The following is a 113,916-nucleotide window of genomic DNA, read 5'->3' on the forward strand; positions in this document are numbered from 1 at the left end:
CAGATGATGAACAGCCCGAGCTGTAATAAGGAATGATCCAAGAGTGCCACGGCACAGTATGTTGTTCTGCCAAGGCACAAGTCCCTGAGGTGACATAAAGAAGGCAGTCAAATTGTTGCGGACAGCCTGAGCTGCTCTGGTGGAACGGCTCCTTGACATCTGTGAGGGATCTATGGGTCCCACCAGATTTGAGTCCCCTGCTACCAGTCTTCGCCACTCCCCAGGTTCTACTGATCCACCTGAATCACAGTCTACAAAGCTCACTGGTATGTACCTGTTCTCGGGTGTGTTCAGTTCGTTGGTGTAGGTCAGGTAGTTGTGCAGGACAACACATGCCTTCACAACATCCACCGCCTTGTCTAGCTGGAACTGAACTGGTCGACCAAGAATCCTCCACCTTGCTGCCATGATTCCAAATGTATTTTCTATTACCAACCCGGCTCTGGAAAGATGGTAATAGAAGGTCTGCTTCTCCTTGCTCAGATTTGTCCCTGTACAGGAAAATATACAGAGTAATAGAACAATGTTGCGTGACAATCATGTGCATTACAACAAAACACTGTAGAAACTCAAAATCTTCTAGTCAAAATAAATCTAAGACTCATCACCAAAAAAGTAACTTGCTTTTACACAACTTTCACTTGTTTCAAGCACATTTTCACTTGAAATAAGTAGCTCAATCTGCTGTGGAGCAAGTTGTTTTTAATACTTGTAATAGGAAAAAAATGAAAAGTGGCCATTACACAGAAAATAAAGTGTGAAATTGTCTGTGTCATATCTGGGAAGGGTATGCCATCAGAACAATGGAGTGATTACCCTTGTAGTTGAAATACTCATCACTCCTGGCGCATGGCGGTGCCTTGATGTTGACATGCTTCCCGTCAAGGCTTCCTACACAGTGCGGGAAGTTCCACAATCGTCAAAAGTGTCACAGTCAGTTCTCATTACCTGCTGGTAAATTTCCATTCACCCCACCTCTGCTTCACTCAGCCAGTCAGAAACACCCACCTCATCAGCCAACTCTGTTCACCTGGTCACTCAGCTGCAACTCATCTGCAATCAAGCCACTTTATAAGCCTACATACATACATACATACACCTGTGAACCACTTAATCTAACACAGCTGTTATGTGAACTTAGGTGCTTAATTGTAAACTACCCAATGAATTGTAAGCATAGGTGAGTACGCCAAAACCGGAAGGCAACAAAAATGGAAGACAATGCCACAATAAGACAGAGAGGACGAGGTAGAGGTCCAGTAGATCTAGGGGAAGATGTAAACAAAGAAGACAAGGACCACATTTATCAGATGAGATTCAAGCATTAATTAACCATTTTGTAAACCATGGATAGACACTGAGAGAGGTTGGACAGAGAGTTCAGTCCAACCTCAGCAGATATACTGTCGGAACAGTAATTTGGAAATTTCAACAAGAGCACAGGTGAGAAACAACTTTTCTCTGCTGTCTACAGTATAATCAATACAAAGTAGCCTTACTATACAGTATGTACTACATCTATGTTTGAAACTGCCATATACACACTGTCCCATAACATTGTACATGTATTTAGATTGGTCTACATAGGATTGAAGAACATTAAGGTGGAACCCTAACCTCAGATGAATGGATCACACACCAAATTTTACCAGAAAGCTCAATAATCTGTGTGCCTTTTGTCTCAATCAATTTCCTATTCTGAAACTAAAGGGGGGGGGGGGGGGGGGTTTAGTCACTTAATTTGAATTTAACTCTAAACTGTTCCAACTGCAACAAATTGGCCTCAAAATGATTGCACATCTTCAAGGGTGTGGCCAAATGAATAATCAAAGCTATACAGCACTTGGCCCTGCAACTGCACATATCCAGGACTCCACCTATCTATTGTAAAAGCTGATGGTGGTGTGTTGTTGGCTTGAAAGTTTTCTTACACTGTTCAGTCTGGCAATCTTTTGATTTTGATAAAATAATTTTAAAGTCACACCATTTTTTCCTAGTAACAGAAACTATGTGAAAATCAATAGTTAGGAAGCAAAACTAAATGTTGTTTTAATGAAAATATTAAATGGAAACAGCTCTATTTCTGTTCTTCAAAACATTGTTACAAATATATTTATAATTAAATGGGAAATCCATTGACTTAGTAGCCAGGGATCCAAGTGTGATGCTCGAATGTTTAAACAACAGTTTGTGTCATCATCAAATCTAATCATAGAGGCATGAAGCTATATCCAGCTTGTGCATGGCTGCTCAGAGAAAGGTCATGGATTTTTCAAACCTTTTTACTTAAGTGAGAGAAAGTCTACAGTGGCAAAATTACTGACTACCTCTTAGAATTTCCTCATATGAAGGATGAATTTGTGGTTCTCTGCAGAGAAATTCAAAACTTGTTGAACTTCCTCGAACTTGTTTATTGGATACTTTTGTGCAAGTGTGACATCTGTGGGGCACTCAGTACACGAGTGCCAGGAGAGTCTGAGCACATGAAGGGTTGTTCCTGGAAAAAATCTTGGCCCTCCTTTTTTTTGCCACTGCTGTTAAATACATTCAAGCCTGGTGAGAAGCACAAAGACAACATTTGGGAGTTGCAGTGCTGGCTGTTGCAAATCAAGCCGGCATGCACAGGGAGCTCGGGGGACACCTCTAGGCTGTCAGGATGTTAATGCTGCTCAGTTAGGCCCAAACTCAAAGTCAGCTAGAAACCTGTGGCACGCAGCAAGCTGCTGCAGGAATCCTGAATGTGGATGTTTGATAATGTTAGTAGCCTGTAGGGAGCACTGCTAAGACTGGACAGAGCCAACTGGCAAAGAATCAAATGTCGCTGTGTTGCTGACCAAAAGACACTGAGCCATCTTGATCACATGAAGATCAAGAAGGCACCATAACAAACTGAATTAGCTCTGTAATATTTAAATCAGGAAGGAAGGAAGGTCCAAATTCCACAGTTTGGCTGGACTAAAATCAAGCTTTTTGCTGAAACATTGGCTGCTGAGGATAAAAAGAAAGTACAACACAGAGTTTGGCCTACACTTGAGCAGATTTACACACAGTGTAAGTCACACTCAATAAGATTGTATTTGACTACCAGCTGCTGGTGAAAGGGGAAAAATTAGTAAGTGGCATGCTTGAGTGAATACAATATACACAGTAATTGTATGGCCACATCACATCATCATAACAGAAAAAATATCATTGGCAATGTGCTGTAGTCAATGTAAATTTAATTTGAAATTGTGTTTCAAGTGCAGTGTGTGACCAGTATGCAAATGCTGCAATATCAATTATACATCTAATTCAACTATTTACAGGCTAATCTTCCTTAATTTCCCTTTAATTCCTTCCTAAATAGCTTTACATTTAAGAACTGTGTATGATATGAGGGGGTGGGGGGTGGGGGGGTAATAGGTTTTGCTGCACTGCGTCAGGAAACTTAAAATTAAATCAGGTGTTCTTCAGGAATCGAGCAAAATCCCCTTATTGTTACATGGATAAAATGTCTATGGATTCCAGGACAGGTTGCTTGAGCTACAGTTAAACACAAAATGTCTTATATGGTCTGGTATACATTCATATGAGAAAGCTATTAATATTACAGAGCCATTTACAGAGTATGGCCCCTATTATCTATTCGAGTAGTCATGTGGGGATAATGTCAAGGGGACTGGATGGGGGTCTCGTGTGCAATTTAGTATTCATGTGTGATATAAGCCTGAAGCAATTTAACAGATTTTGAGAGGATTCCGATGCAATAGAGGTCCCCTGCAGAAACAGGAGTCATGTTAAGTGTGATATGTTAGTCTTTTTGACAGAGAAGGTAAGAAGTATTTCCACATTTGGTAACAGAGGAAGTACAGTAGTTGTGAGCAGCAGTTTACTGGAATCAGCTTTTCTGCATGTTCTTTAAAGTCTGCAAATGCCACAAGAGAGGAAAGAAGAAAAATCAAAGTTCTGATACACAAATGTGTTTTCAGTTTTTTGACTTTTTCTCTAATCTTTGATATTTGCTGAAATATTGGATCATTTGAACACTTATTGAAATGAAAGCATGTGAGAAGTTTAGAGGGGGAAAAAATCACTATTTGGTGGAGCTGTTAACTCATAGACATCTGAAATGTGAGCCGACTACACACTGCTTTTTGGTTTTATCTTTATTTTTCATGTGTAGTTAGTTAGTTAGTTAGTTAGTTAGTTATATTATCCATTGTGTCAAATCTTCATCTGAAAAGTAACTACAGCTGTCAAATAAATGTAGTGGAGTAGAAAGTCCAATATTCCCCTCTGGAAGTAGAGGGAAAAGAAAGTAGCATTAAATGAAAATACTCAAATGTATCTCAAAATTGTTCTTAAAACACCACCACTGGTCTAGCTGTGTGAGACGATGTGTTTTCCATGTTTCCACCACCAGTTCAATATGAAAATGTGTGTCATAGAGAGATAAACGTGTGGAGATTTCCAGTTTGTAGATGGTGGGGTATATGTTTTTCTCCCATGGTATATTGGTACTTGTTCCCCTCTGATCAGTCTGTCTTGTAGAAGATCGTGCAGGGTAACTGTTGTATTATTCCTTCCATTTTGCTGGGGAAACAAGATCAGTTTAATCTGGGTTGGGAAAGTGTTTGGGTGTTATGTTGACTTTGGGTAACATAAAGACTATTTGACTGACTCAGACACAATGATATGAATATGTTTTTATTGGCAGCAGTAGCAGTATGTTACAGCAATAATATATAGCTAGGAATTATGGTTGCCATGCACAGGAGGTGAGTTGAGGTGACTGCGTGCCCCTCTCTAGACTATCTCCATCATTACAAATCGCCTACTGAAGATATCAGTGTTTACCTATCCACAAATGAAATGCACCTCCACACATTTATTTGCAAATAAATCATCGACACATTCCTAATTGAAAGGATGAGCTGTAGGCATTACTCTGATAAAACTAATTACCTATTGTGGTTATATTGTTACTGCAGGAAACTAATGACTTCCAACAGTCAAAGGCTATCAACAGTGGTAGTATTCAAGATCCTGCCGTGAATCATTTAGATTAGCATAAAAGACAATGAAGGTGTTATATGTAAAGCAGATTATTAGATTGTTATATAGGTAAATTGTAATATGTGTGCAAATGAGATCTAATAACTGACCATAACAACAAAGACTCATTTTATGGTGTCTTACCTTCTGGGTTCATTTGAAGTCTATTAATGGGTGACAAATCAAAGGAAAAACCTGTCTAAATGAGTGGAGAAACATAAGGAACGCAGATGCTTCCACACAGGTGTACTGAATGGTACAAGTAAGCAGCTAACATCCAATCATGCTCTGTGGCATGTGCACAAATGCTGAGCAGGCCTGGTTGATTCTGATTTTGTATCAAGATGACAAGAGGAAAAGATCTAAGCGACTTTGAAAGAGGGTTCATTGTTGGGGTACGGATGGCAGGCGCTTCAGTCACAGTCAAGACTGGCTGGCAACTGACTGGAGTTTCAATAGGAACATTGATTAAAGTGACATCTGCATGTAGATCAATGGGAAAAACATCAGTAAATAGGGTCAGAAATTGTGGTTGACAGTGTACATTTGATGACCGGGATGCTCTTGCATTAGTGCCATATGTAAGGAACAAAAGAAGGAAGAAGGAAACTGACTCAAGGAAACTATCAAAGAGGGAAGGATCATTATTTCATCATACTAATGTTTAATCTTCTGCTTGGTGCCAGACTTTGGTTGGCCAGTTCTATTGAAGCCTATGATAGATGCATGGAGAAGCACACTAAAACCCAATATATCGAAGTCTTATGACCTTTGATGAAGAAATGAAAGAAGTCACTTCGGAGAATACTGACTGATTTTTAGAAATGTGCATGTATACTGGTTGTTGGTCTCCGAATAGTACTCAAAGATGATTACAGTCATACTCATGGCGAATCAAATTAAATAGCTAAACATGGCAAATTTTTAAAAAACGACAAGTAAATAAAGTGCCCCTTGACAATATTGATGTTTGAATAAATATTCTTCACTCTTTCTCTCTTCTTTTTATTTCAAGGTTGCTTTACAATGACTGACAGTGCTAATAATAGGCAATGTTATGGGAATATCACATATACAAATGAAATATTTACAAACCTCTTATTATTAACTGTGCATTGGTGGGCTATAAAAAAACTATCAAAAAGTTCAGAAAATAATGCATGTAATTATGAATGAAGCAATCTCAGCCATGATAAAACCAACACCTAGGCTGTAATCCCATTCATAGTGGCTCTCTGTCCACCTGATCACCACATTAAAAAATGTAGATTACATTACATAATTTAGCTAATGGGCTCAGAGTTAATTTAGTTATGTTATTATCACAGTTTAACTAATTTACTAGTACTAACCTCAATCACATATGCATAAGAACCTCCAGACAATTATAGTATAACATTAATATAGCATGCATGCAAGTAAATTATTGAATTAACATACAAATCAAATTAAATATAGCGTGTAAGCTAACGAGACATCCTTAACACACCAACACCAGCAAAAGACCAAAGATTAAAGATAAAGGAGAGGTCTGCCCATTCACCACTACACTAACTGTACCCAGAGCTTTCAAGTGTGGTACCAATGTGCATTCACATGCTACACACTGCCGTAATGACCCTTCCTTCTTTTATAGTTTCCTTGAGGTGACTGAGAATGTCAATGCAGGACGTGATCAGACTGTCAGCAAGAACAGTTCGTCGACAATTACATAGAGAGGGATATTATAGTAGGATTGTCAGTGCATGAAGCCCTCATTAGAAAGATGAATGCACATTTGAGAGTTTGGTAGTGCCAAAACCATAGACATAGGTCTATAGAGATGTGGAAAAAAGTGATATGGCCAGATGAGTCATCCTTTACCATATTCTTCACGAGTAGGGAAGTATACACCAATCAGCCAAAACACAGAAAACCCTACCAGGCAAAGTGAATAACATTGATTATCTTTTAATTTTACAGTTAACAGGACCCAAAATCTACAATATTGGGTACATTTACGTTCGCTGTGGGATAAACTGAGCAACCATCAGGACCAATCATGGTCTGGATGGCCGGGTCAGTTAGTCTGGCTGGGAGAAACCTCCTCCTTCTTTCATCAGTGCCTTGGAGAAAGAGCTATACCATATCTTGTTGACCCAGTGTGTTGAGAGTAGTCTCAGGAACATCAACAGCATGAAGCCTGTCATAGGGATCAAGCAGGACTTGCATGATCTCCAAAATCATCTTGTCTACCATCACCCAGTGATGCCTGCTGGAGGTCTCCACCTCAACAACATGGATAACACCTTCACCTTCATTGTGATGGCTACCTGTGTTTTTTATTGGTGGAAGCACTGTACATCATCCTCAGACAAAGCATAGAGGTCCTGGACATTTTTTCCTTTCATCTCTCTGGGGAAAAAAATAATTTAAATAAACAAAAGTGCTTGAGCACTGATGGAGGATTCATGCTTAGGGAACAAGAAAGGGGTACAGTAGCATATTGAAATTATCCCTCCCTACCAGCATTTGTCTCACAGGATAGTACATCACCAAACAAGCTACCACACTACCACATTTGTGTAACATATGTTTGTGGAAAATGCATTTTAAAATACTCACAAATGTTCATACACATTCGGAAATCATGTTTTTATTCATGTATCATGTCACCAGAGATCTGAGACCAATTTCTCTCCATATTCTTGACCCTCGCTGCTTTGAACTGCTCTATTATATACCATAGTTGGGATCAGCAGGTATTTGATAGACATCCACTGATGTCATATGGATAAAGGAGTACCACAGGTTGTCCAGGCAGAAAGTAGTAGCAGTGTGATTCTGTATCACTGAAATCAGTCACAGGTTTGTTACTAGCAGCTGCATTGGAAAAAAATCTGTCCAGTCTATCTGCTTCATTGCATTGCTTTGGAAACTACTGATATTATGAGTAAAATGACATAACTCTTTCTGTATCTAACTTCTGTAAACTGGGTCGTCCTCTCGAAAATCTTCACAGGTGTACAGTTTGTATCTGTATTTTGCCATCTAAAAAGGCAAAGTACACTATTATCTCAATTGAATCAGAGTATGTTTCAAACTGTGACTTTCATGACATAAATATTACATTCTCCTTCAGCACCAGAGCAGAACTCAACACTTTATAGCGTAATTAGGACAAACACAACAGTGTCACTTGGCAGGCGGCTCACATGTCACAAACAATAAGAGGAACAGATTGAGAAGAAGAAGAACAAATCTCTCTCAGCACAGGCCGTGGTAGCTGTTGGCAAATTTACATCATTGTTCTTAAAATAATCTTACAAATCGTGTGAATTAAATGTAGTAGTAGGAGTTGTAGTAGTGGGAGAACAAACCAAGGCAGTGCAGACTGATAGTAGTACTCCAGTGTGATTGCTTTCCTTTGTGAGTCTTGACATGACTTTAGGGGCCAATCCTGGAGCCACAGTTTACGGCAGAGTGGATGAATGGTGCTGGTGGTGGCAGGTAGATGGGACTCTTCATTCTCCGCTGCATTCCTCTTCATGGAGTGTGGAGGAGGTTTGTTTACTGAGCAATGTCTTCCTCCTCCCAGTCAGTGGTGTTGATAGTACAACAGTGGTAGTACTGATAGCAGCGGTGCTTAAAGGATTTGTTCTGGGGGTTTTTTCCCTCCAAGTCTATCTTAACGCAGCCCTCACATGTCACATAAAGTGATCCCTGCATAGAGAAACTATACGCTGGGGAATAAAAACCCACAATCTTTGTTCTGTCAAGACTGTATTCAAAAATTCAACCAATGTATGTCTTAAAAGTCATCTTGGTAGTCACGTGTGACTTGATTTCCAGTGTTTTGTCCTCTACCTACAAGCAATTATCAATAACTATCCTGCTGCCTCTGCTCAGCAAGGCAACACAGACATAGACAACACAAAGAGGTAATTTCATAGTAAATGTCAGCTCAATCATACAAAAGCAGCTCAGTTGCAGCTGAAAGAAGACTGTATTTCATCTCTGATTATTTACTGCTGTTCATCTGTATCGTTTCATACCCTGTAGTGTCAACAGTTATAATCCCAACCTGTCCTTTATAACCCTCCTGTTCTCTCCCTATCAACCATGCAACTTTTGTCCTCTCAGGTCAAAATTGACCTGGTCTGGTTTGACTGTTTATAAAGCATGAGGTTTATATTCAAGCACCAAACTTTATTAACTAGCAAGCTTGCTACCCGCTATAACCCACATGTGAATGCCCTGAAAGGCTAGATGTCCGAGTTTTGTGGTTTGGAATTTAGATTATAGATATTTCTGTAAAAACATTAACATTTGTGTAACATATGTTTGTGGAAAATACATTTGAAAACACCATAAAATTCTCACAAATGTTCATACACATTCGGAAATCATGTTTTTATTTATGGATCATGTCACCAGAGATCTGAGACCAATTTCTCTCCATATTCTTGACCCTCGCTGCTTTGAACTGCTCTATTATGTACCATAGCTGGGATCAGCAGGTATTTGATAGACATCCACTGATGTCATGTGGATAAAGGACTATTTCAACAGTCAACAACTGTACCACAGGTTGTCCAGGCAGAAGGTGGTAGCAGTGTGATTCTATATTACTGAAATCAGTCACAGGTTTGTGAGGTTACTAGCAGCTGCATTGAAAAAAACCTTCACATGTCCTATCTGTCCAATCAGTCTATCTGCTTCATTACATTGTTTTGGAAACTACTGATATTGTGTCCATGAGGTTTATATTCCAACACAGGTTCTACATATATTTTTGGAAATTCTGGTCAATTCATAATTTAAATGAAAGTATACCTAAGTTTTTAGTTAAAAAAAGCAGAAATTGTTTCACCTCAACTGAAGATCAGAGCAAAATTGGATGATTTGTTGATGGATTACCATAGACTGGTATATGTCAAAGTTTAGTCAGGATACAGTTTTGAAACCATTTTATATAATGTATTTGAATGGCAGCACATAATCACACCTGTTGTCAAAATGGGTAAAAATTGACCCGGTCTGGTTTGACTCTTCATAAAAGCATAAAGTACAAATGATCACCCAATTCAATGAAAGTACAGATAATTATACTTGCAAAGAATGTAATATGGAACCATAAGTGTGATTTTCAGATAATTTTATGAAAAATACTTACTGATATAAAAATATTTTTAAAATGGGCCAAATTTGACCTGAGGACAACAGGAGGGTTATGGCATCAGTAGCACTGCTAGTAATAACTACAGCAAATACACTACTAACAGCAGTCATAGTAGTTACATTTGTTTTACTGATGGTACTGCATATAACTAATAGTCATAGCAGCAGTAATGATAGAAATTTCTCACTTTGGGATCAGTATGCATGACAAAATAATCACATTTCAAGGTCTACTTAATAGCTCTTTCACAGCTTTTAACTGCATCTGACTGCTGAAGTAGAGCATGAGATGAAGTTAAAAGCCCAGAAACACTCTGAAACTTGAGTTGAGATTATTTTGACACGCTTCAGTAGTAGTAAATACAACAGTACCGGTAGCTAATAGTAATACTGTAGTGATTAGCCATCTAGTAACAGCAGTCCCAGATTTAGACCACTAGCAGTAGTACTATTATAGTTTTATTAGTATTGTGGTTGTTTTAATAGGGACAGATACAATATACATAGACAGGCTGAAACACCTGTCTGATGCAAGTATCACCGTGCATAGCTAATGCTGATTTGGAACACCTATCTCTAGAAGGGCTTTTGTGAAAGTAAGAGATTAAAATATTTTTTTAAAGAGTAAAAAAGAAGGTAACCAAGTACATCTGTATAATAGATACAATACAGCACCGAATTAAAAGAAGATGAGCCAAGTAAACGCACATAAAAGTAGAAATGAGTACATTTTTGTTGCAGGAATTGGCGAGTCTCTTGAAAGTGATGAAGTATGCAGAACATTTTAAGTGTTCATGTTTGGTAGTGTTATGAACTTTCTCCCTATGAAAAGGCAACTTGGTCTGTTTTGAACTGAAACTATGACAGGAAGGGAAAGAACACTGAGGAATTGTCAGACAGTGTTGTGAACACTCAATCTAGTCGACTCTTCTCTCCACTTGTATTTCCATTCACCAACATTGTGTGTTTGATCTATTTTCACATTATTTCTGTGTGGACTCAACCAGCCCAATTACATCATGTTGAAGTACCAGGCTAAGAACAACAGGAGGACATCTAACAAGGAGAATTAACCCCACAGAACAGTAGTTAGAGCGGTGACTCTGGTAATAGCAGTAGTTTTAATAACAATATCAGAGGCAGCAGGACTATAGTAACAGCAGCAATTCTTGGAGGAGTTGTAGTAGTAGCAATTACAGCTGTAGGACTGATAGGAGCAGCGGCAGCAGTTGTAGTGTCGGAGGCAGCAGCAGCAGCAGCGGTATTAGTCAGCTATTCAAAGTGTCAGTAGAAAAAAATATTGGTATGAGCTTTGAAAAGCTGCTGTCAGTGGAAAGCCTGTTTGATTGTGTCACCTTCACAGCGATGCAGGATTTGAGAAAGAACAAGACAAATACAGAAGCCGGAGCAGAGGGAGGGGAGAGGGGAGGTGGGGGGGTAGATGGGGGGGGGGGGGGGGTGCTGGTGGCACTCGGAGATGCTTTGTTCATTGCAGCAGATGCCTTGCCTCGCTGCTGCTGGCCGCCACAGATGAGGCAAACCAATACTGCGACTCCTCTCTCACACACATACACACATTTCTCCTTCTTATGTAAATACAAGATTGTGCACTGGTGTGACAGAGGAAGATAGATAGAACCACATGATGTTACAGAGAGCATACAGCAAGCCTTTTCAATACTTCAAAAACAGAGAAGGGAGGGGGAAAAAGTGGCAGTATTATCAGCAGTGGAGAATGACCACACTGCCCTCTAGTGGTGGGATAACACCAAGGGGGGGACACTGCAGATGATTTCATCCCTCCCACTACAACAAGATAACGAGTGGTTTCTCTCCATGACACTTTGTTGTTGTTGGGTTTTTTTCTGTCTTGTTTCTCTCTCTCCAGCCTGATCTTCTACAAGTGGTAGAGTGTACTGTCTTTAAACGGGTGGTTCTCTTGTTGGACAAAGGCATGATGATAAAAACATGAAGTATTCTTTCAAGGATGCCTGATACACATAAAATATCATGTGTATGAGGGCTGACAAATTAAGGTCTCGACCACAAGCTTCCAGAATGTCTTTACTTCTTGTGATAGATTTTCCGCAACTATAATCTCCACAGCATTCTTCCAACAGATGTTCCCTCATTTGGTATTTTTATGATGGTGTTGAGTGCTGTCTAAAGAAATCTCTCTCAAGTGTTCAGCTGGGTTGAGATGTGAATCATATGCCACAGCTCTCACAGTCACATAATAAGCCCTTGTGATCTATACAGAAACATCTAATTTATTCAGGTGTCTAATCTATCTATCAATCATCTATAGATTTATTTAAAACTAACCCTAACCCTAAACCCCTAAACCCCTAAACCCTTTACCCTAACCCAAAAGCCTAAAGAACAAAACACTTTCCATCTCTTCATTTCTGTTATTCATAATAATGGTTTATCCCTGTGGTTTAATTTGTGTTTTATATTTTGTACACTGGTTTTTATGTTTTATATGCATCATGTAAAGCACAATTTGATACACTGGGCCCTTTGTAAATAACAAAACAAAAAACACATGCATAAACGCATGTGTTTTTCTTTCCAAGGAGACAGGGAAGAATGGCAACGTTCTGCGCACCCCCAGGCCAGTGCACCTAAGTCCCCCATACCCTTACCTAACCCAAAACCCTAACCCTCTAACCCTCTAACCTAACAATGTTTCCATGTGCCTGATACACCATATACTACTTTTTTCCAACCCCAACCCTGACCTAACCCTAAGATGTAAGATAAATCTTTATTGTTACTGCAAGTATATACAGTAATGAAACTCTGTTTGAGCAGTCCAATGAAGCATAAAAATATAAAACATATACACATAACACTAGTACACACACAAGCACAAGACCAAACTCATCTTACCCATACCCATGACCACATTCACATTCATACGCATACAACTTTAAGATATGTGTTGAATACAAATAAATATGTAAATATAAATAAATATATAACCCTATGGCTCAATGAGTGTCAGTGTGAGCCAGCTCTAACATAATGTCATTATTTATTCATTTAAAGCTGCACTATCACTATTTTTAAATTAACAGTTGATCATATATTGACTGTATGTAATGTGAAAAAACATGTGACATTGTGTGGAAGAGACTGATGCAGCTGCACAAGTTATTATAAGCCAACATAATGAAATAACAGCTCATAAATTTAACATAGTTTTGATCAAGGAGAAAAACATCGAGTTAATATTTAAGTTCCTGACAACTGCTACCACAACTTCTACATGAAGTGAAGATAAAGTCAGTTGGACAGACATCTCACTCGCTACTAATTGGCCAGGACAAAACTAAATAAAATGAGCTGCTCTGTGTTTGCTGATGTGTGGATAAGCAACTGACAAATGACAACTGGCTCTAAACTAAATCTATGAAACATAAAACACTAGAATAAAGGATAAATATGTTGACTAAATAACTATATTTGAAGCCAACATTCTTATAGAAGATATAAGATAAGATATATGTTCAGTATTATAACCTTGACTAAAACTAAACTGTTTTCAACTCTTACTTTGAACTATTAACATTTAAAAAAATAAAAAATAAATCAAAGCCCACATAGCTTGTCAATTTTTGGTTAAGCACCGTCCCCAGGTGCCCCTTAATGGTTCCAACAAATCTCTGAGGGACTAATCCTCTAATAAGGAAGAAAGAATACATTTTAATTACTCTCTGCAGTGCTTTGCATCACCAGCCCAAAGCAAAAGAAATATACAGGTGTCAATTTAAAGGTAAACAGACTGGGATATGGCTGCTTTCACTGCAGTCAAATGAATGTCACTGCTGCAATTAAACCAGAAATAATTCCACATTCTTCACATCACTGCTGTTGGACTGTGGTTTTATAAATAAGAACATCATAATATCTCACTGTCAGGGAAACCAATTTCTCAGTATTTGGATGACTTCTGCAGCATGATGTAGTTTTCCTGTCCTATGGATAGCTGACTTCTAGCTGGAGGAGTTTAATAGCAGAAAATGTTTCATTAATCCAAAAACATCAAGGTAAATGGTTGTTGAAAGGCACTCTGGGAAACACTTCTGCTGGAGTAGATGTGTGAGGCAGGGTGAGGCAGAGTGGGTGAAGTCAAATAATTATCCCACTTAATCACAAAGTAACTTCTAGAATGAATCAGTGCATCAGTAATACACATGGAGCTTTCCTTTAACATTACTACTGGTTATTATGGGCTCAAGATAGAGTCCTACGTATTAAATCTGTGTATCACCACAGCTGTATGTGTGAAAACATTTTTGCATGAATACACTCGAGTTAATCAAATGTTTGGATAATTAATGTTTGAATCTGTAAGGAGATCTGTAGCTGTGACATTTTGCAGCAAAGGTTTGCAGTTACACTTGTATCTGTTTGTGGGTGAAAAAAGTTCACGCAGAACTCAATTATATGTGTGAATCCCAAATTTACAACTACAAGTCAACCCTAACACCACAAATACTTTATTCTTTATTTGAGGCTTCCTTCTGAAGAGCCAATGGGAATCCTCTGAAATGCTGGAGGCGTGTCCACAGGAGACACTGAAAGCACGCCAAGTCTCTGTACTTAACAACATAGGTGAAGCAACATAGATGATATTTTAAAACTAAAGTTTAGAACTACTGTTCCATTTGGCACATATGCATATCTAATGCAACACTAAGTTTTTTTATTACTAGGAATGTTGTTAATAGTGGTTGTGGTCATGGCTGGATCTACCATACGGGCAATCTGGACAATTGCCTAGGCCTAGGGGTCCTTGAGTAGAAAGGGAACCTCGACGATGGGGTTTTTTTTGTCGGGCTCTACAGAAATACAACACAATGCTTGACCCATTCTCTTGATGATGATAATTACGGGCACTGTCAGAAACCTAAAATGTCCAAAAGAAAGTATGTGAGTTAAAATACATGTTACAAGGTTTCCACCTGACAGCAGCATTATCCAATTAGAATAAAATAAAACCTGTGTGGAGGACATGAGCTTCACTACCCAGGGGCCCCTGGGGGTATTAATGCAACATTGATTATGGTACTCATAATTCTTATTACCAATATTATTAGCGTTGCCAGTAATGTTAGCTACAGTAATGGGCATGTTTTTTGTTGATGTTGTTTCTTTTGGTTTGGTTTAATACTTTATTCTAAAAAGCAGATCGACCAAAATGATTCTGAATGCATAAACTTCCTTGTATCTGTGTCAATTTATAGTATGTGTAACACCAAACAGGAAAACAAAATATCAGCTGCTGTCACACTGCTACCAGCTTACCATGAATTTTCTAAAATGACATTCTTACATACCTCATATACAGTATGTATAAACATTTTCAAAAAAGAGGACTTGCAACGACTCACACCAGATATTTGTCAAATACAAATAACCTGGGTGCATGAATTGAATGAATTAGATGGGATGTAATATGATTGCAGGAATGTGGAGACCTATGGGTTTAGCAGCCAAAAAGTGTTTCAATAAAAGGTCTAATGTAATACAGTTCTAGGCTGAGGTAATGCTCAGTACCTCATATTTTTGGAAAATGTTTCTAAAATTATTATATGAAAACCATTTTGTGTCATCATATAGAAAAACTGGGAGTGGAGTAAAATGTTGAACGCACTCACAACTGAAGCCAAGCTGTGATTTCAGATCAACACTGCAACATTCTCACAGCTTCTCAATACAGTCCAACCACAGCAAACTAATGTCCCCTGCTGGCAGGATACAGTGATGATTCCCTCTCTGCTGTTGTTTGCTCTACTGTGTGAGCTTTCTATACAAAGTCCACGCAGAATGTGTGGGTGAGATGCTTGTGTTAATGACTGTACGTTTCCTCTTATAACTATATTACTCTTATAACAATCTATCTTTTTTATGATTAGCAGGTGCAGAAGCTTTGGTATCTATTCTTAGGATGCCTACGGGATCCAGCAAATGTCACGGCTAGAGCTGCAATGATCCATCAATTAATTCATTAGTTGATAAACAGAAAATTAATCTTCAACTACTCTGATATGCAATTAATCATTGTCTGCCATTTTTGAACCCTCCTGGGTCAAAATTGACCTGAGGACAACAGGCGTTAACTCAAAAATGAGGTATACTGTAATGTCATTTAAATTAGACTAATTGACCATCATTTCCAAAAATATGCATACAACCTGTGGCAATAAGTTCAAATGAAGTTGGCTACAAAGGTCTAACACAGAATTGGGTGATAATTTATATCTTTATGCTTTATAAAAAGTCAAACACAAAAGCTACACGGTTGATGGGAAGACACCAGGGTTAACCCTTTGTAGCTCACACCTAGATAATGATTTTTAAAAATGTATATTTCTTTGTTTTTTCTACCTCTTTGGGGCCATGACAAAATAAAACATTGTTTTTTCTTTTTTTTTTTACAGACCTCTACCAAGTCGAGCTGACAATTCAGGGTAAAAGTTCATTTTAACACATAGAAGTAAGAAAATTAAGATGAAATTATAGGCATTTTAAGATCATAACTATTGAATTTAGGTTAACATCTAGGCTTCTGACTTCAGAGATTTCAAACATGCCAAACATTTTCTGGTTCAAGCTTGTCATATGTGATGATTTGCTGTTTTTCTTTGTCATATATGACAGTAAATTTAATATCTACACACAGAAAACTAAACACAAAGAGCTGAAAGAGACGCTTTATGTGGGTTTGAGCATAGATCCTTAATATAAAAATGTTCATTATTGCAATTGGGGTTTTTTTGAGTGGGGTTGTGTTTTCAAATGATTTATTAAAGCATGTCAGAAGTGTCCCCTTCCGATCATCTGATCTTCCACTCTTTCAAAATCAAATGGATTGGATTTATATTGGCATTACTGCCAAAGTAAGAACAGCAGTGGGTGTGATTGTGCGGTTACTGGACATCTCGAAAAAAAAGTAATCCTGACTTCTCCCCTTTCCTCCTCCTCCTCCTCCCTGGCGTGTCCCAGGCAGTAGTAAGATGAATAGGCAGCTGTTGCTCCTCGTGCTTCAATGAATCAACCTTAATGGTGAGGAGCTGACAGAGGGAGCGGGAAAATGAAACCAAGAACTGGAAGTAGGAGGAGGAGGAGGTGGGGGTGACATGTAAGCATTGGGAAGCGAGGGATGGGAGAAGACAGTGAGTGAGTGGAAGTGAATAGGAATGAAAGGGAATGGGAGATAATGCGAGGGGGTGGAATGACAGGGAGACGAGGAAATATCAGGGGGCTACAAGCACAGCCAACCCAGGAAGATGTAAATGTTGGTTACTCATTTACATTCACTCTGGCAATTTCTCTCTCTGTCCTCCCCTCTGTCTCTCTTTTTATTCCCTCCCACACGAAAGCACAGGCAGAATATAAACTGTCCTTGCACAGGCAGCGGCTATTAAAGGAGGACTGAGTGCTGTTGTAACAAAGTTCATGGCTGTGTTTGCTGAAACACTCAAATTGCAGTCAGGAACAATATTATGATCTGATTCCTGTGGAGGCAATGGAGAGGCGGTGATGTCATACAGAGGTAATAACAGCTTTTGGCCAGCAGATGCCACCAGAGAGCAGCACAGCCTCTCTGATCTCTTAGATTGAAAATGGTTTATAGTCTTCTTATTATTTTTGTTTTGATGTTTACATAGTTTATTGTATGTTATTTAATTATTATAATATTTATCTAATCTTATTTATTTTACTTTATTTGAACTTATTATTTACTTACTTATTTTCTCTTGCGTGCATTGGTCTCACTTTTTTCTTTTTTTATTCTTTGTAATTTGTTCCCTCATCGTCTTTATTTCTTTTAATAATTTGTCAAATACATCATCATAAATAGCCACTAGACATACATCTGCATGTTACATGAGAGCTATACATCCCCAGACACAGGTAAATGAGGGCCCCAAGCCATGTGTCTCTTGACTTCTTATGTTCTGCTCATCCCAAAACCCAGAGCATACCTAATTTGGGCATGAGCCAGAATAGGGAAGAGACCAATGGGTCTCTAAGGCAGTGATCTCCAACCCTGCTCCTGGAGAGCTACTATCCTGAATGTTTTAGGTATCTCTCCACTCTAACATACCTGATTCTAATGATTAACTTATTATCAAGTTCGTCAAAGGGCTTGATAACAAGTTAATTGGGTTCACATTAAGTCTATATTTGATGCATAAGACCTTGTTGTATCTTTCCTTTTCCTGTCACTCCACTGTAATGTACTAAATGTAATAGAATTATTATTAAAATATGCCATGAATATGCTATAAAAGTATAATACCAATCATAGATATGTTGAGCATGAATACTGCAGTGTGTTGGAGGGATGTGCTGAAAAGTATATTTAACTCTGATAAGGACATGAGCAGGCTGGAAAACAATCAATTATACAAAACTTTGATTTGTTTCCATTTCTTACAAACTCTTCAACTTGGGGATGTGCATTAACTGAAAGCAAATGAGCAGGCTGGAGTACTGGACAAAATCATCTCTCCATTAACAGTTACCAGAGCCAAGTTGCTGTCTCCAAATATAGTGCTGATTGACAGTTTGTGAACTCTTTAGAAATGTCTTTATTTCTGCATAAAATATGACCTAAAAAGTTATAAAATTAAATAAAAAGGGACCCTACTCAAATAAATGAGACAAAAATATCAAACTTATTCATGTTTTTATTGAGGAAAATTATCTTACATATGTGTGTGAGGCAAAAGTATGTGAACCCTTGCTTTCAGCTGCTGCTCTGACCCCCTTTTTGCAGCAATAACTTCAACCAAATGTTTCCAGTGAGTGTTTATCAGCCCTGCACATCAGCTTGGAATTTTAGTCCATTCCTGCTTCCAGAACAGTCTCAACTCCAACTGTTGGTGGGATTATTTGCATGAACTGCCTGCTTCAGGTCCTTTCACAGTATTTCTATAGGATTAAGGTTCAGGAATTCGATTCGGTCATTCCAAAACATGAAATGTCTTCTGGCCATTCTTTGGTAGAATGATTAGCATGTTTAGGGTCATTTAAACTGCGTGACACACTTTTTGTTGAGAATTAGTTCACAGACGGGTACACGGGACATTTTTCTGTAGAATTTGGTGGTACATCTCAGAACTAGAAGCTCTATCAATAAAGGAAGTTCCAGTGCAGAACCCACCGGACTCTGGAGGTGACCTAATCATTCTGCAACAGTTTATATGCGCTTATTGTGGCGCTTTCTGTTAACGTCACATCCCGCTTTGAGTATACCCAATCAGCACAGAGTCAACCTTAAGCCCCACCGAGGAATTCGTCGGGGCCTCACGGAGTACATACCCCAAGGCAGGGACTCATTTTCCCCCCGTAAAAGTTCCGGGAGATTGTCCTTCAGGGACGGTTCCTACTATGGAGACATGTGCTAATGGTCATGGCCCCGTAAAATTGCCCCGAAGTTCCTCCTGTGGAAACGACCCAATTGATTGCAAGCTGTCCTGGTCAAAAGGCAGCAAAGCAGGCCTGAACCATGATACGTTCACCATGTTTCACAGATGGGATAAAGTTCTTATATTGGGATGAAGTGTTTTCTCATTGCCAAATAAAACGCTTCTCATTCAAGCTTGAAAAGTTCAATTCGGTCTCATCTGTCCACAAAACATTTTTCCAATCACCTTCTGACCTATCCATGTGGTGACAAACCATGGACGGCAGCAATGTTCTTTTTGGAGAGTTGTGGCTTTCACTTTGTAATCTGATCATTGGCGTTAAATGTTCTCCTGATAGTGGACTCATGAACATTCACTGTAGCCCCTACAAGACAGTCCTTTAGTTTCCTAGACATTACTCTGGAGTTCTTTGTGGCCTCTTGGTGTGATCTCTGTTGTTCCACTAGTTTTGAGAGGGTAACACTGGTGTTGGATGTCTTCAGTTTCTACACAATCTGCCTGATAGTCAACTGGTGGTTTAAACTCTTTCAAAATTGTTTTGTAACCTTTTCCAGCCTGCTGAGTATCAGTAACTCTTCTTCTACAGTCCTCATTAATCTCCTTTGTTAGAGCTATGACACTCTACTACAAACCTGTGTTTTGAAGCTAACTTTGATAGTTAAGATCTATATTCATCTTCTTTAAATAAAACAGGGCCTCCCAGACTCACACCTGATTGCCATCTCATTGAGTGAAACACCTGACTGTAATTTACCCTTCAAATAAATTAATGAATCTACAGCAGTGGTCTCCAACACTGCTCCTGGACAGCTACTGTCCTCCATGTTTTAGGTTGCTCCCCACTCTAACACACCTGATTCTAATTATTAACTTGTTATCAAGCCCTTTGACAAGCTGCGGCTGCCTGATAACCAGTTCCTAGAGGTTCACATGATTTTGCCTTACACAAATTTGTAACATTTGATCATTTTCCTCTATAAATAGACAAGTGTAAGGTTGTTGTCTCATTTCATAAATTGATATCTCTATCTAGTTTTAGGACTTGCATAGAAATCTGACTGCGTTTTAGACCATATTCATGTAGAAATAGAGCAAATTCTAAAAGGTTCACAAACCATCAAGCAGCACAGTATCTTTTTATGAAGTGTTTTTATGAAGTGTTTAAATGTTCAAAGCCTTACAGATTTGCAGCAGCTTTACAAAGTCAGCAGAGTGTTTGAGACCATGCAGCCATTTGTGATCTTGTCTTACAGCGACCTCAGTGACCTTGATGTATTTGATTAAATCTCTCAAGCTGCCACGCTGAAGGTGATGCACTGGTTGATGTAGAGACTATAAGTCATTATAGCAGAGGAGTGCTTCAGTCAGACATCCACTCCTCCTCTGTCTGTCTATCAGATCCACATTTTTACTGCTGACTGTGACTCTGCTGTATTTGTAGTCTGACTCAGGTATTGCAAACTGAGGTGAATTCATTTCTTCTTTCTTCTGAGAATGTTTGAGAAAATTATCATTCAATAAAAACTACATATCCACATTTGGTGATTCTTATTTTACAATTCAGCTTGAAAGATACCTTGTTACTCTGAGAAAACCTCAATCTTATACAGCTGTCTTGAAATCATTGTATAATGTCTAAATAAACCATCAAGCTTACAGAACTATACATGTAATTCTTTGCAGTTTAGTCCAGTCACAGTGAACCATCTGTACTTTAAAGCATGCTGTTGAGTTTTATCCACTGTTCGGCCACTGGGTTTCATTTAGTTTTCATGCACAATAAAAATTCACTTGAGATAGATTCCACACAAAAACCTCTCCATTGCTAGTATTATTTCTTACTGTATATCCCTGTCTGGTTATTTACACAAACTAACAGTATGGTTATTGTAATCTAGACACAGTGAAATGAAATTTTACCTTAAAACTTTCACAAATATATTGTTATTTGTACAAAATGATGTGCAAATGACCTTTAAATAGTGATATATACTGTAAGTTAAAAACAGCAGAAGTAGATGAAGTAGAATTAAATTTGATGAAATTACTATCAGTAATATGGAAGCGAATCGTGACCAATATTTAAATGAAAATGCATTTGCAGAAATGCCTTTTCATTTTAAGAATGAGGCTGTGTTATTTGACTCATACATAAAATTAATAATGAATCGTCCAATTTGCATTTTCATTTTGTTCTTCAACACTGCACATTTTATGCCATAATCAAAAAGAAAACAACGAGGACATTGCTATTTCGTTTTTGTGGTCTGCCCCGCAAGATAGTGCCCATCACAGACATATATACATTATATATATATATATTATATTGCCTGATCCAATATGACAGCGACGTTGACGTACGACTCAGTGCTCAATGAGGCGTCTACATATATATGTCTATGGTGCCCATAATTCGAAAATATGAGCAGCGCAGGAGAGTGACGTCAGTAGCAGCTCTTCTTCAGCTCCGTGCTCACCGTGCTACCCATTTAATACGGTAGGGGGAGCTGTGCACATTTGACATATGGACTCATCACAGATCATGGCACTCCCTGAGAATTAGCTGCCCAGTTGGATTCTAATATTATATCTGAGTCTGATGAATTCCATAGCAACATGGTATTCTTGCACCTTTATTCAAATGGCAATTCATTTTGCAAAATGGCAATTCAATCTTCAATTTTGTAATGCAATTTGAAAATGCATTTGGCAACTGACAATTCTATTTGCAAAGTGGCAATGCAATCCTCACATCACTTTGTATTTTACTTAAGTTAAACAACACAATGAAATACAACAGCGCCCCGCTTACTGGATTGCATTTCCACAAGCATTATCTGCACCAAAATTCAAATTGAGAATGCAATCTGTCAGTTCTCTCATCAAGGCGGGTCTTCCTTAACAATATCACATGACTTCTCAGCTGTGTCCAGGTATTGGGTAATACAGGTAGACGGACAGCCATGTAACCAATCAGAGACAGGTAGCGTTCATTGCTTGTGCATGGGTCAAAAGGAGGCCTGAGCGAGAAACGGTGAATGTGGTACGGACAATTAAAGTGGAGAAGGAGAGAGTGACTGAGAAACATCCAGAGAGGAGAAGGTCAGAAGGACAAAAAATGAAAGAACTTTGAGCAGACAAGGACCGGAGGACACATCGGTGGGTTTCTAACTGGCGGAGGGACAGACGGAACGGAGAGTGAAAGCGGACAGGTGAGTAACATTAGCTCTGCTGTGCTTCACATAAACAGTAATGTTACCTGTCTGGACATTCAGCTCACTGTCTGGTTTGTCAACATATGCTGTTATTGTGATGTTAGCTGTAAAGTAAAGTAAAGTGTATCTGGAGTTTGTTCACTGCTTTCAAGTGTTTACAACCATGAACACATATAAACACAGGTTTACTATCACAGATTATTTCGAGTGATAGAAAATGCTGTTTTCCTTAGCTGTAACTCTTACTGTAGTTTTGTCAAATCAACCTGAACAATTAAATCCTGATAGTTTTTACTCTGTTGTGTTTTATACAGATTGATACATACAAAAATAGATTTACTTCATTGAACCCACATTTCTTGGAAAATCTTGACTTACAGCATCAGACATTGCATAAGAAAATTAAATATAAAGTAAATCAACACTAAAATGTAGAAATGGTTGTCTAAAGAAAACAATAGCTCAGCACTAAAACGTAATTTTGGAAAACCTGCATGTTGTTTGTTAGATGATGTTTAATATTATGTTTGTTTTTTATTCAGCTGGAAAAGAAATCAAGGCCTGGTGACCCAAAACTTTTCAGGACACAGGTCAGCAGAGGTACAGGTGATGCTTGGCCTCAATTATAAAAAAATAAATAAAAAAATCTTATTTTATTACATATTTACTCTACACAGTTGTTTTAATCCACAGTTATATGAATGTTTTATATTGCACATTACATTAGCCACCATGTCATGGTCCTCTCAATCATCCATTAACAATGGCACAAGACTAATAATGGCATTGTATTTATTTTTTTAGGGCACTCCCAGACACACAACTGTTGTCTTGCCAGAAACCTTCCAGCCTCTCATCCTGTAGCCCTGTTCATCAGACCTGGACCCTGTTCATCAGACCTGGACCATGATCTGCCCATTACTCCCCTGGACTCTTCCCTAGACCTGCTTGGCTGCTGCTCTGCTCCCCACAGTATTCCCCCCCAGCCTGCCCAGCTCCTCTTCAGCTCAACCTCCCATTCCTATTCCCCTCAATAAATACTGTCTTTTCCTTCAGTTGTACCTCCTAATCTCTCTGTATCACACACTGTATTATTTTCCAAATATATTTAAAATCATTCAATTCAATCATTTCATTAAACAGAATCACACAGTGAATACAAAATTAAGTTGAAATGTACACAATCTATAGTAAATACCAATAAAATTAGGGAAATGCTTTAAAACTGCCTACACTCTATGAATGTAGGCAGAGCACTGGGTCTGAGTGACAGATCCTCCACACAGCAGCTTGGTATCACCACTCTTCAGTCTCTAAGTGCTTCATGTTGGAGGGAATCTCCATGTAGCAGCTGATGAGACGTCAAGGTCCTGAATTATTAACATTTAATTAGTGGTCAAATGCAAGATTTTACTATGAGCAGATGCAGTTTTCATGTTATATGTGAAGTTAATCAATGCAGAGCTAAAGCTGTTACTGATGTAATAAGGCCTTATTTCACAGGATAGGAGTAGTCACGGGGAATTTATGATAAATCATCAGCAATGATCAGACTTTAACAATGGCACAAAGCATCACATGGGATTTTCTTCACTTTGAAATCATTTAATAAATAGTTTTCTATGACCTTGAGAGGGATGTTGATGGCAGCCACATTCTTAAAATGAAAAAGCATTTCTACAAATGCCTTTTAATTTTCTAATTTTACATTTCAAATTGAATTGAATTTTGGTATCTATTTGTTATATTTTGAAAATTAAATCTCAAATGTCTTTTTCTTTTTCATTTTAATTAAGTAAAATAATGAGCAGTCTTCAAGAAGAAAATGCAAATAGGATGATTGAATATTAATTTTATGTATGAGTCAAATAGTGCAGCCACATTCTTAAAATGAAAAAGCATTTCTGCAAATGCATTTTAATTTAAATATTGGTCACGATTCGCTTCCGTACAGTAATATATAAAATAACACTAATATTAGATTTAAACAACAAACACACTGTATTGTGTGCTGGGTAAAGCTAGCCCAGTGTTGTGCTTTTCATTTTCTAGTGTGTATTGTTGCCTCATCATACCATTATAACTGTCCTTCATTAGCAATACCATGCAGTGATATCACTTTTACTAAATTAAAACCACAAGTCATTATAACATCAATTAAATATGAATTATTTCATGTCAGCTCTCTACTTAGACAACTTAGATCTGATAAAAAAGCAAAAAAAGAATAAAAAAGATGCTCTGTTTAGTGAAATGAAGGATTTGTCACACATCACATAGCCAGCGGTGCTTGAAAACAGATTTTCTATTTTCTTCTGTCTAAAAGTAGAAAATACAGACACTTGAGTAAATCTATGTTGAGTGAAGAGTCTTTGCGTTCATTTCCTCTTGAAATGATTCTTCTGTTAAAGACAACACAACAGATGGAGCCACATTATCCTCAGAAGCACCACTTTACTGCCACTCTATTGACCTCATCCATCTGCTGATCACTCTTTGTGCCTGTTTGGAACTTTCTCTTCTCTGGTTTTTTCCCATCTTTCCACCTCTTTACAGCCTTCTGTCTTTTTTATTTTTGTCTTTCCATATCTCCTCATTTCTCTAAGCCCACATCCTCTGTCTCTATATTACACCACCTCTTTGTTTCTTCTCCACCTCTCCTGTTTATTCCTCCTTTCATTTTTCTTTGTGTCTTATTCACTGCTATGGTGCTTCTGCTTTTTATGATTCATACACCCACCAGTTTAATAATGACTGTGTGTACCTCATCTTCCTCTTGTTAGTGGTTACATTGCACCCTTTTAAATCATTCCCCAGTAAATAACAAACAGTACAGATTCTGAACAGATATAATGGTTTTTACACGTTAGCTTTGAATGAACTACGTGGGTGTAAAACATTTTATAATTAATGCGGTCTCTGTAGATGGTTGCCTGTGATGAACTCTCTAATAGAATCAGGCTTAGTATGGAAACTGTTTTATATTTTTATACAAATATGAAATAAAATCAAAGTTAAATTTTTAAAAATTCGTTTTGATTATTTCTATGATTTTTTTCTATGAACTGACTGACCACAATATACTTTAATATTTAATTGTGTTGTATCACTGGGTGAAGCCTAATCACATTACAAAAATGTTGTCACTATGTAACATAAAATGAAATGAATGAATAAACAATAATGAAAATACTGAATAAATAGGACATTATGGACTAGGCCTAACCATATTGAAAACCTGTAATACATAACCATGAAACTGAAATAAATATATATCACTAACTAAATTTAAAATGTAGTTCAAAATAAAAAAGGTAATATTAATTAGCTTCTTTTCACAATAAAAGCTTTTTTAATCCCTGCATTATTCCAAAAATTTTCATAAAATCACTTTCGGTTTCAGTCTGCCAATAAAGACAGATGTAATTGGTTGCTGGACATAAAACGCATAGTAAATATACAGTCATTTAAATATCTAATTAGAAATAAAAGATAATGGCTACCTTCAGTCACTGTTCATTGTGTTATTGAGCAGCTGTTAGTAGAAGCTGCTGTTTACTGACTGAGGATCACTTCCAGTAATATGCACCTCCTGAAAGTCGTGAGACGCGAGGAGCGAAGCGCGCTCGCTGATTGGCTGAGAACCTTTGGTACCCAGCTGCGTCAAGTGTAACACATTAATCCTCAACGTGACCGGAAATGAGACCTTCAGCATTAAAGACTATATTGAGTTATAGTCGCATAAATCGATTAACGAACACAATTTCAGATATCTAATGCTGTTATTACTAATGTATTGATTACATGATAGTAACAGCATATGTATTTCTTATTAAAAACATTGATTAGATGCCGCTAACTCCCTCCACGGTTACCGAGTATATACAGTCTTATTTTGAAAGCGGCCGGAAATTGACTACTGTGTTTGTTAGCTTGACTGTGGTCCAGAGAAAGAGGAAAGGATGTGACTACAGCCTCTCTGTCGCACGCTGTTTATTTGTGTTCCTCCTGTTCTTTTACCGTCGAAATGCGGCTGGTTGGATATTAGGAGAGGTGCACATCTTCACTCCTCATCCTCAGCTCTGGAGAATGATCCACCGGCAGCTCATTTTCTCCCAGGTACGTCTTGTGCAGTGTTGCAGTAGGTGATGATGTGTGATGAGCCTCCAGCAGCGGCCCAGCGCTCTGCAGCCCGCACACATCTATCATATAGTGAATGTCACTGTCTGTGTGGAGGAGATCCGCCCAGTGCTTATCAACACACGGACTGATCACATCCGATCTATCGACAGCACATAAGAATATAACATCTCTGGGTTTCTCTGTTCAACATGGAGCTTAAACCTAAAACAGAACTTCATAAAAAAATCACCAGCTTTAAGATAACGATTTCAATCACCAACACGCGTCAGTCGTAAAAGTTGCTTTTATATAAGTAAATGAAACAAGCGTTCATTGGCGTGTTGTGATCTGTGGATGTGCGCCGAATCTAAGATCGGATGTGGACGTGAGAAGAGCTCGAGTCATCTTTCCTGTAAAATGTCAACACGCGCCAACAAACCATCTCACGTTTAAAATAAGCTATTTTATTGAATGGGGTTTGGTGGAGTCGAGATATGTCGAGCGCTGGAGACGGTAGGGCCCCAGCTGCTCTTCATTTAGGTTTTTTTTACTACGAGTCCACATAGGAGGAGAGGCTCCCCCCCCCCCCCTTCACACCCCTCCTCCTCCCTCTTTGTGTGGGGGATTCCCATCCTCAAAATCCTCTTAAAACACAGGAGCATCACATGTGTGTAGCCCCCCTCTTCCTTTTGTTTTCCTTTATGTTGCTGTCATGCAAACTGTAAGCTTGTCATAGAAAAACAACAGAGATAGTCTATATAAACTGGTACTGTGACATAAATGACTATATTCTTAACACAGATGTGACTTTCAGCTACATGAGGAAATTATAGCTTTCACTTGAGACCATTATAACACTAACCACTGCCAAAATACAGCAAAAATACAAGCCATTTCTCTTTCAATACCATTTTATGTAATCTAAATCACTTTTACACTCTTATTTGTTTCCTCTGAAAAGAAACTAGGCTTTGAAAAAGCTTCCCAGAGCATAAAATCAATTCTGCAAACAACAAGGAGGGTAAACTGGGTTTTGGTGGTTTTCCATTCCTCTCCATTCCTGGATGCCACTGATTTCCCCTAGCTATTTTTAATACGCTCATAAATATGCATATTTTTCTCCAGCTATGCTTTGGTGCCAGTTCAGGATGATATTGTGCAGTACATGCAACAAAAGTGTGATTTAAAAAAAAAAAAGGGTTTCTGGTGGTGTAACGTTGGTCTTGTTTGTTAGACTCTCTGTAAATGAAGCTCTGCAGAGGTTGGCGCATGTCCCAGAGGCTCTCTCTGATTGTCTGTGAGGAATATTAGTCCTATGACAATAACTGATGCCCAGTAGCAAAGCTTGGTTGCCTATAATATAAGCTGGCAGAATAATATCCACAGGTACATTCATGTTTTCCTAATAAGCAAGCAGACATTCACACTAAACAGTAGTAAACCATTGACATTATACAGGTATTTAGAATGGAAATATTTAGTCTAAAGTTTGACTCATGTAAATGTCTTAATCATTGAGTGACTCAGCCTCCGATACACAAGATACAGCTCGGATTTTTCTTCCTTCTACTCTCATAAATGCAGACCCGACTGATAAAAACCCTCTTTCTGGCTTTTGTCTGTGTTAATCACAGAGTTCAAAGCATGGCAGCACAGACAGGTGTAGTGAGACTGAACTCAAAGACCAAGGTGACTCATTCATATCTTGTTTTGTCCTGTTGAAAAGAATCAGGTATTCAATTTGACCTAAAACAGAGAAAAGCAAATCCTCACACTGGAGAAGTTGATGATTTGCAGTTTTGCTTGAAAAATGACTAAATAAGGATCATTCAAGTTAACTATAAAGACTCACTGATTAATATTCTGTATGTCTACTAAGTCAGAGATGTTCAAACTATTCCATAAAGGTTCATTTGGCTGCAGGTTTTCATTCTAACCAAGCAGGAGCACACCAGGCGGGACTGATCTCAGTCTTCAGACAGTCGATTGGTTGAAACAAAAACCTGCAGACACAATTTGTGGAATAGTTTGGACATGTCTGATCTAAGTGATCAATCAGTCTGTGCTTTTCAATATTACATTACTGCATGTTTTCTTACTGTGATCACAGGGTAGGATGTTGTGCTACTGGGTGAATCATTTGGCGGGATCAGTGATGGACATGGTGATGGTTTGCCCACATAATTAGGCAGACATCAGAATGTGATTGACAAGAAGAGAACATCAAAAGTATAAGTTGGTGCAGAGCCTGCTGTCAATCAACAGGATTTATGCTGAAGCGTAACGCTGATTTTGTTATCTCTGCCACATGAAAAGAGAAGTTGAAAATAATAATTAAAAAAACGAAACACCAGTACGAGCTGCTCCAGACATCACTTCACTTGATGAGGCCTGTATTGTCGAAGGTGACAAAGAAGCACTTGTCGGAAATCTTTGGTGTCATTCAGCTTGATGAACTAGTTATCATGCTGCCATCTGGTATTGAAAACTGAGAAAGACAGAGAATATCTATCTATCTATCTATCTATCTATCTATCTATCTATCTATCTATCTATCTATCATCTTATCAGAAACCAACAAACAGAGTGTTCTCCAAAAACTGGGTACAGTACTGTGAAGACTTAACGGAGTCCAGTTACAGAAAAAGCTCACATCAATACCTGGAACAGCTGTTGGCTGCATTCACCATGCAGTGCTGTGTATACAGTTTGTATTGATTTTCAGTCTGTTGCTCTGTGCTGAGATATTATAGATAGATGTACAGCAGACACTCTCCACCCTATATGCTGGATAAGTGATTAGTGTTAGCATTGGTGTTACGTTTGAATGTTTTATGAAAGTCAAACTTGGAATATAGTTGGTTTTTTGAAGAATAGAGATGTGATTTGGCAGTAGAGTAGAATCAGTGTGTGTCTGCTGACAGTATAGAGTTGATGTTTGCTGCTGTGGATGTGGAACAGCTGCAGCCTGACACACTTTAACTACAGTAAACCGCTACGGATAGAACACTGTATACCTTAAAGGAATACAACACCTGCTGAGACTTTAATTAGATTTTACAGTTTGTACAGGGTTGGTACAGAATTTGGTGTTTGGTTTTTGCTGGGTTTTTTCTTCTGAGTGGCATTACACCATTAATACCCCTTTTCCACCAAACCAGTACTGGTTCTAGGCCAGTGCTTAATTTGGAAACGGTTTTCCTGTTTCGACTGACAAAGAACCAGCTCCCGGCCAGAAAAACTGGTTCCAGAGTGGCACCAGTTCTTTGCTGGACTAGAAGAAAGACCCGGTTACGTTAGGGGGCAGAGGGGGCGGGGTTATTGAGACCAACCACAACAAACAAGACCGCATAGTGGTGAATAGATAAGGAGTGAATTATCCCTTGAACATTTGATTGATGGTAAAATTCATACACATTTGCATTGTGAGTTGGCTGTGCTCTGCCGGCTAACGTTAGCTTACAACAAAGGCTAACAACCATCTCAATCCTGTCAAGCAGCACGAATACGTTGTATCTGCCATGTTCGGATGCGAGCCAGTAGCAACAGCTGTACAAACGCGTAGTGTGCCATTGTTGTTGTTGCTTCTTCTTCTTCTTTGTATTATTGTTGCTTCGAAGTTGACGCGAGTCTTTATGGGAAAGCAGCGACGTAACTGACGTACTGTATACAGTGATGTAATGACGTGACTTCCTAACCACCTCGAGCCGTGGAAAAGCAAATTGGTTCTCAACTGGTTCACAGTTGAACTGACTGTGAACCAGCACCAGCCCAGCACCAGCACTAGAACTGCTTTGGTGGAAAAGGGGTATGAGTGATAGTGACCGATACATGATGATAAATCCCAATGGTTTTAGTGACCCCTTTCTTTCTACCATTATTTCCACTAATACAGAATAATAAATATTCCAACAGGTAATTTATCCATTATTTTTGTGCTGGAGACAATGATAATTGATAGGGACAATACTGATGGTGACAGTCATGCCATCAGACACCTTAAAATGTTGTACCAGTTTTCCAATGTAAATTTGACACTGAATAAGTATGTGTTTAATGGTACACTTGTATGATGGCTATGTTTGGTTATTTGGCTTTAATATACAGTGTGTGGGTTTCAAAGAGCATTAAATTAGTTTTAATAACCTAAATCACAGTAGTATGCTGATGCTAGGCAACTGTGTTTGTATGCTCAATGCTAAGTGGATATCTGACCTTTATGATAAACACATACCAGTTTAATACTGATGTAAATGGTGTTTACTTGTCAGAAAGAGACAATAACAGTAACTTTTAGAATATGTTTTCATAGCATAGATGTTTGTAGTTGTAATGTCCCTATGGGCCACCCTCAGTCAGGACCAAGATAGTACATTTCTAAACCCACAGGAACAGGAAGATGATCAGTACAGTATGTTCTTGTTCTGTTTACTTTCATATCATGGCATAGCATCATCTTTGAATTAGAGTAGTAGTAGTGATTGGGAGATATTCTAACAGGAAGAAATCAAATTACCCTAATTGTCTTTCAGTGAGCAGTCTTTAGTTTGAGTCTTTTTTCTTTTAAATGGGAAGGGTCAGTCTGTAGCTGCAATGATTAGTTGATCAATTAGACAGAAAGAAAAAATAATCTCCAACGAATTTGAGAAACATTGTAGTCCAACATTCAGTGTTTAGTTTTGTCCTGGTTTTACAGTGTAGTAAACTGAGTATTTTTCTGGACTCTTGGTTAGACAAAATACCACATTAGGTTATGTCACCTTGTGCTCTAGAATAGTGGATTAGTGGATGGATTATTTTCACTATAATTCATAGTGTAGTAGTAAGTAAGTAAGTAAGTAAATCATAAGTAACACAATGCCAGAATGTATGACTATGTTAGACATGAGTTTCATACACTTTCGAAAATAAAACATCTGACAAAATCTTATAAATGGGGGTCTGTGGTCCAATAATTATCAGTTTAAGAGTCCTTGGAATGAAAATGTTTTAAGAAGCACTGCTCTAGAATATTGTGATGGCTATCATTCACTATTTGTAATGTTTTATGGACCAAACAACGAATTGATTAATCAAAAAAACAATCGTCGGATGAATTGAAAAGGAAAATAATCAGTCTGTTCACATAAACAGTTATTACCAATTGTGTGGCTACCACAGGGAAATATGAGGCCATAAACACTGCACATAATTAGCAGAATGAATGAGTGTACACCATAATATCTCTAATAAAACAATCGATCTTAATATCTCTACACAAAGAATAAGTGGATCCTAAATTCATGTGGAAGATGTGTTTGACTGTCAGCTGTTTTGGGTTTCAGGGAGATTATAGAATATTTTCGCACTGAATTCAATACAGTCACAGTTCTTCGCTGCCAGCCACTAATGACTGCAAGATCCTTCTGCATTGACTTCACGCTCATCTGTGGTGGCTGCCGCTCGGTTGTAAACAATGACGTCACTTCAGATTTACCCTGGTGTGCTTGCAGACAGCAGTGGTGAAGAGTGCTGATTGGCCTGTTCTCACCAGATGATGTCATAGGTGACTGCACAAAGACAGACTGAGTGCTCTGACAAAGCTCGACATCCTGGTAGACTCTCATATCTAGCTCTTCATATGCAACCACGTTTCATCATACATGTATCCATCTTCTATGCGCTGAGGTTTCATGTCGTGCTGGAGGCTGTATGTCTAGATAACAAGCCATTTACAGACCCTCTTTGAGAAAGGCTGACCCATAAAGACATCGGTTTAAAAGACAGCCTTCATCTCCCTGTGAAGGCTTATGCTCAAATGAGAAAGGGACATTATTTCGTCCACTACTGATAAATGGGCCACAGCAACAGTGAAGAGGTACACTTATCCTTCTTTTCTCAACCCTGTTCTGTCACGCTCGGTTGCAACTGAGTAGCAAAGGTTGTACTACATCATTGAGTGCTTCAAATCCACAAAACATACTAATTCTAAGCAGGTGTTGAGTAAACAAATCGATTCCAAGAAGTATTGAAACGTCTCCCGTCAAACGGCAGAGGACTTTCAAAATGTATATGTGTAGAAATAAAATCATGTAGATGTGGAGGAATGGTGGTATTTTATGGAATTTAATGAATCTATTCACATGATGGGTATTGAATGAAGTACTCAGTTGGTATCAGTATCACTTTAAGGGTTTTTGTTTTGGTACTAATATCTTCATTTGGAAAAGTGACCAAAAAAGGTTCAAGTTCAGATTGATGTTTGGCTTTGTAGCATTGTATCGTACTACTTTGATGATTAATATGTAGTACATTCACCCGTCAGCACCTCATAAGCTCACTCAACAGCTTATGTCAGGTTTGATTAATACACAGCATCAAAATATGTTGTTCAGTGACTTCCTTGAATCCCCGTGAGGTTGCCAGGCAACCAGGCCAGACTCCACAAGTAATATTCACTGTTATGTGTGTTTAGTGTCTTTCTATAGAATCATGAAGATGTGTATGGTACCATTACTCACTATCTGACAGCAAGAAAATCGGATCCAATTATCTCAAGAGAACCAGCTCAGGTTAAGTGCTACTGGCAGCTTAAACAATATATCAGTGTGTTTTTAATGTTCTTAGTTATTTTTTCCATGAAACACATCAACCCATAAAGTGCATATCAGCTTTCACTCGAAACGTACTACCCCAGAAAGTCATGCGGACAGCTAGATTAGATCATACAGTAGCTATGGTTACTCGTTGAACAATAAGCTGAAGGAGGGTTACCTTTTTAGAGATCATTACTGAACCACAGTACTGGATCAGTTCATTCCCAGCAGAGAATTTCCAGTCTCTCCCTTACAGCCTACTCCACATGTGCGCCGAATTAATAATCATGTCGTCTTGATCGCAATTATACCGGTTAATTACGCCAGTGTCAGAGCAAGTAGAAAGGACAACTGGGATATTTCCCTGGAGATTACTAAACGTGTGTTAGTGTAGCTCGCTATGGCGCCATACTATTATGGTACAACATAATGAGGACTATGGGGATTTGAACATGACCGAAGCAGGAGTATGTATAATCTGTGACATTATTTGCATATGTGTGTCATGGTGCGCACAGCGTTGTGTCTGCACGTTTGTAGGTTATTACCACCTCCCCTTTTAGTCATATCTCCACAGCCATTGCTGGAGTCTCTTATAAGACTGCTGAAAGACTCATTCATGAAAAAAAAAAAGAATTCTTTGATGTCGGGCCATCCTTATTCTAGCAACAAAGGATTTCTTGGTGTTATTTTTGGATAATGAAATCAGAATACAGTTAAATTCACTGCACCTGATGAGTTTCAGTTGGCACCACATATCTGTCAACACTAGTAGGGATTGAACAGCTTTCTTTGGTTAAAGCTCAAAGCATTCGAGCCCTGTTTTGATGCTTCAGCATATAAGTGCTGTTCTCTGAAAGGTTCTTGCTGAAAAGCAGAGTGTTGAACTTGCATTTACAACATATTGATATTAAACACACCTGCGTTTTGATCATTTTTGCTCAGCAGCACTTTGGCTGATGTGGTGTAAAACATCAGGGTTAGGGTTAAAAGGATCAGGGTTAGGGTTAGGGTTAGGCAGATGTTTTTGTGGCTGTGTTGTTCAAGTGCTGTTAGTGGAGCTAGACTAGTGAACCCAAGTGCAAAACACTGAAGCAGGAGGCAGTGAGTGGTGTTGAAAGGTAGTTTTATTGCTGGGAGGTAGCTGGGAGACTGGGACGAGGGCTGGGGCAAGAGTTAGAACCCGTGGCTGAGTCTGTGGTGTTGAACTGGACCAAGAAGGGCAAGGGAATGCTGAGGGGAACCAGGCAGAGGGGAATCTGGAGAGCAGGGAGCTGTACAGAGCTAGAGGTAAGATCTTAAGCCCGAGCCCGAGTCCGAGCCCGACCCGGCCCGACTTTCGGGTCGGGTCGGGCCCAAAATATCAATGCTTACGTTCGGGTCGGGTCGGGTCGGGCTTCTCTCTCGCCAACTTTAAAAAAAATATATATATATATATATTTATGTATTATGTATATTAAAACAATGTATGGATATTAAACTAAGGAATACTTATAAAATATAGCCTAATAAAATAAATAATTTGGATAAAACAGAGAAGGCGCTGTACGGTAATTGCTATTTAACTACTAAACAAGTCTGTAATAACCAAATACACGGCTCGGGATACCAATGCCAGATGTTCAAGAGGACAAGACCCGAGACTGAACTCCCGCACAATACGCACTTTACACCGAGATGACCGCCCTGGACCACCTACCTCAGCAGGTCTGACTTCTCAAACAGCAGCTGGTCCAGAAACATGTATGAATGGACTCATCCGTGCGTCTCCAGCGGAGGATTTTTAAAGTCTGTTTGTTTCCACCTTTAGTAACGAAAACTATAGTGAACCTGCTGCGCTCTGGAGGCTTTACCCCAGAGACCTGCTGCTGCTGCTGCTGTTCCTCTCCTTGTCAGAGAATATGCATCTTACAGTCTTGTTAAACTGGGAGGATTCGTTACAGAAGACTTTAAAGGCTTTAATGTGTTATCATTATGCACAGGCATCGTCACAAATGGGATCACACAAATCGCAACCAGTCCCTTTTCCCGGAGCAGTGCTCTGTCCGGCTCTGACTGACGCAAAATATAACATTTCGGGGTTTTTTCGGGCTCGGGCCTGCAAATCAAGTTAATTGATCGGGCTTGGGCCGGGTCGGGCTTTAATACCCTCGGGCCCGGGTCGGGTCGGGCTGGATTTTTTAGGCCCGATCTTACCTCTATACAGAGCTCATTTGGAAGACAGATGAGAAAAGAGGGCAACAAAATGCAGAATATCAGGCAAAACCATTTGATTGTAGGAGGGCTAGAGATGTGAATGACTGTGCTAACAGGGTCTACGATGTGGGGATGAGGTGAAGGCTGAACCAAGCGTAAATGCAGGACTAATCATGATTGATGGCAGCTGGTGGTCTGACTCTTGAACACCTGTCTCCACTCCTGCAATCAAGCACAGACACATGGAGAAGGGGGAAGAGAAAAAGAGAGAGAGATGGCAAATGAGGAGGTAGAAGTGGAGGGCATGACAACTGCTCCTCAGTCCTTTCGTCCAGCCGTGTAAAAAATGTTGTCAGTGGATTTGAGTCTCATATGTGGCATGAAAAGCGCCTTAAATGTGCAGACTGCGGACAGTGACAGAATAAAACAATTTTAAAAAAGCATTTTAATACAATAACGAGGAGATCAGAACACTGCTGTTGTTTGCAGCAGTAAGTTGAATCACTGGAAGTGGGTTACATGGTCAGAAATGCATTTGGATTTGTGTGCTGAGCAGCAATCAAATTTCATACTTTCACACAGGAGAATGTAGGACTGTAAAGTGTTTAGTGAAGCTGGCTGCATTAAAACACATATCACATATCTTTTTTTCTCTCTCTCACCAACTACAAACGCCAAAAACTAGTTTTACTGTGAAGATAAGAACACAAATATCTATGCCAACTTCAAAATAATTCCAGGCATACATTTTGTGTTAGACTTGGAAACTGCGACCAGGATACAAAATACTTCAGCCTTTAGAAACGCTCACTGTCAAGGTGCTAATCCATGTCCGATGAGAATAAGTCTTACGCTCTCCGAACATAATCTAGTTTATACAATTCTATAGTTTATTCAATCCAGTTTGATATATAGATTTGAGGCTAATCTACTGTATAGGTTACATTGCACCACTCCCCATTGTACTGTAGCCCAGACCGCTAGGGCTAAGTTTCGTTAGCATAGTGGACAATGGAACACATGGTGAGTATTGGATGCTAACTGGCTAATTTTCAATTATTTCAATATGCATACCAACAACTGACTTCCATATGCTTTTAAATCCATTGATGAATTACTTATACAAACAAATGTATTTATAACTTCAGTTACCAAAATGTTTTTAGCATTTGAAACAGGTAAAGATCCAAACTACTGAACAGGAAGTGTATGTCTGTATCTAACAACATATGTGGTCTTAGGACAAAGACATTAATGTTTTTGCATAGAAATGCTTGTTGGAGGCTGTACTTGTATATAAAGCCAGTTCATAATTGATGGTTGAGAGTTGAGGTGCCAGTGATCGACTTCATTGCTCCACCTAACAGCATCCAATAAAAACATTTATGTGTAAAATGGTGATTTTGTGAAATAAAGTGAAGCTTAAGCTTAGGTTTTCTTCTCAGTGAATGATGTGTGGGTGAGCAGGTGTTATGTTGTGATGCTCCTGACACAGGAGTGATAGTCAGATGTTCACAGGTTCACTAAAATAAAATAAATCATCCTTCTTCTTTGCCTCTCTGTGTTTACAGCTGTGTCATGCTATATCAAGAGGTCATGTGCCTCTGCTGGCCCTTCGTTTACTTTACATTTATCTTTATGGACTTTATTGGTGCCAGAAAAATATATAATTTCCAACATGACATGCCAACACTACTGTATGTTTCTGTCCAAACTGCTTGAGACGTGTAGTGTGTATCCTTTTACATTTTTTCTCTATAAAATGTATAATAATGGCTTATTTATCACTGCTACATGAAATTACATCCATCTCATTATCTACTGCAACTCAGTTAATTATAGTCCTTTCAAGTAATTATAATGTATTTTATCTTTGACTTTGACAGTGTACTCAAAATAGTATATAATAACTGTTTGTGGATAATATTATTATAATTATAATAATTATTTCCATTTGGACTTATCGCACAATCTATATTTCACATGGAATCAACTGATGTCTTCTCACATTACAGTGGATACAGCACACAGTCAGTCATACTGCATCACACACTTCATACCAGACTGCTGGACTGCTAATATTTTCTTCCTTTGCAGGCATGCCTCTTCAATGCAGCATATGTACCATGTGACCATCAATTGATGCACATGATATCTAACGGGATGGTTTTTTTTTTGTTGCTGTCTTGAACATCATTAGCGGCTGTGATGTTATGTCTGTCCATTGCTGAATGTCTCTGTTCTCCATGTTTGTGTGTAGAGTTCACAATGTCTTTGTTTCTCTGTGTTCCTTCTTGTTTGTCCATTTGCTCAATAATTCATATTTTTATCTGAAAAAGATGAATTATGATAATGATAACCCCCCCCCCCCTCCTCCTCTAACATAACTGCACACTTAATGCCATACTTGACTTACACCTGCTGCATTCACTGCCTCTGTTTTTTTGTTCTGTGGTTTGTAACACGGCATCCCTCTCCTCCCCCTTCCCTCAGGTTTTGGTCTGCTTTGGGTTGACTGGTCATTATGCTGATGCAGCTCTGTAGTATCAAGGTCAGTGCCCCCCCCCCCTCACCCGCCATCATGACCACCCAGCACCTGCCCCATTTGCCTGCTTTGTCTGTAAGATTCAACCATTACTGGGAGGGCTGGTGTCAGTCCCAATATATATATATGTATGTATATATATATATATATAGCATATTTAATACATTCAATATCTTCAAATCATGCTCATGCCAAAATGTAAACTGATTATACCAAACCTTTTTTTCACAAAGAACAATATTTTTTAAATCTCTTAGAAAACCACCATATTGTTATAACTCCAGGCGTAACGATACTGCAGTTCCAATAATATTCATATCACATGGTGACACAAGCAAGCACATGAAAATTTGGCTTTGCATGCAGTTAACCTTTCCTCATCACTAACTGCACGCACATAGTGCTTCAGCATTTCGACCGATCCGTCGAGGCTCGCTGAGCCCTGTGCCCTGAAGCTCCTTTCTAACTGGAGCATTCTCTGATCTGATCTGAGATCCCAGGATGGGAAAACTCTCCCTCACATTTGGACTGGCGGGTAATGATGCTGCATCTTGCGGTGATCACAGAATCCGTGATGAGCAGACACTGAACTCTTAGTGTGTCCTGTCACACCTTTTAAAAGAAGTTCTGAAAGGTTCATGTTCACAGGTTAATTTACACAGGTCTTGAACAGTGTACTCTAAATAGGATTAATGACAAAGTATGTGGATTTTGTTGGGACTGAACTACAACTCAAAGTTGTAATCATTAAAAATCCACTCCTCACATGTATTAAGACATATACAAATACTTTGCTTACAACAATAATGTGTCTGATATGTTTTTCTACAACATTAAAATCCTTGAAATGACATCTACCCATTTTCCCTCATTAAAAATTCCAGAATTACTGACTATGCAAATATATTAGTATGAATATAGATGTTTAACTGCAGGACGCCAGATATCTCCTACTTCACTTCATTGTAAAGTCCATTCTCAGTGTTTGTACACTGGAGGGTTCAAGTTTCCACATCACACCTGTGTTGAATATTAGAGCAGGATTGTCTTCCAAGCTATTAATCATGCATGTAGACCCACACCCCTTAAAATCAGATTTTCAGTGAGCGCAGAGAAACGTTCTACTTCCAGCAGATGAATGTAAAAACAAACTCTGCAAATACATCAAGACTTTCAAATGGGAACAAAGAAGACAAACATATTTTTGAGTGGTTTCACTGACACATGTATCAACCACTCAGGGCGTCAGAAATGCAAACGATGAAGAGCAGCTCTCATCTGTTTACAGTGAAGCTAAACAAACTGTGGCCTGAGATTATTCATTGTGTAACATTGTTTTAATAAAGACAAAGAAAAATAGTCAGCAGTGACCTCCAGCTGTGACTGTTCAGCCAAATATGACAACTTGGCTTGCACTATGGACAGGCCAGCTTTTGTCTTCTGCATCACGTCCAGTACACCCATGCATCTTTTCCATTGAATCCCTTGTTGCAAGGGTACGCAAAACACCTTTTTCACTGCATTTTGACTCGTCATAGTAGGAAACAAATGTGTTGCTTCTATTCAGGTGATATTGTGACAGCGGGCCAGTTTGCACAATACCAAGACCCTTAAACTAAAGAAATGCAGGCTTCTCATTTTTAGCAGATGAACATAGATTATGTCTCTTAGTCTTATGACTCTCCAGCTGCCTTTTTAATGTATTAAATGCTTTTAGTGGCTATAATGCCAAAAGACTACATGTCCCATGAGGATGAGGACTAACTCTTTTGTTTGACAAATGTAACACTATCTTGGGTTACTGTTGGCTGTGAAGTATAAACTTCCTCCAAGCCAATAAAAATCGGGAAGAAGGTGCTCTAAACTTTATAGTGGCATCTTGGCTCTTAGCTTTTGTATTACTAGTTTAGAAAAGATAAAAACAATAAAGTCACAATCCTTCAAACTCTTTAAATTGCATGTATCTGTCTACTACTTGTCAGGCCTGCTGTACCTAGTTATCAGTACTAAGTTAGTAATAGACAGTCACTGCTTTGGTCAGAGTTCGTGGTGGAAAAGGTATGCTTCACTGAAAACAATGAAAATATAGAGAGAGAGACATCTATAAGAGCTGTACATGTAATGTCATCTACCATAGAGAGGAAAACTCAGGTGCTTTCTTGTTTGATTTTCTTTATTTCCAAAACCTTCTGGGGTGTCTTGCGTTGCAGAATTTGTACCAGAATCGGTTCCTGGGTCTGGCGGCCATGGCCTCCCCGACCCGAAGCAGCCAGACCCGCCAGCGCTGTAAGGATCGTCACAGCTACGGTCCGGACACCTACGCTGTCAACGGTCTGAACCAGGAGGCCTTCATGCTGGGACTGTCACGGTCCACCAGTGACACCGATCTGGTTTCCCCGGACGCTCGCTCCACCCTCACCATCAGCTCCTCTCACTACACCATAGGCCAGTCTGAAGACCTGGTGATCACATGGGACATCAAGGAGGAGGTAGATGCTGGGGACTGGATTGGAATGTATCTTGTAGGTAAGTGAGACGTGACAACATTAAAAAAAGGGGGTTGATTGAACTATATTTAATGACACCAGCCTTAAAAGCGTTTGGCCACAGTTTGTTTCATTCTTCAATGAGGGGCGACTTGTTGTAATGTCTAAAAATCTAATAATGATGCATAATACATTAAAAGAAATGATATAAACTGATAACATAATAGCATGCCTGTAATGTATGTTGGTATTACATTATGAGCTGAAATCTTAGAAGTTGATTCCTCAAAATATGGACAAATGAAACCAAAACTATCAAGGTGTCTAAATACTAGTAAAGGTAAATTTAAGAAATATATGTTTAATATACTTTGTGTGGGCCATTTATGTATTGGGAACCCAATTGTGCCAATTCTGAGACTCTTTACCCAACTAGCTGTTATCTTAATCCAAAATCCAAAACATCGTCCCTCACTGGCTTTCCACTCACCCACTCAACAGTACAGTACAGTTGTATTGTTTACAAGCCCTGGTTAAGATTGAATGAGATATTGTGTTGAAGTCATTTGAGGTTCAGGCCCCTGAAAGCATTGGTACCCCATTGACATATCTGGATTTAGAGAATCAAATGCAGATTATGCTACTGAGAATAATGAGTCACGAAATATAAAAATATACTTCTTCAAAAGAAAAGAAGAGTGTTGAAGTCGCAGTGTGTCTCCATTCCTTTCATCTCTCTCCCCAGATGAGGCTTTGTCTGAGAACTTTCTGGACTATAAGAACCGAGGAATCAACGGATCTCACAAGGGACAGATAGTTTGGAAAATCGACTGCAGCTCCCACCTCACCGACTGTAAGTAACAAAAAAAATATTCCCAAGAAAACTTACCCTGAGGAAATGAGTTTCTCATTAAAATCAGCTCAAGTTAAGGTCTTCCATAAACAGCCTGTATTGTACTGTTCAATGAATTTGTACCACTTCATCCAAGTTGTATTAGCTGTTATATTATTTTTGGCAATTTCTCTTTGGAATTCTGCTTCTTCAGTTTTTCAGCCAGGTTCTATGTGCAGTCTATCACGTCAGTGTTGGCCGAATCATGAGCCATTATAATCTAACCATCTGGGTATTATTCCTATAGGTTGCACTGATGAAATAAAACATCATTGATCTGATGCAGCCTGGATGCAAAAAAACAGTACTCAAATACTTTGTCAGTAATAAAGAGTCTTATTTTAAACAAAGAGCTGTAAACATGAAGTCATATGGACTGACGGGTAACTCATTCATTGGACAGCTTTAGTGATGTCATCCTGCATCATCAGTACTGAAGTAACCTACGAGGAAAATCTAATTCTCATGCTGCACTTTGCTGAACCTGATATCTGTAGTCATCACTACTTGGGATAATTTGAATTTAAAAAAAATCATAATCACATGACGTTGTTATATTCTGTATGATTGTAAGCCTGTGCTGTATCTGGAAAAGCCAGAGGACTGCTTACAGAGACACGTCATTAGTAAAGAGAGGAAAAGAGAATAGGTGCGAGGAGACAGTTGCAAACAGTGCATAACTGTTGTGTTTAGGGACATGGGGAATTGTGTGTGTGTGTGAGAGAGAGACTACGTGGCTGCACACAGAATACATTTATCAGCGTGAAGCCGCCCAGGTGTTTCCACTTTAGTAACACCAACCTCTATTTCAGAGGTGGAAGTGGCTTTTTCAGCAGCTTTAGGCTTTATAGGACTGAAGCTGTTATGTTAAACTGTTCCAAGTATTCACCCCCCCCCCCCCACCCAAAAAAAAAAAAAATCTTGTCAGCATGGAAAAGCATGTGAAAAACTATTTGATATTAAAACCAATACTAGCCACAAAGACATCATTACCATTATAATACTACTGCTACTAATACAAATACATTTCCTTGCGTACTTTCTTTTTATTCAGTGGGGTTTTACTCACAGAAAGTCTTACATCCTAATCACATTTACACAGTTATACACACTCACATCTGGAAGCTGCCCAGTACAACCACAGTCTGATCTGCTGCCACTGAGCAGCTGCAGTGGAGCAGATGGGGTTAAGGTCTTTGCTCAAGGGCGTTATTTGTTGATAAAGATAGTGTTGATGTGTGTGGTGTAGTTCTTCCAATAAAAATGACCTTTTAATGATTAAAAACAGAGTTAACCATGCTGCAGTGATGCATCACAGCAAATGTTCAAACCGTGGATAATATACTGTATAATTACTTTATTTTGTAACCAGCATTTAATAGTTCCGACTGTGTTTTTATGAGGATTTTCTATGCACTTGTTTTTTGTTCTCAGTTTATTGCTTTCATAATGCGAGTGTTATTAAACCATTTAACGCTGAGAAAATAGAAATGGTGGCTATATTTCTTCTCCCTCTCTGTTACACCCTTTTAAAACTTTTGTACATTCAGTCATTCGTATGCAGTGTAGCTGTGTGTGTGTGTGTGTGTGTGTGTGTGTGTGTGTGTGTGTGTCCTCTCTTCTTATCAAAGCATCTGAGTGGCTCCGGCCAAACAAGCAGAGAAACACGGAGCTTTACTATGACCTTAATCTCTCTGTGTCCCCTAAAGCATTTAGCTGTTTTTTTGCTCTACTTCCCCAATTTTCTAAGAGTGTGGAGTCCCAGAAATGATAAATGTCACCAATGGACTATCACTGATTACAAATGACTGAAGTAATACATATATATATATATATATATATATATATATAGATCATAAAGAGGGATTAGATTGTTTTCTTTGCTTCTTGATTAAATAAATAAAAGCACTAGCTCAAAACTGAAACTCACCATTACAGAATAATGTGATTTCATTTAGTTCCATAAGTGATTCAATAGCCTCTGAGGACAAGACAACATTGAAATAATTACCTCTGTTTTTCTTCTTTTTTCCCCTTTCTTTTTTTCTCTGTGATACTGCACACATGCTTGTTCTCATCACTGACCACATGGGACATAAGGCAGGAAGTCATTGCTAGAGACTGATTCAGAAAAATTACAAATAGGTTAATCTTTGGAAATAATGTAGCATTGTAGCATCATCACCATCAACCATCAGCATGTTGTTGTTTTAAGGGTACATTTTAAAAAGGTGGTGGTGTAAGATTCAGTGCTGATTAAAGGAAACTAACTAGAAATTTTGTCTTTCATCATTGCCACCACCCCTCCCCTCCCCTCCCCTCCCCTCCCTCCCCTCCCATCCCATCCCATCCTACCCATATCTCGTCCTCAGCTGAGACCCAGGTCTGCTTCAGGTACTACCACGGTGTCACCGGAGCACTGAGGGCAACTACACCCAGCGTAACCATCAAGAAGGGTGCTGCACCTGTGAGTCTCTCCGCACCTCATGACTTTAACATGTGTTACCAACAGTAGCATCCTGGTTACCGGTCTTACATAATGTTTATAACGGGGGTGTGCCTGTGGGTGGTGCAGGGGTAAAAGCACTCATTTACCACAGCGGAGACCTGGGGCTTCCTGGCAGTAATTCTTCCAGCTTGGCCAGGCGGCCCATTGAACACAATTTTGCTGTTTTGCCAGCGCTAGATCATGTCCTTCTCTTTGCAGTAGATGCTGGTACTGGTTGGTCTGTGTGTGGGGGATAGGGTTAACCTCTGTGACTGTAATTCACTTGTTGTCAAGCTCCAATGCACAACTATATGCGTCATTAGTTCACTTATTTCCTCTCTACACTGCCCAGAAGAATACATTCATCTAGTGGTATACAGATCAGAACCTTCAGTGGGTTCAGGGTTGCTATATAGAGTTGTTGTTTTGTCTGGAGGTACAGAAGTACTAGAAGTATATAGGAAGTATAGTTACCTAGGGTGGACAGTTCAGTTCAATGGGACATTTCTTTATTCACAATCAATGCAGTCTTAAACTGTGCCGATGCACAGGTATGTAACCTTGTGAGCATTTGAAGAGCGGGCAATCATCTGCATAAAAGCTCCTTTTACAATCCCAATAGAATGGAATATCTATTGTTTGGCTGTTTTTTGGTTTGGTGCTTTATGTTTCTATTTTATGTTACTATTATTATCCAATTTGTGGAGACAGTCAGCATCACTAACAATGAAGTTGTGGAGCACCATGTGAAGGTTGTTGTTTTTATTTACCATTGTGACTTTGGTCACAACCATACGTCGACCATACAGGATATCTCCTTTCATTTTAGGTGAGCCTTAACCCCAACTGTTAAATCAGTCAGTGAAGCTTCAACTTATTATATCAATCACCTTGGCTTAATGCAGTTCTTGTCCAGCCTTTTATCTAGCTATGCAGACTTAATTTCAACCACTACTCCACTACCCCATCATACCCCCACCCACTGTGTTTAAGTAAAATGTGTGAGGTTTTATTTTTCTAAGGTTAATGTCAGCAGAATTTTCTCTTATACACAGCATATATTCAACTGCAAAGGATGAGTCTGGCAACTTTCCATATTCTTCTCATTGTCAACACATCTCGTGTGCGGAGCCAAAGCAGCAATTAACTGATCTATTGATAAGTATTGTGTATGTGTATGTATATGTAACCGAGGCAGCTTATTCCTCTGTGCTATAGACCTCCAATTTGGTCCTTTGGTCCACTTGAAAGAAATGGCTCCAACAACTGATACCAGTGGGGTTGAGCATAGCTTAGCGGGTAGCGCTCCCGCCCCATGTGTTGAGGCTACAGTCCTCGTTGACCCCAGTTCGAATCCCGAGCCGAGCGGTCTTATCCTGGGTGTCATTCCCCCTCTCTCTGCCTGTTTCCTGTCTATCTCCACTGTCCTGTACATTAAAGGCAAAAAAAGCCAGTGAACGTATTGCCATGGAACCTACCGATGAGAACTCATTTGTGACACTGTAAGCCATAGATAGACAAGGATTTGCACTGGATTCGCAGTAAAGATTATGATACAATTTCATGAAAGATTAATTGAATACCAAACAACAACAAATACACTGTAAGATTGATTTTTACATTGTTCTTTATTGAACGATTGCGGAAAGCATCTCTCTGCCGTGCGCACAAATACAAACACACGCAAGTGTGCACACATGCCAAACATAGTCAAAACTGTAATATCTGCTATAACATCAGATCTGAGAGCTTACATTTTAGTGAACTGATCTTTGATCACTTGTTTAAATTGAAGTAATAGATCATAGAATATACTGTAGGTAACAATTATATTTCAATAAAACGTATATGTTTAAATTGAAGAAGCGCAGAGCATATAATGATATTTAACCAAACTAGTAGCCTACGGCTGTGATGACTCTCACAGATCGAGAGGTGAATTAATCTTCTGATCACAATTTAACTTTAGCGTCACAAAGCTATTAAACACATCTGTGTAGGTTATTATTGATTGAGCACAACCATAATGTTGATTCGGAGTGACACCCAACTGTGTTAGGTTTGATCTGAAGAGATTGTGGAAAAACGGCACCATCAAGCTTCAGCTCTCTCCTGTTGCCATGGAGATTCAAAACACAGCAGAGAGTCAGCCAGAGTCGCATAGCGATATTAATAACAGTTTTATTTTAAAGTTTGTCTTTTTCTTTTTTCACATAAAAACATTCATTATCATAAATAGGCAAGTGAAAGTTCCTAAGTGAGAAATATGTGTTTTTTCTTTTTGACCCGCCCCGCCCGCACCCGCAATTTAAAAAAAAAAACTGAACCCGAACCCGCCCGACCCGCGGATAAACCCGCGGATATCCGTGGGTCACAGGTCGACCCGCGCATCACTGGTTCCTAGTAAGGCAGACGCCAAAGCACATGCATTGGAACATGGTTTAATTTACAGAACTTTGCTAGCTTGTTGTCCTACATATCACAACCTCTTGACTGTACTGAAGTCTATTGCCAAATTGAAAATGTAGCTCAACAAGCTAGCTTTCCAGCAAAGTGACTTCTACTGTACACAGAACTACTCTCCTGAGAATGAAAACCATTAGTCTTTGGAGCCCTTTCTACACAAACCATGGTAACCACTCTCTTCAGGGATGAAAGTACATATCACGCAGTGCAGCGATGTGACTCAGTGACATGTTTTTGATAGTTATTGAAAAAATAATGGACGTCTATAGTCTAGATTAATAAGATATATCAGGCTTTGGATACATACACAATACTTGTTAGTAGATCAGTTCATTGTTGGTTTGAGTCTGAACACGAGATTTATTGACAATAAGAAAAATATAGAATATCACCAGCCTTATTTTCTAAAGGTTTGTGGATAGCAAAGACACACTACACTACTTGCAACTACATAGGATCAATCACAAAACAAGAATCTATATGGCATTTAGTACTTTATATCTTCTGTAACAAAGGGGGGAAGCCTGGTGGTTTGTCCCTTTGAGAATTTTGATTCAGTATGCCTCTCATTGCTTGAAGCGTCTGGCTCTTTCACAACCTTTGATGTACAGACCTGGCCTGCCAGATAGTGCCTGGCCATTGGATAAGCAGGTGAGAAGTGCATAACAGTGCTCAAAAACCCTGGGAAGTTGTCACATAAAGATTTGAGCAGTATCACAGTATATCAGTATATCAGCATCGCCACTGCCCTTCTAAAGCCTATATCAGTCAGACTGTGGTGTCACAAGGGTGTCCATCTGGGCGATTGAATTTCCATGTTTGCCTTTCCATTCTGCTGCTGTGGGCCCCTGGAAATGCTGATGGGTCTAGAACTTGATCTGTTCTTACTTCCTGAGGACAAAGGAATAAAAATAACTGCTATAGAAAGAGAGATGGGGAGGGAAGAGAGTAGGAGTGATAACAGAGGAGAAGCCAGTCCAGGTAAATCATTCAGCTTTTTGGAGGCGAGAGGTATAAAGCACTGTGTCAAACCGCTGGAGTCCGACGGAGAAGGTGGAGAAAATAACCAAAGAGGAGATGGACAGACAGGAACGAAGTGGAGCAGATTTGTCTGGATTGACAGTTGTCTACTCAAGCAAGTCAGAGCTGTCAGACGCTGCAGACAGAGAAGACACAGCATTTATTTGTGTATGTATGTGATGGACGGCATGTGTCTCCAGCTGGGACTGCTGTCTCCCAGTCATCCTAAGAGGAGGAGCGGGAGGAGGACGAGGCTCAGCTGGATAGCCTGGGTAAACATGTAGTCACTCTTGTCATGTCTTTCTCTTGAGTCACATACGTATAAACATGTGAAAACCTTTTCTTTCTACTTTTTTCTTCAAGTTATTTTGCAGAAGTAGCATGAGACATTTGGGTCTGTCAACTGTCCGTTAATATAAAATACATTCTGTAGGTTTTCTACCATAATTAAGTCAATGAAACAGCGTGGAAAGGATAAATAGGTCTTTGGTTTGATGTTAAATTAATATATTCTGAAAGTTGTTTCAGTATAAACTAAGACCAGAGTCATGCTAGTGGCTTTGAGAGGTTGTTACTAGGCACAGTGCTGCTTTGCTAACGTCAGCATGCTAACACGCTCACAGTGACAATATTTACTTGCTAATGTTTAGCAGATAATGCTTACCATGCTAACATTTGCTAATTTGCACTAACCATGCTGAGGGGAATGTAAGTTGTTTTGCTAGTATTTAGTCAATAAACAAAGAGTAGGACATATTGAATTTCTGGCCTGATGACAGAGGTCGAAGAAGATCATTAGGATTCAACTGTAAACAATGGTTGACCAACAGACTGACACTGCTATCCCCAGAACAATGCTACTAGAATGGCTAAAAGGGAAATGACTTGATTATGATGTCTTCATAGGTTGAACGAGATGTCAGACTAAAAAAAGATATATGTTATATATCAACATACAAGGAATACAAGATTGTAAAGTTGTTACGAAATACTGCTGGTGTGTAAAATATATTGTGATAAATAATCTGAAATATTCAGGATGTTTGCAATGGGCACAAATATTTTCATGTTTGCATGCTATAGCATTACAGGAAACATGTTTAGGCATAGAAAAAGGAAAATAATGTGATTATCAGAGTTGTGAATAAGGCATTTGTTGAGGCAGGGTATATGACAGAAGGAGCAATTTTAGCAGTAAATGTATAATTGTTGTCATGAATCAACTATAACATAAAATCCTGTGCATAAATTTCACACAGTAATAATTCAAGGTTTTGTGTTGTATTTTGTTTTTCTTGCTTGTCAGCAGCGGGGGAGTGGAAATTAATTTAGCTTTTTATGCTGCGTAAGAAAATTAAAAGAACATATGGGGTTCATCCACTGCTGGCGAGACGATGAAAGGATGGGGACTTTCACCAACTGGCCTTGTATTTGAGAAACAATGTTAATGCATTCATTTGTTTACGAAGCCACTGAATCTTTGAGGATAAACATAACTTTCCTGTTGTGTCAGTCACCTTAATCTGAACAAATGTGTGTTTCCCAATGATGTGAGCCTGTGGTGATAATTCACTTAAGAGATTTAGAAATGGTCACAAACTCATGCTTCTGCCTTGCCCTAAATTCCTGCCATTAGACAGATACCCGTTAATCAAATGCTTGTTTTTGACAAACTTGGAAAGAACCAACAGAACTTAAAGCTTTTTTCAATGCATGAAATTGCATCTTTGATGGTCAAGAAGAAAATGTACATATACAAGGAAAGGATTTACCTATCTTGTTGGTATTATGGTGTGTGTCTTTGATGTAAATTTGGACTTGGGCTGGAACTACCTTAAATGTAAAAAATACACCATGAACTCGTCAGACTCCAACTATTACAGCATAGTTCAGCTCGTAAATACCAATTAGATACTTGTTGTTGTGATAGATTTCTCCAAATGGCTTATGCTCTTAAATGTCAGAAATACCTCATGGTTCTATTGCTAAAGAGGATGTATGCATCACCATAGACCCATCACTACTGCTGAGAGAGCCACGTTAAATAATAGCACTTCACACACCACCCCCACCAGACCTTTCCTCCACACTGAGCTGACATGACCTCCCCTACCCTGCCCTGTGTCCCTGTTCAACAACACTAACTGAGTTAGTTTGCTTTAGCGTCTCTGTCTTAAAAGGCATTGGGGTGTACTAAAATAACCTAAACACTCACACTGCGGTCGGAGCCTTTGTGTATCTGACCTGTAATCAGATGTGGATCCACTTTGCAAGTGTGGGCTGTCTCTTTCAGGCTTGTCAAGGTTGTGGAGAGGGGTGCTTTTGTTGTGTAAAATCTATCTCCTCTTACATCATTTAAGAGTCTTGCAATACTTAAATGATTCCTATAAGTGATACCGTTCCCGTTATATTTTTAAAGCGTCTGAGTATTTCCTCTGTCTTCACTTTCTCTCGATAGATTGGTCGATTATATAAAGTGGACTGCAGATGGATGAAGTTGTCATGTGGTTTATCTGTGAGATTAGAATCATTGAGGAGACCTACGCTGGCACTTTTCTCCATGACTGTACTCAGCAAGGCAGATTAGCATCTCATTAGAATGAATTGGTCCAAACATCTGTCATTCCCTTTATCCCTTTATCTTGTTGTTTTCACTGGCGTGTTGTGTTTCCAGTCAGTTGCATAAGCATTCAGAGCTCATTTGGAGCTTTTGTAAAGAAATGCTGCAGGAAGACTGACACACTGGCTGTTTGTACTTTCTCCACTTCCCGACTTAACTTCCTGTAGTCTTATTACTTTTGCATTGATGGTCAACCAAACTGGCAGTGTTTTCTAAGATGATAGTATATTCTTAGTCACTGTGAAATCAGAAATATCAAAATACACAAATACTACATGTTTATATGTATATTAGATGTCCCCAGTCCATACTTTCTGATAATTTTGGAGGACCCCTAATTTCTTCTAAGCACCAGTGTCTCAAACAAACAGGAGTTCTTGCATCTAAGTAGGGTTGAACATGAGCTGTACAATGCTTTGAGATACATGCTTACTCGGGCTAACTAATGATTTTCATTATTGATTAATCTGTTGATTATTTTCTCTGTTAGTATTAGTAGTTTGGTCTAAGTCTAAATGGTGAAAATGTAAAAAAAAAATGTGTTGTTTCCCAAAGCCCAATATTCAACCTTAAATGTGTCCCAACCAACCATCTCGATCTCACAAGTATCAGTTTACTATCATAAAGGACTAAAGACACACAAAACTATTCACATTTAAAGACTCGCAGCAGGAACATTTTGGCAATTTTTTTAAAAAAAAGGACAAGAAAAAAAGACTCGCAACGCCTTGGTATCTGAGTGGTTATCATGCAGCGTCCTTGGTTCACAACACAGCAGTATTCATACCCTCCTCTATACTTTTTGCCCTTTCCATCAGCCCCTCTGTCTCCCCTCCCACCCCCATCCCTCCATGCTCCTCCTCTTCCTGGCTGTAGAATCAATGTCAGGATAATGAAGACAGGGTATTGATCGCAGGATGCTGTCAGGCCGACTGAAAATTGAACTTTAAAAAAGCTGTGTTGAAATGAGACTGGATGTTTTGTTTCATCTTGAACATGGATTTGAAATCCTGTCATGTCACACATCTTTGTGTTATTACATGTGGTTACTTTTTCACCACTATTGACTCTTTTATATAGAGCTTCTAATAATGGAAACTGTTAATAATGTGTACATTTAATTGTTCAATACATTGACATTTAAACTATATAATCCTTTTAAAGAGACCAATAAGCATACAGTATACAGTATGTCCTTCTGTATATCTGATACTCTGATACTAACCTGGAAATTCTTGTACATTATACTCTATATCTGTATACTTGTAAATGTATTCATACTATATTTAGTTTTGCCTTTAAAATGTTACTTACTTTTACTCGACCGTATTCTCTCTCTGCTTGTGTACGGTTATTCATTTATTATATACTGTTATTTGGCTGCAGTGACCCACTTTCCTTATGGGCATCATTAAAGATTCATCTTACAGGAAAGTAAGGAAGATGCTGGTGTAGAAGAGAAGGAAGGTTTGAGTGTGTTTTCATGTTTCTCAGTTCTTGATTCATCGTCTTGTCCCTATCTGTGTCTTCAGGTATTAAAGCCAGTGGTTAGTCCAGAAGTCAACCATGGACTGGGAAACAGGAGGCTTATTAACTTTTCCTTGTCAGGTAAGCTGTCAACATCTGTTTTTTCACTCCTGCACTTAGTACCTTCAATCTATCCTCAACTGACCCTTCTCTTGACCTGCAACTCTATTTAGCAGTGTCACTTTAATATTGTCTGTGTAAAAGCAGTGATAGGCTCAAAGCACTGCCAGCCTAAGCTTATCTGAAGGCCGATGTTCAGTTGTAATTGATTCTGGTGTCAGTCCATAGTGTTCATTGCCTTTTACAGGAGAAAATGAAGTAATTAGTCCTTAAGAACAAAAAAATTGCCTTGTGCCTGAAGTACAGTATAAGGCAATGTCATGTTCACGTCACAAAGACAGAAATCAACAGTGGAGAGTTCTACTTAATTCCTCCTGACCATCAATTTGGGGGTGGCTGTGGGTCAGGAGGTAGGGTGGGTCATCCACTAATCAGAAGATTGGTGGTTCAATCCCCTTGCTCCTCCAGTCTACTCCATGTCAAAGTCTTCTTGGGTAAGATGCTGAACCCCAAATTGCTCCAGAAGGCTGTACCATCGGTGTGCCAATGTGTGTATGAATGATTAGCTTCTCATCATGAGCAGACACCTTGCATGGCAGTCTGCCATCAGCACATGAATGTGTGTGTGAATGTGGCTTGTAGTAGTATAAAAAGCCCTTTGAGTGGTCGGAAGACTAGAAAGGCTCCATACAAATGCAGTCCATTTACTATTTCCCATTTACCATTTGGTTAGAGCATGGATGGGCAACTTTGATGAAAGAGGTTTCCCCAAAATTTTCGGGCCAGATTGTGACCACCCACTAGTAGGACACAGTATCCCCATCACTGAATAATGAAAAGAACAAAATATGTACTGGTAATCATTACCAACATTTATTTTTTTCATATTCAAATGAATTTAGTAATATCATTTAATGAGCTTAAGAGAAACAAAATGTCCACATTCCTGAGTGATTTAACATTATCTCAGTGCAATGGGGTGTTAAAAATCATCATTTAATAATAGTACAAAAGTTAACACTAAGGGCATCAACAGTAACATAAAACATTTCTATTCTACCCTATTCCATGACATGTTTCAAATAAGTATCTCAAAAGTCGTTGACCCTCACCCAAGCGGATTAGTATAAAGTCTTAATGAGATACTTGTGGCCTCTCCTGCTGGCGTACAATAGACTGAATGTCAGAGTCAATCTCTGTGCATCCAATCTGCATGGGCTGGAGGTTCATCTGTCAGCCTGTTTTTTCTCTTGTGACTTGATGTGCTTCACTGTTGAGACGCTGTTCTCACAGATGTAGATGCTCCAAAACATGCCAATATGGTGGCTGAGAAAGGACACCGCAATGCAAACAACACAACGCAAATAAAAAAGCTACAATGCAAATTTAAAAAAAGGCCACAATGGAAGTGAGCAGTCCGATGATATAAATATAACATTATAACATTAATATATGCTGTGCTGAACATATGGTAATTTAACCCTAATCCTAACCCTACCCCCTAACCCTAACCCTAACCCTTTTAGGAGAACACCAACATGTTCTGTTAATGTTTTCAACAGCTGCTGTCACCATGACAACCATGACACACTCAGCTTAAAGTCACCAGTTAACATGACCACTGGTTAACCCGAAACACCCAACAAATCCAGTTCCACTTCCTTGCATTGATAGTTCGCCATCTGTAATAACAGATGAAAGCTTGTCAAAGCCTCCATGCACACTTTAAACAACATTGAAATCATTCTTGACCTTGGTAGTGTCATGCAAAGACACCAATCTCAATACCTTTGCGTGAACTTCAAAATAACTGTCAATTGCTCTTTTGAAAATGAGAAGCTGGCCAACATCCTTCACATCAGTTCTGTCATCCAACACCAAGGAGAGGTACATGCAGTCATGGACGACTTGTTTTAGCTTTTCCTTCACGATTCTGAATGTCAGAAGTTCTTTGCATCAATGTGCGATGGGACAGAGAGACTGTTTCAAAGCTCTAAGCCATCTCCAAAAGCTGTTACCATCTCTACTGCACACTGTTTCACTATTTCACCATATGACAGTAGCTTCTATGTTTTAGCAAGCTCAAGGGAAACAGCATAAGACATCTAGAGAGAGGACTCCTATGTTATTGTGGCTTTGGTAAAAAGTTTGTTTTGAGGTCAGTGATGATAGCAGCTCTGGCAGCACCAGTGTACATGTTACATGTGTCTTTGTGTGTGGTGCTGTAACAGCGACTCAAATTGAAATCCTTCATGGCTGGTTTTGTTTCCAGGCACACTAAGCACATTGGTTTGCCTTTTAAATTCTGAAAAGAGATCATATGTTTCCCTTCTTGCCTGGTACTCTTGGTCTAGTGTTTTGTTTTGGCCACTCATGTCACTCTTCGAGACCAGGCAAGACTGTAATTGCATGGCTACAGACCTCTATCGTTTCATGGGAGCGCCCTCTGTCAGTTTACAGTAAAATTACAATTGGGATCTGGTTCACATGTGGTCAAATGACCTGCTTGCTTCCTACCCCTGAGATACAAGAAATGTATTGATATTTTGGCAACTGACTCATAGGCACTGAGTGACAACGGGGGTAACATGGGTAACATGGGTGTTAAAGCCTTCATTGGAATTTTTCAGATGACAGTACCCAAAGAAATTATTTGGTCTTGGCAGAATTCTCCAATATCTCTAGAGTCAGGAACAGGTTTTTGTGTAACACCTTTATTCCATCGTGTTCATAGTAGTTTTGTTCTGTCTTCTGCATGGCCTCAATGTTTCAGAACCCTTTCTGTTCCAACACAATGGTCTGTTTGAAAAGAATGACGAGACTGCTTTTTAACACTGCTGTTATTGGCATGAACACCACCTTAAACATATGATATAGTGTCATCAAATGGTGAGGTTGAAGATTGTAACAAGCTAACCTCCTCCCTCCCATCCTGGAAGATTGCAGGGCAGAGTAATAGGTGGGCTGCAGTCCGGATCAGGACCAGACGCCGTCCTATCTGGACCTAGACCTGTAAATGATGAAATATTGAGGATTGTTACATATTGAGGATAGGATTGTTGTCTGAGCGTTTCTACTTTAAGGAGCGCAGCTTCTCCAGCTATTACGGTAAAAGTGGAGTGGCCCTCGCAAACTGACAGACCACTGTGCATAGCCAATCTTCTCACGTGACACTAATCAGCCAATCAAACTGACTGGACTGTCAGTGAGATACACACAGAGAAAAGAGTTCATATGTGTTGAGACGTTTTCTTCTAACGTTATTAGATGTGAAATTAAGTTCATGGTGTAAGTTTAAGTTTTTCTTTTTTCTATTTTCTATTTTCTAAAACTAATAACTTCATTTAAGAAGCACAATCAAAAGCTTTGGTATAATGCACTTTATTTGAAAACATTTATTTATCTTTTTTTTTTATTTGAATTCCACAAGTTGAGTATAAATACTAATAATACACAACAATTCTTATCATTATTGGATTATTACATTAATTAAAACATATAATATTTCCATTGCCCTAAAAACATGATTAAGGATGTTTTGGATATTTTTCTTAGTTGTTCACAGTGTCAAACTATCATGGACTGTTTCTGTCAATCAGTGGAGATATTTTATTCACCACTTTCTATTGTTCTTTCTTTGTTTAGTCCTGATTTTATATTGTAGCAGAAAGGTGGTTGCTGCCATTTGGCTGCATTTTTATTCACTTGCGTTTTGCATAATGCTGCTTGTGTGTGTGATGAGTTTGAGTTAAATTTGCATATTACCTTGGATCGTGTGAGAGGATCCTCCTCTGGTTGCCTCTACAACTTTAATTATGCACATACCACTTGAAATTCAATTTCAGACCCCCACCCCACACACACGCATACAAAAAGACCAAAAAAACAAAGACAAGATGACCTTGATACAGTTAAAGAAATTCAATAAAGGAATATTACAGAAGTGTCAACTACCGTGCACACTTCTCGTCACTGCATTCTACTTATTTGCAATTATGTGTAGCACTGACTCGGATTGCTATGGCAACACAAAACAGCAGATCTGTTTTGTCATCATTTCATGTCACTCATGACTGTATTTTTCCAGTAATCTTCTCTATAAATAAAAGTCCATAATATTTCTATAAAAACTGACTGTCAGCCTGACAAGTATTTCTCTCCAGCTTCAGGATCCTTGTGCCAAAGTTAAATTAAATAAAGCAATGTCATACACATACACACAATTTAAAAAAATCCTAAACTAAGACAGACATAAAAGCAGCAGTGATTAATTGATATTTATAATTCATATGGCTTGTGGGAAGAAACTGTTGCACATTCTGACTGTCTTTGCTTTAATGGGGCCATATCTGTTGCCAGAAGGCATAAGGTCAAACAGTCCATGAGCTGGATGGTGACAGTCCTTCACAATGCATCTGTCCTCATAGATGTCATGAAGGGAGGGGAGTTAGACCCCGATGATCTTCTCTGCTACAGGCTTACTGAGATCATGAGCTCAAACAACCACTTAACCCCCTTCCCTAAAAGATTTTTATAGTTACAATTTTTATCATAGCTGCTTAATCATATTTTCTAGAAGTTTTATTTAGATGGAGAACAGATTATGTTGTTGTTTCCAACTTGTAATGGAGACGTCCAGAAAAGTGTTACCCTGTTTCCCAAAACTTAGAATAAACTTATTGTAGAGGAATACTACGTTCTTGTTTTGTTTTTTAGTCAGAATTTGGGTTACATTTTAATATATTGACTCTAAATTAATTGAATCTTAAAACAATTCAACTATATGGTAGCTACAGGCCTTTTTTAATTGCATTAACTCTGAAGTAAAACTTGTTTTTTTGCTGATGATACAATCATTTACTTTGTCAGAAATGTCAGTGGTTTCTGTGACCACTTTTCTCATCTTCAAGAGAGGTCATCCTTATTTCACATGACACCATTCCTTCTTTTCTTCAGACCTCCAGGCAGTTGGTTTGAAGAAGGGGATGTTCTTCAATCCAGACCCGTATCTGAAGCTCTCCATTCAGCCTGGAAAACACAGCATCTTCCCCTCGCTGCAGCACCACGGCCAGGAGAAACGCTCCAGCGTGGTCTGCAACACAGTCAACCCACAATGGAACATGGAGGTACACACACACACACACACACACACACACACACACACACACACACACACACACACACACACACACACACACACATAGAGGAACACTTTATCTTTCTCGTGTGTATTTAGCCACCCTCGTGCTATATTTAGGAACGTAAATTATTCAAACTTCATTATCTGTATCCATATTGCTTCCTGTGTCGCCTGTGTTCTTCATCATTCTTTCCAAGTGCAGTCTTCTGTAAACCAACTAAAAGCCTCACAGACTTTGGCTTAGAGTGTCCTGCTGTTACAGAACAAGTGGAAATGAATAACTGCACTTTGAACGAAGACCAAAAAGTGATGGTTTCTTAATCATTCTCAATTGGATGGAAACTGGATGGCAGAAATATATGTGCATGTGTTCTGTTGTCTGTGAAAGGAGCTTGAAAGCAGGACTCCTGCAGCGTTTTGTGTTTCACAGACCCACACACTGTTGGTTTTTGGCACCTGATTTTGATTTAGTTTGTCTTTTTTCTTGATGTTGAACACTGGATTTTGTGACATTGTTAGTTACAATTCAGGCATGTTATCCTTTGTGATATGTTAGTCTAAGACCTCGTAGTAGATACAATTAAAAGTTTGGTGATGAAGAGTGATGGGAACATTTGTAGGATTAAAAGGGAAAAATCCCACTATTTTGAAAATCCACCTTTGAAGCTTTCACAAAGAAGTGGGAGACAGCAAACCTTTACCCAGGTGTCAGCTTTCATTCGTTTCAGCTTCAACAAATCAATGCTTTCTTCCTAATACGTGAAAAACTAAGACTAAAACTAAACTAAAACTACTTATTCACTTGTTGATTCACTTGAAATTTAAACAAAAAACTGAAAAACTACATAAAAAATACAAACTAATGAAAATTTCAAAACTATATTAACTCTGGTATACAGAGTGTTTAAATCCCTCTGACTGTTTGAATGCGCCCAGTGGCTAACTTCTGGTTAACCTTCTAACTGAAATGGATATAAAATCATTTAATTGTGCGGTTCCTCTAGACTTTCCAAATGTCAGTGGACCAAATGGGGAAACAAATCATTGTGTGCCACTCAAAATAATTATCCACCTTTTTCCAGACACCGCAGTGGTGACGGAGTAGACGGTGGAGTCTTGATGTAAGAAGGGGGAGACTAAAGCCCCAACACTCAAGCTTTAACATTCAGTGCTCATGTAACTCTGTTCTGCAGTAATACAACTGGCTAACTTTCCAGAATCCAGTTGTCATTAGAAATTCTGGCTTTTTCTCACTTCATTGTTCCTGCTTACATAGCATTACCACAGCTACTGAAGCTGGATTCACTCAAACACTGTCTGGGTTTAACTTGAGAGAAGAAGCTACATTTCTGGATTACATTATGCCAAAAATATGTGTTGAGGAAGATTTAAATGGTTGAGACTTGACATTAATTTTTATCCTACTAATAACCAACAAATATGGAGCATAACTGAAGATACTGTCTGCAGACACATACAGGTCATTGACTTTGGATTAATACAATAATAAGGTAATTTGTCCATTTCAGATATAGAGTAAATAATAGCTTCTCTTTCAATCTAGTAATCAAAGATCATTTGTATCAATATTGGATCGTTACTTAACGTATGTTTTAGAGGAGAAAAGATTAATAAAATTCTTAAATTCTTTACATAAACCCAGAACAACAGACAAGCTGCACAAAAGAGGGATGAGTGGGTGCTCCTTAGGTTTCAGCAGTGGAGTAAGAGGATCAATCTAATCCATGGAAATCATGTTTGCTTTGTGGAAAACAAGATCAGCCAATTGATTTTCTCATTTAGGACTTTTTCTTGGAAAACCTATCTGTTTCTGGAAAGTTCATTGCCAGATCAATCCAGCTGTAGACATGTTAGATTCAAGGCATGACCAAAGGGTTTTAAATATAATAACCTACTGTAGGAAGACCACAGGAATCACTAAATACATAGAATATTTAATTGATTGACTGGCCTCTGAAACTGGCTCCAGCTCCTCTTTGACCCTCTAGATAAGAAAATGAATTAATATAATAATAATTGACAGTATATTTAGCAGGGCTCAATCTAAATCTGATGACAGTTGTGGACTTTGTTCATGTTACCTGCACACTGTCCATCAAACCTCATTAACCTAGACCTGAAGAAGCAGACTAGTTTAAAAATGTAATAAATAATAACTAAAATCAGTTTCCTTCTGATTTTAGTTGAAAACGTGGTCAGCTTTCCTGTAGGAATTATTGTTACAATGATCTCATTCCATTTATTATAATGTCCTACACTACTGTGTCAGTACCACTTGATTCCAACCATTGAGGTTTATTTCCACCATTCCTTAATGATCTTTCTACTTATAACTAAGGGTTCATAGTTTCCGGCGCAATGTCATAAGTGGAACATTTAAGGTGAGTAATATCACTAATGTCAGCCCCTGCCATGTACACTAATACAGTGTTCCAGATTTGCTACTACATCATAATCAGTGTCATTGAGTGCTGCTATCATTTATGCCTGTGAGTAGCCTTCAGTGTGCTCTATTAGAACAAATCAGAAAGAAAAGACCAGTTATTTTCATATTCTAACTTTCATAGCTAATGTGGATAATAATATCCATGTCATCAAAAACCTTGTTTTAAAATGGTTTGTTCCAAATGCTCCTGATGAGATGTATGTCTTATTAAGAAACCTTATGACAGATTATTAGGGACAACATAGGTATTATACTAAACTATTGTGTTTAAAAAAAAATACTTTAAACAGTGAGATGATCATGGTGGAATTAAAACTGTCATCATATTTAGATTGTTATTATGTTAGATAATAACATCAGAGGAATACTGTGTTTTTGCTTAAGTGCATCATCAGGTTGAAAAGCCACAGACAAAGCTTTCTTTGAATGAAAACCAATAAATCAAGTTTATTTGTCACATGCTCCCATATAAGATACAATCACAGTGGAATGTAATCCCACCAGTCCATTAAATTTGTGCATCAAAAAGAGTTTAAATATTATAGGAATAGAAGGGGGGCAGTCTTAGGAAGTGACCTCATTTAGGATCCTAGTGGCCTGAGGCTTGAATCTCTTCCTGAGCTTGTCAGTGCTGGCCTGGTATATCCGATACCTTCTTCCAAACCGCAGCAGAGAGAAAAGGCCATTATCTGGGTGGTTGGGATTCTTAATGATTCTCCTAGCCTTATTCTAGCAGTGCCTGGTGTACGTATTCTTTAGACTGGACCAAGCCTATTGTATATTCAGCCCCAAGAACCACTCGTTCCAGGACCTTGCTGTCCTGTTGGGTGCTGTTTCCATGCTAGGTGGTGATGTTCCCTGTCAGGACACCCTTGATAGTGCTGGAGTAGAAATTCTGCAGTATTTAAGGGGATATCTGGAATTTCCTCAAGCCTTTCCCACCACTGATTAAGTATACAGTGCCGAGGTCAGGCTCACAGTGATGGACACCAAGGTACTTGAAGCTGTCTGCTCTTTCCACCAAGGATGTTGATATTAAGGGGGGTGTCGTTCTTCCCTGCTTCTTTCCAAAGTCCACTAGTCCACATTACACCCTTTCATGTCCAGTTGAGATAGGGTGGTGTGAAGGATGTGTGCTATGGTATCTTCCATTAATCGGTTCGGACTATAGGCAAACTGTAGTGGGCCCAGTGTGCTGGGTATTGAGGAGCAGATGTAATCCATGACTAGCCACTCAAAATACTTTATCACCACTGAGTAGTAGGTAGACATTCAGGCCTTGCATTGTCTGGCCTTATTTTCTTGGGCACAGGAATAATGGTGGACTTCCTGAAGCATGTAGGTATGACAGACTGAGCTAGGGACAGATTGAATATCATTGTGGACACTAACATCATGCTCAGAAAAGGGTGATAGGTATGAAAGGTGCACCACACCCATCCATTAATTAACCTGTGCTTCAGCTGTTTTTGCTTGATGTTCACCGATGGCCTGAAAGCAAGCATAAAAGTTGTTTCGCTCATTGCTAGAGATGCACGACTATTATTTGTATGAATCACGGAGTTGTCAAAACCTATGTGAAGATGACTATTGCAGTTGTGTGTGGTGAGCTCAAATGACCCATATTTATATCCATTGGACATTGGCTCCAGTAAGCCATCTTTACTTTGGCTGATGAAGAGTGTTTTCTCTGGGTCTGCTACAGTTAATCTATCAGGTTACTTTCATGGAATTACAGTAGAGTGAGTTATTCTTGAGAAAGATTGTTCAATACATTATAAATGTCTCTATTTGAACAGTTCTTGGTGGAGATCAAGAAATTGGAGAGACTTATGACTGATGAGACTGATACAATGGATAGGTTCGAACATTAAAACACACTTTTTGCATTATCTTGAGCTGTGTGCTTGCATGTCTCAGAATGTTCTACAGTTAGCTATCCCCCGCACAGTCTCTACTTTTTATTTTGTCCCTCGGGAGACTCTATACTCTGGAAAAAGAAAGTGGCTTAGAGTTGAGTGGATGCTGCCAAGAGAGACACTGCATTAAATCAAACAGCTTCCATGTTGAGTGGAGCTCAGCTTGCTTGGCTGTAATGCACAATATCACTCTAATGGGTGTCCATAGCATGCTGGCTCAGTGAGCATACTATTCATACTGTGTACATATACCATCCTGGAAGGTACCTTTAATGGAGTAGAATACTTTATGAAAATATGTTCTATAAATAGTGATGATATGATGTAGGATATTTGATATGATATGGATTGATTCATTGTTTATTGATGATCCACAGAATTTTACTCTTGACCAGTCTAAAAGTTGTTGTAGGACTTTGGACATGGAATCATCTGTACATTTGATTTAAACTTTAATTAATGAGGTAATCTCAAATATTGATCCAGTCCAATAGTGAGGTACAGGCCTCAGAGAGAAATTGTCATGCATGTCCAAATGAAATTAGCTGCAGTTTGTTAATCGAGCTTCTATCGACTTCATGTCTAGACTTTAAAAGCTTTGTGTCCAGAAACCATATACATTTTTTTAGTGTCTTTTACTTCTTAAATTCAGTATGCTTCGTCCCCTCAGGGGACAATACACTGGCCTAATGGTCATGTTTGCAATTGGATTTTTCTGTGAAAATGAACATTTTGGAAATTGGTTCTGCAAGAAAAGCCTGTAGAGTTGCAATGGATGACCTACAGTACGAATGGAGATTGAATGTTAGCAAAGGTTCAAAGAGGTTAAAAATAATTAATCAGTGGATGCTCGAATTTCATCTGAGTAATGTAATTTTATCTTTCAAATCAAATGGGAATAACTTGAACCTTGAAAGTATTTGAATGAATAGGCTTACATGATGTGTAACTATATCTTGCACTGCTATTAAGTAAAGTGCTCAATCCTTACCCCACAATATAACCCAGACAATGAAATGTCCAGAAACTATTATGACATTTGGGGATTTGTCCAGTTGAATGAGACCAATGGTTTTTTTTTGGTATGTTCAGTTTGGGCAGATCTGAACTGAACTAGAAAAAACACATCAAGACAGTTTAGTCTAAATTTTAATTACAAACAAATTCTACTGGTGCTAGTGTAGTATGCCTTCTTGATATTTGGGCCAATATGTACAGTATATATTCTCATTCCCGCCCCCCGACATATCTGACCAGAGGAGTGAATGTTCTCATGTGGCTTTTACTGTGCATTTTGGTTTGCTTGAATTTTAAGGGTGAAAGGAAATAAAAACCAGGCAGCAGTTACAACATCTCCAGCCTGAAACCAACGCTGAAGTAAAATCATGTGTAGTTCCACCAACAGCCACTAGATGCTCCAACTGATTCCCTTTCAAAATGCACCTTCTCTCTAGAAATACCAAGTTAATCAACATTTTTAGTGAGTCATCATGGTCTCCATTACTAAATACAGACCCTCTAATGAATGTGCTGATGGTCATGTTAGAAATGATTGCTTCATTGATAAGATCTGAAGACTTATAGTAGCTTTGGTGTTGATTGACAGTTGGCTCACCAGCTGCTCTCCCAGTCTCAGTGACTCACACTGAGTTTAAAATTTCTTGGTTATGATACGAGATTAAATTAATAAAATGTGCAGTATTCTGTGCTCCCAGTAAGCTAGTGTTAGCTTAGGTCTGAGATAGTGGAATATGTTTCTAGAACATAAAAAGCCGACACCCTGCAGTCTTTATTTGGAAGGTCCTGGCTCTGAACGGAAAAGATGATGCCAAACATAAGATGCAACTCTGGGCTTCAAACCGGCTCCAATGAAACCAGCGGGTGACGTCACACTTCACTACGTCCATCTTTATATGCAGTCTGTGGTCCAGAGTCTACTGCTCACAGGAGGTCAGAGGAAAAAACAGGTTTTAAACAACCACACTGTTGTGAGAAAGAGTAATCAGGCAGAATAAGTGAAAACACCCATATGGGTTCACCGTATGTGTGTAAGTCCTTTTAATTTCTGAGGATCCTACACAGGAAATGCTTGGTAGCCCACAGTCACACGCCAACAAATAGTTAAAAGTACAGGAAACTCACTACATCCATATTTTATGGATGATTCTGTGGGGAAAATGCAAGTATACTGACTTATCCACTGATTCAGACCAAAGCTATCAACACCCTTAGTCACAAAGATGATTATCTACAAACACTGTTTTTATAAACAAAATGTTGAAATATAATATTAAATCTAAAATAGTGGTGGGAAAATTGCCCATGACCCATATCTCAAAATTGTTTGGCCCCCTTAATGACACTCTTCCTTTTTGGCCTGATAAAGCTCTACATGTTCACCTTTTCATACATGCATTGTAGATGTGACATGAATATAAAATCAAGTGCACCTCCCATTGAAAATGACCTTTACTACTGTATAAAGATCAATAGCTGCCACATGGAGGGAGGGCCTGTGTCATGTGTCACACTTTAGCTCACACTGCTGATTGGAGAGTGTGTCCTGCTTCCGTTATCTACTTTTTTGCATGTAAAAGATCAAATCATTTTTCTGAACATCCCCAGCTTACAGTTCATTACAGTAGTGCTGTAATTATGTCATTGTGTCCCAAAGAACTGAGCCCGCTATACATGTAGTGCTTAATAATAGAGAAGCCAGCTGCTGTAGCTGTGATCCTGACTGAAGAATCATGTACTCTGAAGTGATCTTCATACTTTCTCTCTCTCTCACTCAGTGATACTGACATCAATGTGTCATGCTTCCTGTAATGTCAGGCCAGGAAGGAATAGAGGTAAAGGACACAAAGCTGTAACACTAAAAATATTTTTTTCTTGATTTTTTCCAGCTGTATTGGCCTTATATCCATATAGTTGTAATTTTAATGAGATGGTACACTGTACCCACAAGAAACTCAATACAAGTATGTAACCATCATAAAAGCATGCAGCCCATAAAAAAAACTAAGCGTACATACCAGTGTATCATATCGATTTATGTGTACCCTTTAATCCTTCTGTATGATAAAGGCATTCACAATCACTATTTTATGATCCAGGTGAACATTTTATAGATTATGATGATTACAACATATTTGATTGCTGACTTTTACATTTTTTAAATAAAGACAGGTACATTTCCATTTTTGTAAACTGAGGGTCACATTAGGAAAAGTCCAGCTAAAATAAATATGTATAGGGTGTTTTTTTACAGCTGTCAAATGTAAAAATGGGTCAATTTGAACAGTACTGTATGTAAGAGTTAAATTATATATATAACACTCTATATAATCTCATATTAAAGTCATACTTGTTAGTTGTGGCAGTGACAGCCACTCTGTAGACTTAAGCATCAAGCTGTGATGGTGGAACTTTTAAAACATGTGACAGTGATACAGATGGTCAGTGAAATGTGTCCAGTACCACCCCTCCCACCCCCAAACACACAGGTTGACCCATACCAGGAACTTAAAGTCAGGACATCGCTGTCTCTTGTAAGTTTCTCTACTTTATGTACAAGTATATTGGTGGAATACCCCTTTAAATAATGCATGGTCTTTTTCCCTCCTGTTTGAGCACACATATGATGAATTGTGTGATCTATTGAGAGCTGCTCTTAAATTAGCGCGTCTTATTCTTCACTTTCATGAATCAAAGAGCTTTTTTTTTTCTTCTTTAAAATGTCTCTCAGCTTCCCTCATGCCATTCTTTTCTCTTCTTTTTCCTCCCTTCCTCTTATTCCTCCTATCCTCTCACGTCTCTCTCCGCTACAGCTTCATTTCACTGCTCTTTCTACAGATGAACACGTCTGCTGCAACAACACACACTCTCTCCTCCTCCTCCTCCTCCTCCTCCTCACCCTCACCCTCCTCTCTCTCGTTTATTGAGTTTGTCCCGCACCCCTGCACATACACACACACACACAAACACACACTTTTGCTCTGTCGGCTCCCTTCTGGCTCATCTTGTAAATTATTCAGTCTGACTCCTTTTCATCCTCCTCCTTTATCACCCTGCACACTGATTTCCCCAGCCCAGCCTTTCTTCCCTTCCCCTCTTCCTCATTTCTCTCCACCTTCTCAGCCGCCACAATGTCACCGCATTTCATTTCATCCCAATGCAACCAGATGCATTTAAAAAAAAAAAAAAAAGTATTTCAATGTGCTCCGTCGCTCATTTTTCTTCGTCCTCTCTTTCCCCCGTTTTCCTCCATATCTGTTTTCTTTTTATGTTTTTTTTTCTCTGCTCTGAGCAAAATTGAAAATTAAATATCACAAACCCATTCAACACATATTTACAGTCGGCCACATCAGGGTAACCAAATACAGACAGTGGAACGCGCACACACACACACACACACAGAAGTTAAAAACACTCGATTAGTTTATTGGTCATGTTTCTACTCAGTTAAATTCCAGCCTGTGAAAACACAATGTCCTATGTGGAAGACGTTTGTCAAGTCTGTGAAAGTAACTCTAATGATGTCATAATGATGTCATCGGGGGTTACCTCAACATTTGTTACAGAAAGTAACAATGCATGTGTTTTCTAACCCCTGGGAATACACACGATAAATAAAAAAATACTTTACAAGGAAAATATTATCTGATGCCGTTAAACCCAACAAGACAGGATAGCTATTAGAGTAATAAATCTCACATCATAGAAACACCCTGAGTCTGCTTGGGGCTTGTTCTGTACCCCAGCGGAGCCCTGTCGGGTGCCGTAAAGAACTGCTTCAGACAGGTTCCCTAAAGCACCACACTCACATGTTTACACATTTATGATGCTATAAAAATACCATTCATAAAGGTTCTCACAGCTCTATGCTCCGAATGTTATGTACAATAAAATATGTACAGAGTAACATTCATTCTCACCACATCAAGCATGGAGTTCTGTTACATGGATAGGTGTAGAATCACTAACCAAAAAAGTGTTGAGGAGCTGCTTGTGCACTTAAGGTGAAGGTTGGTAAAACAGTAGATGTGACAGCATAGAGACACATTTAAGCTAATGGAAATAATGCAAAGGGTTAAACCATGTTTATTAGGCCAGCTGGCTTTGGCAAACAAGAAACAGTTTAAAGCTTTTATTAGAATTGTACATGGGAATATATTTATGGTGTGGTTTGTACAGTGTAGTTATTTATGATTCGTTATGTTTTCACAAATTCTTTCTGAAACCAGAGCCAATATGTGGAGAACCATTTTTGTTGGTCTGAATCACTTTGTAGTTGTGAAAATGAATTCCATGCATAAACATTATTAGTATTCAGACTTTGTTCCAGCTCCAAATCATTTAACAGAGCTCAGTAGGCCTCCCAAAGTCAAACAGGGATGTGTACATAACATGAACAGAGGTAAAGGATTCACACTTTTCATATGTTGTATATACACAATGATTAGTTGATTGAATCCAAATACTCATAAAACATTAAAAAAAGTTGAAATCACCCAGTTCATAACTGGATGGATTAAGCATGAATGCAATCAAATGCACACATTAGTGCTATTGTTCCTTTAATGCCACATAAAAATACTTCACCTATTATGCTGGAAATCTATATGTGATATCAAGGGAAATATTTTCTATTAACTCGCATCTTATGTAAATATATTATTTATGTAGCACTTTAAAAAGCAAACAGACTTAACATCAAAGTGCAGAAGCATTTACAAGCATGAAGAGATCAAAATTAAAACAACAAAATTTAAGCACAAATTTAAATCTCAAAGAAATCAGATAACAAGTAAAACAGATTAAACACTCACATACTGTTCAGGGTCAAATTTCACCCATTTTTTCATTTAAAAGCAGTAAATACACTCTACTATATTTGTTCAAAAATCCAAAAACATACTGTTGCATTCATCGCATTTAATATAGTTCATGTTTTTTCTCCATAAATAAGAATTGTAAAAACTGAATAATAAAGTCTCTCAGCTTTCTGAAAGCTTCATTAAGGATTCATCTCACTTATAGTCTGTGACTGATGACGTATTCATGAATGATTTGTTGTGCAGAAATTTGGTGGAGAATTTTGAGGGGGAACTGTGAAGAGTCTGAATATGAACAGTATGTGTTGGTTAAAAGAGAAAAGAGAATAAAAATGAGTCTTTATATGCATTTTAAAAGTATGAGCAGACAGCTGAGGGGCCGCTACAGAAAAGACCCCAAGCCTTTTTATTTTCATGAGCAGGGCACTGCCAAGTCCCAACATGCTGAGGTGGGAGGATCTGAGGGGTCTGCTGGTGTTTTAAAGGGCGAGAAGTTCTGAAATATATATAGGAGTGAGACCATGGAGGGATTTGTAAATAATTAGTAGAATTTTGAATGTTATCCTGTAATGAATGGGGAGCCATTGTAAGGATGCAAAGTCGGGGGTGATGTGGTCTCATTTTTAGTAACCAGTCTGTTCTGGATAAGAAATGGTAAATTGTAAATGGAAAAATGAGTTAAAATAGTCCAGTCTAGTACTCTTTCTAGGTCGGAGGGTGAGAGGAAATGTCTGATTTGGGAGATGGTTCTGAGTTGGAAAAAGCTGGACATGTCAACGAAATGTACCTGTTTATTGAAGTTTAGATCACTGTCGAATATAACACCCAGTTTTTTGGCATGTGGTCTGATGTAGGTAGAAATACAGTATAATGTTGGATGAATGATGGGTAGTCTTAATCAAGAAAAGGAGTGCATAAATTCCAGGTGTCTTGGCTTCTTTAGCTTAATCTTAGCCTTAGGGTGCTTTCACACCACTAGTTTGATTATTTGGTCCGCACCAGGCAGTAAAATAGTTACTATGTAGCATACAGGCTACATACACCTGTATGTAGCATACAGGTGTGGTCCACGTTCACACCTACAAACAAATCAAGATTGGTCTGATTGACGTTCCCTCATCTTCCAGTAGGTCGGAATTTGGTTTGGAGTTAAGCGGACCAAGACCACCTTGTTTTGGAGGTTTCTGTCCGCTTGATTTAGTGCAAACTTGAGTGCGATTGATGCTTTCACACCAACGAAAACGAACTGTACTAAGAGCATTGGGTCTGAATGGACTGTTTAGTGCGCAGCAACTGCTGTTGGTGTGAAAGCGCCCTTACTTTGGTTTTATTCCTGACAGTTTGTAAGCTCTTGTGTTCCTCATGTGTTGCCCATGTCCTCCTCAGACTGTTTACCCCTGCACACCTGTTCACTATTTAGTCTCATTAGCCTTTCCCTGTTTGTTGCCTTCTACACCTTTGTTGTTTTCATTGTTAACCAATCCTTATGTTTCCCTCCTTTCCACTGCCCATCCCACTCAGCTGTGTCTTCTATGATGAGTTCCTTGTGTATTCATACCTGTCTGAGCTTTGAGATCTTGGTAAATATATCCTGATGTTCGCAGCTGTTTTCTGTTTTTTTGGCTCCTCGTGTTTCAAGGGCAGCATCACTGTGGATATTCTGGGATTATAGCTGCTAATAGCTCATACAGTAATTTGAGCCAATATCCATTTAAGCATTTACAACATTTTTGATAGCAGAAAAGTAAAACCACGTCTCAAAGAGCTTTAAGCTGAATTAACTGTCTCCCTCTGAATTTTGTTTTTGGAAAGAGTGGGGGGGAAAGGCGCTGGAGGGATTTGGACAGTTAAAGTCCTAGACACTAAAGTAACTCTTAAGAAGCTTGGACTGCGATCAGACCCCTGCTGAGAGAGATGAGGTGGCGGAAGGGGGGGTGATGAGTTTGAGTAGGAGATTACTTATTTCATCAAAACTAAAACTACACACATCTCTAATTGACTTGGAGAAAGAAGAATAAACCCTAATATAAGCTCTGGAAAGATATCTTAATCCATCATAACGCTGTAGCTTGAGTAAAGGAGACCACGTGTTGGCAGCTGAGTATTAGTAGATGGAGCCTTTCAAACCCAAACAGATTTAAAAAGAGATGAACATGCTTATTCTTCGTGAAACACTATCAACAAAAACAGAACATTAGAAATCGCACAAAGATGGAATTTACTGCAGGGTTTTGTGTTTAGTGGTATTACTGTGTGCAAGGCTGCATAATGTTGAATCTGATAATCCCATGAGTAGATTGCCTTGAGACTGACTGAGCACATTCATTCAGCCCACATGGTGAATACTTTCTATTTTGGATTCTTCATGAGTAAATTTAATAGGCAGATTTACCATGAAATGACATGCATATTTATGCTAGCCCTAAGCTAACCCTGCTCTAACAAAATACATCCCTTGGTGTTAGCTTTTTAAATTACTTTTTTAGGATATTAAAAGTCTACACACATTGCAGGAAAGACCTTTCTCTGTTCTAACCATAAATCTGAGTTTAAGGTATGACCATACTTCATTACATCAATACTAGTTAGGAGCCAAGCACTCTTGAGGGAGCTAATGTTGCGTTCCATTTGTACTCGAAAGTCGGAATTTCCGATTTCCTAGTTATGCCCTCTGAAGTCAGATTTCCGACTTGGAAAGTTGAATAAACCTCACCAATCATTGATGGTGCATCAACAATCTGAAAGTTGTAGTAATATCCTGTTTATTAGTAGTTTTTTCTCATTACAGTCTCATCAAATCAGTCGTACACACAGCACTGTCCAACATGTTGCTACAGTGATTGTATGTGCAATTTTAAAAACAAGGCAGGCATCATTGTAGAGTCTGAGATATAGATTATACTACGAATAATGTACAGTGGTGATATCTGTGAGGCTTTTCCTCCATAATTTTAAACGCTACTTCCGACTAAATACCTGCAAAACTAATGATACGCTTATTGACCTCCCGTGTACTTTGCGTTCCAAGCTAATTAGTCAATCTTAGCATTTAAATCAAAGCACACTCACAGAGCTGTTAGCTTTTCTATAGACTCTTAGTCCTGTCCAATATTTAACCAACCTATACATTAAACTGAGATTAGATTGTCAAACGTTGACTGAACATTTTCCTGTCGCAGTCAGTACAAACACTTTGTCTTGGTTGTAAATCTAAATGTATTCTTGTTGAGCTACATTTCGATCGCTACAAGATAGGGTTGCCCCAAACTATTTAGTATTTAATGTCCTCCTAGTCTGCTGTTGAAAGCTATTTGAGCCCAATTAACTGGCAAACAGATGTGAGCTAACTGTAGCACATATGCAAATATCAAGCATCATCCCAATCCAACTACACTGACTTATCTGTGTTTCTCTGTTTCTCCAGAGGTTTAACTTTGTGTCTCTGCCCACTGATGTGCTGGAGATCGAGGTGAAGGATAAGTTTGCCAAGAGCCGGCCGATCATCAAGCGCTTCTTGGGGAAGCTCTCGGTCCCCGTCCAGAGGCTGCTAGAAAAACACGCCATTGGGTAAAACACACACGCTGTACACACTCATGCAATATTTGGGTTGTTTGAAGTTGAGTGCAGTGGGACTGTGTTCGTCATCAGTCCAAATATTACTCTAGTGCTGGATGATTCAGGTCTGTAGAGGTGTGGAAGCATTTCCCACATACACAATCCCACACTGGCAGTCGATAAGATAAACCATGTGGGTGGTTGTTTGAATCTCAAGCGATCATCTGGATTGAAGTATGATTTCATTAGCTATCTGTACATATCCTGTTCATGCTGGTCAAAATAAATATTGCAATGACTTCTATTCTACTCTGTCTGTCACTGTCTTCTTCTTCTTCTCCGCAGGGATCGGGTAGTGAGTTACACTCTGGGTCGTAGGTTGCCTACAGATCACGTCTGTGGGCAGCTGCAGTTCCGCTTTGAGCTGGCCTCCTCTATTCACCCAGGTATTTAACACATCTCTCCTTCTAGCAGCCTGGACACATATTCTCTCCATCCTGCATTTAGCCTTAAAGAAAGCTGCTGATATTTACAGGCTGTAAAATCGTACTTTCAAGTAATCTCTCTCAGCAGGGAAAAACTGCTTTGAAGCTCTGGGAATGGAAATATCCAAAATATATATTTCATTTGGTATTAGTTGTGCAAGTACAGTGCCTATATGGTATCTTTTAATATGAAAGTGAAAACAAATGTAAAATGAATGTTTGCATAAGTATCCACCCCATGAACAGGACCTAAATCATCACTGGTGAACCCAGTAAGTTTTAAAAGACACATTATTATTTAACCCTCTTGTTGTTTTATCACCCAATTCTGTGTTAGACCTTTTTAGCCAACTTCATTCTAACTTAGGTTCTACACAGATTTTTGGAAATGATGGTCAATAGGCCTCATTTAAATGAAGTTATACCTCATTTTTGAGTTAATGCCTGTTGTCCTCCTGGGTCAAAATTGACCCCAGGACAGGAGAGTTAGATAGAAAATCACCTGTGTGAGGACAGAAGGTTCAATAGCATATAGTATAAAAAACATCTGTGTAATGGAAAATTACACCCTTATGTTATTATCTTAAGGTTATATTATGTTAGACTTTGTGCTCTCTGCTTCCCGTGAGATAATGTTCCATACAGGTATCATCACTGAGCTGAGCTGTGGGACTCAGTCATTGTAACTTACACTTGTCATTATACAGAGGCAGAGAGGGAAAGTTCAGATAAGGATTCAGCCTCCACCTCTTAATTCTCAGCAGGGACTGAAAGGAACCTCCCTAGAGATACAGTGAATTAATTAAAACTACCTGTTCGGGTGACGAATATGAGATGATTGTGGTTGAGGGATCCCCATTTCAAATATGAACTGGTTACTGTAATACAACTCAGAAACACACAACTCCCCCTCTGTGAAATCATCTGTAAATTTCCATGACAACCTGTATCTGGTTAAATATAACTGTATCTGGAATGTCCAACTTTTGATGAGAAATACGAGAGCAGAACCTCCACCGTGAAGATGAAGGAACACTCAAAGCAGCTCCTTGACAATGTGATTGTCTCGTATCCATTCCCTGACTCGTGTTTTTCATTTTGGAAAGACGCTGAAAATCCCCCCGGAGTGCAGGATTATTGATGCAACAATAATTGCTTCATCACTTTGTAGTTTTATATGGGAGAGTGACTAGACACCATGTTATATTGCACATAATCATAAACATAGTGTACACAACATGAAGCACGGCATGAAGCTTCTCTGCAGCTCTGGAGGGTTTGTGAGGGGAAAAAATGAACCTGATACAGTCTGAGAGAAACAACTTGGGACATTTGTTTTCCAGTAAGACAGTGATTAGGCCAAGCTTAACGCCATGGCTTCAAAACAATAATACTAATGTCCTGAAGTGGCTCAGCCAGAGTCTAGAATTTGCTCATAATCTCCATGTAACCTGACAGGTGGAGCAGTTTTATGAAGAAGAATGAGGGAAATTGTCTAGATGTGCAAAGCTGATTATAGTCTTATTTACACACTTAATGCTATAAGTGCTGGCAGAGGTGCATCTACTGAATACTGACATGGAGAGGTGTCTTCTATTTTATAAACATAAATATTTATATATAGATCTGATTTCACTTTTTCTGTTGAGCTGTGCCATATTAAATCTACTTAAAACAATGAAACATGAAATAAATGGGAATGAATACATTTTTATTAGCAATGTAATTCTAGAAGATGTATTGAATGTTATGTAAGTAATGGCCTTGTTCAGTATAATGATGTAATGTAAAGAGGATAAGAGTTGGGCTGGATTCACATGGTGGTGGTGGTGTGTGTATTGCGCTGGTTAAACAGCTAATCGCTTCACATCAATTAAATAACATCAATACTTGAAGCTAATTAACTTGATAGTGAATAGAATAGGATAGAATACAATAGAATAGTTTTTATTGTCATTGTACATGTACAATGAAATTGAAAGCGACCCACATGGTGGGTCAGTTAAAAGAAAGTGCTTATAAAAGATAGTATAACTATAAAAAATAAAAAACTTAGTACTAAAACTAAAAGGAAGGTGAAACACATAATATACAAAAACAAGACATTCCACATGCTGCCATCATTATTGCACAATTTCCCTTAATATAAAACAACAAAGTCAACAAATTTTACATAATCAGGTTTTCGGGGCATTTAGAACAGTTATGGCTTTTACATAAGAAATGTTTTTTAACCTTCTTATTGTCCTGTAAAGTCTGCCTGATGGACAGCTGTTCAAACTGTGGGTCACATGACTTGAAGTAGATTATTTGGATGTATCAGACGCATATTTAATGGACTCATATCTTCTGCTGCTCATTCAGGTTGATGCCGTTTCAAACAAACGGTTTTTATTTGAGCATGAAAGTCTGTTATCAATCATGAAGTCAATAGTTTGACTGATAAATCTTCACTCAAGGTTCACGTCCACTTACAAGGTTTCCCCCAGTTTTCACTCACACTCCACACACTTGTTTGTAGCCATTGATTTATTGATTTTATTTCCCCACCAGGCACAGAGGAACTGCCCGTAGTGAAACAGGCGAGCTTCAGGCGGCCTTCAACAATCAATACAGCTACTGTTAATACTTTCAGAACATATAAACAGAAGGATTTGTGTGATTTAAACAGCTTACACTTCACTAAACACCCCAGAGAAGGACAAAAATAGAGTTGGAGCATGCAGAAAGTGCAGGGCGTGAAACATGTGTGGTATAACACATATAACTTTTTTCTTTTTTCTTTTGTGAGATACATACAGTATCTCACAAAGGTGAGGGGTGTACTCACTTTTGTGAGATACTGTATTAGACATACATATTCACACATACCAACATATCTGTGATAGGTTATCAGCTGATGATGGGTTGGGCTCTAATTTGTATAGCACTTTTCATACATGGTAATGTAACACAATGTGCTTTACATAAGAAAAACAAAGAAACAAACAACAAGAAAAGACTCAATAAAAACAGGAAGTGAGGAAAAGTTATCAAAACTAATAAAAAAATAATGAAATGAAATAAAGAAATAATAAAACAAAGTCACTATAAAATAAAGTAAGTGGGTAAAAGCAAAAATCTGAGGAGGGGTAAAAAAAGGAAAATATAGATTAGAAGAAGACAACTGAGAGGAAATGTGATGAAGTAAAAGCAGAAATAAAAGGTGGAAAACTATCAGTTAATAAAATAGAATAAGAAAAAAACTTTGAGTAGAGTTGTCCTTCATTAAGAACATTGTTGTTTCCTCAGATGATGAGGAGGTGTCACTGGTCATAGAAGCAGCCTGTCCTGAAGCAGAGAACGCAGCAGATGTGAACCATGCTGCTGATGATGACACTGTGAGTGTTGGACCTGACATGCCTGATCTCCCTCTGGATGCTCCAGACGCTCCTCCCGACCCTGAAACGTCCGCGCTGCCGGCTCCCATGGCCGAAACCTCAGCCCGCGACGAGGAGGAGATCCAACCCGTTGTGGAGGAGGAGGCTGAGGCGGCGACGGAGGTGGAGCAAGCTACCCTGGAGGAGGAGAGCACAGTGAGGGAGGAGCCACAGTCTGCTGAGCCCCAGGTGGAGCAGCAGCAGCAGGAGGAAGAGGAGGAGGAGGAGGATGAGGGTGCAGCTGAACAGCAGGAGGAGAGCGCTGGAGCTGGGGTAGAAGAGGGAGGAGGGGAGGAGAGGCAGCAGGTGGAGGAAGAGCAGGTGGAGCAGAGAGAAGAGGGTGTAGAGGAGGAGGAAGGAGGAGAAGAAAAGGAGGATGGGGAGGAAAGTGAGCCAAAGCCAGACTCAGCAGCAGAGGCTACAAACGATGAGGCTCCTGCTGCTGAGGCTCCAGCAGAGGGAGGCACCACCTCCCAAGAGGCCCCTATAGAACCAGCAGGAGGGGCCCCGCAGGAAGTGACAGACGGAGGAGAGGAAAGAAACTCCGGCCCATGCGCTTGCCAATCCCTGTTCACAAACTACAACTCCCACGGGCCCTCGCGGCGTAAGAACCGCCCCTGCTCCCTGCCCGTGTCAGAGCTGGAAACGGTGATCGCATCGGCCTGCGGAGAGCCGGAAACGCCGAGATCCCATTACATCCGGATTCACCACCTCCTCCACAGCCTCCCCTCGGCCCAGCAGAGAGCTCCCAGCCAGGAGGAGGAGCCTGGGGAGGGAGAGAATACGAGCACTACTCAAGACAACACCTCCACGTCACCAACGCTTAAAATCTCCAAGGATGGAGAGGAAGAAGGGCAAGAGGAGGAGGATGAGGAGGATACAACCCAGTCTCCCTCTCAGGTAGGAAGTAAATACATACACATGAAATACCCAAAACTACAGTGATGCCTGTAACTGACACCATCAGATTCCCATTTTCATAATAGAATGTATCCACATCAACTACCAATAATGTAAAAATGCTTAATTACAAGTAAAAGTCCTCAGCATAGTTCAAGCTCAGTTACCACGGCAACTTCTACAGTAAAAGTACTGCAGTATTATGAGTGATGCAGTATGCAGTATTACAGTAAAAGTACTGCAGTATTATGAGTGATGTAGTATGCAGTATTACAGTAAAAATACTGCAGTATTATTAGTGATGTAGTATGCAGTATTACAGTAAAAGTACTGCAGTATTATTAGTGATGTAGTATGCAGTATTACAGTAAAAATACTGCAGTATTATTAGTGATGTAGTATGCAGTATTACAGTAAAAGTACTGCAGTATTATGAGTGATGTAGTATGCAGTATTACAGTAAAAGTAGTGATATATTATTATATATGACATCATTAGATTATTAATAGTGAAGCATCAGTGTTAGAGCAGCATGTTACTGTTGTAGCTGCTGGAGGTGGAGCTAGTTTACACTACTTTATATACAGTTAGCTAGTTTATACTACTTTATATACAGTTAGCTAGTTTACACTACTTTATATACAGTTAGCTAGTTTACACTACTTTATATACAGTTAGCTAGTTTACACTACTTTATATACAGTTAGCTAGTTTATACTACTTTATATACAGTTAGCTAGTTTATACTACTTTATATACAGTTAGCTAGTTTATACTACTTTATATACAGTTAGCTAGTTTACACTACTTTATATACAGTTAGCTAGTTTACACTACTTTGTATACAGTTAGCTAGTTTAGTCCAGTGGTTCTCAACCTGGGGGTGGGGCCCCTCCAAAGGGTCAGCAGATAAATGTGAGGGCTGGTGAGATGATTAATGGGAGAGGAAAGAAAAAAAAACTAAGTTGTGATACACAAATGTGTTTGTGGAGAAATAAATAAATAAATGTAGTAGAGTAGAAAGTACAATATTTCCCTCTGAGACGTAGAAAGTAGCATCACATGGAAATACTACAGTAAAGTACAAGTACCTCGAAACTGTACTTTAGTACAGTACTTGAGTAAATGTACTTAGTTACTTTCCGTCACTGACAACTGAACCTATTAACAAGGAAATAACAGAAGGATATAATAGATTTTTGAGCACTAGAGAAAGGAAATACCTCAGAATGAGCAGAGGTTATTTAATGAATACATTTTTAATGTCAAACATAAAGCTTAAATAAATGCATCACATAAAAAGTTGAATATGTAGATGTTGTAGACAGTTTAATGGCATCACTTTGGGGTCTGGTAAGTGTTAACACAGCGATTGCCAACAACATGAATCGATACCGATCCTGGTCTTACTTACATGTATGAGGGTCATCATTCACTGTCCATCATGGTCTCAACAAAACACTCATACATTTCCATCTCTAACTTTGTCTGCCTTCTGAACACCAGTTATTAGTAAGAACTCCTTCCTTGAAGCTTGGAAATAAATCTACATGACGAATGAGAACCTGTGGATGTGACAGTAACAATATTTGATGTACATTAGATTTGTTTTAAAGTAAAGCAGCCTTTAGAAACACCACATTTTGGCCTATTATTGATTGGAATCTTGGTATATCAGCCTATCACACTCTGTCGTTCTCAAATTTGGAATGTTCTCCTCCAGTAAAAGTTTGCTAAAAACCAAAAATGTCTCATATGAGAAACTTTACGTATTGCTCCTTTAAATCTTTGTGTTTTCTCTGCAGGTCCCAGAGTGTCCGGGTCCTTGCTGTCGTCGCTCTCTTCCTCGCAGCCTCTCCATCGAACGCCTCTCTGAGCTGAACCAGCTCCTGGAAGGTGAGGGAGGAGGAGGAGGAGGTGGAGGACATCCAGCAGTCAGGAGGTTCTCCCCCTCCTGCCTGGAGGGCGAGGAAGGGGATTCCAGTAACGGAGGAGGAGGAGGAGGAACTAGAGTCGGACGGAGCAGCCACAGACCGCACGGCGAAAATGAGTGTGAGTTCTGCGACACTTCCTGCTACAGCACCTCCTGCTACAGCACTTCCTGTTACAGCACCTCCTGCTACAGCAACTCAGGCTACGAGGGGAGGGGTCGCTTCTGCAGCCACACCCGCCTCTCATCCGTGGACAGCAACCGGCTCTCTGGCAGCACCGTGTTCTCCTCGCAGGACGAAGACGAAGACGAGGAGAGCGCCTTCGAGTCCATGCCTGACCCAGGCCAGAGCCCCGAAGGCCAGGAGGGGGGCGGGTCAGGAGGAGAGAGGAGAGCGGGGAGGTGGAAGGAGGCCAGGAGAGGAGAGCAGGGGGAACCAGCTGTGGCAGGGCCCAGTGACAGGAACAGCACTGGTGAGATAAAATACCACTTTCCTATTAGTCCTTTCTTCATTTAAAGTCAGTGTAAAGTAAGAATAAATATGTTTTCTGAGTTTGACATACCACAGAAAAGTGTGTTGATTAAAAAAATCGCCATATATATGAAATTAGGATTCCAAGTTGTGTAAAAAGCAGCCACTTTCTCTGCCCCTAAACACTGTGGGAGTGCCCGCCAAGTTCGCTAAATCCCCGCCCCCTACCAAGTGTCACCTGTCAATCAAAGCCACCACCTCTACCAGAAACATGGACACTACGTCTGAGAGCTTTCTGCTGCTAACTCAGCTGCTAGCTCGGCGGCTAACTCGGCTGCTAACTCGGCGGCTAGCTCGGCAGCTAACTCAGCTAACTGGCTAACTGTAGACTGTAGTAGTAGTAGTAGTAGTAGTATACCTCGACAGCAGCATGGGCGGGTTTATGCTAATCACCACTGCGTTAACACAGAAATATTGACAGAGTTTGTGAAGCCTAGCTCCACAATTCAAATCTAAATGGTTGAAATACTTTTTACACCATTTTTAGAAATACATTTATGATCTATTTAATGTGTGTAGAAGAAAATGTCTGAATTCACTTTACACTGTCTTTAAACTCACTGCAGTTGTTTTAAAACAAGATCCCAGTATAATAGAATAGAAGTGAACAGAATAGATTTTTAGTTTCTCAGTCTTCACATCTGCTTCTCACTTCGTTACATGAATATGGCATCAGTTTTTAATATGCAGCTCATGAATAAGTGTCAAAGTCTGCTGGGAGGCTGTGAGGGACAGCTGCAGGGAGAGGAAGGAGAACGAAAATGTGACTGAATATGAACAGAAGGTAAAGAGAGAAGGCACAGTTAAGAGAGTCAGAGGGAATGAGTGCTATGTGTGTGTGTGTGTGTGTGTGTGTGTGTGTGTGTAATCTGTGTAATCATCAGTCCATTAGTCTCCCTGAATTTGAATTTTTTTTCAAGATTCAACTCCTTGCAGCATGACTATCCAGCAAAACACAAACAGCATGTATGCAAGTAGAATTACCGTAAACTCTGAAATAGGGGCGCATTTATTTATCTCAAGAGAAAATCCTTCATTTCAAGTTTCTTTTATTCCATGGATTAAGGTAAATTCCACTCCTGCCATATTTGCCTATCCTCTTAAAAGAAATTCAACACTGATAAAACTTAACTTTAAATCCCCTATAAGCATATAGACAGGTAATAACACACTATAATATAGTTATAATTTTTCATCCAATACAGCTTTTCCTATGAAGACATATTTTCTATTATTGCAACTATGTCTTGCTACTGTAGATTGTTATTCATTGTATTTTTATACAGCAGCATCTGCTCACAGGTGCTACTCCATACTTTTGACTGGTACTGTACATTATAAAGCATTTATCCACCCTCGCTTTAATTGTTGCTACTTTTTTGGAAACTCTGCCTACTTTTATTAGAGAATACACAGTAAACCACGGTCACATCCTAACATCCTGTTCATTTACAGAGTCTGAGGGAAGTCACATTGTGTAAAAAAGGAAACAGAATTCCTTTTTCAACATGATAAATAATCTGATGATATTGATCAGAAACGTTAGTACTGTAGTGAGGATCCCCCATGTTCACATGAATGAGACTAATGCCTGAAAAAAACATTCATATTTAACATAAGCTGTAGATGAAGCCTGAAATGTTGAATACATGTATATTGAATTATTTTAAGTTGATTCAATTTAAACACTGAGTTAATAATGGAATAGCAGTAAGGTTTATAAGTAAAGTCAAGACTCCTTTAGTTCTAGCTTCTGTATATAACCTGCAGTGCAATGAGTGTGTTTGACTGGCCTGGTTTTACTGGATACATCATCATATTTTACACACTGTATTTGTACATTTAACATAATGACTGTTTTACACTGTGATAGGAAAGTAGGTCACATTCACACACCGTCAGTGTTGCAGAAACAAAATGAAATTCCCTCCTCTGAAATGCAATCGGCGCTCCGCCAGATTCCCTGCCAGGTTTGTTCTTTTTCAAAACACTTGTCTCTTTTTTTCCCCTTCCTGTTCCTCATCCACACACTGCCACATGCACCACTTCAATGTTTTATTTATTATTTCTTAAATTTTGAGAATAGAATTTCATGCTTACTCCCAGTATGTCCACACATAGAAGAGCCAAGTTTAGCTTCTGGGTTTTATTTAAAAATATCATATCTGGTTCAGTCTCTGCTGTTAATACTCTGATATTATGGATGTGATTCAATGCATATTTATGAGAAACACTTTATATATGATTTATAATAGATGTAGCATGTCAAACTTGAGCCTGTTCTTTATTATCTTCAAGAGCTGATTGAGTTAAAAATGTCATCCTGCATTCACACTGATTCAAACCGCTGTAGCTGCTGTCATGCAAATTTGTTGTTGTCCATTAAAAAATGTTCAGAGGAGACGTTTCTTTCGCTCTTCCGCCTCCTCTGGCAGGATGTAAACATGGTAGAAGAGCAGCGAGTGAGCAGAATAAAGGAGGAAGTGAGTGAGTAAGCTGTGGTAAGCGCAGAGTCAGTGTTATTTTAGGAGTAAACTGTTGGTGGAAGTGTGTGTTGTAGCCTTGTGGGTGTTCGCTTGGACAGGAGGGATTTAAAGCTTTATGCTGGAGTCAGTAAACATTTTGCAGTCATTATCAAGTGAGAAATGAACATGATGAGGTTCAGGTTGGAGTATATTCCAGCTGATTTGAGGCACATAGTGTAGGACTGAGAGCATTACTCACACTGATGTTGTTTCTATGCATTGTGACTTGACTTCATGCTGTGATGACGCTGATGTTTCTGCTGTTTGCAATGATGAATCTCACGTTAAAGACTTTTCTCAGCCGCCTTGATGATGGTGGTAATGTTCCTGAGAGAGAAAAGCCTCCTCATTAACGTTACAGCATTGTATATGGATTACATGCCACCAGGCTGAGTGCAGCTGATCTGATCACATTCTCATCTATAAGCATGTTGCGTGTTTATATATTCCAGTTCCACTTTGCATTGACACACATTCTCACACACATTCTGCTCCATCTGGAACACACGCTCTGACACAAATTGCATTTTAATAGCAAATGGAAACTCCATCAGAGGCTAACTCTATACAAACTGCCAGGGCCTATTAAGAGTACAGCTTATAGAACCAGTTGAGTATAGTGTCACATGTAGACTGATTGATTCTGATTTCCAACCCTATCACAAGACATTATGCTGATTTAGTCATTTCTGGTAAAACCATGGTTTATGTTCAATTGGAATGTTTGTTAAAGCTGCATTTATTAATATCTAATATATTAAAGAAGGGTCAAATGTGGAATAAATTGCTTGTTGATGATCCATAGAGAACTTTCTCCTTCATAATTCTACAGTACGTATAGGTATTAATTTGTACCAATCACCTTCTCTCCTCTTTACTTTGTTCTATTTTACCAAGACATAACTTCTATGTTATTACTGAGCCACATGCCTCCTTTTAATATTTTTCTCTACATACACTAACATTTGGAATGAAATTTCATCATCACATTAGATATTCTTCCCTCTTCTTATAATTTAAACATTTACATATTTCCTTCTTCTGAAACAAAACGATAATACTAATGGTTCAACTTCCTTTGTTTTGCTAAATGCTGTATTGTTTTATTGAGAATTCACTCTTTAAAAATAGGCATAGTTTTACAAGTCATATAAATATATATATATATACACACACATATGAATAATATGTTGGTGAATCTTTTATATTTTCTACTGATTATATTCTCTCTGACAGTAGGAAACCTGCTAGAAAAGAGTTTCCAAACTGTGTCAGGTTAACAGCTGGTCATGTTTTGCATTGCTCTGCTGTTTTTCCCGCAATGAAATAAATGAAATGCAATTGAATTATCACTCACTCTGCAGCTCTACAGAGCATTTTAGTGTCTTTCAGCTGCTCCGTTTGGTCTTGATGCTCTTGTCAACCTCATGTCCAGCAGCAGCAGCAGCAGCAGCAGGCAGATGTTTTCTGCTCAATAGCTCTGATCAACCCACAGTTCACTACCTGCCCAGCAGCAAACAGAACACACACACACACACACAGTTAGTGACCAGCTGGTGAACATAGTGGAGCATTTAGCAGCTAAAGAGCCAGATATGATCCAATGTTAAAAAGATTTAACATCGGACTTACATTAATCAGGTCGACACAGACATATACACAGCTCTAAATCAATGCTAATGTGGTGTGAACAGGCAGCAGTTTGCTAACACATTAGCCATGAATATTATAATGATAATATATCAATTTTGTGTTTACAGCTTGTTTGCTGAGACCAAAAAGACTAATGAATACTGTTATAATGTTAGTTCTAGATTGTGACTACAGTTAAAAACATAAATGCAGACCATAAACTCCCCTGTAATAAAACTGGATGCACTACATCACACTACCATCCTCCTCCACACCCCACTGTCTACCTCACTACATAAAGAACACACTACCACCCACTTGCCAGTGTCTGGGGGATTCCACCAGTGGTATAGTGTCCCCCAGTGTCATGGTAACTCACCACCCAACTGTCTCTCTGATGTCCTGTAGGCCCAGGCTCCTCCCCTCCTGTTGGCCATCTTCCAGTCCTTCGACCCAGCCATGACCTAAACCATTTTCCTGCAGCCACTGACCAAGCCTTACCTCCAAGTAAGAACCAGCACCTCCCAGTCTTACTCTGGAGTCACACCTTGGTTTGCTGTGAGTGTGGCAGTCCCTGTGTGTGTGTGTGTGTGTGTGTGTGTGTGTGTGTGTGTGTGCATGTTTCATTCATGTGCATGTTGCTGTGTATGTTTGCTCGTCAAACATATTCCACTACCTCTGTGTTTGCAGACATCATTTCATCCTCTCCCTCCCTTCATGCATAACTCCTTTATGTTTACACGTACAGCTTTACACTGCTCTGTGCTGCTTGCTTGGGTTTGTGCTGCAACAGAGGGGGGTCTTCAACTTTTTTCCGTCGTTCTTCTTATGCAAACACAGAACACAGACCTGAACCAAAGCGTAGTCACATTCAACCTGACAACACACAAAATGTAGAGTGTGTTTGTCCTGATATAGTGTCAGATCAGACTGGAGGACTGAAAGCAGCTCATGCATCTTATACAAAAAATTGCTACAACAACTTCATGAATGACAAAACAAGCTCTGTATATAATGTGAGTATTTGAGGCAGTTGTTAATTTAATGAGACAAAGTGTTGTATAATTTAAAGTGTCAGCAACAAACTGCCAGTTCTCACAATTTATGGAAGTTTTATAGTAAAAACTCAGCCACTGTCACTCAGCCTCATAATTGTCAGTCACACACCGTACGAGATACCTAGGTGAGAGGAGGGTTCCCTGTGTGGACTTTTCTTTTGTGTGATGAACTGACCAGAACCTGAACATCATCAAATTGAAGTAAAGCAACAAAATAGGAGAAATTAGCAGTTATTGGTGGCATTTCTAAGAGCTAACCATCACCAACACATCAACACCTACAAATCAAAGGATTTTGTGTTTCCTGCACCTTTTAGTTATGGGTTGGCTAGAACCTGACAGATATATCGGTCAGCTGAAATTATCGGCCGATATTGACATATATATATATTATTTTATATATATATATATATATATATTATTTTATATATATATATATATATATATATATATATGTATATATATATTGACATATATATACATATATATGTATATATATATATATCGGTGAGTATGCTGTCCAATATGTGATATTTTATATATTATAGTTTTTTAAAGTTATATAAGCAGAATTTTATTTATATTTGATATTTATATTTTTATTTATATTTCTTACTTCAAGTTTAATATTTGTATGTTTTGTTTTTTGTCTTTTTTTGTTCTGGTTAAGTGTGCCTAGTTTGGTCTATGGTCAGTCTTTGTTTAGTTCTGTGTTTTTTATTCATAGCTAATTATAATTATTAAATTCCTAGTTTACTGTTTCAGTGCACTGATGTCATTTTATGCAATGAAGTTTATTGTTAAACCATAATACCCATAATAACCATAATATATCAATATCCATTACATATCTTTATTAAAAGTGGTCAATAACCACATTTGAGGGATCATTGCAAAAAAAAGTATGTTTAGGTATATTTCTCACATACATTACATCACATACATACATTATCCACCAATACATTGATATTTTAATTTTTTTGCCCCCTAATAATAGTATTGGTATTGGTCCCTAAAATCCAGTATCAGTCGGGCTTTGTGTTGACATGTGTTGGCGTGTGCATGATGGATATCCTGTGTAACCTGTGCATACATCCTCATACATTAATAGCCATGTAAGATGAACCCACATGTATATTTTCAACCCTGACCCCCAATGAGTTGTAATACATGTGTTTGCATGGGGAAAAAAACATATTAACTATTATTATTGCTTACTTCATGTAAGCACAGTTCTTTAACATGAGCACGGGTCTAATCAGTCAGAATAAATGGAAACACTGTGTTTGCAGTGCCTTTAATAGTACACTGCAATGAAGTTCAAGCTCAACAGTGGGGGTAGTATATCTAATGTGAAGAAAGGTCAGCAGCAGACTGACATACTAAGCTGTTACATCATCTGTTTGTTTGCATTGGAGCTTTTTGAAGCCCAGAGTTGCTGCTGATGATCGTTTCCTTTTGGAGCCAGGACCTTCCAAATAAAGAGTGTTTTTCTGTCACTGCTTTGGAAAGTCCATACTAACATGCTATTTATTACATTAAAAATATTTTTTAGTATGCCTAAAACCATGGTATGAAACCAGTAGTAAGTGAAGTGCATACTATTCCAATTCCAGTATTACAGTATGCAAGTGCTGGACAGTACGCCAGCATAAGTATCTCACAATGCAATGCAGTAGTGACAACAACAGTAACATGACACACAATGGCAGACAACAACCAAGCAGCTCTGGTGTAACTTCAGTAAGGTTCCACTTTGCTAGGTGTGATATATTTTTTAAATTAGTTCAGACTTTATGGTTGGAACGGGTTACCATGGTTACACAAGGAAGCTCTCAGGAAGTGACGTGAAAACTTCACCTCAGTGCGTCTGAGAAATTGCATACTACTGCTTATTAACACAAAAGTATGTTGAACTATAGTACACATATTGAGTATGTGATTTCGGATGCAGTGTGTGTGTGTGTGTGTGTGTGTGTGTGTGTGTGTGTTTGCAGTGATAATGAGGGTTCTGTACTACATTGTCAAAGGTGATGTTAAATAATAACAAGGCCTTGAAACAATCTGATGGCTTTTGTTTAAAAAAGATGAAACAAGTGAACACTACAACAATAGCAGCTGTGTCAAAAATAAGAAATATTGTTTAGCTTATAGTTCACCATAACTGATAAATATGAATATTTTATGGATATGTTGTGAGAGGTGTTAATGTATGATTCTGCACAGCAGTTCCATGCGTTACCCACAATTCAGGGGCAGTGTCAGTTAAATCAAAGTCAATAATTAGAAAATGAAAGCAATTCAATATTTTTTATTTGATACATCAATTCAACCTTTGTTTCCATTATTGCACAATTCAGAGCATGTTCAATCTTCTCACGCCATGGACTGGGTCCACTTATAACACTTACAGGTGCAGAATTACACTTACATTTAGTGACACTCAGCTGATCTTTGTGTTTGAGGAGGAGAATAAAGTCCCCTTCAATCACTGCCTCATTTCTATAGCCACTAACTGAACAAGTGAGTGTCATTATTAAATCACACCATCACCTTAAACCTGACCCAAACTACCTAGAAATCCAATCCAAGGTAGCCTGAACACTGACTCCTAAAATATGCTCAGGACTGGCACTACAAGGCTGTTTTTTTGTATGTGTGTGTGTGCGCGTGTGTGTGTGGGCAGAGAGCTGTTGTGACAACCAACATAGGGTTTTTCTTTCCTGAGGGGGCACTCTTCATCTTCCTCCTCCTACTCCTACAGCAGTTAGTCAGAGCTGAGGAAAGCTGTTACAGTCCTTGTCTCGCACATTCACACTGCGGCCATTTATGAGCCAAACGGAATTATAATGGAGGCACATCAGTCAGCCACAACAACAACCACAGGTTTCCAGTGAGGGTCTTTAAAACTGCCTGTTTCTGCCCTCTGTAGATATGACACAAATGTAATCTCCGCAAACCATCCAGGCCAGGCATAAATTAACACAAATTACAAAGTTTCCAGTCATCATTAAGGGAACAATGCTTACAGTTTTGACCTATAGAAACCTCAATAAATCAATTATTGATTATAAGCTAAACATCTTTAGTTGGAGAATGTTCTAATCTTAATCCTGTTATGTAGAATACAGTTATGTTATTTCTGCCTGTACTGGTGCTAGTAGTTTCAATCTGTGTCTAATAGCAGTCAGTTAGTTTTTAGAATTTTTTAGTAATAAATGTTTGTGCCTTGAAACAACATTGCTGGATAACACTCAAAATATATGAAAAAAGATGATAGGAAATACTTGAATGTAGTTTATTTGCTTAAAAGACTGACACTGATTTATAACACTGTCTGACCCATGACGGACAGTTAAAAAGGATATCATCACTATTTCTCAAAACCTGGAGCCCCAATTTAAAGTTGAAGTATGTAACTCTGACACCAAGCGTTTAGAAATGGAACTGTGGCCCACGTTCAAAACACTGGAGAGAGCTGTTACTCTTTGCCCCCTCCCTGCCAGAGTCTACACGGGTTGCCAGTTGTTGGACGTGATCCTGCACGCACGTGAGACGAGTGCAACATACACAATGCGAAGTGACCCACAGTCAGACATCCCAACCTGTTTCAAAGGCATCTCCTATACATACCCTGGTTTTGTTTCTCAAATTGTCACAACGTATTTGAGAGTCATAATGAGTTTTTTTTGGTTTTGTAACATCAGACATTATCTGCAGTGTTCCTAGCTGCAGCTCAGTGGCAACTGGCAACCTGGATGCTGAAACGCTACTGACTTGGTGATTGGTAGCTAGGTGGTGGGTGGCGTATCAGGTCAAAACACAGAATGACAACATAAACATGACTTGAGGGCTGCAACTGAACTTTTCAAATGTGAATATTCTGGCTGGACTACTACTGTCAGTGATATCAGTGTTTGAAATGAACATGATTCCTTAATGTCTGGTGACATTTAGGGCCATTTTATGATTACTTGGAATATATTTGTTACATACAGCTACTTTAATTCAATTCATTGTAGCTACAGATTCAGGTGTGTTATGCCAGTAGCAGTTAATGTAGCCTGGAGCTGCTAGCCTTCAGCCCTCAGCCTTCAGCTAAGATAAGGAGCTACAGAGGTCTGCTAACCTTACTCCTCTCAATTCATTGTACTGTAGCTACAGATTCATGTGTGTTATTCTAGCAGCTAATGTAGCTTGAAGCTGCTAGCTTCCAGCAGGGATAAGGAGCTACAGAGGTTTACTACTCTCACTTATTTCAATTAACTGTACAGATGTAGGTATGATATGCTAATAGCAGCTAATGTAGCTTGAAGGTGCCAGCCTCCAACAGAGATAAGGAGCTACACAGGTCTGCTAACCTCACTCCTTTCAATTCAGTGTAGTCACAGACTCAGGTGTGTTATTCTAGCAGCTAATGTAGCTTGAAGCTGCTAGCCTCTAGCAGAGAGAAGGAGCTACAGATGTCTGCTAACCTCATTCCCTTCAATTCACTGTAGCTAAAGATTCAGGTGTGTTATTCTAGCAGCTAATGTAGCTTCAAGCTTCTAGCCTCTAGCAGAGAGAAGGAGCTACAGAGGTGTGCTAACGTCACTTCTTTCTAACACTGATGTTTCCGTTAACAAACAGGTTAAACACACTCTTGTACAAAGGCCACTATATTCACTTGCTGCTGCTATAATCAATATGTTTGTAATGACACCGGATTATAAACAACCATGTGTATGTGAAAGTGGTCGGTGGTGGTGAAAGAGACAGAGAACTGCAGTTTACCACAGCTTATTGATTATTTTGTATCTTCAGCTCTTTTGGTTTTTGGGTTTTCTACAGTCTTACTGTTCTAATCAACCTTGTTTCCTGCCGTTGACAGCTGAGGCTCTGGTAAACCCACTGTACACTACCTCTCAATGCTAATGTTGCTCTGTGTGTCTGTAGTTAAGTAAGCCCTGGCAACTATATAAGGTGAAAATATGTTCATGTTAAGCTTCTAGCTTGCTCCACTGCTCTGATGTGGCCAAAAAGCCTGTCCATGTAGGTTGAAGGTCTTAATTATTGACAAAAATAACTTTATAAGGAGATTTTTGCAGCCTAATGAATTTTTAGTCCTCTCATTGTAGATGAATTCACTTGTTTTGACACATTTGGAATTGATTCCATATTGATCATGTCACTTTGCACACTTTGTCATGCACACATTGACTTGCAGTTGCTGTATTCCTGCACTCTATTTCAGATTTTAGTTTTTAACAAGATGGAAAAATAAGCTAATTCTCCAATCAGTTTGGCTTGGATCCGACGACCAATCAGCTTGTCAGAAAAGACCCACAAGTCTTGGTGATCTCCAAGGCGAACATCACACCATGCATGAAAGGATTAGCTACCAACTTAGTTTCAGACATTATGCACAGTATTAGTCGTTGCAGTGTGAAAACACCCAACCTACTCCACTTCTGTTTCTCTTTTAAGCAGAAAGTTCCTGTGAGTGGATGACGGATAAAAATAAGCAAAAAGATTTCTGAGTGGAGGATTCTGAAATATGGATTAAGTGATTTATGAAATCTAGGATTTTTTTGCCCCGTTTAGTAACACAGTTTAATCTATTAAACTACAGATTACTGACCCACACAATGCTACCTGTATGAATGTCAATAGCTTGTTTAGTGAATTATAATAAAGCAAATGGCATCTTAATTTATACATGGTTAACAGTGTATTCTTATTGGATTAAAAATAATAAAATGTGTCTCATTATGTGTACATTTGAAATGGAGCTTCACATTTGGAAACTGATAAAATGTGTGTTTAACAATCATATTTATTTTCCAAAGAGTGCACAGAAGAGTATTCCATTAGTTTTTTAGGGAGAATGTCACATCCAGCTGACTGTAATGATTGACAGGCACATTCTTTACAATGCAGTAGTAATGTAGTAATGTCACTGATTCCCCTCCCCACCTTTTCATACTGCCACAGACTGGGAAGCACGCATCGACAGCCATGGGAGAGTTTTCTACGTGGACCATGTTAACCGGACCACGACCTGGCAGAGGCCGAGCAACGGCAGCAAGTGTAACCATGGCATCCCTCGATCGGGATCCACCCAACAGATGGAGCAGCTCAACAGGAGGTGAGAGCGGGAATCCTGAGAGAGAGAGAACTCCAACTGTAATCAGGCACTTTGCATTACAACTGTGTGTGTGTGTGTGTGTGTGTGTGTGTGTGTGTGTGTGTGTGTGTGTGTGCGTGCGTGCGTGCGTGCGTGCGTGCGTGCGTGCGTGCGTGTGTGCCAATACTATCAACCAGTACCAACACTGCTACAACATAGAGAGGATTTCATTTGAGATTTGATTTGGCTCTTTATTTATCATCTCCTGCACAGCCTGTCTCTGGCTTTTTTATGTTCGTATCTAGCTCAGTGGAGAAGTGAAAAAGTGTATTTTTTCACTTGCCTATGAATAAAAAAATACAAAATTTGATCACATCTAAACTAAACTGAAACTGTCCATGCTATCATTTTAAGTAGATGTACAAATCCCCATTTTTCTGAGAACCTTCAGGAATTATCCATGTGTAAAACCTTCAATGTTTACAACTTATAACTGATAGAATGAATAAATAAATAAATGTTAAGCCTATGAAGGTATATTTGATTTTTGATTTTGCATTACCATGCTAACCAGAGTGTTGCAGAGTTCCTTTTCTCAATATTAAGCATTAAGAGATACAGTATACTGTATGTTAAAATATATCACACAACAAATAACTCCTGAACATCTGACTTTCATTAGTTTTTGTCAACTAAACAATGATGTGGAAGCGAAACAGGCAGTGAGGATTGAAGTGAGAAAAGCAATAGTGAATAGTCTCAGTCAGTACTGTATTGTAAGCTGATGCAGCTTCTATAGTGGAGTTAGACTGACATCTGCTGACTGCTAAAGGAACTCAAACCATCAGCCTCTGTTTACGTAACACACATGGCATGCAGAGACGTACAATGCATATTCAAATATAAGCTCACATGGAATACATTATGCAAGACCTCAAAATATGAAAGAAATAGAAAAAGCAGCTAATATTTTACAAGGCATCAGGTTTGGTCCTTCATGCTCAGAGGACGGCTTGTTTGTGCAGGTACCAGAGCATCCAGAGGACCATGGCCACAGAGGAGGAGGGTGGCAGTCAGAGGTTAGAGAGGAGCAACAGTACAGAGACAGAGACTGATTCTGCTCCACCAACAGGTACACCTCTGATCCTTCTCCCAATTTAAAGTATCTTCTCTGCCTTATTATAGAATTCTTCCTGCAGGTGTTTTGTATTGTGTCCTTGCTCATGTTTGTTTAGAGTAGTGGTTCTATTTTTTCTAGCTGTAGTATTCTCACACACTGTAACTATATAATTATGAGAGTATGTTTATTACGTTACAACCTCCTTAAGTAAGTATGCAAAGTAATTTAATGCTTGTCTGTCTCCAGGCCCCTCCTCACCTGTCAATCACCAGAAGATCAGCCATCTCCTCCAATCACCTGCTGTCAAGTTCATCACACACCCAGAATTCTTCACCGTGTTGCACAGTAACTATGTAAGTAGAACACTCACACCTGACAACAGCCTGTGTGAGGAAACACACTGAGTCAAATCATATGATTTCTACTTCAAAGTTTCATCTGACCACTGCTAGAGCCAAAACTGTTACTGTCTGTTCTGAATGGCTACAGTCACAAAAGCAAGGCAGTCTTCTATTGGGTGCTTCCCACTGTCCCCTCAGTATGTCTCCTCTGTGATCTTATCACATCTTTGACATCTCAATACATTCATATGGTGATAACAGCTCACTCTTTCAGGAAGTCTACCTTGTCACTTCCACACATTTCTAATAAAACAGGATAATTGTTGTGTTCTTACACTCTAAATGTGTCAACATATTGCTGCTTTTATTTTGTTTTTTTCAATTAACTTTCAATTGGACATGCATTATGTTACTCAAGAGAATGCAGTGGCTGCCTGGAAGGAAGGAAAGAAACTGATGTACTTCCAGCTTTCAGATAATTGAAAATCACTGAAAGTGCTCATTACCCGCAGTGCAAATATAGTCAGCTTTATTATTTATCTAAGTCAAAATCTCTAATTTCCTCTTTGTGTCTCAACTATTACTATCAAAGAATACAAATGAAAAAATAAATTGTCCAAAAAAAATTATTTATTTTTTTAAAAATCCACCAGCAGTGCTAATGATACCCTTGCAGTACGTCAGTATATCTGCTGTATGGTATTGCATTGATGAGACATTTTGTTCAAATCAAATCCACATCATTAAACAGACACTGATGAAATACATGTAATAGTATTTTGCATTTAAATGGTGAAATGTCCATATCAGCTACAGTACAGTGTGATAGCATCACTGGCAAAAGTGAAAGATGACCTGCTTCATGACTACACCAGATAAATCTTAAGTGTTGTTTAACAAATAAAAACAGTGATGAATGTTGTGCCAAACTACTGTGCATATTCTCTGACCAATGAAGAAAAAGTATGTACTCATGCAATGATATGACAGCATAAATACTATGATAAAATATCAACTGAAGTTTTTAATGCAAAGCTAAACACACGTACACACACACACATACACACACACACACACACACACACACACACACACACACACACACACACACACACACTCACAAATGCTCATCTAAAATAAAATATAAACAGCATGTGACTCAGAACTTTAACTTGTATAGATATAAAAGTAAAGCAGCAGCTGTTGTGTCTCCAGGCAGCGTACCGGATGTTCACCAGCAGCAGCTGTGTGAAACACATGATCCTGAAGGTGCGTCGTGATGCCAGGAACTTTGAGCGCTACCAACATAACCGGGACCTGGTGGTCTTCCTCAACAAGTTCGCAGACACTCAGCTGGAGCTGCCTCGGGGCTGGGAGATCAAGACTGACCCCCAGGGCAAGGTAGGAGGACACCCTCCACATGCACAATGACCCTCAGATTCCCTCATAGTCAGCAGTGCTTCATACATGGAAAGACTAGCCAAGCAAAATGAACCAAGGACAAAAAACAGCTGTTTGATTGTATTTTAAGCAGCTGAATAATATGCACACACACACACACACTCCAAAGCACTGTACTGTATATGATATTTGAGATACAAACCTCTATCGTTTTCCTTTTAGAGATCGTTTTGAAATCTATATTTTGGAGTACATGTTAGCATCGATTCTTTCCTCCTCCCAGTCTTTCTTTGTGGACCACAACAGTCGAGCCACCACCTTCATCGACCCTCGCATCCCTCTGCAGAACGGTCGTCTGCCTGGACACCTCGCCCACAGACAACACCTGCAGAGACTGCGCAGTTACAGCGCTGGAGAGGTACACACACACACACACACACACACACACACACACACACACACTCATCTCACATCTCTACTACCGGAAATACATGTTAAGTGCAGGAAGTTTGCAGGATTTCAGTTTGACTACTAACATGCAGCAACACTAGAATGTGAGATAATGTACACATCAGATGTATTAACAAGTACTGATGGATGGTCAGGTGTCAAGATACTGTCTCCTCATTATACACTGACATTATATCTGGAAACATAGTAGAGTCATCAGAGGTGAAAAAAGACAATGTCCAGGTCACCTGAGGGATATGAAGTCATGAGAAAACCTTTGTCACTTGTGTTAGTTTACAGTGTGAGTTTCTTAGTGAACAGTGTGTCATGTTGGTGTGTCTCCTCTCAGGCCTCTGATGTGTCTCGGAGTCGCGGGGCTTCTCTGATGGCCAGACCTGGAAACAGCCTGGTCGCTGCCATACGAAGCCAGCATCACGCTCCATGTAGGAACTGTCATAACATCCCATTACTAATCAATATTTACTGTGGGCAACACTGACTAACCAGCGATTGTGCGTCATGCTAATTGACATGTTCACCTGTGCTAATATATTCATCTTTGTTTCTCTCTCTTTAGCTTACAATGATAAGATTGTGGCGTTCCTTCGACAGCCAAACATATTTGACATGTTGCAGGAGCGACAGCCCAGCCTGAGCAGAAACCATGCACTCAGGTACATTTCATAATAAGGGTTGAACTTGCATTATGTATGGAAAGAAGGCTTCTGCTTCACAATCCTTGTTCCTGTCAAAAACATATTCATGTGAAGCTAATGCAGCTAGTTTCTGTGGTCTGATTTAGACAGATACATTATTTTTCACTAGTCAGTGGCATTTAGTGTTTGTTGGAGGTGTTCAGTGATATTTAAAAAAGTGCCATAAACAAATATTATTAGGCAGGCAAATATCCTCTTCTTGTTCTTTTTCATTTTTCATGCACTTTTTATATATTTTTTTCATATATAAAACGTTTAATATTTTATAAGATAGTCAAATGATGATGCTATAACTATTACAGTGGAGTATCTATACATTTTATGACTTAGACTCACATAATCACTCACTTCATCAGTGGAGAATAAAGGCATAGTTATGTCTATTAGATGACTTAGTATCTGATTTCATGGCTTTTTAAAGAAATGTCACTTCTTCGTGCATAAAAAAATAACATGATGCACCGTGAAATGTGTTACTGATGATACATATATTTCATAAAAGCAGTAGGTTTGTAATATTATGCACTGCATGAAAAATGAAATCATTATCATCAAGTGCTGAAAAAGTGAGTATTAGTTGATTTAGTTTATCATGTCAACCCCTGAATAATATTTCTATAATATCCATGTAATACACTTTATAGTCTCACATGTAATTTCTAATATAAATACAGTATTTTTAATGATTTTATATGTCTTAGTCAGCAGTATTTTTTCATGATTTTATCCAGCTTGGCATTTGTTTTAATTTATCATATGATGCAGTAGCACACATGTTGTTATGATATGGTTATGGTATTTTTCTCTGAATTTCAGTATGATGTCATAGAGATAACACAAGTGATTCATCTGACAATTTGTCTGTTCAACCATATCTATTTAATACATACAGTGGAATGAAATTGTGTTTCTCAGGACTAGAGTGCAAAAGGAATATAATATTAAATATCTAAACATAGCTGAGACACACAAAATTATAGTTAAAAAGACAATAAAGCAGCAGCAGTTAAAAACCCAGCACTATTCTAAAATAAAGTGCAATCAAGAACCTGGTAAAATCATAATAAATAACAATAGAAATAACTTAAAAGGTAACTGTTGTGTAGATGTGCAAAAGTGCAGCATTATGCATTTAAGAGCATTTGTCATTAATTGGAGTGAGTATTAGTTTGCCTCGAGGCTGATGGATCTGTGCTGAACTGATACACTGTTTAGGATTGTACACTGACATCTAGTGTTATCTTGCACTGGTCAAAACTAGACTTGTGTGGATCTTCCTGTAGCAGAGTCTTATACTTAGGTTTACATCTGTAGAACCAGTAATTGTACAGGATATATCATCATCATTATTTCAATACTGTGTTGATTAAGGTACATAAAATCTCTTGTCACTGGTTGGATAAGATACGATGGCTCCCATACACTTGAGCTCCTAATCCTGCAACTGTTTTAAATATATCTTTAATATTTTTCAAGGATTGTTATAATCAAATATACAGTTTGAGTTTTTTGATGATACTACCAAACTCTCAAGAGTTGTGGACGCCAATTGCCGAGAGGTCCTGATTGAACTCTCACCAAACAATCTGGATTGCAGCAGGTCTATTGAAGAGCTGAAGAGATTTATTGATTATATCAGAGAGCAAACAGGAGCATGTCCCAGAAAGATACAAACTCTGGGAACACTTGTGAAAGAGACGAAAAGATTGTAAAGGATATCAGTGAGGATTCCAGAGCCTCCCCAGGCACAGGAGCACATTCTGACAGTGATGTGAGTGAGCCAACAGCAGATGTAGTAACTACTCTGCTGCAATCCAATGATAAAAGGCTTGCAGAGCTCAACATATCTGAAGTCATGACAGAGGAATTGGGCAAGCTCAGAGCGAGCCTAGAATAAAGTCAGATGCAAATTGACGATTTGATGTCTGAGAATGTGGAGAATAAAGAGGCTGCTGTTGGAAAGGAAGAACAAGCAGCTGTGTAGAAACTTTGCTGGACCTCTAGTGCTGCTCCATTAGAGTGTTCTGTGGAATCCCTGAGGATACTAAGACACACTGTGAATCTGCTGGGCAGCTATTTATGACTAAGCTGTTAAAAATGACACCAGAAACAACTCAGCATCACTTTATCTTGCCTTCACAGAATGGGAAACACTTTTAAAGGCAGGCAGAGAGCCACTGTGAACATTTTAAAGAAGAACTTATTAAAAACAAGAACAGGGAATTCAGGGATACATCCTTTGGAATGAACAATCAATTTATCGATCAATAAAATCTCGTATCCATACATACAGTATTTTTGAATGTTGCAGCTTGCTTGTGTCCCTCGGGAAAATCTAGTCATTTTAATTAACAAGTATTGTTCACTCTTTAGGGAGAAGATCCACTACATCCGAACAGAAGGTACTCAGGGTGTGGAGAAGCTGTCATGTGATGCAGACCTGGTCATCCTGTTGAGGTAAAGAGCCTCACTCTACTATCAACCCAACACCTGTGCTGTGTCTCAAATGTCATACTTCTGGACTTATATGTAATCTTTTGAGTGCATAAGTGTGTACACACTGAGAAGTATGAAAAAATGCAATATATTGTTGTCACGTAATAAGCCATCAGTAGGTTTACTGGGTTCATTTAACTGTCCGTAATGATTTGGCACCAAACACTAGCTTGCTAACGCTAGCTTGCTATCTAGCAAATCGATATTTGTGGTAAGTGTGCAACAGCGGTGTTTGATTTGAGACAACACTAACCTGTTGAAATTTGCTCACTATGAAAGTATCTACTTAGTGTAGCCTACACAGTGTACTAACAGAAGTGTACTAACAAAAGTCAACTAACAAAAGTGTACTAAGAGAAGTATACTAACAAAAGTCTATTAAGACTGTGTACTAACAGAAATAAACTAAAAATAGTGTACTAAGAGAAGTGTACTGACAGAAGTGTACTAACAGAAGTGTACTGACAGAAGTGTACTACTAAGAGAAGTGTACTAAGAGAAGTGTACTGACAGAAGTGTACTAAGAGAAGTGTACTAACAGAAGAGTACTAACAGAAGTGTACTAAGAGAAGTGTACTAAGAGAAGTGTACTAACAGAAGTGTACTAACAGAAGAGATGTGATTTGAGACACATCACTAGCTTGTTTTTCTGTGATGTATTTAAAAAGTAAAATCACTCATTGGTCTATGCTTTACTGGTCTCCTCTCCTCACAGTTTATTTGAAGAGGAAATCATGTCTTACGTTCCGCCTCACCCCATCCACCCCGGCTTCAGCTTCTCTCCTCGCTGCTCTCCCGCCTCCTCACCTCAGAACTCTCCTGGTAGGTCCTTCACCCTGCCACTCATGTGATGAGCTGCCAGTCTGTAACATGAAGCCTGACTGTTTCTTTGACTCAGAGTATAACGATGTAATGACAATAATCAAATATTCCTCAACTACTTCAGTTACAATAGTTGTTATTTGGTAGCAAGCACACAGTTACATTATCTATCATACAGACAATAGATACATACACTTCAAGTTAAGTTCGTCAGTTTAACTGTACAATTAAAATGTACATTCCTTCAAAATCTTGAATTTTTAAAGGAGGATGTTTAGCTCCTTTCCATACAGTTTTATATTACTAGTAGAATGTAACTAAGTATGATTACTCAGAAACTGCACTTTAAGTTCAATTCGGAGGTACTTGTAGTTTGTTTTTATTTCTATTTTATGCTACATTATGCTTCCATTCCACTATAGTTCAGACTGATCTTGTGTAACAGTTGTTAACAAGTGCTTCACAGAGCATAGGATTACAATCAATCAATCAAACTTTATTTATATAGCAGCTTTCATACAGGTTAGTGTACCTCAAAGTGCTTTACAGTTAGTTGATTGACAAGCTGATAATAAGACAGACCAGGTGACAATATGAAGAAGAACAAATTAAAAGACAAAAATTGAGACCAATGCAGGCAAGAGAAAATAAGACAAAAAAATTAAAATGAATAATTAAATAGATTAAAAAATAATTAAATAAATAAGAAAAATAAGTTTACGGTTTATTAAAAGTTAGAGTGAAAACTTGGTTAAAATAGATTAAAAAGACAAAAGAAAACTAAAATAATAGACTAAAATGAGGTTAAAAAAAAATAAAAGACAAAAGAAACATTAGCACAAAATAAAGTAGGCAAAGTAAAATAAAAAGATACAAATGTGAAACATCAAAACAAATACAATAATAGAATAAAAAGATTATAAAACTATTCTGTTTTTATTCATAAGCCAGACTTAACAGGTAGGTTTTGAGTTTCCTTTTAAACATTTCAAGAAAATTCAATCGATCAATCAATCACTAAATTAATCCATTTTATTATAACACCAGGTCACAACAAAAGTGATCAAGGCATTTTTCACTGTACTGTTTAATCCAATAATCTATAGAGTAGTTCCACTGAGCTCCACACTGACCAGCAGCTATGTTCAACTGTACTCTGCATGGAATTCAATGAGTTTTCACAGCAGACATGTTGACTTTATAGTATTGCTCCTTTTATCCCTCCAACATTTATAGTTGTGAACAATGCTTCATCATACTGTACATACAGGCAACATAATGGATCATGATTATGGATCATGTGTTAACCACAGAGCAGCAAACACACTGAGCTGCCACCAACATTAGTGGTTTGAGGTTTTCCTAGATGGCAGACGTTTTCTAGGCTTTTTGCCCCTGAGTACACACACACACACACACACACACACACACACACACACACACACACACCTCACCTACACACCTGCATGATCTACCTGTCACCTGAAGCCATAATAATCAGTAAGTAGTGAAGTGGATGCACTCTGTAGAGAAGTGTTTAGAGTAAAGATGCACTAATCGTGCATGCTATCTGAAGCTCTCTATGGGTTCTGGAAGACACACACACACACACACACACACAGAGATAGAGAGAGAGAGAGAGAGAGAGAGAGATAGAGAGAGAGAGAGAGGATAAACCCCATGCTGTGCCATGTTGAGGTGCACTAATGTTATCTTAATGAGCTCCAGTATACCTCATACTGACTATATGTGTTATTGATGTGAGCCTCTATAAAGGGAAATTGGGTCACAGCAGGGAAGCCTGGCTTGTAATTGTGTTTTATCTATTAGATGTGTGTTTGTCTGTGTGTATATCTGACCTGGAAAGCTGAATAAGAAATGCTGTGAGCTCAGCTGAACTGCTGCACATCTGACATCCTCACTCAGTCTGACTGCCACAAACTATTTTTCAGGCATTTGAGGGTCTTTTTTATTTCATACAGACCTTTAACACACAGTCTACAGTCCAGCTCAGGTTTCTATGAATATCAATTTTAAACACATAATTAAGACATCATGAAATGAATAGTCATATGAATAAATACAGACAAAATACATGAAGTTATATAAAGGAAAATAGTCTGCTTCTTCTGAGATCTGTTTTCAATTCCATTCAATTATTTTTTACTAATGACACTTTTTTTCATTGTTGTAAACATGTGATATGTTAGCTGATTCAGGCCAATCACAACAAACTGTACACTGTTTGATTGATTGACAGGCAAAAAGTTTTTAGGTTATTTTACAATTTTACTAAATAATTCACATGTTAGATTCTATATCTTTTGGTTGTATTTAGTCATGTGACTATTCCATAATGTATTTTTTATTCATTTAATTGTGACCAATATGAAATAGAGCTGCTAAACGTTTAATGAAACTTCAAAGTTCAGAGACCAAATTGTCTGCAAAGTTTAATTGATAACATTTCATTTCTTTCACTCATATTTCTGATATTTTCCTCAGGCGTCACCTTCATGCTTGTTCTGAACTTTTTCAGCCCTTTCATGTATGAATTATGATAACCTCAGTCAGGATTTTGCTCCTAATTTTTTTCATTCTCTCTTTAGGTGCCTCAAAAAAAAATTGAACTTAATTTTTTCTTTCACCAAATGATAACATTACATTATAATAACATAAATAAACTGATCTACAACCAGAAACATGACTGCAGGTTTAATGGTGATGTATGGGATGATGCACTAGTGTCTACTGTTGAGGCTGAAGTGTAACTATGCATCAAAAGCCTTTCATACATAAGAAAACAGCTTTTGAATAGTTGTCCACTGCAGTGACCACTATGTGTGAAAGGGTTAAGTTTCTGTCCTTAACTGTGCAGGAGTTGTGAAACTGCCTCTCAATTTAACTACCGGTATATCACTCTCCACTTTTAAATCACCATTAGATATAATGCACTTGTGCATTTTGCTGTGTTTATGTGTGTTTGTCATCTCTTTGATATTTTCTTTCTGTGTGTGTGTGTGTGTGTGTGTGTGTGTGTGTGTGTGTGTGTGTGTGTGTGTGCAGGCCTGCAGAGAGCCAGGGCTCCAGCTCCTTACCGCAGAGACTTTGAAGCCAAGCTAAGAAACTTCTACAGGAAATTAGAGGCGAAGGGTTACGGCCAGGGACCAGGCAAGATCAAGTAAGACTGGACAGCACGCAAACTACACACATGAATCCATTTACTGTACTAGCATCAAAATACAACACAACCATTAGACTGTTGATGTCAGTTGTGCTCTCTTTTTTGTATGTTTTATCAAATCAAAATCAGTAATTAATTTGGGGGGGGGGGACTTCTGACCTCAGTGTTTCTGACAGTTCCAGTGTGATGTATGATGTGTGAGCTCCAGTGTTTGAGCTGTCCTCTTTGTTGTAGGTTGCTGATCAGGAGAGAACACCTGCTGGAAGGAACCTTTAACCAGGTGATGGCGTACTCCCGCAAAGAGCTGCAGAGGAACAAACTCTACGTCACCTTCCTGGGAGAGGAGGGGTGAGACACACACACACACACACACACACACACACACACACACACACACACACATTCTCACACACATGCACGTGTTGTTACACAGCTAAATGTTACTGTGCTGATCACAAGATTTTGAGACCAACAACAGTTCAATTGGAATTGCAAACATGCCTATTTTTTATCCTGTACAATATCTGTAAAAGCTGCACTAATCAGTGTTTTTATAATAACAATAAATCAGATGAGTGAGTCAAACGAAAGGGTTTGCTCTTAGTGATGAAACCACACAGAATTGTTACCAAACTTTGTCTTTTCTCTCAGCTCTTACAGTACGAAGCATTTTGGGCTCTTTTAACTCATTAGTTTGGTTTTCAGAGCCACAACTCTCTGAAAAAGCCACTGCAAAATGATAATATGATAATATGTCATTGTATGTACTGCTCTTTTGCTGCTTTAAATGATGTGTATTCAATTATCTTGTATAGAATATGTTCTTGGTGTTGTGTGAAACCATTTGAAACATTATTTATAGAGTTACAAGACTTTAAAATAGACTTAATTAACCAAACTGTCCTCTTTGTTAGCGGTGGATAAATGGCTTTTTAATAGGCCACATGAAGGCTATATTAGTGTCCAAATGTACCATGAACCAAATGTGTGTAAAAGTGTTTCCTCTCTGTCTTCAGATTAGATTACAGCGGCCCGTCCAGAGAGTTTTTCTTCCTCTTGTCTCAGGAGTTGTTTAATCCTTACTACGGCCTGTTTGAATACTCGGCCAACGACACTTACACCGTTCAAATCAGCCCCATGTCAGCGTTTGTGGAGAACCATCTGGAATGGTAAGCTGTTTAAACACACATGGTTAACCCCCCCTCTCTCTGTCTGTCTCTCTCTGTCTCTCTCTCTCTCCACATGTTTCCTGTCTCTATCATCCCTGTGAGTCTATATAATAATGTCTAAATGCCCAAAAAATTAAATATATTTTACAAAGGGAAACACTTGAATCTGAGTGAATAAATGAGCACAATATTATTCCCTCTTTGGCTCTCTCTCTCTCTTATATTTGATATCAGTCCATTCAGCTCCTTTTTTCATGTCCATAAGACAATGTGAAACTTTTCTTTCACTGATTCTGTTACAAATGTCTCCTGTGTGTCCAGGTTCCGTTTCAGCGGTCGTATCCTGGGTCTGGCTTTGATTCATCAGTACCTGCTGGATGCTTTCTTCACCAGACCTTTCTACAAGGCCCTGCTCAGACTGTTAGTACACACACACACACACACACACACACACACACTCACCCTATTTTTTACTTGATTTTAAGCACTTTGTAACATTGTTATGAAAAGTACTATATAAACAAAGTTATCATTATTATAATGATTATTAATAATAATAGCTGAGCTATGTGTGTGGTACAGGCCCACAGACCTGTCTGATCTGGAGTATCTAGATGAAGAGTTCCACCAGTCTCTTCAGTGGATGAAAGATAACGACATCACAGACATCCTGGACCTCACCTTCACCGTTAATGAGGAGGTCTTTGGCCAGGTCAGTGTGTGTGTGTGTGTGTGTGTGTGTGTGTGTGTGTGTGTGTGTGTGTGTGTGTGTGTGTGTGTGTGTGTGTGTGTGTGTGTGTGCGTGCGTGTGTGCGCGTGTGTGGGTGTGTGTGTTTGTCACAGCTTCAGCCACATTTGATCAGATGCATATATCAAGCTCCTATTTTCATAAGGATATTATTATTATATATACAGTATATATTCTCATTGATAAGAGAATATTTAACCGTTAACTCGACTAATCGTTGCTAGGTGACAGAGCGGGAGCTGAAGTCAGGTGGCTCCAACCTTCAGGTGACTGAGAAGAACAAGAAAGATTATATAGAGCGGATGGCCAAGTGGAGGGTGGAGAGAGGAGTGGTGCAGCAGACGGAGGCGCTGGTCAGAGGCTTCTATGAGGTAAAAAAAAAAAAAAAAAAAAAAGCCTTTCTTGTATGAGCAAAAACATCACAGTACCACTTGAACACTGCATCAATATGAAACAAATCATTTAGTATTTTCAGGCTGAAAATGTTTTGTTTTCTCTGTCACAGGTGGTTGACTCCAGGCTGGTGTCAGTATTTGACGCCCGGGAGCTGGAGCTAGTCATCGCTGGTACAGTAGAGATAGACCTTGTTGACTGGAGGAGCAACACAGAGTACAGAGGAGGTGTGTATGTGTGTGTGTGTGTGTGTGTGTGTGTGCGTGCGTGTGTGTGTGTGTGTGTGCGTGCGTGCATGAATCTCTACCTACATTTCTTATACAGTAAACCTAGTTTCAACATGCAATGAGGACTGCTGTATATCCCATATGTCGTGTGTGCATTGTGATTCCTTGGGTCATGTTAACTTTGCAGAGCCTTGAAGAGAGGAGTCACACAATACCATGACAACAATGAAAAAAGGGTTAGGGGTTAGGGTTAGTGTTAGGGGTTAGGGTAAAAAAAAAAAGTAACAACCATGGCATGTACACTACTTTCTATTACCAGTCCTACCATGCAATGAGTTGCCCTTTATAGATGCAAAAATGAATGTATGTGTGAGTCTACAGCTGACAGTGATGATGCAAAATCACAATTAGTAAGTGCCCCAAATTCTCAATGGATAGCTGGTATAATAACAATAATAGTAAGTGGTAATGGACTGCACTTATATAGCACTTTTCTTGTCTTTTGACACATTCTGATGTCACATGTCAATTCCCTGACTGTCACTCTCTAGGTTACCATGACGGCCACATAGTGATGAGGTGGTTCTGGGCGGCCGTGGAACGTTTCAACAACGAGCAGCGTCTGCGCCTCCTGCAGTTTGTCACAGGAACGTCCAGCGTGCCGTACGAAGGCTTCGCAGCCCTGAGGGGATCCAACGGCCTGAGACGCTTCTGCATCGAGAAGTGGGGCAAAGTTACCTCACTCCCCAGGTATGTAACCCTGACAACTGAACTGCTTCCTACAGAGCTGTGTTCACACTCCTCTGCCCTCATTGTCTGTACCTCAGTAGGTTGTAGATGGGGAATGAACAGCACAGCACTTTGGAAAGTTGAGAGAAGTTAAATTTGGACTGAAAAACTCTTATTAGTGAGCCTTCAGTAGGAAGCAGTTTGCTTAGGGTTGAGAGATATAAACAGGAAGTCAGAATGTATGTAACTGATCTTTTTGGTTTTGGTCTTTCATGAGATTTGTGATCAGTAGGAAAAATATAATTTAATATCCTTCAGAAGGCTGCAGCAATAATAACTAGAACCTGGTGGAAGAGGTCATGTTTTATGTGCAATATGTTTCTTGTCTGCTTGTTTTTTATTCAAACAGGATATCTCAAACACATGTTGATCCATTTCAGTGGAATTTGGACAGATATTTTTGAACATTTCTGTAGCTTTCTTATGAAGTTAATGAAGTTCTGTACTTTAGGAAAGTTGTTTATCACTGTATAATTTGAAAATCTGAAACTAGATGCAGTTTAAAATGTGTTAATAATTTTCTAATATGAAAATAACATAGACTGTGATTATGCTTTTTTGTCTGACAACTGGATATCTCTCTTTACTAATTAGTAATATTTAAGTCTATTTTATTCATATGGATGTATAAAATTCCACTTCATAACACCATCTGAGTAAAAGATGAGGATACTGCATATACATATTTCATGATTCTTTATATAATACTTTGACATTGCTCACATCAGTTCATTAAAATGTTCCAGCATAGCATAGTAGTTATTTTTGGTATGTTCCCTCCTCTGCAGTGCAAGTAGATCTGAATTTGTGCAAGGTGTGTTCCTCTCTGACCTTACAATAGGACAATAATTTGGTAAACAGCAGTTCTAATATGAGCGAGCTCAGCAGAAACAGCAAGGTTCAGGTTTCACTGCAGAGCAAGAAGAGCCACAGTTTGACTTTGTGGACAGAGAAAGCTTCTGCATCAGCACTTACAAACCTGCTAGTGAAAGGAGGTTTGAAGTAAGTGTGTGTGTGTGTGTGTGTGTGTGTGTGTGTGTGTGTGTGTGTGTGTGTGTGTGTGTGTGTGTGTTGGCACAGTTGAGGTGGTGTAAAGTGATACCATGTAACTTTTAAAAGAACAAATATCGTACTATTCTTTTAAACAAGTTTCTGAGTGTGTATTAATGTTTTCAGCTAATAGTAACAAACATGATAGAGGGCCATTTGTCTCTCTATCAGTTCAACTTCATTTTAACATTGTTAAAGTCACAATAATGCCATTATCGACTTTTTGTACAATATTGTACAATAATTATCAACATCATCATGTGAATACTTGAAATAAATAAATAACTCTGTCCCGGCCAATAATGGCAGTCTATGTTTTTACAGAAGTGTTTGCCTTATTATACTATTATATCATCATTATATTAGTGGTATAAAATGATCTTCAAATGACAATAATATTGTTTATCGCGATTTTTTCTGAGACAATATTATCATCCAATAGTAGTATTGTATTGTGTGTAAGTCTGAAATGTATTTCTTTTTTTCGTGAAATGTGTTTTCTGTGCAGCATTTTTTTAAATACACTTTTCTTTTTCACAGGACCTTGAACCATAAACACATTGGTGTAAACATGTTCAGTGCCAGTAAAGTATTCACCTATCATAGAATTTTTTTTGTTTTTTGTTTTTTTGTTTTACAGCATTAAATCAAAGTAGATTTAATGTTGCTTCTTTGACACTCTCAATTAATTACAAATATATAATAGAAAATACATGTTTGCACTAGTCTTCTCTCCAAGTCAGTATTCAGTTTTCTCCTGTGTAGCTTTAGATTCATGCTCCTCATTGTCTTGCTATAAAACTAATCTTCTCCCAAGTAGCAGGTTCCTCTAAGACTGCATCAGATTTTCTTCCAGGAGTTTGTATTTTGCTGCATTCATTTTCCCTCCAGATATTAATGCCATGTGAATTTCAGTCATTCTCTTTCAGCCATGACTCTCTAACACCTCTATCTCTCTCTGTCTCTCAGGGCTCATACCTGTTTTAATCGTCTGGACCTGCCGCCATACCCTTCATACACCATGCTGTATGAGAAACTGCTGACGGCCGTGGAAGAAACCAGCACATTCGGCCTGGAGTGAGCCAGACAGGCAGTCAAAAACTGCATCTCTTTCAACGTAACGCCGACCAGGCCAATAGAGGGGACAAAAAAACTCACAGGCTTTAATGTGTCGTAAAGATTCCTGGATTGTGCAGAAAGTTTTTGGTCATGTGGATGATGTATGTCACTGTGATGGTTCTATGTGTTAGTCTCTCACTTAGCTATGAGGATCTTTATGACAGCACCCAGCACTTAGGACACCACAGCAGGACTACTGTTATTTTTATATTAATCATGAAGAATGGAGAATATGACCCATAGAAAGGGTAACATAGATCAAGATCTTTAAAGTTGCATGTACCAAAATGCATCCTCCATTCAATGATAAAAGTACTTACAATCATAGAAAATGCTAACAAAAGCTAAAAATTGAAGAGTGATGTACAGAAAGTAAGACAAATAATATCATCACAAGAGCATAAAACACATTGAAAACAAGAACTATGTATAGGATCTATAATGTTATTATGACAGCAAAATACTTGACAATATATTAAATTACATTTAAGATTTTTTCTCATAACTGTTAAAAATTTGAATTCACAGAAAAGATTCAAGTTGTGGAGTTATATATAATAAAAGCTACAGTATGCTTACATACTGTGAAAACAAGAAAAGATGAGCATTAACAGAAACAGAAGATGATATGCGTACATACACAATCACTACTGCACAAATAATGCAAACAGTCATAATGAATACAGAATTTAAATGGGATTAAACAGATAAGCAGCCTGTATATAAATTGAAGGATGACTTATAAAGTCAATATTTTCAGTGAATTCAAACTGAATGCAAATGTGTGAATATAGTCTAACTGCAAATTGTCAGATAGTTTGCTGCTCTTATACATTCAGATACATCTATAAGCGTGGCTTTAAAAGGACTGGTTCAAGTGTGATGGAGATTTTGAAAAGACTCATGTAAAGTCTAGTAGCCCTGATGCCAAAGGAAAAATCATGTCTGTTTTTAGTCTGAAGAGCCTACAGAGATCATTAAGTATTTTTCTGGACTGTAGCAGGCCAATAGAAACCTGCCTGAGGATCTGAGACCATGATCTGGTTCATAGGAAACACTGAAAGAGAACACAGGGACATTAAAATAAATGTGATGTAGCTTGGTGCCATACACCAGCCAACCCTCCCAAGATCAGTATAACCTTACAATCAAATCTAAAACTACAACCACTGTTAAGAAATTTCATTTTATATGATCGTGTCCACATTAGACAGAGAAGAGGAAATTTTGCAAATAAATAAGAATAGACCGAACTGCAGTAGCTTCAACTAAAAAGGATTAAGTTGAAGAAACCATGACAATTGAGGAATCCAACACTTTGTAAGGCGATTTAGAGAAGAAGATGAGACTGTCAGCATCACTATGCTTTATTAACAGAAACACCTGGGTGTGAGGACAAAACCGAAGTAAGCAGATAATTCAATGAGTCCAGGAATGAGTTTGTAAATTGGGTCATTCTAAATCTGATCCCTGGCTGAACAGTAATGGACAACACACTAAGTTAAGACTCTTTTCATACCTTCTTTGGTTTTGTTCTTGGTTAACTATAGCAATGAATTTTATTTTGAAAGCCATGTGTTTTATAGGTGCTGGAAGTCTTTTAGGAAGGGTCTATTACACTGAGGTTAGGGAAGAAGTACCAGGGTATTCTACAAATACTTCATAAACAATGGTCCTTTGGTATAAATCAGATGCAGTACATAAACAGCAAATCAAGGTTAAGGGTGCAGTATATTCCCTTCATGAGCCAGCTGTTTGACAGATAGTTACGGACTTAACAACTACTACAATAGTTCTCGAATACTGGTACTCAAGAAGTATTGGTATCATCCAGGAAGGCCTGGACTTGGACCTGCAGTTTCCCCATTCCCTGTCTCACTTTTTATAAGTGAGGACAGCAGCTGGACAAGAACCTTTTGTGGTTCTCCTCTGAATGGACAGCCATGTTACTGAAAACTACTCCAACTGTCTGCCTGAGCTTTGTGGTTCTGCAATGCTTTCAAAGACAATGATGTCACATCTCCTCTAACAAAGTAGCCATCAACTCCCAACACAAGGGCTTCTGGGAGACTGTGGGAGATCCTGTTGACCCAGCAAACAGGTACTTCATGATTCCTTGAAGACGAAGAATGCGCATGTGGACACTGTGTTTTCAGCTGACTAAAGAGGACTTTCTACACATCCTGTTGGCCAGAGTATCGCTTAACCTCTTAGCATCTCTGGTCCTGCTGTTTGAATGGAAGCTGCCTGTATTCATGTCTTCCACTAATGAACGTCTTGTCTCTGACTGTATACCATCAACGTGGTGTTGTTCTTTGCATGGAGCAGGTACTCCAACATCCAAACCTTTACTGTCTCACCTGAGAAACGCCTAGGTTCAAACAATGTGACTGGTGCAAAGCGGCATGTAGATCTCCAAGGGGCCTGCGATCATTGGATTGGCCTCCTGAATCGAACCGGCTCTTGTGGTATAAACTCTTGGACAAACCAGTGTAATATATGCAATAGTTAAGACATTTACTTCAATCTGTTCCACAATCTGTCATGTTCTTTCAGACAAAGACTGACTGCAATGCACACTCATACCCTTGTCTGTACATCTCTAGTCCAGTAGTGAGACTGTGCCTCAGTTACTTACTGCCTCATACAGTATGTGGCCTGTGGGGGTTCTGGCTGTGCTCAGTAGATAGCACTTGAACCCCACATAAAGAAGGTCCTGAGTTCAGATATTTGCCTTGGTTCTTTCTGAATACAGTTTGCATGTTCTCCCCATATTCACGTGGGTATCCACTCACAGTCCACTCTATAGTAAGGTTCACTGGAGACTATAATACCTCATTTACACTTAGCCACTTCATGCATCTTGGGAAAGAAAGTAATCTAAGATTACTCCACCTCAGGAAGGAGTATGTAACACATTCTAACCAGATGTTGACATGGTATAAAAGAAATTTCCAAATGCAATTGGCCTGAATGGATTCAATTCTGATATCAAGGAGAGTCCTTCTGGGGGTGTAGTGACGCTTGAAAAATGTATTCAGTGTTTTGAAATGCCCTGTGTGGACATTACACCAGAATCATAGCCCAATGTCGTTCCTGGGGGCTTGCAGTGGTCGACTTTTTCCCACAGGCATAACATGTTGTAGGGTTTATCTGAACGCCAATCAGTGCAAAAATTGAATGTTCTGTATGGTTTGGAGACCTTCAAACCCTGCAAGCGGTCCATGTGTTGGTGGTAGTTGGTGGAGAGTTGTTCGACAGCAAGGTAAACTGTTTCTTTTTGCTCAAGTCATTTTGAGGAGTAGGGTCTAACCAGACTTGGGTCTAGTGCAGGAAAAGCAAGACGGTTGCCTAAAGCATCTGTGGCTAAGTGTAAATGAAAGTGTATTAAATCACATCTGGACTTCATTCAAATACATATGATTTATGTCCAAAAGATCATTCAGTATCTCAATTTATGTCCAGTGCCAACATTCAGTGCCAATGCATGAAGTTGTGTGCACCTTTTATGTAGCAAGCCGGAAAGTAAAGGTGTAGAGCTCGGGATGGTGGGTGGATGTTGAATGCATTAGACTTTTATGCAGGAGACCAGAGTTTATATCCTTCCACTGACCTGCAGTTACCTTTTGCCTTGTCTTTAAACCTAACACCAATGTTTCCCTAACCTTCACCAAGTTTCGTTGCCTAACCTAAACTGTAGTTTATTTACCATAACCACAGTCTTTCCCTAACAATACCCATAGCTGCCATGAACTGATATCACACAAAGCGAGGACATGTTAAAAATTGTTGTCATTGAACATACTTCATGTTTTCATCAATATCAATAGTCTGGTAATATGGTTGAGGTGTAAGACCCTGGATATAAGTATAAATGGGGCTTAAATTACAGATGTTTTTAGCATTGGTTTGGAGCATTCATTTGTCTGTCAGCACTGAGAGCGACTGGCGATCAAGGCTTCGGCCATGGTCCCCTGACCATGACCCTGAATTCAACTTAGTGGCTATAAAGAACAGATTGATGTCACACTTCTACATGTTAGTCAGCTCAGAGTTTGGCCACAGCTCAACCATCATTAACTATTAGCAGCCGGCCAGATTTCATGCTTCTTCGTTCCACACATGATGCGATACCTTTTTCTTGAACATTCGAAAACACACTCGAGTTTTTTTTTTTTTGTCATTTTCATTTTAAGGACTAATGAATTAAACATTTCACACATGTAACCACCTAAATGGTGCTTGCTCGCTTTAGAAACGATGACAGTGGTGTAATGTGGCTCTACAAAGCAACAGAAATACAGGATTTACAGGAAATACAGGAAGCATAGACCACTACATATATGAAGACTGTGAAAAGCAATTTAAGAATGAATTTGATTAGAATCAGATTTTTCATTCAGTCATCCTTGGCGAGTGGTGAGGCCTTATCCACACATCTCTACAACCAAGAGGACAAGGCTGTGATTATGTTGCATCTTCCCCAGCTTTTTTTTCTTTTATACAATCTTTTGTACTGTTATTTATACTGTATTGTATTTATAAGTAAAGGGAAGTGCTGATGCTTTCCTTGAATGTTTTTGTTTGTTTGCATTTTTCTTTTTGATGGTGTGATAAGAAGCATGAGTCAAAGAGTTTGCCTTCACTTTTGAAGCCTTTGCGTTTTGATATTGTGTCTTTTTCTATTATCTGTTAAGCTAGCTGGTTACTCGGCGCTCGGCGCAGGACATGTGCTACCGGGAGGCTGTCTGTTTTTGTTTCCATTCAGCTCACGCTGTTTCTCTGTTTCTGTTTTTACCACTTTCTCTGCTGGCAGTGGCAGCTTCATCATTGAGGTTCTGTCATTGTTTTCAGGAATGTTTTCTTCCATGTCACAATCGCTTACTGTACTATGTCATACATGTCAGAGCATGTATCCATCCAGTAATCTGTGCAATGCAGTTTGTGACAACAAATGACATGCATAATAAAAATGCATGGATGTAATTTGTTGAAAACGTAAAGACAGCATACGTACAGTACGTAAGTCTTGTTTTCATTGGGTTGATGTGTTGAATACACACAGTTAGTTGATCTTGAACACTGATATTTATTGTGGATAAAGAATGGTTAGAAACACTCCCTCAACAAACACTGAAATATAAGTGCATTGATAGCAGCTATTATAGAAATATTTATAAGCTTTTGGAAAAGTAAAGAATCATGAGGTGTCTACAGAAAGGTATAGGTGGTGGCAAAGTGTAGTGGCTGTTTGGTATTGGTGTCTTTTTAAGCTATTTGTCTATTTTCATTTGTAAAAGCAGGAATTTAACAAAGGGAATATCTGAATGGATGGTGGCAACATTTCTGGGAGGTGACACTGAAGCATGCATTATTTTTTTTATTTTTTTTGGTTTTGTTTCTAGTTTTGTTTGTGTAGATGATACACATACAGTATGTACATAATGTTGAAAGGTACAGTTCTGATTTGTATGAGAACGGGTTGCTAAATACTCAGGCTGTGCTATTGCTCCACCATACCATACCACTGTTTATCAATCAATAAAAAATCATTTTGTAACTTTGCTGCTACTGTGTGACTATATTGTATGTGTATGTAAGTGTTTGAAACAAATGTCCAGAACAAAAAAATCTGTCTACTAACTCACTTTTCCAGAGCTCTCAACCACATCATTCAGCCTTCATCAGTAGGTGGAGTGTGTTCCGTTGTCATTATTGGCGTATCTAGGATTTTGACAAGGGTGGCCAATATGGGACACAGATAAAGCCATTAGAAACCTGAGACATGTTTAACCCTTACATACTGTTTGGCTCAAATTTGACCCATTTTGACAGTTGAAAGTAATTAAAACACATAAATTACTTTATTCAAGCCAGAAATGTTATGGATTTTCCTACAGTGGCCTAAAATGTCCAAAAAAAAGACTTATTTTTGTGCAGCTGATATACATTTTTGCAAATTACCATGAAGCCCCATTCAAATGTTGTTGCATCCTTCACTTTCAGTAAGTTAATGGAAATAATTATGACTGAACACAAAATACATTTGTGGTTCAAAATTTGGTAGAGGCAATAATTATTGCAGAATACTTATAAAGGAACACTTAAGAATATGAACAGTATGTAAGGGGTTAAGTTAAGTACTTTGGATTTGCTGACTCTGATTTTTGTGATTCTTGGTCAAAAGTCTGTTGACTAAAGATCAGCTCTCACAGCCTCAGTGCTGTCATTACTGTGGTAGTTGGAAAAGGCAAATTGACCCTATACCATCTGATCAGCTGTCATCATTGATTGACCTAGTGTTGATTAACTTGACCAACGATTAGAAAATAAAAATGGCAGTGTTCCAGTTGTTATGAACTCCATAAGACTACACTGCTCCATCCACAGTTGGTGCACAACATTGTGTGGTCATTGAGCGTGTGCTGTTTTGTCCTGACAGCACTCAGTCTCCATCCCTTCGTCCACTCTACGTCCATCTTACACTGAGAACCAGCAAGTCAATAGTCAGGAGAGTTTCTTCAAAGTATCTGTACACTGTCTGTCACCTTGGGGTCACAGCCCCTGTCATCTGGCTGTCAAAGCTCCAGTATTGCCAGTCCATGACCTCCATTAAAAGAATAAAGGACAGTCCGTCTCTCCTTTTCCAGTTTCATTTAAGGCTTTCAATTTCAATATTCTTATTCTAATTGAGTTGATCTCCTCTACTCTCCTAGATTTTATGTTCTTCACTGAAACTTGGTCACAGTCTGGTAAATATAAGCAGCTGTAGCTACAGTATGAGGAACATGCAAGTGCAAAGCAAACTCCTTTTGAACCACAGTGCAGCCATGGTGCTGTTTTAGAAGTTCAGATGGAAGATCTGAAATGTTCGGGGAAAAAAGTCTGAAATTTGATTTCAGTTAATGCATTATGTAGACTTGATAGTTTAATCTTTGCATTGCAGATCATAAATCAGGCAAACTGGTATTGGTAGACTGATGTTATCTACCTTTGCTAGAAATGAAATAAACCCCATTTATTCTTATGTAAATGAAGAAAACCTACCAGAACAGTTGTCATGTTCCTCTGAAATCATATTTTTCTCTTTTAAATAATCTAGCAGTGATTTAAAAGTTTGTTTCTGTGTTTTTTTCATGAGCCCAGCTTCCTCTGCAGCTCCTCAACACTTGCTTGAGCCTCAGCTGTCTTATTTTTAACTTGATCAGGGTCAAGGACATCATGATGATCCTATGAAATATAACACTTGGTGAGTAAGTGCTATACAACACAACTTAGAGTATGGATCATCACTTGAAAGGGAAGTTTACTTTAAGTATCTGGTTCATCGGATCATTGTATGCTCATCATTCCAATCAGTTTTCACTATATATTAACACTGAATCACACTAATATTCTAACAGGAAAATACACTAACCTTGTTCAGATGGTCTGGAAAGGATGCAAAAATTCAATCACAAATTCTTTCACACACGGATTTTGCCCACTTCTGTCAGAATCATCAGCTTTGAAATGACAGCTACAGAGAACTGTGGTGTCATTGGGCTCCTTCTGTCTGACAGCTTTGACACAGGCTTTCCTTATACAGCATCTTTGGGGAACTTTTCACAAAAACAAGGCCATCTCAAAAATGACTTCTGGCAGTGTTGCAGCCAGTGTATTAAACCAGCAGCATAAATATGGCTCACTTAATCTAATTTAGGCTAGCTGGTGTGTATAATCTCATAAGCACAAACACATTCCAGCTGATCATTTTCTTTAAAGCAAATTATACAAAGAATGGGGTCATTGTTAAATAAATATCACGTTTTCCCCGAATCATGTAATGCTTTTAGAAGTGTAATGTCGTGTTCTCATTAGGTAGATGTCATCAGAACAGTGTCAGGTCAATTTCAGGACAGTCTGAAGTGATATTTCATGTTCACTAACTTACCAACAATGAAATACACAGAAGTTGTCGACCTTTGATTGTTGACCCCATTATGTCAACCATGCAGATGTTTATTTCTATATCTTTGGTGATGTTAAACTCACTGAGGCACCAAAGAAATGAATCTTACGCAGGGAAAAAACTCTATTATCCAGGCAAGCATGTTTTGCACAGTTTATTTTACCTTTTTTTGCAAGCAAACAGGCAAAGAAGCTGCCTGCCTATACAAATACATTCACCTCTGTGCCCAAATTGCCCAGTACTTTCAAAACAAAAGCATTAACCAGTACTCAAATTGACTAAAACACTACTAATATTATAATCAAACTAATTCAGCTATATTCTTCAAAACAAACACCAACAAAAAATACATAAAGCTTAATTATTAAATCTAACAACAAAAACAAATTGCTCCAACAACCAATATGAAATAAATTAAATGTTAAAAAAAAGTGTCCAATATGAGTCAGTGACATAGTTTTGAAATTCAACTTCAATAAAACTGTTATTTATTCATTTTATTATGTATTGAAAATGAAATACTGAAATACTGAAATACTTCAATTGATTCATTTTTAATATTGAATATTTTGGGGGT

At 38.7% G+C, this 113,916-nt stretch overlaps 1 protein-coding gene across 1 annotated transcript; it reads left to right on the forward strand.

Annotated features, from left to right (window-relative positions):
- Window positions 1–38,278: 38,278 nt before the first annotated feature.
- LOC128382244 (E3 ubiquitin-protein ligase HECW1) lies at window positions 38,279–105,350 on the forward strand. The gene is made up of 30 exons (XM_053342235.1): window positions 38,279–38,305; window positions 40,510–40,825; window positions 41,531–41,638; window positions 44,050–44,144; window positions 51,804–51,879; window positions 56,815–56,984; window positions 70,646–70,788; window positions 71,122–71,222; window positions 74,553–74,947; window positions 74,987–75,580; window positions 77,386–77,983; window positions 82,614–82,706; window positions 89,231–89,384; window positions 90,389–90,495; window positions 90,730–90,836; window positions 92,040–92,225; window positions 92,509–92,643; window positions 93,025–93,127; window positions 93,253–93,349; window positions 95,765–95,848; window positions 96,603–96,709; window positions 99,776–99,890; window positions 100,128–100,241; window positions 100,910–101,062; window positions 101,384–101,482; window positions 101,645–101,774; window positions 102,035–102,181; window positions 102,316–102,430; window positions 102,982–103,180; window positions 105,239–105,350. Exons 1-30 carry the CDS (start codon window positions 38,279–38,281, stop codon window positions 105,348–105,350), a joined length of 4,980 nt encoding a protein of 1,659 aa, XP_053198210.1.
- The last annotated feature ends 8,566 nt before the right edge of the window (window positions 105,351–113,916 follow it).

The sequence above is a fragment of the Scomber japonicus genome, chromosome 21 (genome assembly GCF_027409825.1).
Source record: "Scomber japonicus isolate fScoJap1 chromosome 21, fScoJap1.pri, whole genome shotgun sequence".
NCBI lineage: Eukaryota > Metazoa > Chordata > Actinopteri > Scombriformes > Scombridae > Scomber > Scomber japonicus.

Excerpts from the sequence above, each read along its gene's own strand:
- LOC128382244 (XM_053342235.1), top strand. The coding sequence starts at position 38,279 with ATGCTGATGCAGCTCTGTAGTATCAAG. Across the intron at positions 100,242-100,909 it reads ACCTTCCTGGGAGAGGAGGG|ATTAGATTACAGCGGCCCGT; the intron begins GTGAGACACACA and ends CTCTGTCTTCAG. Across the intron at positions 103,181-105,238 it reads AAAGTTACCTCACTCCCCAG|GGCTCATACCTGTTTTAATC; the intron begins GTATGTAACCCT and ends TCTGTCTCTCAG.